Genomic DNA, 144179 nt, shown 5'->3' on the forward strand with positions numbered 1-144179 from the left:
ACTATGGTTAGCTTTCATCCCATTTTGAAAGGACAGATCAGGAGAGCAGCCTGCAGCCACCTAAACTTCAATGAAGAACATGGAGCATCTTGTGAAGTTATACTTAAAGTTTTAGAAAAAACTGAAGACTAAATCTTTTATATTGCATTATTAGTATAGGGATTCTGAAACAATTTTGCAAGAAACACAGTCTGTTATGAAGAAGGGCAGGTTAATAGACAGCCTGTGCACACTTCTGCAACTGCCGTTTGTCCTCAGCTGTTGAGTGTAACTTCACAAAATGAACAACGCTCCTCATTTCAGCCTATATTTTATTTTAGCCTACGTAAAGATAGAAAAAAAAAAACAAATTATTTATTCTTTTCATAAAACCTTTTTCTCTTACGACTTTATTGTGGTAAAATACGATTTAAATTTTGATATCTCAACTCTTATTTTTATCCTTGAGGTGGCCTTAGTTTTATCAGGCTAACTAGTAAACAATACAATTGGCTGGTCACTGTGATAAGCCAGACCATATGCCATTGATTGATGACACCAGTGAGAAAAGTTGTGCCAAGTTATTTCTTTGTTTAGTCTATGCAGCTCTTGGGATACCAGCTTTAGTTATCTAATGTTAGGTCGAGAGTAAATAAATGAAGCAAACCAATTTAAGAGGAAACAGAGTAATTAAAATGTAGGGCGTATGGATTGGATACATGCCCAATTTGGGCCCCCGTATTTGAAAAAAGGCGCTTTGTAACCTTTATTGACTTCTGGCTCTGCATTAACGTCGCAGAAATTATCATGGCTCACCTGTCGGTCGTCTGAAGTTGCTGCTGGACATGAACAAGGATGAAATAACCACGTGCTGCAGTGGCGTCTCTCTTCGGCGTGCAGTTCTTCACTCAGATGTGATGTGAGCAGCTGTCTTCATACTGGACTACAAGGTGCAGCACCTCCACCAGAAGGCCCTCATATCCTGCCACAAGGACACCGTTTGTCTGCCCCTCATGAAATGTCCTGGAGTATCACAGCCTCACCTGTCACCGGTAAGCATTTGCTGCCTTGACTATGATTGTTTGAAGGCTTTTCCAGCTTCTGCTGAAGTGTGTTTTTAAGTGCGTTTATTCAGACGGTCGCTGTGCCAGCTGTCATATTGGTGTTAACAAACTATCAATTGTAGAGTTGTGATTTCGACCTGTCTACCTGTGGCTGAGCTCCTTTTGTGGGTGTTGCTGTGGTTGGTAGATTATGGTGCAGGCTAAATTCTGGTATGCATAATGGAGTTGCACCTGACTATTTGCTGGATTTTTGCTTGTTTTGGGAGGTCAAGTGCAGCCAAGGCATTGATTTGAACTTGTTTTAGTTTAACTTAACTTCTTAATTATAATTTATATTGTTGATCCCTATAATTCTAGTCAAACTGAAGGGTTGTAGGCTTACTTTTTTTTTTTTTGACGATCATAAATGGGTATTTTGGGTACAAAAATCGACAATAAAATTAAATTCTTGAATATAAGTTTGGGCTTTATTCATTCGTCTAAACACACAGAACTTGGACCAATCATAAGTAGTCCCACATAGTTACACTTTTTATATTGCCTATATGTTCATGAAGATATCTGTCTTCATGGCTGTTTGTCTGCATTACTCTGAACATCAAAGCAACATGTTCTGTTTTAATTTGCACCTTTTATATTTTGCATTTGAATGGCTATATTTATATGTTCTATATTATATAATACTTCATAAGTACTCTTATCAACATTCCTATATATTGAAGCTATATCTTTCAGCCCTTAAGGGGAACTAATCATGAATTATGCTGTCTCTCACATTGTGTGTTTTATTGGTGTTAACAAACTATCCACTCAAGCATTGTGACTTACAGTGTACCTGTGGCTGAGCTCTTTTTGTGGGTGTTGCAGTAGTTGGTAGATTATGGTGCAGGCTAAATTCTGGTATGCATAATGGAGTTGCACCTGACTATTTGCTGGATTTTTGCTTGTTTTGGGAGGCTTACTGCAGCTGAGGCACTGAATATGCTGAACTGACAAGTGGTGTCAACTTGTTTTAGCTTTAACTTAATTTCTTAATCATAATTTATATTGTTGATCTCTATAATTCTAGTCAAACTGAAGGGTTGTAGGCCTAATTCTTTTTTTTTTTGATGATCATAAATGGGTATCGTCACAAAAATTGAGAATGAAATAAATATTTGAATATAAGTTTGGGCTTTTTTCAATTGTCCAAACACACAGGACTTGGACCAATCATATGCCAAATTAAAGAAAGTAGTTCCACATAGTTACACTTTTTATACTGCCTATATGTTCATGAAGATATCTGTCTCCATGACTGTTTGTTTTTAATTTACACCTTTTATATTTTGCATTTGAATGGCTATATTTATATATTATATATTATGTAATGCTTCATAAGTACTCGTATCAACATTCCTATTTATTGCAGCCATATCTTTCAGCCCTTAAGGGGAACTGATCATGAATCTATGTTGAATGTAGAGCAGAAGGCTGCCATATTCTTGACCTAATATTATAACAACATTTTCACATAAGGGGATATGTTTCTGTGACAACTAGCTATACTTTTGTTCAAACCATAAACACATCTAAGTGGCTGAATCTGTTCTTTGCTTTATGAAACCCTGCCGCATGCTCATTTCAACCTCATATGCCTTTCCAACCCATGAACTGTTCCATCTGTTATTTATCTATCTTTCACAACCAAATACTAAGGGCCCTGACCTGATAGTAGATAAACTGTAGTTGAGAGAGAAAAAAGGGATTTCAAGTAGTTGGTTGGTTCTTGTAAAAAGAGACTCAATCTCAAAACGTCAGTATCCATGTGAAATATTTAGTTTTGTTGTGGAATGTGAGTCTCTTTTGAGTTTGAGTGTTAGAAAGAGAGAGGGGGAAAAGGTAATAATCCTTTGTAACGTAACTGACATGTCTTTCCCTGTTGATGCTAATCTAGTGGATTGCTGTGTTTGGCTGTCATTTCAATGAATTTCCTGTCATTACACCTGCTCCATTTATGACTCATTATCCATTATTATTATGCATTCATTTTGCAAAACATCTTCTTGACAATTATGCTTACAAAGAAGTTAAATTAACCAAGTGTTGACCTATGAGCACAAGCGTTCACACCATGATTGAGGCAGTGTTTTGGGCTTTCTAGCTTCCTCAAATTTCCTTCACCCTGTAATGACATCAAGCTATTTCACACTGTTTTTTGATTATAGCCCAAGTCTGTGTCTGTTAATTGGAAAGTATTCTCAGACAGATCAAAGTATGAGAATGCAGAGCCATGAAGCAGCAGAGAGATGACGTTTGTAGGTAACATCTTCTTCACAAACAATATGTTGGTGTGACGAGGTTTAACTCGGGCTTTACCTCCCTTTAAGCTTTCTATCTGTGTTTTAATGTATGCCCTGAATGAAACAAAAAGCTGTTTCACTGCACCAAAGCAGCTTTGGAGCCTGCAAAGATGAATCCAGCCTTGGATTGTCAAACATATCAGTCACTGTGACACTTTGAATGAAACATGAAAAAGGATCCTGATAACAGCTGAAGGTGAAGCTCCCCTGAATGATTTATGTCTTGACATGTGTTGTCATCTTGACATGTGTTGTCATTTGATGTGTTGGGATGTAGGTGGGTAGAGATTTTGGGTGGATACCTTTAAAATTCATCTGCTTATCATGCTATGAAAAATTGAGTAAAGTAGGAAAGAAACTGATTCATGACAAATCTCACACAGTACAACTGCTTCTGCTTCTGTCTGCTTCTTCCTCAAAGAGTCTCTCTGTACAGTACACCTCGAGGCAACGGAGCAGGAATAGAGCGTTAAATTGGCCACATCTTGGAGCAAATAGTGTGGCCACAGAGGGCAGCAGTTAGAAATCCAGCGAGACCACTTACAGAGGCCAGCTGTCATCGTGAGGTGTGCTGAGGGGAGAGAGAAAATCAATGGCCATAATTGCTCAATAACAGACCAACGATGGAAGTGAGGGGGGAGAGGCCACAGGTCAACGCAGACACAGTGACATGTACTGGCTCAGTGTAGTGCAGTTTGCATTTTGTACTTTACAGGTGGAGTACAACACTACCACCACATCTCCACTAAAAAACACCAGTTCATTTTCAAAGGTTGTCCCAAACAGCTGTCATGGGTCCATTGAAAAATTCCAAACATAATAGGTTTGTTGTAGTCTCTCCGGTCTTTAAGATCTTTATTTAATGTACTCTTACACAAAGAGATACCCTCTTTGGAAAATGTTTGCAGCTTCATACTGCAGGTGTAACATCCCATTACCTTCCATCTTTAACGTTTCAGCACAGGACTTTAATTTTAGTACACTACTGCCTCATTGTACCCCATGAGACTCAAATAAACGAAAAATAAGTGAGATTAAATATACTGCTTGAAATTGTTTGAATTGTTTGTAATGAGAATGGAAGAAACTTGAGTTGAGGTTCTTAACTGTTTATTAGAATTATGAATAATTGGGTGTTCACATAAATGTCAAACTCTTATTTTCCCTTTTTTGTATATTGTAGCATCAAACAGACTGAACCATATCCTTGGAAAGTGAGAGACATGTCAAACTCTGATATCTATCTAACCAACCCTATCCATGAGATGCTAGTTTGATTCTTACTTTATGAGGATTTCTATAGGGTAGAACCTCCATACTCCTTTTTGGGAGTGATTCGTGAGTCATTATTATCTACAAGAGTTTCATGGTTTTATTTCCATGAGATTAAAACTTAACTAAGATAATTCCCATGGTTTTAATTCAAAGGAGTGAATCAAACTAATTAGGAAACATCTAAAGAAGAAGAACAAGTTCAAGCATGAGCTTTAAGAAAAAGAAGCCCCTCTCGCCTCTCAACTTGTGTTGAAGCTCTGATATTTATTCTCTGAGCAGAAGGTGTGAGTGTTACACTGGGCATTAGAACACACCCACTGTCCCTCTGCATGTGTGTGTCTCTATGTGTGTGCTGAAACTCCATGATGTCATTCACATTGGTCACATGTTCTTCACATGTCAGAGACAGGTGTGAGTGTGCGCATTGTCCCAAGTTGAAACAAAGTTAATTATTGATGAGTAGTCCTGAGATAAACCAAAGTTAATCAAGTTCATCACAGACGTTGGTGCAAGTTCAATGTCTGAGGCCTCTTTTGGATTTCATCCTAGCTCAGTGGCCTTGGAGGCGCTGAGACACTCGGTTATCTGTGTCTGTCTTTAGGGAGCAGCTGTTGTGGGTGCTTTCCCTCGTTTTGTTATTCTCCTGGTCCATCTTATTTTTAAATTGCAGTTGACAGTAACGTACAGGTTGACAGCTTCTGATGCTCACGTCAAATGGAAAGTCCTCAGACTTCCAACACAGAGTTTACACACGTTCTTTGTGGAAATTCACCGTATGTGGACGTCTTCTTCTTTTCATGGTTTTCTGGCAGGCTGTGCGCTGTAGAGTGTGATGCTGCCCCCTGAGACAAGTCAGATGTTGCGCAGCATCTCAGCATTTTCAATCAGAATTGAAAGTAAATTATTAAACACTAATGTCAGGGGGTAGTTCACAAATTACTAGCGGTCCCACGGTAATACAAATCCTGTATGAATAGTGTTATGGTTGATTTGCACAGGATTAAAAAAACCTATCCCACGTGAACAGGGCTCAAGTCATCCTCCTGATCATTTATAACAGATGATTTGAGATGTTCATGATGGCAGCAGGTTAATAAACTGTGGACCTGTACCTCAAACTGAAACCAGCTTTGTTAATGTGATTTCCTTTTGCATCAACTTAAAAGTTACTTCCACTTTGTTGTGTGGCTCATGTTAATTTTCTGGAGCCGTCTGTGCCACCAGTCACCCTGAATTACTCAGGAGCCAGAAGAGCTGGTATCCTAGCAACAGAAGCAGATATCCTGCTTTGTTTGTTCTGTCACACAGTGTGTGTGTGTGTGTGTGTGTGTGTGTGTGTGTGTGTGTGTGTGTGTGTTTGTATACATGGTGCATGTGAGAAGTGCACGTGTATAGGCATACATGTGAGCATGTGTGTGCATGTGTTTCATCGGAACATAATGTTAGGATGCAGACCGTGGCCTCGCTCCAGCCTGTAATGGCTCCGGGTTTATCGGCATGTGGGAGAGAGCTGTTTACATTGTGCCCTCCACTGTTACCAATGGCCATGATAATGCTGTCAGACAAGGCTTAGTGAGCCCGTTCCTCTGTCTCACCTCTCTTGATAGTGTTTACACACTGACTTTAAAATGTGCTCAGCAGTACTGCATGCCAATTCTTATCCAGTCCAAAAACAAACCTGACCTCAGTGAGGTCACTGGTAGAAAGAAGGCCTGCTGACCATTTTATAGAAAACCTAAACAGTCCCAGCACTGATGATTTTGATCCGTTGAGCATGCATTTCAAAATGTTATTTACAACAACTGGATCTAATAAAGTGTTGAAGAATGGATGGACGGCATCCAGCAGTCTCTGTGAGGGATACAGTGTGCTTTTCATTCAGCACAATTAAATTACTGAACCACCCCTTGGAACCTCTTCAGATGCCTCAGAGCGACCCGTGTTGTACACAAGCTTCCGCAAACATGATTTAGATTTATAGTATTAGCATTTAACCTCAAAGGAGATTTTATGAATAGAGGCAGCCTGTTAGACTTTTAGACAAGATGGGGATGTTGATGTACATTTTCACAGTTGGAAGACAGAATTCCTCACATGCAGGACAAGGTCAAACCAGGCCGTAACCAGAATCAGTTATGGTTAAGATTATTGATATAGAAATATAGTAGTGTCTCAAAGGTGTGATACAACTATCATACTCATGGCAATGCATAGATATTTGCCTTATACCACCTTATACATCCTACAGTCCTCTCCTACACCTTTTAGGGACACTTTGTGTTCTTTGCCTTGAGTTACCCTGCAATTGCCACCTCTAGTGAAAGTAGCATTCTACCCATATGCAGTCAAACTTTAATTGTTTGGACTGTCTTTTATTACAATTCCAGGTTAACAATTTTCTTTATAAATAAAAGGGAGTTTCTTCCAGGCCATTCAATAGTGCAAAACATTATGTATCATCTACACAGATAATGGGTTATAAGATTTCCCATGGAATATATTTTGTTAATAACTGCAGTCCAGTTGTCCTTTGTTAGTGGGTTTTTCTGCATCCACTTCGGTGTGATGGCTTTCTTGCTTGCAGTCAAGATGATTCCTAAAGGTATTTGCCCTGAGTCATAAATCCATTCGGTATGTTGCCCAGGTTTAATGTGACAAAGCAGGAAACAACTTCAATACTCAAACTTTCTTAAAAAAACAGCAGAATTGCACATCCATCTTAATTTCACTCCACTTATTCTTTTTCCTAGACACAACCTAGTGCCTTGATTACCCATGATGCAACCCCAACGCCTTCAGTTTATTGCATTTATTTTTCAGACATGTTTGCCTTTATTAGACAGGACAGCTGAAGAGAGAGAGGAAATTTGGAGGAAGACATCAAAGACATAAGGGTAACCAGAGACTGCTGCGACAAGGACTGTGGTCTTACTAAAAATCTGAGTAAATTAAGTCAAAAGAGGACTGTTAGAAGTGGGCTGCACGGCTTTTCAGTGAAGATAAATTGTATGAGTCCAGATCCCTCCAATTATAAAGATTTATTCCAATTATCCTGGGTGTTTTTAGCATTAATGTGAGAAAATTTCAGACTTGGGACTGACTCTTTCATTTTTGCTGTCTATGATGGCTAACAGGTGTCAGTTAATGCAAGATGTATTAACATATAACTATATTAAAAAAGTTAAAGAAGAAGTAAGCTGCGTACAAAGAAGCTCTGTAACAAACATCTGTAGTCTCTTACCAGATAAGTGGTTTTGCTAGTGGTAATGGGCTTCCTATGCCAGAGCCTTAACCAGAAACATACAGATCATGACAGGGTTCCCACTCTTTTCCAGAGATCATTTGCCAGGACATTTCCAGGACATTTGCATTGATGATCAAGCTGGTATGACAGTCTAAATTTAGTTCCTAATTTAGTTCCTAAATAGTCTAATATGTTCCTCTCAGTGGAAGTCTATATTGAAAGTCTATGGCTATCAATGAAATCATCTCTTACATACTTAAAAATTATGGCAAATTGATAATAGAATAATGCAACCACAGATGTACAGCACTTCACTTTATTAGTGCAACCAAGTAACAATGATGGGCAACTCTCATCTCAGCTTTCTCTTTTCTCAAAAAATATAAAATGAGCTAAGAAAAAACAAAAGAGCCTGCAAAGGAATCAGGAAGCTGCCTTATTGAAATAATTAAATAATAATAATGATCAGAGGATCAGTGCTTTAATGACCTAAATAGATCTGAATGACAAAAATGGCCACAAATGTTTCTCAACTCAACTCAGACTCAAAATATACCTGCTTAATCATGATATTCATCCTGCTAAGTGGTCGATATAAAACAAAGCAAATGTCACGTTTTTTTATTTGAGTTACCGTAAACTCTGAACAAATCGCACGGGTGTAAAGACGCACTCTGTATTTGAAGATCTCTCAGAGGTTTAAAAAAGTTTAAACTGTCTTCCTGCATGGCGATGTCTATTATGATCAGGGATGTCTACAACGTGGAGTTTCTGTGCAGCTGTGTCGCTCTTTTTGTTCCGTTTGTTTTCACTATCGGGAGTTTGGACTCCTACTAGCTAGAGCAGGGGTTCTGAAACTTTTTGGAGCCAGGGACCCCTTACAGGTGAGAAAATTGTCCATGGCCCCCTCATAATTGTAACACAGATTAACCACATTAGTGATGTGTCATGATCAAAAGCTGCGGCTCTGGTTCGGGTCTGGTTCGGTTCTGGTTCGGTTCTGGTTCGGTTCTGGTACAGTTCTGGTTCGGTTCTGGTTCGGTTCTGGTTTGGTTCTGGTTAAGTTCTGGTAGGTTCCTGGTTTGGTTCTGGTTCGGGTCTGGTTAGATTCTGGTTCGGTTCTGGTTCGGTTCTGGTTGAGTTTGATTCTGGTTCTGTTTGCATGAGTTTGGTTCTGGTTCTGTATGCTTAAGTTTAGTTCTGGTTCTAAACCTAACCCTAATCCTAACCCTAATCCTTACCCTAACCCTAACCCTAATCACAACCCTAAACCCTAACCCTAAACACAACCCTAACCCTAATCACAACCCTAACCCTAATCACAAACCTAACCCTAAACAAAACCCTAACCCTAATCATAACCCTAACCCTAACCCTAATCACAACCCTAACCCTAATCACAACCCTAACCCTAAACACAACCCTAACCCTAATCACAACCCTAACCCTAATCACAACCCTAATCACAACCCTATCCCTAATCACAACCCTGACCCTAATCACAACCCTAACCCTAATCACAACCCTAACCCCAATCCTAACCCTAACCCTAACCCTAATCACAACCCTAACCCTAATCACAACCCTAACCCTAAACACAACCCTAACCCTAATCACAACCCTAACCCTAATCACAACCCTAATCACAACCCTAACCCTAAACACAACCCTAACCCTAATCACAACCCTAACCCTAATCACAACCCTAACCCTAATCACAACCCTTACCCTATCCCTAATCACAACCCTAACCCTAAACACAACCCTAACCCTAATCACAACCCTAACCCTAATCACAAACCTAACCCTAAACAAAACCCTAACCCTAATCATAACCCTAATCACAACCCTAACCCTAATCACAACCCTAACCCTAAACACAACCCTAACCCTAATCACAACCCTAACCCTAATCACAACCCTAATCACAACCCTATCCCTAATCACAACCCTGACCCTAATCACAACCCTAACCCTAATCACAACCCTTACCCTATCCCTAATCACAACCCTAACCCTAATCACAACCCTAACCCTAATCATAACCCTAACCCTAATCACAACCCTAAACCCTAATCACAACCCTAACCCTAATCATAACCCTAACCCTAATCACAACCCTAACCCTAATCATAACCCTAACCCTAATCACAACCCTAACCCTAATCACAACCCTTACCCTATCCCTAATCACAACCCTAACCCTAATCACAACCCTAACCCTAATCATAACCCTAACCCTAATCCTAACCCTAACCCTAATCATAACCCTAACCCTAATCACAACCCTAAACCCTTATCACAACCCTAACCCTAATCACAACCCTTACCCTAACCCTAATCACAACCCTAACCCTAACCCTAATCACAACCCTAACCCTATCCCTAATCACAACCCTAACCCCAATCCTAACCCTAACCCTAACCCTAATCACAACCCTAACCCTAATCACAACCCTAACCCTAAACACAACCCTAACCCTAATCACAACCCTAACCCTAATCACAACCCTAATCACAACCCTAACCCTAAACACAACCCTAACCCTAATCACAACCCTAACCCTAATCACAACCCTAACCCTAATCACAACCCTTACCCTATCCCTAATCACAACCCTAACCCTAAACACAACCCTAACCCTAATCACAACCCTAACCCTAATCACAACCCTTACCCTATCCCTAATCACAACCCTAACCCTAATCACAACCCTAACCCTAATCATAACCCTAACCCTAATCACAACCCTAACCCTAATCACAACCCTAACCCTAATCACAACCCTAACCCTAATCATAACCCTAACCCTAATCACAACCCTAACCCTAATCATAACCCTAACCCTAATCACAACCCTAACCCTAATCACAACCCTTACCCTATCCCTAATCACAACCCTAACCCTAATCACAACCCTAACCCTAATCATAACCCTAACCCTAATCACAACCCTAACCCTAATCATAACCCTAACCCTAATCACAACCCTAAACCCTTATCACAACCCTAACCCTAATCACAACCCTTACCCTAACCCTAATCACAACCCTAACCCTAACCCTAATCACAACCCTAACCCTAACCCTAATCACAACCCTAACCCTAATCACAACCCTTACCCTATCCCTAATCACAACCCTAACCCTAATCACAACCCTAAACCCTTATCACAACCCTAACCCTAATCATAACCCTAAACCCTTATCACAACCCTAACCCTAATCATAACCCTAACCCTAATCACAATCCTAAACCCTTATCACAACCCTAACCCTAATCATAACCCTAGGATCAGGGTGAGAATGATTTTGTAACAGAATAAATGCTCACAACCCTAACCCTAATCACAACCCTTACCCTATCCCTAATCACAACCCTAACCCTAATCACAACCCTAACCCTAATCATAACCCTAACCCTAATCCTAACCCTAACCCTAATCATAACCCTAACCCTAATCACAACCCTAAACCCTTATCACAACCCTAACCCTAATCACAACCCTTACCCTAACCCTAATCATAACCCTAACCCTAATCACAACCCTAAACCCTTATCACAACCCTAACCCTAATCACAACCCTTACCCTAACCCTAATCACAACCCTAACCCTAACCCTAATCACAACCCTAACCCTATCCCTAATCACAACCCTAACCCCAATCCTAACCCTAACCCTAACCCTAATCACAACCCTAACCCTAATCACAACCCTAACCCTAAACACAACCCTAACCCTAATCACAACCCTAACCCTAATCACAACCCTAATCACAACCCTAACCCTAAACACAACCCTAACCCTAATCACAACCCTAACCCTAATCACAACCCTAACCCTAATCACAACCCTTACCCTATCCCTAATCACAACCCTAACCCTTATCACAACCCTAACCCTAATCACAACCCTAACCCTAACCCTAATCACAACCCTAACCCTAATCATAACCCTAACCCTAATCACAACCCTAACCCTAATCACAACCCTTACCCTATCCCTAATCACAACCCTAACCCTAATCACAACCCTAACCCTAATCATAACCCTAACCCTAATCACAACCCTAACCCTAATCATAACCCTAACCCTAATCACAACCCTAACCCTAATCACAACCCTTACCCTATCCCTAATCACAACCCTAACCCTAATCACAACCCTAACCCTAATCATAACCCTAACCCTAATCCTAACCCTAACCCTAATCATAACCCTAACCCTAATCACAACCCTAAACCCTTATCACAACCCTAACCCTAATCACAACCCTTACCCTAACCCTAATCATAACCCTAACCCTAATCACAACCCTAAACCCTTATCACAACCCTAACCCTAATCACAACCCTTACCCTAACCCTAATCACAACCCTAACCCTAACCCTAATCACAACCCTAACCCTATCCCTAATCACAACCCTAACCCCAATCCTAACCCTAACCCTAACCCTAATCACAACCCTAACCCTAATCACAACCCTAACCCTAAACACAACCCTAACCCTAATCACAACCCTAACCCTAATCACAACCCTAATCACAACCCTAACCCTAAACACAACCCTAACCCTAATCACAACCCTAACCCTAATCACAACCCTAACCCTAATCACAACCCTTACCCTATCCCTAATCACAACCCTAACCCTAAACACAACCCTAACCCTAATCACAACCCTAACCCTAATCACAACCCTTACCCTATCCCTAATCACAACCCTAACCCTAATCACAACCCTAACCCTAATCATAACCCTAACCCTAATCACAACCCTAACCCTAATCACAACCCTAACCCTAATCACAACCCTAACCCTAATCATAACCCTAACCCTAATCACAACCCTAACCCTAATCATAACCCTAACCCTAATCACAACCCTAACCCTAAACACAACCCTAACCCTAATCACAACCCTAACCCTAATCACAAACCTAACCCTAAACAAAACCCTAACCCTAATCATAACCCTAATCACAACCCTAACCCTAATCACAACCCTAACCCTAAACACAACCCTAACCCTAATCACAACCCTAACCCTAATCACAACCCTAATCACAACCCTATCCCTAATCACAACCCTGACCCTAATCACAACCCTAACCCTAATCACAACCCTTACCCTATCCCTAATCACAACCCTAACCCTAATCACAACCCTAACCCTAATCATAACCCTAACCCTAATCACAACCCTAAACCCTTATCACAACCCTAACCCTAATCACAACCCTAACCCTAACCCTAATCACAACCCTAACCCTAATCATAACCCTAACCCTAATCACAACCCTAACCCTAATCACAACCCTTACCCTAACCCTAATCACAACCCTAACCCTAATCACAACCCTAACCCTAATCATAACCCTAACCCTAATCACAACCCTAACCCTAATCATAACCCTAACCCTAATCACAACCCTAAACCCTTATCACAACCCTAACCCTAATCACAACCCTAACCCTAACCCTAATCACAACCCTAACCCTAATCATAACCCTAACCCTAATCACAACCCTAACCCTAATCACAACCCTTACCCTATCCCTAATCACAACCCTAACCCTAATCACAACCCTAACCCTAATCATAACCTAACCCTAATCACAACCCTAACCCTAATCATAACCCTAACCCTAATCACAACCCTAACCCTAATCACAACCCTTACCCTATCCCTAATCACAACCCTAACCCTAATCACAACCCTAACCCTAATCATAACCCTAACCCTAATCCTAACCCTAACCCTAATCATAACCCTAACCCTAATCACAACCCTAAACCCTTATCACAACCCTAACCCTAATCACAACCCTTACCCTAACCCTAATCACAACCCTAACCCTAACCCTAATCACAACCCTAACCCTATCCCTAATCACAACCCTAACCCCAATCCTAACCCTAACCCTAACCCTAATCACAACCCTAACCCTAATCACAACCCTAACCCTAAACACAACCCTAACCCTAATCACAACCCTAACCCTAATCACAACCCTAATCACAACCCTAACCCTAAACACAACCCTAACCCTAATCACAACCCTAACCCTAATCACAACCCTAACCCTAATCACAACCCTTACCCTATCCCTAATCACAACCCTAACCCTAACACAACCCTAACCCTAATCACAACCCTAACCCTAATCACAACCCTTACCCTATCCCTAATCACAACCCTAACCCTAATCACAACCCTAACCCTAATCATAACCCTAACCCTAATCACAACCCTAACCCTAATCACAACCCTAACCCTAATCACAACCCTAACCCTAATCATAACCCTAACCCTAATCACAACCCTAACCCTAATCATAACCCTAACCCTAATCACAACCCTAACCCTAATCACAACCCTTACCCTATCCCTAATCACAACCCTAACCCTAATCACAACCCTAACCCTAATCATAACCCTAACCCTAATCACAACCCTAACCCTAATCATAACCCTAACCCTAATCACAACCCTAAACCCTTATCACAACCCTAACCCTAATCACAACCCTTACCCTAACCCTAATCACAACCCTAACCCTAACCCTAATCACAACCCTAACCCTAACCCTAATCACAACCCTAACCCTAATCACAACCCTTACCCTATCCCTAATCACAACCCTAACCCTAATCACAACCCTAAACCCTTATCACAACCCTAACCCTAATCATAACCCTAAACCCTTATCACAACCCTAACCCTAATCATAACCCTAACCCTAATCACAATCCTAAACCCTTATCACAACCCTAACCCTAATCATAACCCTAGGATCAGGGTGAGAATGATTTTGTAACAGAATAAATGCACACAATTGGGCAATTATAAGTCTTCTCATAAAAACACTAACCAGGAAGCGTGGGAACCCTGCATGAGGGAAACATCACAGACTGAGGGTAGGAGAGGATGAGTTAAGGACTTACAGACCATTCTGAAGAGGAAAATAACACATGAATAGTTTAGTTTAACACTTGTAGCAACCTGTGTATTGTCAATGACCTGTAATGGTTACGTGGTTTCTGACTCTGTTCTTGGAAATTGTGATCTTCTGAAAGAGCCAAGAATCCATTCAGGGAGGAGGATGGGTTTGTGTGAGTCAACAAAGCATGTGACTCTGGTAGAGGAGGATGCTTTTTGTTTGTTATGAACGTTTATTGCCTCTTAAAGATATTTTTAATGAGCAAATCTAAAAAACATGTGCCAGCGAAGCAGACAAGAACAGCTATTTTCAACCAAAAACATTTGTGATTTGTTACCATAGAAACTATTGTATGCAAGCAGCCGCCATGGGTAATAACTCTGCAAAACAAATCCTTAAAAACATTGCCTTTCACACTTTGTGCTGAAGAAATGTCCTCCTCTTCAACCTCCTCTTTAAGAGATGATTTCAGATAAAGACGTTAACACAGCCTGAAGGCATCTCTATTCACTTGGACCAATCATCAGTTTCTATCTTCAGTGACACCGTACTCCCAACTCCCTGCTCCTGACACACAGTTTGTCCTTCTAATTGAAACAGTGTGAAGAAATGTGATTTCTGATAAGGGTAATCTTCACACTGATTAAGCTCCTATAATCTTCCAAATGGAGGGGATCACGTGTTTGATGCCTTGGATAACAGGCTGCATACTGAAGAAGCACACATTTTGTATTTATTTGCCTCCCTGAAAACCACACTGGCTAACATTCAGTGTTATCTCACTAAATGTAGCTGGGCATACCTTGGCAGGATTGCAAACATCTGTTCTTGTGAAATTGCAAAGGAGTTTTATTGATCTGCTGCTGAGGCCACATTCCTTTGCAATTTACTACTGTGGGAGGAAAAGCGGAGGGTGTGGGCTTTTAAGGGAGGATCACCAGTTCAGGTAGTTAATGCCCGTGGTCTCTTTTTTCCGCTTAAATCTACCAGAAGTGATGTGAGGGGAATTCAAATGAAAGAGGACTCCTCTGCCTCGTCTGCAGTTCAGTCAGCAGGCTTTCTGAGCTTTGTGTGATTTAAGGAGCATTGTGCAGGGGCCAAATTGGCTGCAGATGGGTAGGGGGTCTTCAGCTTCATAACCTCGCAGCTTATATGTATGGATTATCTCAGGTAAGGGTGCAATAAATTACGCATGGGAGCTTTCTTATACTCTGACCTGGCAACCCCTACCAGACTGGTGTAATGGGATAGCTTGGGGAGCTGGTGGTTTCAATTAAGAAATGCTGGCGTTGTAGAATCATTCTTCTATCACAGGGCTCATTCTGACTCTTAAACAGGACACATGCAGATAGAAAAGCAGCCTGGTTTGTGTTGCGTGTTTGGTTGATGAAGATTGGCTTCTTATTCCTGTATTGAAAGTGTATTACTAACATCCTCCAGGAAGAGAATAGTACTGGAGGGATTAATTCCACTACTACAACTGCTGTGCATATATTTTTTGCATATGTGAAAGAGAGTATAATTAAGCTGCATCAGGATAAAATTTGAGCTCAAAATCAATGCATATTTAAGAGGTTAATATATATCACAAAGTTTTGTTATGGTTGCCAGTGCAGTGAATTTTATTTAAAGGTGACATATCATGGAAAATCGACTTTTTAATGGTTCTCTACCTGAAATATGTTTCCCTGGCATGTCTACAAACCCCCTGAGAATGAAAAAAATCCATTCTGCCCCTGTTCTGATTTCTCCACATTTCTGTAAATGTGTGTGAAACGAGCCGTTTCAGACTTCCGTGTTTTTGTTACGTCACAACAATATCCGGTCTGTCACGGAGTCAGAGCTCGGAGCTTGTTCAGCCCATAGACTGTATAAAATACAACTCAACTTCTCCTCCATTTTTCATTCCCTGCACACGTGTGGTAACAAGGAGCTTAGGAGGGAGGCATGTTAGCTGTAGGCTGTCTTAAACACAAAGGTCGGTTTTACTCCCCACGTCTGCAGATTTGAAGATCTAGTGGATGATTTTTATTTGTCATGGAAAAGTGCTAGCGCTAGTTAGCATAGCCACATAGCTACATGTTCGTAGCTGTGTCCCAAGACACACGTCTACATACTGATAAATAAAACAACAAGAAACACAGAATCTGTGACCAATCGTTCAGAAAGGTCCTGCTACAGGCGCCTCTTCGTCAGGATCAGATTCTGGATCAGATTCAGAGGGTTGAAGTAACGCGGTTCTGTGAGCAGCCGTGTATATTCAGCCAACATGTAAACATTAGATCAACGTGCTAGAGAGCCGGGGCCACATCCACTTCCTGAGGGGGCGTGGTCAGAGAGAAAACAGACTGTTCTGAGGAGGGCTGAAGAAGATCTGATTTCAAAGTGTTTTTTTGAACATAAACTTTACAGACATGTTTTGGGGACCTCTTAGACCAATATATATTGATGAAAAAGCGTGATATGTCACCTTTAATGTAAACCAAAACAGACTTTCTACATAAATTATACACTTTTATAATGGTTAGCATTATGGTTCTTAAAGCGGTAGTTTTATTTAAGAATATTCAAGATTAAGCATATTTCTAAATCAATGTAAGCATTGTTTATTCACATAATCAAACATTATGTGACCACTTAGGATACTGATCCACATTCACCATTAGCAAGAGAAATCCTTGGTCATCCTCAGAAAGTCTTTTTTGGACCCATATCAGCCTGATATATTTCGTGAAACCCTTGTTTTTGTTTTATTGCGTATCCTTTCACTGTCCACTATTGATGAGACTGCTAAGTTGTCATTTGGCTCCGTTATGTTAATCCAGAAAAAAATATTTCATATCTAAAATGTAAACCATGAAATATAAACAGTGACTAAGTTATTACAAGTTGAGAAGTTGGTTTAAAATGTTCATCTAGAATAAAACAAGTTTGTTAGCTACAGACCTCACCATGCTTTCTCAGGTTAGATGGTGATGTTTTGTAGGCTGTGATGAAGTTTGTGTGGTGAACAGATCAGAGATTCACAGCAATACGAATCATTATTTCAAATACCTCAAACGTGGGCTTAAAATATGGCCGTGGTGCTCAGGTAGAGAATTATCATCCTTCTCTTCCATAACAATCATTGCCACAACTAAATGAGCGGACTGATCTGAGTAATGCTTGATTTGCATTTGCTCTACGCTCAACCCAGGTACGGCTACACCATTTAAACAAACCAAACACAAGTACACCAACATTTTATGGTCTTTGGGATCTGATTTCAGAGAAGAAAAGAAAATTCATCAGCTGACTTTAAAGCAAAAGTAGTGAGTAACTACAGCATTGATTGAAATGTAGTGGAGTAAAAGTTACAAGTTCCCCCCAAAAAAGAATACTCAAAGTATTACTATACTATACTCAAAAAATTAAGTACTGTACTCAGGTAAATTGACTTTGTTACTGTCCCCCACTGTGTGTCACTAATAACATATGCCACTATCGGCTTTCAATGTCAGTCAAATGATGTATTGGTTGGCTTTACTGCAAGGAAGTATTTATGTTTTTGTAAACAGTTTCTGATCTTGAGGCTTCTGGCTGGGCGTTTCCCTTTGCATCAGCTGACTCATATTTGAGAGCCACTGTTGCTCTAAAGATGTGCTTTGAACTTTTGAGATGCACTTCTTCATTCTGTATTGACTAGGACTTTTGTTTACCCTTTTTTTCAACAAGGCTGTGGGGATCAGCTGTGAGTGATTAAAGCTATCTCCCTTTTTATGAAAAGCTGTGGTACAGTCAGAATTTCTGGGTTCTGTTTCTGATGTAAGGAAACCTCATTAAAATTCACATTGACATAAGTAATGAGGCAGTGAACTGGAGAAAAACAAAGAAGCTAACCCAGCAGCAGGAGTAATGGTTCAAGACACATTTCTAGATACTTTACACAAAGCAGGAGTTACAACAGCTCTAACTGAGTACAATGACAAGATTCAGAAGAACTCATGTAAACACAGGAGAGAGAACAGCTCCGGTAGCTTGACTCTGTTGAAGATTTGGAGTAACTTTGGACCAAATTTTTGACTGAACACTTTTAAAGAAGTATTAAAAATATCTGACAATGAAAAATAATTAATCTTAAAGGTGTTTAGAGAAGGTATGCTCAAATGTATTGCAAACCACTGTATGTACACATTTCATTGGAAAATGTCCTTTAGATTGGATTAATGCTTTGGACATCTATGAATCTTGCTTTGAAACCACACCTAAAATAAAAACAACTGAGGTCAGAATGAGGCCAGTACTGCTCCACAAATACTGAATCCTATCAGGGATTTTAGGAAGGGAGCCAGAAAATCCACGATCCTAATGGGAGTTGGGCGCTGGCACTACATTTTTAGACCCCTCTACCCAGTTGGGGTCCGAGCATGCCAGGAAACAGTTGTTTCCTTAAATTCTACTCAGTCTAATCCAGACAGAACAAACTCCCCTTTCTACTGCCAAAAACTACTCTTCTGACTCTGCTCCAAGAGTTTATCGGAACGATTTGTTGAAAAGAAAATATTTGCAGGGAAAGTGATGAAAAGGTTGCTGTGTAAAGCTGACATGAGAGGAGGAAACTGCAGTAAATACGAGAGTTTAGAGCCGTCTTCACAGGTTACTGCAGTTTTCTAGCAGTGCTTGTTTTGTTGGCTTTCTCAAGGATAATTGAGAACAGTTTGTTTATTTCTCCACATCACATTTTCTTTCCTTTAGAGGCTTTAATTGACAACCTTTGCTGAAACGCACAAGATGAATTCACGTTTTCTTACTATCCAGAAAAACAGTGTCACTAACGTATGTTTTCAAAAGTACCTGTGTGTGAAATATGTTCACAGTGGATCAATGGGTTGAAATTTGATCCTTTCAGAAGTTTTGATTACTGCTTCAATGTGTTCACTCAAAAAACATGTCAGATCAAACACTCCTGGTTAGGGCTGGGCGATAAAACAATAACGGGAATTATCATGATGTTATTTTTCTCAATATAAATATAACAAATGTATGATAAAAGGTTGATATATTTAAACCTGGAATTACACCCCAAACGACTGGAAAGGGAGGGATTATTAGTGTGTCTTAGACGCAAGTTCCAAACCAACAATAAACAAAGGAAAAGATCTGCATGGAACAGCCAAAGAAGTAGGTGGGGCTTAAAGACGTTTGGAGCGGAATGTAAACACAGCTGAAACAAGCAACAGCGACACTGAAGAAAACACAAAACCTTCCAGCTCAAAGCAGAGTGAAAACATGCTCGATAAGAAAGGCCACCAAACTTAAGATATTTTGGTTATTTACTAGACTAATAAATCCCACCTACAAGCTAACAAACCATCTGGTTTCCTCAACTTTCCCTCAGGATAAAAAATCTGCCTTTTAAAATGATACGAAAGAATGATTTGATATTTATTGTAAAAATCATCAATGTCGACTGATATGAAAAATGTTATTGTGATAACATCTTTTTCCAATATCGCCCAGCTCTACTCCTGGTTATGAATTTGAGGTCTAAACTAAGGGGATCAACTGCTCAGGATATCGTCACCTCTTACCACAGCTGAGGTCTGCTGTCTCATTTTGGGACATGTACCGGCTGTCATTTTCTAGCACTATAGTGGAGAAGAACTGCATTTAGAACAACTAAGGATTTTTAAATCTATCTAGGGATGACTTGCGCTGCAGGCGGAAAACACAAATCTGTTATGCCAGAGAGAATATACAGTCTCTCTAACAGCAAAGTAATGAAAATGTCTCAAATAGAAGATCCACTTACTGACATCAGTGTTTTTGTGGGGTTTCTTAACTCTAGGTAAATTAGGCAGTGAAGTTGACCCCATCCGCTCTAGTTTATTACAGCTCAGATGTCCCCTTCAACAGCCAACACAGTGTATTTTGATGAGGTAAAAATACTTTTGCCATATTTTTGGTTAATGCAGCGTAGGATGACACTGTACATTCAAACTTTATATGCTGGCTTTAAAAAACTAAAACATTCCCCCCAAAAAATCCAATGGCTGTTTGGAGATGGTTTTTTCTTGATTCACCTTTTATTAGAACTGGTCAATATAAGTGTGACATAGAAAGATTAACAATATCTTGACTAGCTGTGGAAGTGAATCTTACAGCGGTGATGTCATGGATAAACCGTCTCGTTGCTCTTTCATCCATTACTGGTTATCACATGTACTGTTGAAGCTGATTCCAGCAGAGCGGTCAGTGCACCAGCATTCATGCAGGCTGCCAGAAAGCATTCATTCTCCACTGCTGAGGTAACACAGTGGGAACAAAAACAACAGAAAGGCTGCCTGAGGGGCAGAGGACACAAAGTCGCAGCAGGCAGGAATATCAGAACACTGAGAAGTACATGGTAAATGGACTGTACTTATGTCCTGCTTTTCACCGTAAGTCCAGAAATCCATACACTTATTATACACCAACAACCACAGAGCTGCCACATATAGGGACTTGAGAGCCCCAGTGATCAAACTGCCAGCTGCCTGATTGCTGAACAACAAGCTCAAGCTCCTGAGCCACAGCTGTCCCAAACTGTGTTATTACACCTGATTCTGTCTTTCAATGTATAACCAATGTTTAAATCCTGTGTTCTCATCATCTAAGTATGGTTGTAGACCCACTGCTATAAAAACGCCAATGGCATTTGTCATCGCCTTGGCTGGCTGAAAATTACAAGCAAAGTTTGTTTAAATGCCAAGTTGTTTTGATGCCTAGCTGTAGTGATATTTGTTTTCGAGTGGTGCTATTTCTAATGCATTAACAGTTGGACATGTTGACAGAAATGTACCCAATCACCATTGAACACGACTACTTGGCACGCTACATTTGTTCTATCCACTTGTTGTATTTCACTGGGAGACCAAAGCATTCCCAAGCAGGAGACCTTAATGAAAGCCGGGGATGTTGAAGCTCTTGTTTCGTGTCTGATGTGGCTTCCATGAAGGGCTTAGTGTGCTCTGTGTGTGGTGCGCTCCCATCTTCCGGTCCATGTGGGAACCCTAATTTGAAGGACTCATGATATGAGTATGTGAACCTTCACATGGAGACCATGCTTAGCAAATAACATCCTCAAAACATCCACACTATATGTTTAAAGTAGCCTCAATGAATGCCAATAAAGTAGAAATCTGTAGCAATGATGCAGAGTATGCAATAGTTGTAGGAGCAATCATTGGACATGCTTACAGCACACTGTGTTTAACTCCTGTTTTGCTTTTTCCTTCTCTTTTGTTGGGCAAGAAATTTGTGTGGCTACGTCTCCTTTCATGTTTACAACACAGCTCTCTGTGTTGTAAACAAACCTATAAGTTAGCAGGGTCTTGGCCGGGGTTACTTGAGTGCATCCAACTGTGTATAAACAGGGATTTTAAAGCACCATTAATTTCAATCAGCCGTGTTTACAGCAGTTTAGTAAGAATATTGTCTTTTTAAGGCCAAATACCACCAGATCCGTGTCCGATCCGTCACGGCACTGGATCTGATAGGTTTCTATTCTAGTCACTGTGTTTACTTCCACTGGATCCTCTCTGCTGTGTTCCTGCTGCATCTCTGATCCTGCAGGTCGGAACGCAACAGATCAGCTACGCAAGACTTCTATTTTTGCCGGATGCTGTAGCAAGACAAATCAATCTACACAGAGCAGATGGAGCGGGACAGGAAGTTAGGAACCAAAACAAAATGAAAACATCCGGTTCATTTTCAGAATGAAACACTGTGTTGTCACCAGATCGTATTTCGCTTAAATACAACAACAAACCGTCATGATGAGCGGAGCCAGGCCTGGAGTCAACAGGTCAGAGGTTTTCAGAGGAACATAAAGACGACATGGATGAGGAGAGGAGGAGGAGAATCCTTGTTTCATTTATTACCATGGGACCCAGAGCACAGAGCTGGACTGCAGCAGATTGGAGACGGACTGGACATGCATCTGGTGGAAGTCCCGGGTTAGACTGCAGACTTTCAAAGGAGGTAAATGTAGCCAGGCTGGTATATTCATGGACACATGAGGCCTCCCCTCATGTGGTTTCTGTAAATGTGAAATCCTTAATATTCATTTAAGAAGGGAAAGACTCAAGCATGACATCCCACTATGAACTAAACTTCAGAAGAAACCACAAAAACTGTAGTCTTAGTTTTAAGTGTCTGCAGACTTAAACAGTTACTGTGCCAGTAATAAACAGCAAGACCACCAGGGACGTCTGACTCTCTCCTGGGTCATGACAGAGACATGAGTCCACATAGAACGCACTATGACAGCATATGTGACGTCCCGTGTACGACAAACATGGTCGTCATGTACTGTAGCTGTGTGCTGGATTACGTCACAGTCCCTTTCTCTGGAGAGCGAAGAGCTGCAGTGTGTGTGATTACTTCACCGCAGAGGAATGTACTGACATGCCCTCAACCCCTCCTTGTCTATGCTCACTAAATTAAAAGAAAACAATCCTGCAAAGCATTGCAGACCAATGCCAGTAACACTGACATGCTTGTTACGCTGCTGTTTGAGAAAGTCACAGCTGACGTGTTCTTGGTGGAGTTGCAGATCTTTGCATGAAAAAGAATGAAGATGAAGATTCAGCACACATGTGGAACAGGATTTAGGTTGATGAAAGCCATGTGCTAACCATTCTAAGTTTAAAGAAATGTTGCATGTAATTTATCTGCCTAAGTGACAGGGCTTAAGGTCACTTTCTGTTCGGTGATCATATTAGGTCTATGGACACCAAACAGGCTTTACGAAACAAACAGACATGCTCACCAATTTGGTGAGAAAGAAATCAGTGCCTGATTGGATGTAACGCTTCCTGTATTGATCCGCCCGCGGCACCAGGAGGCCTCTTCAAGTGGTCTGAATGAGCAGCGTTCGATCACCCGGCGAGGTTAAACACAGACTGTTACCTCAGAGTGAAATCCCTTTGACAGCAGGACTGACATGCAGGGATGAGATAACTGCCTGGCTCATTCAACGCTTACCCACTTGTGCCAAAGTGTTGCTGATATATCCGTCAGGCGATGCTTTTTCCTCGCTATTCATTTCTCAGCGTCAAGATTGATTATTTTTTCTACCAAGCGGCAGACAGCTAACTGACACAGAAACCTCACCGCTGCTGTGATGTGACAAGACACCGGAACAAAGTCAGGCCAAGATATAATACATATTTCTGTTTCGTTGTGATGCCCCCCCGGATGTGAGGATCTGCGGGATATATCTCAGAGCACCTCAGTGTTTTTCTTTCTTGAACTGACAGGTGTTAGAGAAGTCCCGTTTTAACATGACAGCTTTGGGTTAACAGCTTCACACATAATGATCACACTGTTGATCTCATGGTTCACAGGCAACTTTCTGTCTTTACATTGAATTAACAAGTTGCTTTTCAGTGACATTGAAGAAGCATCTTTTCATCATCTGACAAAATCTGTGAACCCGCAGTGAGCGACCGTTTGATCACTAACAAAACTCGTATCTCATTTTAAGGGTTGCTGTGTCAGATTACATTATCAGGCACATGGGGGAGAGACGTGTGTGTCATTTTATCTTGATGTTGTGACTCGTTTGAACGAGGTGAAAACCTTTTGAGAAGAAAAGTGAAGGCAAATCTGACTCAACAGCACTCTTTGTAGACTTCATTTGACACCGTAAAATGACTTGTTAAGTGATGCAAATAATTGCTGGGTGATAATTTGATAACAATATTAAAATTATATAATAATTCTTAATATAAATATAACAAGTGTTTGATAGAAATTCAATATATTTAAACCTGTAATCACACCCCCAACCACTGGAAAGTGAGGAGGCGCTAATGTGCCTTATAAGCTAGGTGCCACCCAACATAACAGAAGACGGCAACTTCTGCTGCACATTTCAGACATGTTTAATGTCCGCCGCGACTGTAATACAACTGAACACTGAATAACCGTGATGAATTCACTGCATCGAGGATAATAATAATAATAATAATGATAACTCATAGGATTTATATAGCACTTTTCTAAATACTCAAAGTCGCTTTACATAGTATAAAAGTAAAAATAAAACAGGTAAATAAAACAGAACAAAGATAGAGGTGGGGCAAGGTTAGAGGTCATGTGTTGTATGCTTTTTTGAACAGGTAGGTCTTGAGGTGGTTTTTAAATGATTGAAGTAAGTCAGAGTTGCGGATGTGTGGAGGGAGAGAGTTCCACAGAGTCGGGGCAGCGATGGCAAAGGCACTGTCCCCAAAGGTGCGGTGCTTGGACTTGGTGATAGGGGACAGTAGATTGGCATCTGATGATCTGAGGCGGCGAGATGGGGAGTGACATTTGAGCAGGTCGGTCAGGTATGAGGGGGCGAGGTTATTGAGGGCTTTGTAGGTGATGAGCAGGATCTTGAAGTGGATTCGGTGCTGTATGTGGAGCCAGTGGAGGTGCTGAAGGATGGGTTTGATGTGAGCTTTGGAGCGGGAATGGGTGAGTAACCGGGCAGTGGAATTCTGGACATATTGAAGTTTTTTGAGGTCGCCGGAGGGGATGCCCTAAAGAATGCTGTTGAAATGGTCAAGTCGGGAGATTATGAAGGTGTGGATGAGGGTTTCTGCAGCAGAGGAGGAAAGAGAAGATCTGAGCCGTGCAATGTTTCAGAGGTGAAAAAAAGGATATTTTGGTGATGTTTCTGATGTGAGGTTTGAAGGAAAGGGTGGGGTAGAGGATGATGCCAAGGTTACGGACTACTGGAGAGGGTGTGACTGTGTGGTTGTCAATGCTTAGTGAGAAGTTCTGGGTGGAGGGGAGGAGGGATATGGGGCCAATGAGAATGATTTCAGATGTATTGCAGTTGAGTTTGAGGAAGTTGTTGCTCATCCAGTTTTGGAGGTCAGTGAGGCAGTTTGTGAGGGTGGAGACGATGGCAGGAGTGGTGGTTTTTGTGGAGATGTAGAGCTGGTATCATCGGCGTAGCAGGGAAATTGAAGTCCATGGTGGCCTATGATGTGACCGAGGGGGAGCATGTAAAGGATGAACAGGAGGGGACCAAGCACTGAGCTTTGGGGGACACCATGTGTGACGGGGGTGGTACAGGACCTGCTGTTATTGATGGAGATGTATTGGAGTCTGTCGGAGAGATAGGAGCTGAACCAGGAGAGTGCTGAACCAGTTGTTCCAATGCATGATTGCAGGCGACTGAGGAGGATGGAGTGAACAATTGTGTCAGAAGCTGTGCTGAGGTCGAGGAGGAGGAGGATGTTGAAGGAGCCGGAGTCAGAGGAGAGCAGGAGGTCATTGGTGACTTTGAGCAAAGCTGTTTCAGTGCTGTGGTGATACAATAGCATTCTACTAAACTGATACACAGAATACAACTTGATATATTTTTGTTATAAATTCAAATCAAAGTATGCAAATAACCTCAAACTGAGATAAAAATAATCTACAAACTAAACCCTCACAATAATCTAATTTTACACAAAAGACCTGCTTCCTCTTAGTGACATCGAAAATTAGGGATTCAAGAAGTTTATCAGAGAACTAAATCCAAGACACAAGCCAACAAACCGTCTAGTTCCTTCAACTTTCACTCAGGACCAAAAATCTGCCTTTAAATTCAAATGAAATAATGATTTGATATTTATGGTGATGGTTTTCATAGCACGAGCAACATTACAGAAATATAATAGAACAATGTTATCAGTGTGTTGGTGCCACATTTTAGACAAAAAGATAATCAAGATATCCAAACAGTTAACCAGCAGATTAAAGTTTTTGGTGCTCATTTAGAGGAGCATCATGTTGTCTCTCCAGGCGCAATTAATACTGAGCACCAAGAGGTCATATTAGACACAGCCATGCAGTGGAAATTAGATCATTAGCCATGCATCAGATCTTAAATGAGTTGAAAGTGTTATCAATTAATTTGGTAATACCACTACAAAAACAATTTCTTTATCAACACAAGAGGAGTGTGGGGAGACAGACTTGAATACGACCAAAACCCTAAAAAGTCTTCACAAAACCCACATAATAAAGGTTTCCATTAACTTGAACTGTTTTTTCCGTCTTTGCCATCATGATGGATGTGACAGCAAATGTGCAAATTGAGAAAAATTTCCCAACCGGCTCCTCTGCACAACCAAAGATCAATATTCAGCTTCGATCCACCAAACTCCCACCCACAAAGTCTGCCCAGAGTCTGGCTGTCATGATTGATGACCAGCTAACCTTTGTTTTCACATGGCCTTGATTGCAGATGATCCAGAACACAGCAGAGCGCCTTGTCTTCAACCAACCTCAAGCTGAACATGTTTCTCCGCTTGTCGTATCCCTTCACTGGCAGGGTGTCCACAATCGTGTGGAGTAGTCAGCCAGTGGAAGAAAGTTTGGTACTGGTACATTTTAATCCAACTGTTCAATCCGATCTTTAAGTTTGCAGATTCTAAACATTTGATGAATGTTGCAGCCTGTCAATATGAGGGTGGACTGGTAAAAAAAAAAATCACATGGGCCACTGTGTCTGTAGCCTACAGATTACAGAACTGACTAGTGTTTCTCAGTTTAGGGTTTATTAAGATATTGTAAGGCACAAGTAGTAAGAGGGAGGTGTCGGGGGTCCTCCAACAGGAAATTTGGGGTGTTCCAACCCTTTATTTCAAGCATTCTGGGGAAAACGTCAGCATCAGTGTGGTGGAGATTCAATATTTGAAAGGAAAACACAAACAGTTTACTGATATTGAAAACGGATGAATACTTTGCACGACTTTCACATTCTAGCTAGATTTGACTCTCTGTTAACACTGACAGACAGAGAGACAGCTGTCTCATATGAACAATCTTCTTCATGTTGAAGGGGCCTCTTTGATTCACTCTATTATTATTAGGAGGAGGAGAGCAATACCACGGTGACAGACAGACAGACAGACAGACAGACAGACAGACAGACAGACAGACAGACAGACAGACAGACAGACAGACAGACATCTTTCTTATCCTCATATTGATATAAAGCATAGGCTAATGCCCTCTAGATATTTAGGAAAGTTGGTCACAACTTGTTATTTGAAAGGTTTTATTGATATTAAAAATAGAAAAGTAGCCGGTTGTAATTAAGTGATTAGTTGGCTGTTGAGCTGACACCCGTGCTTCTGGAAACTGCTGCTCTGGCCCCCAAATGTGGCTCACATCAAACTCAAAACCCTTTTTCTTGCTTACAAAACCGCAACAAAAACAGCTACCCCCTCATCTACATGTACACTTGCTTCTGCCTTATATGCTGTGCCAGTAATGGTACTTGGTACTGCAAGAACAAGGCCCAAATTTGCTGGTGAGACTCTTCTGCTCTGTAGATTACTTACCAATCAACATTTGACCCCCAGAGTCTCTTGACCTTTAAGAAAGGACCCAATTCTTTCAGGAACACCTCTGATCTTCATGATATCGATGCCATTGATGACATTCAAGGTGATGATATTAATGATGCTCATGTATTGATGTTGTTGATGATGATCATGATTATTACTCTTCCATACTTGGTCTTTGCACACTGCCTGTCAGAACCAAGCGGCAACCTCCAGTCTAGAAATAAGAGTCAATGCGGAAGTGTTAAAAGCTGCAGTTCATCGAGGATCCGCTTGAGGCTGGCTCCGGAAGTACCAGAAGTCACATACACATGAATGGGAAAAAGACAATCTTACAGCATTAATAAACATGTTTACAGCCTGGTTCAAAAGATGAGTGTAGTCTGAATAGCTCATTTCTCGATGTGCTCTCACTGTGAGGGGGGTGAATTTTTTTCTAACGCGGCAATTTTGAAGATATTGAGATTAAAAGTCTTCCAATGAGAGGCACAGCTGCCTGCAGGAACACTGCAGCTGTTGGCTAGGAGGCTCAAAGCCCGCCTCTTTACATCACACTGGCTCGACAGAAGCAATATTGATTGGCTTCAAAACAGCGTTCAGAAACAGATGGGTGACGTCACGGATACTACGTCCAAATTTTATACAGTCTATGGTCAGAACTTGTGTTCGATTGGTCTTGAAGCTGCTCTGTGGGACTTCCTTACATTCCCTTCGTGTGTTGAACTAACTATTAGATGTATTTCACTCTGGACAAAAGCATCTTCTAAATCAGGTCGTAAATAACAAGACAACAAGGAAAGTCAACTTAGATTTAAATGCAAGATTAGCTGCCACTCTTAAACAGCACTTGATGGAGTTTAATGTGAAAGAGATTGGAGTTTGATTAATTTTAAGTACGTCCTTAAATATGAAAGAGATATAAAAAGGGAAGGATCAGATTAATTGGAAACATTCCCTCCCAGCTTTAAAGCTTATGCCGGCAGTGTCCATTCTTAAATGTGTTTAAGTGTACACACATGAGCTATAGCAGCTAAACCTGAGAGTGACTCTACACTTCTAAGCTGATTCTGTAAAAACTCCTGATCTTGCAGTCCTCAGGACCTTGTTGAGACCTCATCAGCCCCACCACACACAGAGCATGACAACCGCTCTGCTTCAAACGGCCCTATGTCCCCTATAAGGCGAGGCCGCTCACCTTATCTGAGAGATTAGAGTGGGCTGCAACCTGATCTTTGGGGAAAGAAATTCGTTTGGGTTGATTCACTGCAGTTGATGTGAAAGAAAAAAAAAACTTGTAATGGAGTCTTTTCGGGGTTTCACGAGCAGGTGGCAGCATCCAGCAGGGTGCCGTTTGGCTGTTCCTATCTTTGCCCCGTGCAGGTGGGTGTGCTGCAGATCTGTCTTTTCTGTCTCCGTTTTCTCGTCTGGAATCCCGTAGCTGCCCCAGGTTTGATGTGTCAGAGGCCCACAGCCAAATAATCACAGCTCAGTCAGAGGGGGGTGTGCAAGCCTTCTGCCCCAGCATCCAGGGATGTAGGAAAGTTGTTCTCGAGGGAGGGCAGGAGGGCGGAGGATGGACTCCTGGCGAGGATGGTTCATAGACAGATGATGTATGTGGAATCAAAGGAAGGTTTTGGCCAGGCAGGGGGGTTCTTAGCGGTGTTACGGCTGAGTGGCTCAGTTTCTTGGCAGCACTGTTGTTTTTTTTTCTATCTCTTCTTCAAAATCTTAGTCTTGTGATCTCTCCTGCAGTTCTTTTTTTCTACATCGCATGTAGTTCCTTTTTTTGGCCCGTGTGAAAAGCAGTGGTGGCAGGGCTTGCAGGTTGGATGCTCCTGTCTACGGAAATCAAATCAGCTTTACTCAATTCTCCTGATGGCTCACTTTGACCAATCAGAAGTTGCCTTTTTTTCCCCCTCTCATCCACCGACAGACAGTAATTACCCTCATCACCACGCTCACTGTTATTACCATCAATGCCACAGTCATCATGTTCAATCATCAGCCCTGTTTGACCGTTCAATCCGTGCTTTTGGAGAGAAAGACGGTTTATGAATATAAAAACAGAGAATTGGAGAGGAGAAATGCATTTCCACTTTTCTAAGCACCACTTCTGAGAAAAAAGAAACAACAACAAAATACAGGGTTGTGTGCAAATTGCTATTTTAGCATGCCTAGGCAAACACTTTTAACTACTCCACTTTCAACATGTGCTGCACCTGTGGAACCTGTTTACAGCTTTCACAGCAGCAGCGGCCGTAATGGCAGGAGGGGTACTCATATGGCAGTGGGGATAAATCTGCACATGCGTTTGCCTTGTGTTGCACTCTGAAGGCAACGTGTAGAAGTCACAAATTAGTCGGTACTTTTTACAACACAGCTCTGTGTGCTATTGCAGCCAGGCTCGAGGACGGAGCTGCAAGACACTTTACTGCAAATTAAAAAAAAGCCTCATCCAAAGCTCGAGCGGTGCAGAGCTGCACAGTTGGGGGTGTTGTGAACCAGAGAAAGGAGCAGACGGCTCATCTGAGACTTTCTCCTGTCAGAGCTCCTTGTAGTGTCTTCACTGCAGACCAATCATTAGATGAATTCCACTTTTAATGTGGGATCAAATGAATAACACAAGTGAAACATAGCTTACAAGCTTTGCCAAACTGCTACAACTGGCTGCTCTTATACAAATTTGATATAAAAAAGCTTTTTACTGTTTTGATTAATGTGACTGTTTTATGTCTTATGGTATATTTTTTTTGTGTTTTGGACATTTTTGCCTTTATTGATAGGACAGCTGAAGACAGACATGACATGTGGGGAGCAGAGAGTTCGGCAAGACATGCTGCAAATGGTTGTGGCGGCAACCAGCAACCGCTGCAACAAGGACTATAGCCTCTGTAGGGCGCACACTTGAACCGCTAGGCCATCGGCGTCCCGTTCTTATGGTATTTTGTAGGAAATATGCATTTGACTCTCTTTTAACACTAATTTATTCACCCCAGTGCTCTTTTTAATTCATGTTCAGCTGAAAATATGTATATTTTTTGTGTGAAAGGTACTCTGACCAGTCATTTATTTGAGTCACAAATAGTCCTATGAAAGATACTTTCAGCCCGCCTACCTCCCACCCTGCAACATGATTGGCTGTTCAATGCCGTCTTCTTCTTCTGTATAATGTTGGATGGCAACTAGCGTTTAAGGCCCATTCGCGTCCCCCTTTCCAGTGGTTGGGGGTGTAATTACAGGTTTATTTATATCAAATTTTCATCGAACATTTGTCATATTTATATTGGGAAATATTATATTGCGATAATTATCGTTATCGAATTATCGCCCAGCCCTAGTTGTAGGACTTACAGAAACTTGGAAATTCTATAAGTTAATACTTCATAAATATTGTGAGAGCTTCAATAGTTGACTGCAATATGATTTCCAATATGATTTCTATGTATTGATTTCTACATACAAAAAATAACACTAACACTATGGACTTAAAATCCTTAAAGCATGACAGGGTCCGTGTTAAAATCAACAGGAAAGGATGTTGGACCTCAATCAGTGCATTTAAAACAGGGATCCAGGGGACCAGGGGGCTGTCTGTATGTGAATGTTTCCCTGCAGAGCATTTGTAAGTAGATTCCGCTCCTGATAAGTACATATTGTACCTTTTGCAGGGAGTCCTACATCTAGTTTATCTGCATCTCATAGATGACACACTTTTAAAGATAAAAAATACAAAAATTGGTTGCCAAATGTACTTGTTCAATATTCAATTCCCTCAGGTGGAATGCCCAGATACAGTCTAACGCTGTATAAACATCAGCCCTGTTTGAGTCCTACAGTTAAGTGGAGCTCTTTAATAGCTTCACCTGATGAAGACGACAGTGCGTTCCAATGGAAGTGGCCTTAACCAAATGCATTTTTCACAAACAGTATCTCTAACTGCAGACAAAAATGATTTTTTTTTCTTGCTTTGTAAAGACCTCACAATATCTACCTGCTCCCAGAAATAATCACAACAACTCGAATGTGAATGAAAAGCACAAGTACCCTCAGCAAACCATCTCTATTTCAGAACAGGAAATCACAAAACACAAAACACCCAGCGAGACAGGGAGCCAGACTGAAGAGCAGCCAGGTATCTGCAGAGTACATTTTGGTGATCCATTGAGGAAGCTGTTTTCTAACTGTGAAGATTAAAAGGAGGATAAGGTCATTTGATATCACAGTGTTTTAGATAGATGTGCTTATGTGGCTACAAAAACAGGAGGGAGTCATTTTCTCCACAGCAGGATGGCTCTGGCTACAGAGGGACCAACACTAACCATGTGAATAGTACATCTTCATTAGCTGATATATATCTGTGCCGGACCATCATCTCAGCTTACATTGGGTTATGTCAAAGATGAATGGTGGGGGGCATTTAACTCGGGCAGGTTTGGAAATATTGCTGCAGAGTGATAAAATGTCTGTTTACTGTGAATGTTTGACATAAAACCGCTCCCTCCACACACAGGAGGGCACACGGTTTTTACGAGCTGCACCACTTGTCTCTGTGATTAAGAATCTGTTAGACTATAAACCTTTACAGCACAGGAATAATTGCCTGCTGCTTTTAGGAATATGACATCTCTCTAAAGGGATCTAAAGAATAAACTGGCCAGAGATTAAACCTGCAGTGAGCAATGTCATGGCTCAAAGCTTTGGGATTGTTTGTTGTAAATGTTCACATATATCAACATCACACATTTTTTTTTATTTGAACTTTTGGAAGTTAATGTGCCAACATTATTAGACAACATTTACTACTGTTTAATGATAGTATTCACTATAATTGTTGTTATCTGACAAGCTGAAAACACCGTGTAGAGCCTGACCATTAAGACTGCCAGCCCATATCACTATCACATATTTGGTCTCTAGTCTTTTTTTTCATCATATTTACCAAAATTAAAACTTCTTTGACAAAACATACCATGCAATATGAACATTATATCTATATCTAATATTTCATCTTTTAAACTGGGATGCTTTGCAAATAATTTTTCTCAATCATTTATGCAAACACAACCTTTAGATTGAAATGAAAGAACATAGAAAACAATGCTATGGAATGCCTTAGAATAGAGACATATTGGTGTGCTGTTAGCCTAGTGTTTAAACATGCGCCCCATGTACAGAGCAAGCAACAACCTCCCAAAAATACCCTTTGCGCCCCCAGCACTGCATGTCAGCACCTGTGTAAAATTGGACTTGAAGCTGTTTGAGGCGCTTACTCATGATGTTCCCTCCTGTCAGAGATAGGGACTCAAGTTTGAGGCTGCTTTCACACCTATAGCTTGTTTGCTTTGTTCTAATTCGGATGATCAAATAAAAAAGTTGTTGCATTTTTCCCTTGGGTCCTTTTTGTGTTCACACTGCAGTATTTTAAAGAAGGCCAAAGCACACCAACACACTGCTTCACGTGCTCCTCTCCACTGCTACGTTTCCCCAGAAACACAACCTAAATGACAGGGGTCGTAGCTTGGGAAACTAACATAAACACTGCACGGCCTAAAAGGGTCAAAGCAAAATGGGCTTCGTTGTTTTTTTTCCCAGAAGGTAGTGCAGGAAATAAAACTCCCCACAGCCACTCACTGTTTCTATCAAAATGATGAACAAACAAAATGATTGCACATGAAATAAAGAGGAACGGGAGTCACTAATCAGAGGAGAAATACAATGATTTTCAAACAGATCTCTGTTACAACAAACTCTGATTTTCATTCAACAGAAACACTTGTAGTCAAAACGGCATGGTAGCCCTATTACTGCATATATTATAACTAGTCTACTTCTTCTAGTGTGATGAGTCAGAAGCTATTTTTTTCCAATTTCTGGGTTGATTATGTTCTCACTTCAAATGATCTGCTCCAGGGTTAATTTGTGATTCATTTTCCTCCAGTTTGCATCACATTTGAAGCATTGAGCTACCGACCAAGCTGCCGAGACTGAGCTTACAGTCCCTGAAAGATCTGTTAAAGTAAAATCACCGAGGTTTCATCTTCTTCTTTTGTTGCTGAAAATAAAGAAAAGAACATTAAGTGTGATCATTTAAAAGGATTGAAACTAGTTATTTGAAAGTAACATATAATCATGGCTGCACATTGTCAAGTCTCTAACTGTTCTCAAAACAATCCTCAGTTTGCTCTTTGTGTTTAGACTCTTTCTTTGCAACACAAAAGTTTTCCTCTCGCCAAAACCACACAGAACAACAGTCCGTTCAAACTAAATATTTAGTCTCTCTGTCGTCTCCATCACATTCGCCTTGAAAGTTCCTCCTAACATAAAAATATTTTGACTGCAGAGAAAGAATTAGAGTGATAGCTCTCTTTGTGGAACTTCTAGTGTTGGAAAAACAAACAGTCAGCAATGAACGGAAATATGTTACTAACATTCCATCAGCTTTTTTCAAATATTCAGTAACTTCTCTTCAGGGTCAGACTATCAACAAGAACTCTGATCTGTTTCATGTATCTAAACTCTTCCTTCCTGAAATGATTATACATTAAAGATGGTGAAGAAGGGGGGTAGTGGGTTTGATGCCTGCCAAAAATTGCATGATTTCAGTGCAGCAGCAGGTTGAGAACAAGTTACTGCGTCTGTCTGAGTCACAGTGAACGTGGGACTGTCAGCCTGTGCATTTAAACAAAAGCTCTAGTTGAGAAGTGCAACATGGACAAGCTGCTGACAGCAATTCAAAGCTTCCAACAAACAAACATTACAGTTGCTGGACAATGGGTAGCTTCCATAATGGATGATCTGAGCTTTCAAGTTAATGTGTTGAATTTTAACCACTTGAGTTGTTTCTTTAATGCTTAATTATAGTCTGGGGCTAAAAAATAAGACATGAATAACAAGTCCTATAGAATTTGACTGCTGAAGAGAAGAGACGTGCTTTCAGATGACAGCTGAAACACAAAAGGATTTTTCGTGCTTATGATGCTTTACTAACCCACCAATTATAACCCTTTAGAAAAACATCTCTGACATTGTGTTCTTACAGACAACTGTCTTTTAGTACTTGACAGTCCGGCCTGATAGTTAAGGCGGATGCTGATACTGATAGATAACTGTTTAAACAAATCTTACATTCATGATTTTTTAAAGACGGTGTAAATAAAGACAGTTTGAACTCGAGGTTCACTTACTTTTATTTAAAACCCCAAATCAACTACGTTTGAGCTTACTCTGCTGTCAAGTCTCACCTCACAGGCCCTATGACCTTCGAGGACCTGTAGTGCGGCCATGACACTTCAATTGAATCATCGGTGCGCGAACATTGCTATCAATGTTTTGGAATATAATCAAGGTGCAACAAATTGAACCAAATCCAGTAGTCTTTGATTGTCCTCTGGTTTAAAAAACTCGAGATGCTGCTGCTGCTGTTGCAGGTCAGTCATATTCCTCTTCCACTTAAATCAGACAAGATAAGCACACTCAACCTTTGTAGCAAGTCCCATTGCTTGAAGTAATCAAGTGTTGAAATTGGCAGGGTCAAAGCGTGTTAAGAAACATAACAAGGTGACTTCAGGTTACATTATGATATTTCATGATTGAATGGCGGCTAGGCAAAGGTAAATACAAGTATTAATAAAAGCACTACTACTAATAAGCAATGCCAGTTCTGTTAAGACAATTACAGTAAATAGTTGTATCAATATAGAAATAGAAAATCCACAAAAACTTGGCTAGTCAAAGAGGCGTGATAGTGGCATCTACCATAGACTGATTTACCTATAGTTTAAAAGGAAATTTAAATTCTGACTGACTGACTAGAAGTTTAAAAACATCAGAAAGCAGTCAAAATTGAGCACACTTGTCTCACACGGATGAACGGGATCACAGTCTGCTGGTAAACTATGTAACATGGATTTGCCGAGTGTGGCTAACATGAACAGAGCTAACGTCCACATATCTGTGCTGGGTATGAATTCTCTTGACTAGTTATGCCAAATTAACCAGAACCTATACAACTCTGTTTCAAACTCTATCAAACCACGCTACGCTATGAGATGCCATCTGACATATGTGTTTGCAGCTGTGTAGTAGAGCCTTATAGCATTATGACAGAAGCCTTTAACCACACTACAGCCTGACGAGTGGTCAGGGGCAGCTGTAGCTAAGACACAATATATGATCAGCATTTTAGGCCTAAAAAAATATTAATACTTAGTTCAACTGACTGGTAATGTTGATGCCAACTAACAAATGTTTAATCATTAGTTGACTTAACACTCACATTTCTAGTATTAATATCAATAAAACACTCACCATCCCAGTACCCAGTAATAACACACACTAGAGTTAAAGCTGGGGTTGGTAGTCAGGGAAACTAGCATGAATTTGAATGTAGCATTTCCTCAGGACTCCATCTAACCCATAGATAGCAGCTTTTTTTTTCGCTCTTTTTTTAAGAACACATTATGTATTGATTGCCATCGGGACATAAGATCATTTTAACCAGTATAACAAAACGGTGTATCTAAATCTGACTACCAAGCCCAGCTTTAAGTTTCCCTCATTTTCCCCTGTCTCTGCTCTCAGGTAATATTCATCCCAATTATTTTTGAAAAGATTGTCAACAGCATGGACATATGCAGAAGTATGAACTCGATCAGGTGCTCAGAACACTTTGTGAAACAAGAACAAGTCATCCCTGAAACTTTATCTGCAATAATAAAGCCATCTGATTCATGTAATGGTGCAGCAAATGTGTTTAATTCAGAACTTAAAGCAGGAGGAATTGTGTAACACATTAAACATGATAAACATGTCACAACTCCACATGCAGAATACTCGGTGACACTCGCTCATTTGTCTCCCAGTAGAGAAACCTCAAAACAGGTTGCAGACAAGCTGCAGTACTTCTGCGGTGCATCGCCTGGGAAGCTGCCATCTGTCTGTGCACACACGCTTGTGTCTCTTTGTTGGAAGACAAACTGCGTGCTGAAGCTTCTTTAGCTACAGACAAACAAATTCTGATAATCATATAAACAACCAAAGTTAGAAAATAAAATGAACCAACTCACCTTAATCCAGTGACTGTCGGCATCATCGTCTCCTCTGCAGAGACAACATACCAGGTGTGTTTGCTTAAGATTAAAATTTGCAACACACACACCACACACACACACACACACACACACACACACACACAACACACACACACACACACCACACACACACACACACACACACTCATAAAAATATGGATTTAATAAGCTTTGATGCTGTGCACAGCTGACCTCATTACACACACCTGGGACAACAAGTTTCATTTAACCTCTTTTATGTTTGTTCTAATAATAATGTACCTTGTACTCAAGCTGCATGACCGAACAACAAACAATAAAAACAGGGGGCAGACACAGGGAGTGTGCTGCAGTACACAAACGTCTTCTTAGGTTTGTGTGATTTTCAACACAAAAACTCAACCCATCAGCAGGACAGGTATATTTTCTTAAGCCCACTTATCAATCGATTAATTTGACTTCCTTTTTGCATGAATGATAAACTTATCTAAAATTATATTCTCTATATTTGTGACGAAAATTGTATGTATTTTCAGTGATCGATCTTTGGAAATGTAACGATCAATTATCGATTAATCATTAAAAATAACATAGACTTTTTCCATGTCAAAAACAATGCCAAATGGGTTTTTTTTTCCCCTGAATCCAATATTCCTTCACGGCACAATGTATATAATTGACAGTATTGAATAGCTACAGATTGTATTGAGGTGTTCAAAACGTAAAACACGCTGAATATCAACATGTGGAGCAGGCTCATACTCTCCGCGGACACACAGTCATAAAAGTGAAGGCCTCAGACTTCAACAAGGGAACTGAACAGAAACATATTTCAGACTCAGTGTCCAATTTTCTGTCTACTCATTCTTATGAGAAAAATAAGCATATGATTGCGGTCAGGTGTCAGCCAGGAGCGCAACCGGGTTCATAATCAGTCCGGCGGCAGAGAAAAAAGCACTCGTGCAGACCTGTCACTCAGCTGCAGCCTCCAGCCTAAGCGTCTCTGCTGTGCACAACGTAAAAACACCTCCCTGATAGCTGACCGAAAGTATGAGATCACATCATGTTTATTCCACATGATAGAAAATCAAAGAAATAAATGTGTTTGAGTAAGTTCTAAACAATCAATTATCCATACTAAGTAATTGTGACATCCCTACTTATATGCAAAAGTTGGTCCCTTGAGCCCTTTTTGTCGGGAGACCAGTGCATACAGGGGGTGTTAACTGTTCAATTTGTGCCTCAGAATTTTGGCCTTTTTTTCCCGTTTTGTTTGATTCAGACGGCCAAGACTGTTGGAGCATTTGTGTTGTTCCATTTGTTGGCATTTTGGGTGAATTTTAGGGTTAAGGAGAAAAAAACATATTTTTAGATTCCATCCTCATTTTTTTATTTTACTTTTAAGCAAAAACCCAAAAAACTTTTCCTGTTATGCACAATCCTGGTGTAATATATGATATTAAATGAAAAGATTATATAATATGCATTATGATTATATATGCCTTTACTAGCTGAAAGCAGAGGCACTGATATAGATTGTGTTACTGTAAATGCATGGCTGTGTTTAGTGGCTTATGAACATAACCTCACGTTTTCAAATGTTTTTACATACTGCTAAGGATCTAAACTGCCCATAAAAAACATATTTAGACAACGATTACTGAAAAGATGTAACTTTTCAGCATATTTAAAGCTGAAACTCTGATCATAACCCGGGGCAGACCAGGTAAGCTGTGCTAACAAATTTAGCCTGGTGAGCTAGCCAGTTAAACGAGAGCCAGCTTTGTGACACTGAAACTGACTTTAAAATCAACAATCAGATTTTGCCTTCAAGTTTCTGTCTCCTTGTACACCCTCAGCCTGTTATTAGAATGTTTTTCTGTGTTTTATTTCATATAGGCTGAATGCTAAAGTGATAATCTGTCCTTTCAGTGCCTAGTGTTATATTCTGCCACTCACTGGATGTGACCACAGTGACTCTGCCTATCATGAACATCACATGTATTAGCGAGTGGCGATTGGATATTTGTTCTGGTCTCACAGGCTTATACAAATATAATTAATTCAGAGGAAAATATAAAGCATGGAAGCTAGTTATAGCTAAACCAAAAAAACAAAAAACACCTCACAGGTGCATGTTAAGCCGTTGATGCCGGACTGAATGGTTCAATAATATATTGAGAGTTATGGCATTGCTAGTGGGTACTACAACCAAGGCTATACTGTATTTTGACTTGGTTCCCCTGGTTTTCACAACACCTTGAATCTAACCCATGTATATAGCATGTTCGTGTTGCCTGTAGAATGTTATGGGTCTCTTATCAATAATATAATACGGCAAACAAGGTGATCCAATATTTACCTGTACACCACATTTTGCTACTGCTGCTGCTGCTGCTGAAGGAGCTGACTCAATTCAGAGGTTGCTGTTATTTTCATCCACTGTCATGAAGAAAAGAGGCAAATTATTCTCCATATATCCCCAGTTGCTGGGCTTTTTTTTCTCATTTTACATTACACAAACTTGTTAGAGGGCCTGAGGCCAAATATTCATTCCTGTTGTCTCTGGTATCTCTTCTGGGCAGAGTCCATAAGACACTCATTACATTTTAGCTTCAATACACCGTTTTATATTTGTTTAAAAAAGAAAAAAAGGTCCAATACCAGTAAGTTGAAACACACGACTTTATTTGTACTATCTGAGCATGATGGAATGAACAATAAAACAGGGCAGAGGCTCCTTTACTCAAACGGTAAGATAAACCAGAGGAAGGTAGAAGCCCACCTTGCCTTGATTGGTAACCTGGCCATTCGTAAGAACCTTTGCAGGGTAGCAAATCTCTGACTCACAGGACAGAAAAAAACAGAGAAAGACTTTGCTGTCTTTACATCAAGGACCATATTAGACGTGTTTGTTGTGGTTTACTGTGTCAGCCTTGTGCAGGCTTTTATGTTCCTCTCTGTCAAATGGATCAAACTAAAATCTAAGCTGCTGTTTAATAGAAGTTTGTGTTTATTCATGAGCTCAAGTGTCAGCCTGTTGTTTAAAGTGAGCTACATAGTGAACATTGGTAGAAATCAATGATCAATAATCTACCATGTGCTTCCACCGTGAATTATAGAAGATAGATAGAAGATAAAAGATAACAAAGAGAGCCCTGGGAACTGAAGACCATAAATGGACTGATTAGCTGTTATCAGGTCAGACATCATTATTGAAAATTTACATCTAAATCAGACCTCATAATATTCCCAATGAGCTCCTCTGGTCGACCTGTTTTGCTATAAAAAGATCACAAACATGACCGCAGCTGCTTATTAATGAAAAGCTGCAGAGTGCAGAAGGTGCACATGTAGAAGGGAGGAAAGGGAACAAGTTTTAAAGAAAAGGAACACCTCTCATCTGCACTGCTCGACAGCCACTAATGATTCCAAGAAAGATCACACAGAAGAGAAAAAGACCCTTACAACCAGACGTTTCATACATCTCTGACACTCCTGGTGTGATAATTCATCATAACTCAAAGGTTTTTATTTGATCTTTAGGAAAATGTCAGAATGCATCTCCTTCTTTTTAAAATCCACCCTCACTTTCAAGTCTCTGTGCCATTAAGACGCTTTTATGGAAGAAAAAAAACAACTGCTAAAGATGCCTCAGATACTGTACAACAGGGTGAAAGTGATCAAGAGGTTCAGCAAGGCTTTTCATTATCCAACACCTCCTGAGCACTGCACACGCAGAAGATATCTGTCGATTAGATCCTCTCTGGTTGTCTGACCCAGGCCCCCAGGAGGTGTGCAGGCTTGGAAGCCAATTAGATGTAGAGGTCAGACCATGAAATCATAACTTCTAGGGTTCCATGTTCACACTTGCCCAAAAAGATGCTTCCCATCTGTTTACATTGTGAAAGAGATGACTGTATATTAACAGATCTGTTTTGGAGGAACATCCACTCGCACCAATTAGGGATGGGCCAATAATCACTAAGATCTATTCAGCAAATTTTTATCGAGCAACCTGACCAAAATAAAAAACCACACACACAGGCAGACTAGGTCTAATCAATGTAAGATACAATTGGTACGTCAATATTTTCTCCCTTTTGTTAAATATATTCCAATATATTAATAAGAAGCTAGTAGCTGGGTTAATGCAGTGGGATTTTATGTATATCAATTGACAATCAGTCATACAATCACAATCATGGGGTGGTCTAAGCACGCCTCATATACAGAAGCTACAGCCCTGGTTGCAGAGGTCGGAGGTTCGATTCCAGCCTGCAGCATTTACTGTATGTCCTCCCCCACTCTCTACTCCCCACATTTCCTGTCTCTCTTCAGCTGTCCTATCCAATAAAGGCCATAATGCCGCAAAAATATAACTTATACAATAATTTTTTATTGAATTGGGTCTTTAAGTCTGTTTTATGTTCGGTCCAGCCCTCTGACATCAGAATCAGCTTTATTCGCCATGTATGCTTGAACACACAAGGAATTTGACTTTAGTAAACTGTCAGGTTGCAAAAGTTAAACTGACACAATAGCGACTCACACAACACTTTTTGCACTGCAAGTGTAGAGAGTAAACGTAAACACTCCAGGAGACACCTTTCCCTTTAATGGCCCCTTTGTTTGGCAGTCGGGTAACCAGCACCAGGACGATGTGCTTTCAGTATTAATGAAAATGAAAGGGGACAAGGTGTTCGCAGTGAGGGGTCCGACACTCTAGAACAATCTGCCTGAGGAGATCAGGTCTGCTGAGTCAGCGATCTATTTTAAATCTCTTCTGACAACATACTTTTACCGTAGAGCCTTTCCTGATTTTATCTGAATTTTATTTGATTTTAACCGTTTTAAGGAATATATTTTCAAACAACTTTTTAGAAAAGCCCTCTACAAATAAAATTATTATTAATAGTAGCTGTCACTGGCAGCGTCTGTCTCAACCTTCATGTCGCAGATTCTGTGACACAGCAGCATGCCGTGTAGGTTTACATTTAATCTTCTCAGTTTCTGAATTGCAGACCTCTACACACGTATTTCCAGCGACTGCCACTTGTGTTTTCTTCTTCTATTTAATGCAGGTAGCATTCTTCTCCTCCTGATACTTAATGTGGTTAGCAAACAGCTTTAAGACAAGCAGTTCATACCTGTAATATAGGATTATTGGGGATTGTGGTACCCCAAAAGTATTGCATAAACATGATAGCATGTCTTCTTTAAAGAACAGGGTTATTTGCTTCTTTTCTATTAAGAAGTGACTTGCAAACGTGCATATTCTTTCCTGAAATGTAGCTTAAAAACATCATGTTACCTTATGTGATGTTTGCATTTTTCAGATTTCCTGGAACAATACAGTAGCTCTAATCATGTGTTACTCAACATCTCAGCCTCTTTGTGACTTTTAAATGTAGTCCTAGTTATCTGATTGTCCCTCAATGTGTTATTTTCCCTGCTGGCTGGCATCCACTAGAGGATGTTATAGAAGTGAACACCTATCCTGTGTTTGGTTTGGCTTCCTCTCATTTTCTGCACATAAAACATTTTTAAAACACTTTTTTTTTTTTTTTTTACCTTTTGCTTCTAACACAAGTCAAGCACAACCTTGTTCCTCTCAAAGAGTGCCATTAGGATGAAGTATTTGTTGTGCAACATTGGATTCAGTCATTACATGCTGTGACTTTGAAATGTTGCTCTAAAGTTGTTTATGGCATTGGGCTGCAAACTGAGCTGCTGTAAATGAAGAGAGAAGGTGAATTATTGCACTCAGCCGGAGCTTTAGAAATCCAGGAGCTGTGAGAGAGAGAGTGATGGCTTTCTCTTTTGTTTCAGATCTCTGTGAGTGATTGCATTATATCTCACATGGTGTCCTCTGATACAGGGTCAAGGTACAGCACAGACGCTGCCTCCACTCAAGTGGGCTCAGCATATCAAGCTTTTCACCATGGATGCATCTGGACTAATGGAAACACTTCTGGCACATTATTGTATCTCATATCACCATGGTGGCAGACTGTCAACCATTAAATATCAAAGGCTCTGCTTTTGCTGCTGGATTACAAATATTGGAGAGTGTTTTCAAGGTGTTTTTTAGTGGCATCAACTTTCTTCCCTCTGCAGTAACTTTAAAGCCAAAGTGTTGCTGTTATTAAAGAACTTTACTTACACCTGAGGCTAAAACACAACTCAATCTGTATACTGCTGTGCCGTGAGGGGAAACAGAGGAAGAGGTGATGGGAAAACAAATGGACGGATATCTCTCTTCACCTTAAAAAGCCAATGTGTCCAGTCCTACTAATGAGGTCATGCCAGAGGTCATTTAACACATTTCCTTTACGAAAAAGCAGCAAATTTCAACAAGTGGCATTTCTGGATCTATGGGTGTTGTTTTTGTGAGATTTGAACACATTCTGGTCCATATTTTGTTATTCATCACAAAGAGAGCTCTGAATGGGCGTCAGACAATGAAAAGTAATTCCTCACAGAGAAAGAGCAGTAATGACCGAGGTTCGATCGGTGGTGGAGGAGCGTCAATGTTTTTCCTCTCTGTCTAACGGCTTCCCATTGTGTTGTTTCAGCAATCCCCGTCTTGTCTTATCTACCTCCCCAGCTATTGACCAGCAGGAGGTCAAATAGTGTTTTCCAACAGTTCTCAGTGTTGGTTAAAGTTGCCGTGCAATGAAGAACGGTTTTGATTTCAACGATTCAATGCAGGTTAGAACAAATTAAGTAGATATTGAAAACATGTTTATGTTTCTGATAACATATTAAAGGTACAGTGTGTAGGAATGGGAATACTTAGTGATATCATGCGGTCAGATCTAGATTGAAACACTCCCTTACTCACCCCTCCTATCAGTGTAGTGATGGTGGCCTTCGAGGACAATAGGCAGCTGGGATGCAGAATAAGTGTGATCCTCATTTGTTGAGATTTTACAATCAAAAACATTTATCAATTCAATTATTTTGGACACAACAGCCACTTTCTTCTTCTTCTTCTTCTCTGTATTCCAACCATTGCATTTGCGTGGCCTCTCACTAAATACAAAAACACTCAGGAAAAATACTCACAGAGGTGAATCACAAACTCCCTGTTAGTCATGTCTCACAGTCAGTCAGTCAGCAGTTAAGATCAGAACATCAGATCAGCTTTTTTGAATTGGTGTGTATGTGGTTTCCGGTACTCTTGGAGCCAGCCTCAAGTGTACACTCGATGAACTGCAGTTTTTAACACTTCCGCATGGGCTTCAATTCTCACGGCCGGAAGTTGCTGCTTGGGAAATACTTCCTATAGATATAAAAGTCTTGTTCTAACTTAAAAAAAACAACCAAAAGAGTTATATATGATTACATGAATATAACAAGGTATTAAACTATTTTACATTTCTACTAAGTCTGTTCTGCTTAATGCCGTTAACAACTGCACACTGTACCTTAACTGAAGTCATAATTTACTTCTTATGAAACCTAACCTTTCCCCCTGTGTTGTCACATGATGAAGGAAACAAGCTAGTGTTTAACAAATGTCTCTCAGGTCTTGTGTGCATCCTGTCTGCGTATTGCTTTAGACACCTAAGCCTTGGTGTGGGTTCCAGCTGTGGATGTCTGATGCATATCATCACAAAGGTGTCATTTGTCCCCGAGCAATCAGGTGGAAGAAACGGAACAGTCTGGTTGACACACAGCCTGTACATGCCTATGCAGTGCTGAGAAGTGACATTAGTGAGAGGGTACCGGAGGGCAAAGGAGTTCTTGGGAAGTGTTTACAGCGGGTGTACAAAGGACATTTTGAATCTATTATCTTTGGTCTGTTTTTTTGTTTTTAAGTTTTTCTTTTTGAAACAACCACAGAGAGTTTCACCAAGAGAAGGAAAGGGCTTTGGAGTCTCCTCCTGACAGGACTGCTGCAGTATAGATCATAAAGTCCTGAACGATAGTAAATGGGACATGGATAAAATCTATAAAATAGAAATAATGGTCAAAAATATTTTCACACGAGGGTTTCTGTCATTTTAATTCTCACCATGATGACTTGTCCAAATATATTTTCTTTTTTTTTTGAGCATTTTAATTAGTATTGGATGCTCTAAATAATGAATTATGTCATAGTTTACAGCTGGGGCGACAATGTCACGCTGTGGACACAACAAACACTAACATAAGTCATAGAACTTTTTACCACAATGAATTTCTACTTCAGACTAACTCGAGAATGTGTTCTGTTGTGGTCTGCACAGATGGCTGTGTCATCCCCATAGACTGTATAAATAATGGACGTAGTATCCGTGATGTCACCCATCTGCTTTCTGAAGCGCTGTTTTGAAGCCAATTGTCGGCAGGAAACATATTGGAAATGTTGAAGTGAACCTAACCTGCTGTCAAAGCGATTATGACGTAAAGAGGCGGGCTTTGAGCCTCCTCGCCAACAGCTACAGTGTTCCTGCCTGTCAATCAAGTCAGCTGTGTCTCTCATGATAGAAAACTATAATTTTAATATCTCTAAACTGCTGTGTTAGTGAAAAAATTCACCCCCCGCACAGTGTGTGCCAATTGAGAAATGAGCTGTCCAACTACACTCGTTTTTTACAAGTCCTGTAAACACGTTTATTATTTCTGCGAAGAGTCAGCTTTTTCAATTTGTGTATGTGGTTCGGCACTCAAGAAACTGCAGTTTCAAGACTTCCGTGTTGGCTTCAATTCCTTAATTGCAGCTTGATCATCACAAACAATTTGGCATCACTTTTGTGCAGTGGGAGAAAGGGGAGATGCTTCAGCCTCATTTATAAACAGTCAGTGATACAAAACAAAAAATGTAGTGTGATATCATTCAGTATCATTGCATGTTGACAATCAACCACAGACTGATGGCTTGTGCTGGGGTTTTTTTTTCAGACCAGTATGTACTATATGTTGCGGAAGCATGAGCAGCAATGCACACTTGTACAGATACGGCTGAGAAACCACATCCTCTGCTTTTTGCCTCAGCTTATTTAGAGTTTGACACTTTGAGTTGTCGTCATGCAGATGTGTTGGCAGTAACTAAATTTAAACATGCTTTTTGACAGACACTTCATCACATGCTATTCAAAATGAGGAAAAAATGCAATATTTTGAAAAGGGAGAGGGTGAGAGGAAGTTTCATGTATTTTATGAAGGGTGTGCATGAAAAGGAAGCACTGAACAAAGAGACAGAATATGCAGTATATATTTTTTTAGAGTTTTCTGAATTAAAGTTTGCTGTTCAAATGCATACTGGATATCAAGTTTATACTACAGATATCTGTGGAAACAGAGGGATCCCCCTATTGTGAATCCAAGCTCAGCTGATCAGACATTTAAATATTTTAGACTTTTATCCCCATATTTCCTTCTCATAACATCCACAATCGGTCCCTCCGGAGGACAACAGCAAATTCAACTCTGTTGTGAACAGTTTGTGGGTCGGTTGAAGCGTATCCATCTACAAAAATAACCAAATCAGGGTTAGCTAATGGTGTTTCTTGTAGATCTAGTCTTGGGGAGCCAACCCAATGGAGGACAGCAACATAGTTATGTTCTTGTCCATCGTTTGGTGTGGGAAAGAGGGTGGCAGGAGGTCAATCAACAGTCTTAAATGTATGTAGGTTTTGCTTATGGCTTCAAAAATAAATTGCCACATTTAAGGAAGGTTATGTTGGTGTCATCCTATGCTGTTTTTTGTGTGGTTTCACACTGACAGTGGCATTTGGGCCCTCAAATTACTTGCACTTTGCCCCCAAAATCCATTCATGCTCGGTCTGGACAGTAAAACTCTGACCTTGTGAAATATGTGCTCTCACCTTGGATCAAATCCAAACTTTGTGAAGCACTCCCACTCTGACCCTGATAAAACAACACTTCAAGGACTCCTCTCTACGTTGACATGGTGGACTGACATTCATCAAAAACTTTTTACTTGTATACTCAGAGTTCATCAGTCAGTTATGATAAAAAAAAGACGACAGTGGCAGCCCTCAATCAGAGTGAAAGTGTTAAACAGCTGCCTTCAGCTCAGTGATCATGTTTTACAAGCCAGAGTGCGCCTGATCTGCAGCGGACACAGTGATCTAATGTGCATATCCGTGACCTCTGAGGAGCTTTAAGCAGAAAGAGATGAGTCTATTTAGCTTAATATTCAAAATGCTGAAGCTGTCTGCTTGTCTGATCTGACATGAAATTCCCCTGACTCTGACCCGAGGCTGATCACAAATGTGTTGGCAGCTAAATGTGTTTTAACGGCTGTTATTGCATCATAAAACCAGCTCGACCTGTCGGTTCATTATCTGCAGCCTCGTAGGTGCGACACGAGGAGTATGCTTTCTTGGAAATGTTTCCTGTAAATGATGGTGATTTAAGTTGTCTGTGAGGAGAAACGGAAGCTTTGAGAGCCGAGATCCTGTTATGCAGTAATCCTGCCCTGAGGACGGAGGAAGGAACCGAGGTACCTCTGCCAAAAATCAGCTCAACCTGATCATCTGAGGAAATGCATATCATACCTCTGCTGTCCCCGGAGGAGGGATGTAACACTTTTTCAGTTTTGACACTTGAGCTTTTAAGAAGTTTTTAAACCAGGATTGGCCTTTGATTGAGTTAATGTGTTTTTTTTAATCATGTGTGGTATGTGACAGGAGCTCTTACAGAGTCACAGTGCACACAAACATTTAAATGATACTCAAGGACTGCTTCAGAAACTCAACTCTTGGAGTATGCTTCTTTTTCTGTGCCATTGAAAACAGTCAGGGTAAAAATACTTAAAGAACATTTTTGCTTGCACTTTAAAGTGCTTCCAGCATATTCTCAAATCTACATGCAATGTCAGTAAAAGCTGCGTGATGCCTTCTTTTGAAAAAAGCAGTAGATTTGACGACTCATTTGCAATTCTCACTTGTAATTGCAGCGTTTTGTGCGGAGATGTGATTTATTTTTTATCATAGGAAAAATGCAAAGAGGGAGTTCATGTAAGAATTATGTTGAAATGAGCCAGAAATGCCAGTTTACAGGTTTCATCTTTACTTGATGTCAGCATGTGTGTGTGGAGTTTTTCTGCTTGTGTTTCCTTCTTTGGTATGTGCATGCTCGTGGGAGTGAACGGCTTGGACCTTTCAACGCAACCCTTATCTGGCACTTACACACACATACACACACAGACTCACAGGTTCTACAAAACTTTGAAAGCTGTGTGTTCTTAGGTTTCACTCCTAAACTCTCACACATTCTCACCTCAAGCATAAATAAAGTTTGAACCCAAAACTACAAAACAAAAAGATCAGATTAAAACATCTACAAAGCAGAGTCGTCTCAAATCAGACGTTTCATAATTGACTACAGTGATTCATGCAATGCGTGTGTTCCTGGTGATAAAATTATCTGGATGGTTGAGGTCTAAATACACACCCCCTCCACGCTGAACTTGAACTCCTAATATATCTCATATCAGCTCATTATTTTCACCTAGAGCCTCAGCGGGCAGGATTCAACAACACCTTCCCTCTCTAGAAATGTCTATATTTATCATCTTTTGCACTGCATTACTTAATCACGAATAAGCAATTCTAATAAAACAGCATTAAAATAAACACAATCATGTCTTCTGCTGTCTTTTCCCCCTAGTTTCACTATCAACACAATCAGCTCCTGGCAGAAAGTTAACTTTGCTCAAATGTACATATGTCTCATCTTTTAAAGGTAGACTTTCATGTCAGGCTCAATCAGCCAGTGAGTTTTCACACCAGTGTTTTGTCTAGAGGTCTCAGTAAAAAAAACTCAGAGGAACAGATTATATTGACTTGACATGATACGATGTGTTTGGCTACATATCCATTTACAGCATACACACAAAGGTGACTATTCTCTCCTCTAATGCTGGTTGAATGTGATTAATTCGGATCACACCTGCTATACATATTTTTGTTAGAAAGGTGACACATAAAGGGTCTACTGGTGTAGATAATAACCTTTGGGGTATGTCTATAATTATCAGTGTACTAGGTGTTGTCATTCAGTGTTAAAGCACAGATGTAGCCAATTAAAAGCTCAGCAGTGTTTTGCTTTTTGTGTTAGTGTGCAGAGGGTGACACGTTCCCCGGGAAGACAGAGCACATGAACTCTCGAGCAGTATACTTGGGTAGATGTTATTTAAACTTTGTTCAGTGATTACTGAGACAAAGACTTAGAACAACCACAGCAATTACATCAATCAATCTTATCTATATAGCACCAAATCACAACAAACGTTATCTCACAACACTTTTACAAACATAACCCTTCTAGACCACACTATATGTTAAATGATGAACAAAGACCCAACAACAAGACAGGATAAGACTCAGACTGATCTCATCGTAATCCATCATGAGCAGAGAACTTTGCAACATTTAGCAAGTTACAGCGGCAAGGACAGAGTTCCTTTTAACAGGCAGAAACCTTGTAGAGAACCAGACTCATTTTAGACAGCCATCTGTCTCGACCAAGTTGGGGTTGGAAAGAGGGATAGAGGGGGATGAAAAGAGAGAGAGATGATAATGGTGAGACGGTGGCATGTCCGTAGCATCTGAAGTCAGTCATTTCAACAAATGTTTAAGAATAAAGACTGTTTTCATTATCAATGTATCTGCCAGTTATTTCACAACCACTCAATTTATCTTGTAGTCTTTTTAGAATGCAAAACATGCACATCAAAATCAGGTCTCATCGTCACTTTAAAGCCTAAACACTCCTCGTTTACTACCACATCTGATGATTAAAGTCTCAAATGTTACATTCAGGGAGAAAAATGTTAGTCTTTTTGCTGAAGAATTTCTGCTACAACTTCTAAATTTCCTAAATTTGGCAATTATTTTTATATATCCAATCGACTGAGCCAAGAGAGAGGCTAGGTGCTCTCAAAACTAAAAAGAAGAAAGTACAGCTGTTACAGTTTTTTTATGCTGAGACTAAAGGAACAGTGGAGGATTCATTCCATCAGCAGAGAGTCACACTCACCTGCAATGGGTAGACTAAACATGCCATGGAGTCCCACAGGACAATTATTGTCCATTATATGAAAACAGATGGGAAATGCATTTCTACGTGCTTCAAACTAGAGATGTATGAGACTTACAACCGTTCTCATGAGGCAGACGTTTTATTGAAGGCTACAAGAGGAAGATTGTATTTAAAGTTTTATCTCTTGAGCTGAAGTAGCTGATAGACACCGTTAGCTGGTGAACACAATGCAGCATTTAGCAGCTAAAGAGCCAGAAATCTCAAAAGATATGGTTAAGATAAAAAAAAAGCTTAAAGAAGAGTGTGTATTGAGCTTTAATTGGCCACAAACTACATTCTTCATATTTTTCTGTGTACCTGTTGAAGTTGTAACATCCATAGACTTTATATTAAAATCCCAACAGGGTGAGACAAGACCCCGACACGAAGTGGAGGAATCTTGTCACAATTTTAACCCTGCTGTTATCATCACCACCGCTCCTTCAGAAGATGGAAGAGGAGAGCCGTCAGTACCAGGCTAACATCCAGAGTGCTGGGCAGATGGTGAAGACCCTTCAGCGTGAGCTGCAAAGACAAATGCAAGCTTACGCTGTCAAAACATCCGAGGACCAGACTGTCATCACGTCCATGAAGGCTCAACGTGACTCCATTTCTCAAAAAATGGCACAGGAGGGGGTTTTCTGCAGCAGAGCGCCATCCAGAGGGAGAAGATGTTGCTGGCAGAGCTGGAGAAGCTCAAGACACAGCTCAATGTCCAGACAAACATCACGAGAGACTATGTGGAGGTTCAAGCCTGAACAACAAAGCGTGGAGAATTTCAGAGCTGTGATTCTAGAGGGGAGGAAGAAGACCACCATACTCCAATGAGAACTGGAAATGTTTAAATCAGCACACTAGATGCTCACTCAGAAGTATAGAGCTGAGGTCCTCACGGCCCAACACCCAGCTCAGAACCAGGTGCCTCAGTTGGAGGCAGAAATGAAATGTCACTTAGACAAACTGACAGAGAGCCAAGAGCTCATCTGCAACCTGAGGGCTGAACAGGAGGCCCTTCATGAGACCAGCAGAGACATGGAGGCCTTTTATATGGAGAAGCTGAGTGAACTGGGCGCTCAGCTTTCTCAGCAGCTCCAACAAAATATGGAGCTCACACAAGAACTGGAGGCTGACAACATGCCTCATAGAAGAAAAATATCAAAGTGTGAGGAGAAACCAGAGGTCCAGCTGCACTAGGAGAACAACATCCTAGCAGAATACACCAGAAGCTACAAATTCTCCGGCTCCTCTCCTTCCCTTGTTTTCCAAATCCCTTTCATCCTCTCAACCAGTAATTCAATAGATCTTTTCTAAAGCAATCCATTCAATAATAAGTAAAAATGAATATGAAACTTTGTGCATTGAAAGTTGTGTTGGCAGAAGGAGGTTGTAGCCTACAGTAAAGTCATTAATAACCTGATATCAAATGTAAAAGCTTGTTTTTGAAGATTTCAGATACTTTTTGTGTGCTCATTGCAACTTTAATGAGTCAGACTAAGACATGGACCCAGGGCTAATAATACAATTTTCATCTTTAACTAATTAAATCCAATAACATTGTAAAGATGAACAATAGGTCGTTTCTGTGCATGTCGTTTCTGTGCATCTATTGGTGTCACATCCCAGGCACGTTGTCTGTACGGTCAATGTGTAACGTTGCAATAAGCTAACGTAAAGGAAACTGCCACTACATTAGTGAAAATGAAGTAACAACCCATCAAACTTTACTTTTATCTTACTCACTGTGTCTGTAATTTTGTGATACAGAAAGGTGACTTGGAATGTTTCTGGTAGTAGACTTAGACTGTCAAAGATTAAAAAGCTACAAACCATTAGCAGGCCCTGTTAGAGCAGATTTATGAGGACTGCTGGTGTCACAATCATCCTGTCACGATCGCCCCATCATCAGCCAGCTTTCTGGAGATACATTTGGAAATGACAGATTGGTGATAAGGTTTCATCTTTGAGTCTGAATCCCTCCCAGACTGTAATCTCGCCTGTTCCAGCCCTTTTCCTCAGCACTTCCAAACATACTCTTACTGCTGATAATCTATAGGGAGGCTGAACACTCAGCACGCCCTGCAGACTGATCAATCCTCTGACAGCTCTTCACTGATCTCTATCTGCCAGCGCTTTGATCCCAGCATCCTGGGAATGTGTAATCCGCTCATGTCAGGCAATAATAGTTACTGTCAACTTTAAGGTTTTCTCAGAGGAGTATTTTTAAATGGTGCTCTTAGATGAACTTAAAACAAAGTTCTCATGAGATACTGACTGATTTTGGAAACAATCCCACTTAGGCTCTTTTTGAGGCTACGCTTTTATCATACTCGTCTTTTAATAGAAAACACTTACAGAACCTCAAGAGCAATAAATCACAATGAAAAAGTTCAGCAACAGGATGCTTTTGACAGAAGACAACAAATAAATTAAAAAACATGTTTGGAGGCAGTGGAAATGAATTCATTTATTTGGATTTACTGTTCTTGTCTGGTAGAAGACTTCTCTCACAGGCTTATTATAAAAGCAAAATGTCATGTGGGCACCTTCATTTGTCAAAGCAAGTCTGAAAGTTTTGATTGGGTTCAAATTATCTGGAAAGTTGTCTTACACTGATATCAGTGACGAGAGAGAGAGAGAGAGAGAGAGAGAGAGAGAGAGAGAGAGAGAGGAGGAGAGAGAGAGAGCGAGGAGAGAGAGAGAGAGAGAGAAGAGAGAGGAGAGAGAGAGAGAGATCATTATTACATGTCTATTGTTTTTTCAAAAAGCCTTTCTCACCTTTCTCATACTTGTTACCTTCATTATAACAAAGGTCATGCCTAGAAATGTTAATATTAGTCATAGTAAGCTGCTTGCACAGACTGCCTGTAACGCTGTAGTTAGGACTTCGTCATGTACAGCATTATAGCACACTGTAGTTAACATTGAACTAAAAGCACTAATGTGCCTGAGCAGTTTCACAGAGCTACTAGCGTAGCTGCAGACTCCAAGTGTTTTTATCCAAGTAGCAAAGAAAGTTTTCACTTGGAGTGGGACAAAACGTCAATACAGCAATATGTTGAGGTCAATTGGTGAGTACAGTAATGCTTGAAATCTGAGCTCTCTTTTTTTTAGCGCTTCTGTGCCATGTGTGACGAACACTGTTCAGAGGTCTATATCTGCAACAGCAATTCACGTTTACAGTGTCAAACTTGTCGTCGGACTTAACGTTCTACACCTTTGCCCTGATACGTTTGTCCATAGTTAAAGCGACTGCCACTTCTGAGTCACTGCAATACCATTTTCAAATCCCAGGTATATAATTGATTATATAATTTAAAGATAACACAGCTGTTTTAATACATTTCCCACCACTTTGGCTTACAGCGTCACTACGTCATGACTCCTGGTGATGGTTCCAATGACATTAGTCCTCCCTTAAGAGTATTTGGTCTCTTCAGGTAGTAAAATGCCCCAGTGTATTGTAGTGTATTTTTCTATATTCTCATTTAAACCTCTCTTCTTATTCTCCTCTCACTCTTCTCTCACACAGTAGTGTGAGTATCATATTACACCTGCAGGCTTGTGTAAGAATTGGAGAGACCACACGCCCATTGCAAGTCAAAGGGATGTAAAATCTCCCTATGCACCTGCACACAGCTACAGTTTGAGGCTGGGAGAGCACTTGTGCCTCCTCACGTCTCCAAAGGTACATTGGAAAGTCACCGTTTTTTCATGGATTGAACTTCAGCTGGACTCCTAGAGTGATTTGATCTTAACATTTTTCTTGAAGGAAGACTCAACAGTTTGAAAATATCTTTTGAGAAAGTGAACTTAGATTGAGACCAGGCAAAGTGTTTTAGAAATCATTACACTTCAGTATCATTACATTTATTATCAATTGATCAATTATGGCATAATTGCAGTATTGTGATGATATTGTTCTGTGTGGCTGTGTATCGGGTTTCTTATTGCATCATATCGTAAGCTGCCCTGTATTGTATTTGTTGCAGAGAAAGAAGAGCAGCTGTGTGGAGCTGAAATTGACAGTGGAAACAGAGAGATAATTTGAGCAGTGGAAACTTCAGGCTCAGTGCAATAAAAATTGTATGCTATCACTGACTCAAGGGACTTCATATAATCCAGTTATTCAATTCTTTCTCAGCTGGGATGACATTGTCATTATGTCATGGCAGTTCAGCAAATTCATACTATTGATTCACTTAAGGCGATTGTATCAGTAACTAAAACCATTTGGCAGAAGCTTTTTAAGTGAGTCATATACTTTCAAAATAGATAATGAACAGTTGTATATTTGGAGGATTTTAACAAGTTTTGAATTCAAGTAAAACTAAATAAATCAGCCTTAAATAAGAATAAATGATCAGGCTTCTTGTTGATGGTCAATGGCACGTCCCATCCATTAAACTTTTTATATTTAGTCAGTTAATGTCACTTTAATTTAGTGTTACTTTATCATGGATCTTTATTTTTCTAACTGTCTTTTATGATGTTACAGCATTGTGAAACACAACTGAACGAGGCATAATCACTTTAAAGATACCATGAAGAAGCTTGAAATTCCAACTGAATGCTCTTTTTTCGAGAACACAAATTTTACTTTGTTGCTTGTCACTTCACAAAACAAATATGGACTGAGTTTGTAGTTCATTCTCTTCATTAGTTCATTAGTCTTCTGACCTCTCAAAGCACTGTTACATTACATGTCCCACTCACACCACATTCACACACTGATGGCAGAGGCTGCTGTGTAAGGAGCCCATCAGTATCAACTAATCCAATTCACACGCCAATGACACATCAGTTCGGGGTTAAGCGTCTGGCCCAAGGACACGAGCATGGGGACAGAAGGACGAGGGGTCAAACCCCCAACCTTCCAATTGAGAGATGGCCGACTCTACCACTGAGCCACAGCTGCTCCACGCATATAAAAATATGAATCATTCTACTACAATTAAAGTTCAGGCTCAAATAGTACATGTAGGATAGTTGACTAGGAAAGTGGCGTCAACTTGACATCACAATTATGAGGTGGGAAGTGAACTTCAATTCATGCAGCCTTAGCTTCATTTCTAATGCTAATTCTACACCCACAAAGCCTCTTCATTAACAGAAGCAGGTTCCTTTCAGTGAACAGTGACCAAAAGTCTAGAGTCTTTTAACATCAACCCCACAGGTTAATGATTTGAAAGTATTTGAGCTTTCTGTCTGTCAACCATCTTTTAATAGTCATGCTCCTCTAACAGGCCGTGCAGTTTAACTTGAAACAGGCTGTGCTGGCACGTTGGCATTTGAGAACACTATGTTGCTTACAGAATTACAGTTTGGCCTGAGTGAATGTGTGGACCCTGCTGGATGTGAACATATGTTCCTGTGGGATGCTGGGACTTTGGACCTAAATGGCAAGCTCTATTTTTAAGTGCATGCCTCTGATACACAAATTTTAGGTTAAAGTGCATTTGGGTTCCTCTGTTCAAGGATGTGTTTATCCTGCTTGACCTCGGGCAAAAATCATAACAATGCAAAACCTAAGAGGAAAATCTCTCAGGCTGAGGTTGTTGATCTGAAAGCAAAGTTATAAAAGATTTAAAGGGAAATAAAAATGAACAGATTCAGCCCTAATCCACCTGAAGAACACAAAGCTCAAAGCTTCCTCACTGTGATGAGCAGAAGTCCTTCACATTCAGATGGTAACCCCTCTCTGACTTTAACCTCTGCTTGACTGGAATGTTTGATGACATAAAACAACTTGTGATTCCTCCAGCGTGTCCCCGTCAGAGGTTCTCCAGTGAATTTCAAAGACCAGACAGGGCACGGACATTTTACATCTTGTATCCAGGGATTATTGTAGATGTAGTGTGACTATTCTGCAGGGATTACAAGCATGGGAAATTGGTTTTAACTCTGCAAAAGGAATTAGTGTTAAATTCAATGTCAGAGACGGATTTGGCAGTAGCATAGAGTGAAAGAAGTTGCAACACATCATTAATGTGCAATGCTTTTGACATGTTGATTTCAATTTTCCTGACATCAATGTTAAAGATTTAAAAAGTTTCAACCACTCTACCCCGAGGAGATGTTAAATAGCTCATACAGTGTGTGAACTGACAGAGAGCAGCTTTAAAGCCTCTTCAATACATTGTGTTTGATTCCTTGCACTGACATGTGTCATTTATCCTCAGGCACAATCTTCTGTCACAGCGTCTGTCTGTCATTAATGGTTCCAATTTCTTCAAAAGACAGCAAGGAACAGAAGCAGCATCTTTGTCACCTTTAACCAATCAGCAAATACAGAAACTTGTTTCAATCAACAGCAGTGGTGGAGGATGAGATGTGTGATATTTGAACCATCATTTGCATAGAATAAAGAGCAAAGAAAAATCGACGACTTGGTGCAGATTCAGCAAAAATATCATTTTTCAAGGAGGTCAAACATCCAGATGAATTGACGATCTATAAACATTTTTGTTATTTGGATTGGTCATTTTTTGACACGGCTACTTTATTTCTGAGCACTGAAGCTACCCATAAGCCCATCGACAAACGGTCCTCATATGAGTATTTAAAATGAACATTTCATGCAATGTTTTCACTTGATCTTCTCATCTAACATAGCTGGTACCTATCCACTTGTGGTGACTGAGCAGCCAGCGTCAGAGAGTGATTTTGGATTGCTGTTTTCCCATGCTGGAGAAAGTCTAGTAGGTCCATAGAGTGGACAGAACACAGTGTAGAAAGGTTTGGGCACACTTCACTGAATTTAACATTTGGTGAATCTTGGTTAATGTGTGCCACAAGATCTAAAGGAGGTGACACTTTCAAGAGTCACATACTTTAAAACTGACTCGGTGCAGCGTGTTTGACTGCTTTATCTAAGACACTTGATATTGTGATTGTAGGTTTTCAGTTCGTGGAAGTAGTCCATCAAAGGAAAGTGAGTAGCCTAAAGCGCATAAGAAGTCATACAGGAGAGAGAGAGCACCATTTTTTGCACCAAATAGTGAAGTGTAGTATCAATAAGAATACCACAAGTATCATTATCAATAAGCAGTATTGGTAAGGGTATAGAGATACCTGGCGATACCCATCCTTTGTGAAGAGAGATCTTGATGCATCTAGAATTTAAGGGGTGTTGTCGCAGGTGTTGTTGTTGAGCAATAAAATGCTACAATGTTTACTCAATTTGTGTGTCAAAATTTGGTGTACGCGAGTGCCTGAAAAACAAATTTTTGCTCAAGTCTGATGTCATCAAACAAGTTTCAGCTTGACTACATTGGATGGTGAAGCAGTTTATGCTAAATGGGGCAGCGCTAACTTCCTAGTACAACCGATAGCTGAATTGGAAGTGACAGACAAAAATGTATTTAATTTACTAGATAATCCAACTTCCTCACTCACTTTCCTCAAAGTGAGCTCCTGTTTATTCCTGATCCATAAATAGTAGGTTGTGTCACAGAGTTCAGGGTAGCCACACAGATATACAATCAATTTCTCCTATACAGTATATTCTGGATGAATGAATCTCCACCAGTCTGTAAGTCACATCATACGGCACCGGACCGATTGGATATAGAGGCATGAATGATTCGTAGAAGTTCAGATTTTTAAACTCTTGCACAATTAATTGCACAAATAATCATCAATCGTCATTCATGCCACCCGACAAGAACTTGCGTCTTACATTGACTTCAAACGTAATTCACTCACAATGATTTTATCGTGGGTGTGAAGGCTCCATTACGGAGAGAATATGGATCCTGTATTTGAAAATGTGAGATTAATACAGGCACGATTAGACTTTTTTCACATGCAGTAGAAACATCTTGAAAAGGAATTAAGGTAGTGAGAGAGGAACCTTTCTCCAGCCGTAGATGAGTTTGAAAAACTGCCTCTAAATGTCAAACTGTGACACTGACTGGAAAATAATGTCTTTCCACTCCAAAGAGAACTTTTCTTGGAATCTGGGAACAAGATATTCAGCTGAGATGGCATTTCAGTTGGAAATGCATTAATAATCTACATGTATTGCACTTAATCCAGTAGCAGTAAAAGATACCTCCTCCTTGCTCTCTGCCTCTCAGGTGACAAGAGATCAGAAAGAGATTTTGGCAAATTTAGAGGAAAGTTTGGCTGAAGAAGAAGCTGAATTATTCTCAAACTCAAACATCGGTAACTGCGCAGGAGTTTTTTTTTTGTTGCCATGATGCAGAAACAGGAATCAATATTGTTTGAATTTTACTAGTTTAACGTTTAAGTTCAAACTTTGGTTATTGAGACAACTCTGGTCGACACAAACATTCCTAACAAGCATGTTTTTACAATTTATATCTGCCTTTATAATTAGCTGATACATAATTTGTGTGATTTGTTTTAAATTTTCAGTTCTAAGCAGTTCTTCATATATAAAAGTCATGAAAGGTTTTAAGTTGCTATGTCACGTTTCCTCGTAAAAGAACATCTTAATTTGAGATTTAATGAGAGTAGGTATAACTTCTACCTCACAGCAGATGAATTTAAAGAGACAGCCCCCAGTCTGACACTGACTGTGGAGAATGAAGTCCTCAGACTCCAAGAGAAGTTTCCTGGAATCAATGCATCTGAGATGAAGCTGAGGTGACATTTCAGTAGGAGATGCATTAATTATCTACATGTGTTGCACTTTATTCAGCAGCAAGTAAAATATTCTCCTCCTCCCTCTCTCCTCTCTGCCTCTCTGGCTCTGATGCAGTTTGTTTGTTGGTGGTCTGTTCTGGAGCTCAGCCTCTCGTCCTCTCAGTCTGTACAGCAGCAGCATGTGCAGACAAAACAGCTGTGAGCCATCACACCTGGGTTCACATCCACACTGCAGCTCTCTGAACGCATCAGGAACAAACGGAGAGCAAAGCAGCCTCCACAGTACATCAGCTCAGCAGGGCAGAAACAAAAAAAAAAGATTCATCAGCATCAGTTAAAGACAGTGCAGGAAGGAAAAATAACGTAGAAAAAAGTATTTATGGACTGGATTCAGAACAGATTGCAAAAGTCATGCAGGTTAAAGTTAATACTCTATTAAAATGAGAAATCATAACCGTGATTTCCAAATGTTCCGAACAGTTAGGGTTGAGATTTGCAATGACCCGTACAGTCTTCAGAGAAACTACCTGGAAATGTAGATACAATGCAATTTAAACATGCATACAAAAGTAGGGGTTTGCACAAAAAACATGCTTAGAGGTTAATTGTTCACTCTAAGTGCGAGTGTGTGTGAGAATGGTTGCCTGTCTGTCCGCGTTTGCCCTGTGATAATTTGGCGATCTGTCCAGGGTGTACCTTGCCTTCTGCCTGAAGTCAGCTGGGATAGGCTCCAGTCTGCCACAACCCCGAATGGGATAAGCGGTCAAGATACTGGATAGATACAAAACTACAAATAAATGCGACAACAGAAACATGATGAAAAAATAATGGAACGCTGCAACAACAGCAAACCCCAATACACAAAGATGAACACACAAAACCAGGAAACAGTGCAGGAAGGAAAAAAAACTCAGAATTCAAATAAAAATCTGTATGATTATGGAACAGATCCGGTATCTCATCTTAGTCATAAACACACTTTACGTAGACATGTTACTATACAGGGACCTACATCCAAGTTTTGACAATCCAAGGCATCAACATCATATCAAACACGTAAGTCATCTTTAACTCATCTCTGGACATTTAGGGCGGCACAACACAAGGAGAAAAGTCCTCAGTTCAAACTACTCTCACATGTGAGTGCACCTCTAGTGTGCTTCTTCAAAACGTCTGCTTATACTTTCACCTGAATTGAGCTTTAAGTAATCAACCGTTTTATATGTTGGAGTTTGAGTGTAATTTAGCTGCTTTAACTTTCCCTAAATATTAAATCATTCTTATCTCCTGTCTCTGACATGTTATGTTTAAATCGGCTTCTCTCTCCAAAACTAAAAATATGACCTTGAACTGATACAAAAGTTAACACATTAGCAGGTCTGTGATTTATCCATAGGCACATGCAGTTTATTTTAAAACAGTCGGGTGGCACATGAACGTCACAAGGTCATTCTGGTTTCTTCCAAAGTTGCTGTTTGACCTGAGTGAATCTCCTGACCCTGATTAACATGAACATTTGTTCCTGTGGGATGCTGGGACTCAGGACCTCAGTGGTATGCACTATATTTTTCCCTCAGTCTATGGTAGTTTTTTTTTTTTGCTAAACTGTAGTCAACCTTGTTTTGTTTACTGTGTGGACCTTAGGCAAAGCTCTGAACAAACTAAACCTCAGAAAATCCTGAGTTTTTGGCTGCTCACCTGAAAGTTATAAAGATTTAATGAAAAGCAGAAATATAACAAGAAGCTCTGATCCAGCTCAGGAACACATAGCTCAAGGCTGTAACATTTCAGTTACTGTAATAAAAAAAGTCCATCAAAGTCAGACAGCTACATGATCTATCTTTGGGCATTTGCTCCTGCTTGACCCAAACATTTAAACCTGTTTATCTGATCACACAGGACAACATGTTCGTGCTTAATATGTCGTCTTCAGAGCTTCCGCAATGAATGAAAAGACCAAGGCATGGATATTTTTCCTCTAGTATCCTGGGATTATTGTAGATGTAGTGTGACTATTCTGCAGGGATTACAAGCATGGGAAATTGGTTTTAAACTCCGCAAAAGGAATTAGTGTTCAATTCAATGTCAGAGACGGATTGGCAGCAGGGAATAGTGATAGAAGTTGCAAACGTACCATGGTTGAACACTGCTTTGATATAATGATTTCAATTTAATTTACATCCATTCTGAAGATTTAATTTCTTTACATTCATTCGACCCTGAGGAGATGTTAAATAGCTCCAACATGCAAACTGACAGCAGCTTTAAAGCCTCTTCAATACACTGTTTGATGTTTTGCCCCTCAAACATGTCACTAATTCCTAAACCGCTGTTTCCTGTCACAGCAGCTGTCTGTCATTTGTCCACACTCATTAATGCGTCTGACTTCTTCACAACATGTTAAGGAAAGTATGACGCAGACATGTTTTTTATAGCTGCAGACAGAAGACGTGATGTAGAGGACAGATTTTTACTCATCATGTTTGCTGACTTCTTTGGTGAAGAGTTTCTCGGACTGAAGGTCAAACTGAGATAAAAAAACTTCAAAGAAAATCAAACTGTGCTGGATAACAGCAGTTTTCTCTTCATCCTCTTCAGCCGCAATAAACAAAACAAGTTAAAGCCACGTCTGTATAGTTCACCTCTAAAACCCACTGCTAAAAGCCACTCAGGTTGTGTTCTGCACTTATTGGAGAAAGGTAATCTTCAGCTCCATCAACCAATCCAGCCTAACTGAGAAACCTCCTCTTATCTCCAGCAGGGGTGGGTGGTGTGAAGGGGGTAGATGGGGGGTGCTTATAAACTGGTTGGAGGCGCCAATTGCACAGAATCTGTCGGCAAACAGCTTAGTGAATCAATACAGCATCAGCATTAGAGCAGGCCTGAGTGGGTCGGATTGCTCTCTGCATATCTCCACATTAGTACTGTGATCTGCTGAATCAGCAACAGCTCCATTCAGCATTGTGGTGCAACAGAGAGCTTCTGTCGCCAGTGCAGGATGAATGAAAATGTCCTACTGTTCCAAATTTCTCTGTTAATGTAGAGATCCAAGAGCCTTGATTTGAAAAGTTATCAATAAATAGAACATAGATATTACCATATATATCATCAAGACTGCCAGGGCTGTGAATTGGCTAGAATGCAAAGAGGATACAATACCAGTCATGATACAGGGTCCTGTTTCTGTATATTGCACTATATATAAGATTAAGATATAATTTGCTCTTTTTGATGATCTAGATGTTTTTTCATTTGTTTCTTTATGGTGGGGAAGGAGAGGGATCACAACATGGGTGATCAGAAAGACAGCAGCACATGACATGGAAATACATCCTTGAGTAATTGTCTTTTACCTGGGTGAGAGTTGAGTCCGTCTTTTCACTCTTACTCTACTGTAGCCCTCTCTATTCCATCTACAGAACCCTTTGCTCAGCAACAGGTGGATCCATGTTGTACTAAGTGACATGACAGAGTTGTGACAGGATTTGCGCTAATAAGCAAGGGTGCGACCAGACTTCTTGACTGGGGGGCCCAACTGGGGCACTGACTTATGCAAGGGTGGCATGTGAGCCCACACATCAATACATAGCATTTATTTTTTCATCTGTGATGTTACACCATCCATATAGTTGAATGTATCATTATCCTGTCTCTAGTAAGGAAACTTTTTTCTTCATAATATCTCTATAGGTCCATTTGGGTCTTGTCCCCAACAAGTATCCGATATTCCAAAAACACACACTAGTTACAACTAAACGAAAATTAGCATTACAAATGAATTAAAACTTAATACAAAAAGTCAAACAAAACAAAAATAAAAAATGATGAAAATGTAAGAACTATTTTGACCTTGGCCTGTAGTGTACAAGGTGCTAGCGTTACTTAAAGGAATAGCCCATAGTTTTTTAAGTAGGGTTGTGGGAGGCACATGTTAATAGTACACTACTACTACCAGCAGGGTCTGCCAGTTGGCTCAGCTCCTTTGTTGAGAAACTGACAGGAGACTGAGGATCAGAAGCTAGGCTAACACATCTTAGATTGGAGTAGCTCATCACCGGCTGCATGGGGGGAAAGAACACGTATGTGTTGTGTCCTTGAGGAGTGCAAAACAAAAAAAAGGAATGTAAAGTGCTGAAAATTGTGGAAAAGCTTGTATGCTTACGCAGACAATAATGATTGTGTTTGAGTTTGTTAAAATTAGCTTAGTTTTGTGGTACAGCTGACCCCGTCCGTAGCCTAGCTTCCGGTTTTCAATTAAGGGGTAAAGCTGACCAGCATCTCCTGTGGGTAATACACTTACTAGTGACAAGAACCTCTAATAACCCAACTTAAAATAAACCTCTAACCATCACTTTAACAAATAATTTTGCATTCAACAAAAAACTCAAACAAAACTTACAAACTAAACACTCAAGAATTTATCAGGTATGTCATGAGGACTTGTACAGTATACATCAACAAACTGAGTCTGCTTTGTCATTAAATATATATTGTTAAACCAATGCTAATTTGAAATACTTATCCCTAGGATAATTAAATGAGTTGAAAGCATGAGGTAATTGTCCTTTATCAAGTTCGTTATATAAAAAAAGAAATGCTAAATTTGTATAAACTACAGGGGGCCATTTCTTGACACTAATCCACCAAGTTTTGAGGACGGATGACCTACATTTGTGAAAAAATGAAACTGCTGTGTTCCCTGAGGCAGCCTGCAGCGCTTCAGCAATGCTAGAAAAAAATGTTAGAAATCCATCACACAAGTTATGAGTTTTAGACATATCACACAACTTTCTGCCTCCTCTGTCTATCATGCTGTATCCAAGTCCAATATAAGTTGATCAAAAATAACTGCAGGGACCCTGGGGTGCTGTCTGTAACTGACCTTTTGTCCTCCATGTGGAGAAGCAGAAATGAAAAACAGATTGTGTCTGTCAGGGATTAGCAGCGTATCACTGACAAAAATTCTGAAAGACTTGTATGAATGTTTGGAACTGAATCAGTGTGAGGCCCGCTGAGTCTGGCGCAAATCCTCTCCACAGTTCTCCTGCCAAGAAATGTAAAAAAAAAAAAGGAAAAAGCGAACTCTTCCCTCACAGCCCCAGAGAGAGGACTTAAAAAGATTTTTCAGTGATTTCTAGGGAGCTTTATTGTCTTCTTTCAACCCCATCAGCAGGTCAAACGTGTGGACTGAGTCCCTGCAGACTCTGACACACTAAGTGCGTTTAATTATTTAGAACCAGGGAGAGATACGTGCTAACGCCATAGCTTGAACAAGACCAGATTCCCATTGTAGACACGATGCACATAAAAGATGTGCCCCTCCTCATGTTACCGTCTGATGGTCTCACACAAACCCAATCTGACAGAGATCTCCTGGGTTCTGCACGGAGGAGTAGCTGTAGTTTATCGCCTCAGTGTTACCAAGGCCAGATCATCTGCACATCACTCAGTGTCTGAGTTACCTTCCACACACTGAGAATGCAAGGACAACTGACTGAGGTCTATCATAGCGTCTAGACAGTGTTCAGTGGATAGAATAAAGTTATATAAGATGTTGCATTAAAATGACATAAGGGATAACCGATCAATGAAACAAACAAACTCCCACATGGTATTCACACCTACAATTAATCCTGTTTCCAAGCAAAGTATATCATGCCCAGGCTTGGACTGGTTAATAAGGAGAAGCAGGAAAATTACCATTGGGCTGGGTTGGATTCAGGGCCACCACAAGGAAGTTCAGAGGCAATGTGATGGATTAACTCGACAAAAGAAGCTCTGAAAAAGCCAGATTAAAAAACAAGAAAAGCAACAGAAGCTGATGTGACCAAATGCACTCAAGTCAATTAGGTTTTTATTGAAACATGTTTTTGGAGATGACAGGTCTGCTTGCAGTGCAAAATCAAGCTGCCAGATGTGCTGCACAAAACACAACATGAGGGAAAATCCTCACAGACCCCTCTCACCCGGGTCACCACCTCTTTGACCTGTTGCCTTCCTGCCAGCTCTTCAGAGCACTGAGCACCAGAACATCCCAGCACCGGAGCAGCTTCTTCCCTCAGGCCGTATTCCTCATGAATAATCACACTGTAAACCACTAAAGACTCCTGTGATATATCACAAACATGTGCAATACTTGATTTCCGGAGCAACACCTCATAACCATGTGCAATATTGTAATTTATACCATGACATATTTTATTATTATATTCATCTACTACATGTGCATTCTGGCTTAGGCTAATTTAAATTATTTCATTTTTTTAAAAAGTACTTCTATGCTTTTCTTTTGTGCAGATAGTATTTTGTTTAGAATTTCTGGATAAGTGTTTAGGTTTATATAAATATTGTCCTTACTGTCTTGTTGTTAAGTACAAGTGTTCCATTCACCACGTCAAATTCCTTCCTTTCTTGAATTTTGAATCTAAACAAGTGTTCAAGTGTTTGAATCAAGTCAATGAATGGTGTGGTGATGTACAGCCTAATGTATTTGATGAAGACAAGTTCATTACAAATAGATACAAAAGGAAGTAAATGTGAAACACAGACATCTAGCCCCTTAGCAGCTGCTCGCCCCTCAACCAGTATGCAGACAATGAGGGTGAGGAAGAGTCACCACTACCAAGCCCATAACTCAGAGTGAGCAGGTAGCATTCAATAAATGTTAATATCATAAAGTGTACAGTCTAAACCCGTTGAATAAACTTAATTATGTAGTGCTGTATGAATAAAACTGACTTGACTTATTGAAACATTTATGCATATTTTCACTGAGAAAGGCCAATAATGCAGAAACAGTGAGATGTTCTCAAATTTGTTAAATAAATTATACTTGTAAACTTCTTTGTGCCAAATTAGAAATGTGATTTCTGATAAAGTACACTTTGAATAACAAGGTCAAAGAGAATGTTTTTCTTCTTTGGATTTATGTACTGGTAAGGTTGAAACTCTATATCTCCAGTTAAAGGTTGTGAACTAAAATGGACTGGTCTGAGTCGTGAAATTCCCCGTCTAAAATGAGTCTCACTCCAGCCCTGGTCAAGCTGAACTTAACTGAAATTACTTGTAGTAATGCACAATTCATCTTCAAGTGTTGCATGCGATGTAATTGTGCAGCCTCAAAAACGCAATTTTTGTTTTTCTATGAGTTCGAAACTGCTGCACAAAAGTAGACCCATAAAATGTCCAAAATAAGTTACACAAATCTTTACATACATCCTCAAGATAATAGATGATTCGGAGGTAAGATTTTGAATATATCCACTGGGACAGATTTAAAACTTCAAAAGCTGGACAGCTGAACATGAGATGTATCCAAATCCCTGAAAAGTAATTAAAGAGTTTGAAGTCGCTATATCACAAAAATCTTTCTCACAAAAAGACGTCTTAGTTTGAGATTTAATGAGAGTAGGTAGAACTTCTTCCTCAGAGTAGAAGAATGAAAAAAGAGGCATCCTCAAAGTCAAACTGCAACACTGACTGTGGAGAAGGAAGCCTTCAGACTCCAAGAGAAGCTTCCTGGAATTGATGCATCTGAGATGTAGCTGAGGTGACATTTCAGTAGGAGATGCATTAATTATCTACATGTGTTGCACTTTATTCAGCAGCAGTAAAAGATTTTTCCTCCCTCCTCCTTCCTCTCTCCTCTCTGGCTCTGATGCATTGTGTTTGTTGGTGTCTGTTCTGGAGCTCAGCCTCTCGTCCTCTCAGTCTGTACAGCAGCAGCATGTGCAGACAAACAGCTGTGAGCCGTCACACCTGGGTTTCACATCCACACTGCAGCTCTCTGAATGCATCAGGAACAAACGGAGAGCAAAGCAGCCTCCACAGTACATCAGCTCAGCAGGGCAGAAACAAAAAAAAAGGATTAATCAGCATCAGTTAAAGACAGTGCAGGAAGGAAAATAAAGCAGAAAAAAAGTATTCATAGACTGGATTCAGAACAGATTACAAAAGTCATGCAGGTTAATGGTGCTTATCTATCAAAATAAGAAATCAGAACCAGGGGTTTCCATACTTTTCAAACTCTAGGGTTCAGATTCGCATCAACCCAATTAGTCTTCATTTAGAGAAATTAGCTGGAAATGCAGAAACAAAGCAAATACAAAAAGCGCATGCGAAAGCACAAAACAAACACAACAGCAGAAATGTTCTCCGAAAAATGTGCTGCAAAAACAAAAACAACCGCATCAACAGCAAACGAAAATACACAAAAGATGCAAAGCCAAAAACACTGAAAACCAGAAAATGACTGCAAATGAGAAAGAAACGCTTCAAATCCAAACAGATTCGCTCCTAGCCTGCAGGGGTCTACAGGTAAACAGCTATTGACCTGTTTTTTTTAGCTTAGCATCATTTGTGTTATTGCAGCATCTTTGTTGTTGGTATGTTGTTTCAGCTGTTTAAACACATTTTTTCTAGTTGTATTGTATTTCTGCTGTTGTGTTTGTGTTGTACTTTTTCATATGTGTTTGAGAGGGACAAGATTTGAAGAATGAAATGTTATTTATTACAACTTAAAGAATACTATAACTTGACAGTTGATCTTTGGCATAAGGACTCTATGGGGAGATGTTGAAAGCGTAGGATGTCTGATCTTGGCGGCTGAAGAAATCCCCCATGGAGTCCAGACACTGGTGGTGATGGCTGATGACTTTCTAGGACTGGATGAAAACTGAAGACTGCGGAGAACAGGTTGAGATGGAAGGATGCAAGAAATCAACAGCAAGTAGGAACTAGCTGTAGAGAGAGAGTCATATTTAAAAACACGTAAATGAGAGGCTGACAATAAAGGCGTGCCACTGTGCTATTGGATGAGACTAAGAGTGCCAATGCTGATTAACTAATGATAGGAAGAGGTTGAACCAATGAGCGAGGGAGAGAGGAGTTAAACTACTGCTGTGAATGCAGGTATAGTCTTCATGTCTGAACTTTTGCTAGAGCTACATATGTTACTCTACTTCCAATGGTAGAGCAACTTTGCCTCCAAAAGAACTTCCAAAACACTTTCACAGTCCCAAGGAATGCAGAAGTATGCATGTATTTATTGAAAAAACACCTCTGCTTTATGAGGGACGCCCAGGCCATACACAGAGATCGATAAAGGGTTATTGATACAGATCAAGGCATTTTCAAATAATTGTAATCTGAATGATTTTGTGCCTGATCAGGTCCATTTTTCATGCAGGGAGCAGCCCTCATCACCTCTTCTTCCCAGTTTCCCAGGGTGTGTGTATGAGCTAAAGTCAAGCCCCGATCTTTGCAAAACATTGCACACCAGAACAGAAACGCACTCTGTGACACTGTTTATTTATGCCATTATCCTAATATATGTGTACTTAATTCATTTGGGCTCAGTGTGAGAGGCTCCAGTGTTTTGCTGAATAATAGCCTCCCTCATTGAACCACTGGAAGTTCAACAAAAGCCCTGCAGCAAAAAGCAAATACGAGTTATTTATTAATGTGGGCCCATTGGAAGATGTACAAATGATGAAAATAAACAAACGCTCAGTGGAATACAGGTCCTTCAGGTTACCAGGCAGAGGATCCTCAGAAGTGATGCAGACGAAGATTGAAGGATACTTGAAAAGGAGAGAGAAAGGAGATCTAGAGCAGAACGTTTTTTATTTTATTCGTTACATTCAAAAAATATAAAAGGAAGAAGCTTTAGGAAGAGCTTGGGTGAAGCTCAGTTTCCTTGTTGTGTGTCAGAGCTGTTCAGGTGTGAAGCTTTTACATTAGATTGCTATCAATAAAGATAACTAACCTTAAGTTTAACCTGTGCAGATGTATTATCTCTATCAATATAGGTATATAAGATACTTTGTATAAGGAGTATAACTTGGAAAAAGGAAAGAAGACTAACATCAGATTTCCGGTCCGTCTCCGATCCGCTGCAGTCCGTCTCCGAGGTCTCTCATCAGTCAACCCCAACCATTTGCGTTTTAACAATGCAGGACGGAGCAGGACCGCCGTTCAGCTGGAGTCATGTGACCGAGGTTTTCCTGCTGTAATTATTAAATCAATGGTTATCAGTTGTCTTCCTCATCCGTGTTGTCTTTATAGTCCTCTGAAAACCTATGACCTGTTGACTCCAGGCCTGGCTCCGCTCATTATGATGGTTTGTTGTTGTAGTTAAGAAAAAATGATCTGGTGATGGCAGAGTTTTTTATTCTGAAAATTGACCGGATGTTTTCATTTTGATTTGGTGCCTGACTTCCTGTCCCGCTCAATCTGCTCTCTTGAGATTGGTTCATCATGCTCCAGCATGCAGCAAAAATAGCATCTTGTGTTCCTGATCCAGAGGGCTCAGGCGTGCCGGATCAGAGACCCATCTGGAAGGCGAAGGAGCGGATCCAGTGGAAGTTAATACATTGATGAGAATAGAAACCTATCAACTCATGTGCAATGACAGATCAGAGATGGACCAGACACGGATCTGGTGGAATTTGGTGGTTAGTTTGGAAGTTTATAAATTTAAGGTCATTTAACTCTTTAGATGGAGCCTTCATGTTTTAATGTAACTGTTTGATCCAAGCGTTGTGGGAGTTGTCTAATGCAGTTTGTTTTTAATTTCCCTAAATTTCCACTGGGGACATAGAAACAGATCATATCCTTTAACATGTTCTTTTAAAAACTCTTTTCAAAGTTTTTTTTCCCACTTTTGTATTTTCTTACTTTCTGCAAGACTCAGTAGACAAGTTCTAAAGATAGAGACACACCGACAGGCATCAGGCCATGTCTTGTAATGTAATAAAGTTTGTTTCGTGATGTACATTTTTGCATTAATCATCAGTAAAACAGCACTGCTGCCAGAACAACTGTAGCGAGTGTTTTGTTTCCAGTGATTTGTCAGGCTCACTCAGCCTTTTTTCTTCTTCTCCGAGACTTTAAACTCTGAGTCAGGGCGCTATTAAAAGTGACTCAGGTATGACATGAAAAATGGATTTTAAAAAGACCAAATCAGCACAACAAACTGGGGAGAGTCAATTAACATGATGAATGGCTAAACATAGATGAGCCTTAAACAAAAGCAGAAGAAACATTTAGTGTGCCACTTCTGTTTCATACATCAAGAAGCGAGCTATAATGAGCACACAGGTACAAAGCCTCCATCTTGAGCCTGCGGTGAACAAGCCACAGTGTGTGATTAATTGAGTTTGTCACTCTGCCTTGTTCCCCTCGTGTTCTGATGTGCTGCTCTGAAGCTCTGACAGTCGATCCATTAAAACCAGTTTTCTAAATGGCAATAATTTCCTCAAAGAAGCATCTGCTGTGGTGCCACTTAATGGCAGCAATAATGAGAACGTTGTGTTGCTTGAGATGCACAGACAGAACGGCTTTTTAATCGCTTAAGCTGAGTGTTAACGCCTGTGATGTGACTCCTGCAGCACTTTGTGTCACAGAGCTTTTAAGATCTCACATTCTTGATGTGTAGCTTTATTATTCATGTCTCTTTGGAGTGAAGCTCATCGTGCATAATCACATTAAATCCTCAGATTTAGTTATTCTCAAGTGATTTGATTCTTCTCTCATACAGATAATCTGAATGTTTGAGAGCATTGAAACACTGTAAATAGATATTTGCATTGTTTTATCCTAAAGAGTTCTAACTTCACAAACAGTACACACAAAGAAAGATCCAGCAAACTGAGCTGCAGTGGTTCTGATTCACATTTAGCTATAACCTCTCCTCTGATGCCTCACAACCAAATATTCAAACCTCAATTATCAGAAGTGAAAATCTGAAGTTCCCACAGATACCTCTTTCATTAACATAGGTGGTTAAACTACTGCAAACACTTAAAACAAGCTAAGACAAATATACCTGGGATAAATACTTTGAAAACAAAAAATCTTACCATCTTGGCAACTAAGGTTAGCCACTTTGTTTTCTGTGCCTGTCAATAATGAGTGAGTTTTAATGAAATTGTATAACTAGATTTACTTTCTTTCTTTCTTGATCTTAGATTTCAAAATATTTAATGTTTTCATGCTTATGTTTGTTTAATGTCATATTTTAAATTGGATATTTTCTAACAAGGTATGGCGTTATGGAATGAACCTGATATTGGATCTACAATTAAATGTTGGGCATACGGGCATCCTGCGGGGGTGTCGAGGTCTGAGCCAGCTTCGGGCTGCGATTCAACACAGAAAAGATTCAATGTGTGAGTCTTAATCCTTAGGAAGAAGTTGTAAGATGAATTGATAATTAAACGTTCATTTCGGTTAAGACAAGATCAGTTGTGATTCTGTGTCCAGCGGGACAGTAAGACTCTGCGAGTTACGGACTTCAGAGCAGCGAAGGGGGGCTGATTATTTATATTAATCCCTCCTATTTAAATAAATAATAAGACCCAACACTATTTACTATGTACGTTAAGTTACATAAGTACACAGAGAGAGAGAGAGAGAGAGAGAGAGAGAGAGAGAGAGAGAGAGAGAGAGGATCAAACATAACTGGCCACATATAGAATTTTTGCTGTATGTTTTGGTTGATTGTTACTGTTCTGGTTTTTGTTTTTAACTCTGTAAAGAATTTTGAATTGCTCGTTGTATGAATGGGGCTTTATAAATAAACTTGCCTCGCATTGCCTAGGAATGTCCCAATCCTGATCTCAGCTTTCAGATCTCAGCTGATCTGGGAATTTTTCAACTGACCGAGGATCAGCGGTTTGAGCCACCCATGTCACCCGATCATTTACATCAGCTGTCCTCAACTGAGCACAATCAGTTACAGAAAGCAAAGAAGTGAGTCACTTAGCATTAGCAACTCCATGGATGTGTCTATTTTTTGCTAACACAGATGCCATCACTTAAATGATGACATGCAGCTTCTACTTGATTAGCTTACTAACTAGTAGAGGAACATTATGACATAATTTCATTACTTGCCTGGTGATGAACAGCAAAATGATATATAGGTCAGACCACCAATCTTTTTCTCTTGTTATGATAGTCACTGTGTCAGATTGACTACAGAGCCATAAGTTTGTGCCGTGACTTAGCGGACACACATGAAAGACTGCATGATGGTACCTGACTACTCATTATGACTGACATGATTGGATTGGATTGATGACGTTGGAAGAAGGAAGGGCTGATGAGCTAGACACCACCTGGACATGCCAGCAGCAGTTACTCATCAGGTTGCTGATAATGCGTCTGCATTTCTCGCCTACGATTCTCTTTTTTCAGTTGTGGTAGTCTCTTGACGACACATCATAAAAGCAGGGATGTTGTCGCCAGAACTTAACAAACTGTTCTTCTGTCTCATAGTTGAATCTCGCAGCACCAACTTCATCATTCCTCTTTCACTTCACCATTTGTTTGTTTACACTTTAGCACAAATCATCGAAGGCAAAGAGGTAGTTTGTCAGATTGGTCTATACAAGATACACAAAAGAGTGACAGACAACCAGACAAGCAGAAAAAATGTGAAACAGCTGCACTCAGAGAAAAGTCGATGATATAGGTACGATTTGTTAGGGTAATGTCAGGATAAGTTTAGGGTTATATGGCATTAGTGATAGAGGCTTTAAAAAAGCATTTTTCCATGTGTGTTACGATATATGGACAGATGGATTCATATTGACTGATCTGCCCTCCTCATTATAACTTCTTAAACTGGCCTTGCCACATGTGGAAAGATTTCAGATGAGCTTTTCTTTGCTCTTGAGTGGCACAGGTGCCTCCTCGCTGCAGAGAGGAACGTCGGCTGAGGATATCAGCCATCATTTAATCAGCCTGCCGGAGCATCTGTTCTCTGGATTTTAAATAGATGGTTTAATGAGGTAAGGAGGGCTCCTCTCTTCATGCCATCCGCTCACAGCAGGCCACAAAAACAAGCCACACTGTAAGGTATAGATTACAGGTGCTCAAAAAATTCAGCTGGGACCCCGGGATGAAGGTTGTGATCTGTACAGTGGCCGAGCAGCGGTTGGGAAATTACAATTTACCAGATGGCAGCTTGAATAAATGAGAAACTGGAATGAACTCTTACAAAGACTGGCTTGTGGGAAGCAGTTGAAGAGTTCTGATTGTAGTGTCGAGTCAGTTTGGGAGCCATGGTGGTGACAGAGTGGGAGGAAAGGGGACTTTTTTGGCAGAGTGGAAACCTTTTCTCCAGATAAATAACGTCTCATACAGCAGGTGCTGTAAGTCACTTATGATGGAGTTTTGCCTCCAGGGCTTCTCACAGCTGTTGGTGCAGACAGTGTTCAGTCTGCAGAAGACAGTAGATTGATAAATACTGTCAAACATCTCAGAGCACAAGGGGGGAATTGTTCCAATTTTTACTTCCCCTCATACTCTGAGGTAATTTATGTTTAAAGCGTCCATCGCTGTAGCAGAACGACCAGTAGGTCCATGTAAGAGGATATCTAAACCTCCACCTACATCAGTTTCTCTACACGTTATGAATAATACTTTATGAAGCTGATAGATATCCATTCTTTTCTCTGAATCAAGTCCATTGAAGGTCATGGCGGCCTCACACCAAGAAACTTTTCAAGATATTGTTGTGTTGCGGACAAGTTTGCATCGCCATGAAATAAAACATAGTTTCCCTGGAGCCTTGGTGAACTTCTGTTGTATTGATTGTTTTTATTATTTATAAAATTCAAACTGAGAGGTCACAACTTAGCAAAGACGTCTTCTCAAAGTTTTACATAATTGTAAGTTTATGATCTTGGCTTCCACAAATACCATATTTGCCCTAATATGTGACAACCCTGATTATAAGACAAACCTTTTCCCCACCTTTAAAGACTTATTTTGAGAAAAATACTTTTTGAAGATCATATTTTGTTCTCATAAAGAAAACAATTTTATGAAATAGGTAGGTTTTTTTTTTTTTTAACACCTTTTAAATAAAATAATCTCCATCACTTTAAGTAACTTGGACCACTTTTGAGCCAATTTGTTGAGTAGTCACTTCTATAGTCACTGGGATCTATTTGTTGGTTATTCCTATTACATTTTTTTGTACCAGGCTGTAAACATGTTTATTTCTGTAAAGAACAGCTTTTTTTGAATGGGTGTGCATGTAGTTTTCGGTAATTCCGGTGCCAGCCTCAAGTGGACACTCGAGGTACTGCAGTTTTTAGCTCTTCTGTATTGGCTTCATTCCTCATGGCTGGAGGTTGATGCTTATTGTTAATGCAGACTATGATTGAATAGTGAATAAAAATTGTATATTTTTATTTCTGCAACTTATATTGTGGTATGAGTTCAACTACATAGATAATGTGTTTTTATGTATATCAAAAAAATATGAAATCTAATAATTATTTCTGCCTTGATTGCAATGGATTAACAATGCAAAAGGAAAGCTGAGCCCAAAAGAAGCCTCTGTTTCTGCTCCACTGTTCATTTTACTTATTGGAAATTTCTACCAGGAGCGATTCATGGCCTAATGACACTGAAACCACTTTAACAGTTAAGGGTTTTTATAATTACTTCAGGGGACTCGGGGGCATCATCAGCAGCTCATTTGTGGTTCCTTCCCTTACTTGCTTTGTTTTTTATTACAAACAGATCATTGAAAGATCATTTACCAAAAAATGTGCTCAATCAGCAGAACACAGGAAAAGTTTTGAGTATATTAGGACCTGAAGTGAAGATGAAAGACTGTTGACCTAATTAGAATAAAGTTTCTGGTGTATTACACTGAAACACGTATTTAAACTGAGTCTGATCTTTCATTTTGTCTAATTTTAAGTAAACAAAAATCAACTTCGAACTTTGAGATGACTGTGTTTTCTTTCCGGTGCAGATTCCGGTGCTTCCTCCTTGGGTCACACATCTAATTTCTCATCAAGGTGATAAAGCACAGAGCTCTCTCTGTATAGAGATGAAGAGGCAGAAGAAATGCTTGGTGTGCATTGAGTTCAGATGTTCCCTCCTTGTGGCGATAATTAACTTTGACTGCAGGAATTTGACTGTGTGACACAGGAACCTCTGGCTTATCTGGAGTTCATACTGATATGCTGTGTGAGCAGTTTTGTTGGAAGGAACATGAAATTTGTCACACAATGTTAAAAAAAACACTTCGAAGCCTGTAAAAGGCGTAGAGTTCGCTGAAACAATTATTAACAGAATGTAATAAGTTCATTTGAAAGTGTCCAATATCTTTAAAGATTGAAACACTTTCCATAAATATAGGAACTACTCCGTCTGTAAGAGAAAAGTCCAGACTGTAACTCATGCCTGAGGGACTTCATAATGTGAACCGGCGAGGCCTCGAGCTCTGTGTTCTTTGGGAAATGTTCAGTGTGATTTATGAGGTCCTTCACAACATTGTCCCGTTAGACAATATCCATAGATCAGATGTCAAGGGTAGAGCACATTATGAGAGCAGACACATTGCTAGTGAGACTGTTATATTCAATATTCCATCATGGAGGCCTTGAACCTGTGTCCGCACTCAGAAACCATGATCCTGTGACCTGAAACTCTCCGTACATTTCGTTCACTGACAGCATTCGGCCTGTGCCTGTAATGACAAAGCTCTAAAGTTATTATTATTAAGGCAATAAAAACAATGTACAACATGCACTCTGTGTCATCTACCCTATCCAGAGTGTGTGTGTTCTACCAGATTCATGTTTCAAACTGAGCTTAGCTCTGAGCCTGAGTCTAATTTGTCCACGCACATCGTACTCTGTGCAATCATGTGGTTTAGATTCTCTTACGCCACATTTGGAGTAATAGCATGATGTACTGTCCTGCTCAAAGCTGAGACCCCCAGGTGTGCCTGTGCATATGTGTGTGTATGTGTGTGTTTTTACATGGCCCAGTGTGCCTGTGTGATTGCCTTTTACATTCATGCTCGTGTGCATGTGCACCTGCTGAAATCTCTGAAAGGAGAGGTTTGAAGCGAGAGGGAATCCATCAAAGTCATTTAACCACACGCAAACGCCTCTTCTCACTGTTGGCTGGATCTGCCATCAAGATCATCGTAATGTGGTTGTTACTGTGCCTCATTTACTTTTTCAAATGATATAAAGACGCTGCCTTGAAACATTTCTAGATATATTGTTCTGCACATTTGCCCCTGCCTCCTGACTGAACTAAACCTTGATTCAAAGGTTAAATTTCAGCTGTGAGCTAATTTACATGAATACATATAGCAGACAAATAAAACAGTGATTGTACAATGTTAAGGTCATATTCACTATATTTCCCAGCATATCTATTTAGACCTACTCTTCTTCCTTTATGATCCTTGTCATTGATAACTTATCTATTTTCCATAACCATTGTGCTTTTCAGAAGATGTGCCATCTCATTTCACAAATATTACTGAAAATATCTCATGTGTTTGTTTTACTGTTGGTACCAGAACATTTGTAATATTTAGTTTAAAAAGTCAAGTTACACCAACTCTTTGTATTAAAGGAACATGTTTCCTTAATCAAACAAGTTGATGCAGTTCACCCTGAAACACACACACCCTGAAACACATTCAATCAATCAATCAATCAATCAATCAATCAATCAATCAATCAATCAATCAATCAATCAATCAATCAATCAATCAATCAATCAATCAATCAATCAATCAATCAATCAATCAATCAATCAAACAATCAAACAATCAATCTTTATTTATATAGCACCTTTCAGACAAATCAAATGCAACCCAAAGTGCTTTGTGGGTTGCCAGGTCACAGGGAGACAGGTGTTAACAATGTAAGGAGTTGAGGACTGTGAATGTGTATTGTGATTCATAGACAACCTGGAAACTTTGGTATCTTCGTGCAAACGTACAAACTTGATACATTCTGTGTAGGAGTGTAACTCTACACCACATTTCGGTTTGGTACAAGATGTAGAACTTTTGGTTTGCAGGAATTGATGTCTTGCTGAAGACAACAATTTCTTAACTGTATCAACTCTGCTGAAACGTATGGCAAAAACATTTCAAGAACAAATTGGGTATCGGTAAGTGCTGCATGATTTCTGAATTCATCTGCAATCTGCCTGACAGTTTCCGACTAGGCTATCTGATACGATACATACCTCTTGGAACGGATGCCAACTTTTCCTTAACTCTGGTGTATCCAGTATAGTGTTCAATGATTCGCAGCCAAGACTTCCTTTCCATGCTGCGTTTTTAATTTTCTTTTTTGACCCGTGACATCCCCCGTAGTTGTGCCCATTCATTTGTTTCAAGAAGTTTTCAGTAGATAGTAAGTCACACAGAGGCTTATTTCAGCAGTTTGAGCCCCAAAAATGATCCAGTTTTCCTTTTACTTACTTACAATTTACAGGTCTTAAGTTTGCAGAAATAACAACTTCATGAACAAGATTTCTAACAAGTAAAAACTTTTACAAACTTTGTCGACTTCTAAAATGCTTGCTTGACAATTCGAGGTCAGATTAATTATTTCTGATGGATTCAGGGGAGTCCAAAAATGTCACCACGGATTTGCTGTCACAACTCTGCATTGGACAGTTCTGCTTCTGACGTTCAAACTTTTTTATCCACCACTGATTGTTAGCTGTACTAACATATCATCATGTTCTACACCTCCATCATCCAGTCTGTTCTGTGTACCTCCATCACTGTCTGGTTTGGCTCTGCAACCAAACTAGACAAACACAGACTGCAGCGGACTATAAGGACTGCAGAGAAAATCATCGGTGTCGACCTGCCCCCCATCCAGGACTTGTACCGGTCCCGGGCCAGGAAACGGGCAGGGAGCATTACCGCTGACCCCTCACACCCTGGACACAAATTCTTCAAACTCCTCCCCTCCGGCAGGCGCTACAGATCACTGTGCGCCAAAACAACCCGCCATAAGAACAGTTTCTTCCCCCAGGCTGTCACTCTGATGAACACTAAACCATAACAGTGTCATACCTGTCAGATAAATACTCTCTGTAAATATACATGTAGATATACAATGCAACAATTCTCAAGCAGAATTCCATATTTCTATTTTTTGTATTATTTAACTTCTATTTTATAATGTAAAACTACCTCTGCAACTCACCACTGCACTTTATCATATTATTTTAGCCTGTACATATTAGTCAAGCTATTTGTTGTTTCTTTGTATTTATAGCTAAGGTTATTGTTATTATATTTTCATTTTATTTTTTATTGTAGTTCTTATTCTTATTCTTATTCTTATGCCTTGTACAAAGAGAGCACAGTTTACCAAAGTCAAATTCCTTGTGTGTTCAAGCATACTTGGCGAATAAAGCTGATTCTGATTCTGATATAGATATCTGTTTAAATCATCATCCGATCACCACTGAAAGGAGCGGGGATGTTGTAACAGCAGTGTATGTCCTGCCTGCTTTTGCTCTGCACAAAGACTGTTCTTCTTGCATACCCCAAAGCCTGCTGATGGTCAACACAAGACCACAAATGCAAAATCCAGACCCCTGAATATAGATTCTACATTTTTTTGTAGAATCTGCAAATAGAGATTAGAAGAACAGTAAATCTTTGTCTGCCTGAATGTTGTAACAACAACATATAAGCTTCAGACAGCTTGTTTGGCACTGATCCAAGACAAAACAAAATGAATATACTATCTTGTACCACAAAAAGCACAAATCACAACTCACAGATAAGCACATGACTAAGTAGAGGTCTTTGAGTAAATATATGATCACCTTTAATCTAGAATAAATGAATCCTTTTAAGAAATGCTATAAACAAAAAAAATTGTATTGGTTAAATGTTTGTAAATCAGATTAGTATCAAATTCTATTGCCAGGGAATAAATAATCGGTGGCCTAATAATCAGTATAGAGATTAGTGGGATGATAAAAGGGAGGATGTGTGTTTGTTTGGTTGGAAAAATCGGTTCACAAACTATTTACTGAAGAAAATCAATCTCAAGTTGTTTTTTCTATTTGAAGCTAAACTGCCTGAACATGTTGGTGTGAGTTTAATTCTGGGGGTTGCTGTTGGACACTAGTATTTCACTGTTCACTTTCTTCCACTCTATTACTCCTGCACTTCATGCCTCTGTTAACTTCTCTCCTGACTGATTCCAGCCAACAATCCTTTCAGCCATCAAATCCCAAATCACAGGTTAGTTTACTTCTCTGGAACAACCCCCCTTTCTCCGAGCCCATCTGTCTCACTGGCTGACATCAGAGCGTGTGCTCTGCTGGGGTCAATGCTAAATTGATATTCTGGAGCGCAAACAAGAGTTCAGGATGGCCTTTGTATTTGTGGTTGGGGCTTAAGGTATTATAGTTATTACAATTGTTAACAAGGGTTTTTCCATTTGGAGGTCATTTGCTTTAGTTGTGTAGCATAAAGGGACACTGATGAATGTTTCTTTTATTCAAACATCACGTTTTCATGCAGCTGTGTTTCTCCAAATTGAACTATACAAGAAACAGTCAATATGTCATGTTTAAATCGTCAATTCTAATTATAATAATCCTAATAAAATATTTGTATCAGTGCAACTAATCTCTATGCGGAATACCTTGACTTTAGAGGGAACTAAATGAATTATTTTGGCTGTTTCCAATATGAAAGCCTCATCCAAGGTCTCCATAAATGACAGGCTTAACAGTGGCCAGTCCTTGAGACAGGGCAGACCACCTTCGGCCTGCGGGAAGACACTCCTCATTAACTCGCCTCAGCGTTTTCACCAGACAAAGGCCACAGGACCCCTCATATCTACAGAGACAATGCAGAAGGGGCAGTTTGCCTTGCTCCTTTTCTCCTTCAAAGCAAAACACATGAAAAAAAAATTCACCCCAGAGGACAAAACTCATCTTCAGACCGTAGAGGAACAAACTGTTTGGGAAAGTGTCTCCTTAGCAGAAAAAGCTTTAAAAAAGAAACCTCCATTTCTGTGTGCCTTTTACTAGATGCCGTTAAGAAGAAAATAAGAGAAGGCAGCAGACAAAGGCTCATTGATTCAGCCGTTAAACTGCTCATATAGCAGTCAAAAACACTGCAGTCTGGCAGATGCAGAATCAGTAGCATTACACTGGTATTATGGCATTCATAAAGACAAGCTACAATTTTTCTAAATAGATTAGAAAATTGTTGGTGACAAACACAGTGACCAAATAGGCCATATGTATGGGTGGCCATTTCCTCCGACCTCAAATTCAGGTTCGAGGCTCGAACGGAGTGTTTCTGTGATTCTGCTGTGTTCCTGGTTGGCGTAAACATATATTCTATTTACTAACTCTAAAGCTTTGACAGAATGACCCCACTGTAAACAGAAAAGTTTTTCCTTTGTGCTTAAGTTTGCGTTTCAGGTCCCCCAAAATATTCTTTATGTGTTAATGAACGGCCAGAACCCAACGATAGTTTACCATCATCTATTGAAAATGATTTCCTGTAAACACAGCCCAAGTTGAACGGCCCAAGTTGAATGGTAACATAATGGATAACAGATAGAAGGTGAAATGAGGACTAAAGTTTCAGGTAAAACACTGTATTTGATGACCCACATATACTGCCAACAGCGGAAAAAAAATATTCAACCATGTTAGCATTTATCGTGTACGTTTTTGGCATTCATTCGTTACGTTAGCAATTATTGTGGACATTCTTAGCTAACAATAACTAGTTATTGGAGAGCTTCTGCCTTATGTCAAACTGTTATGTGAGCTATGAGATGGCTTGATGCTAACAACAGCTTTTGTCTGTCATTTATTGTAGGTAATGGGTTATCAAATGAGCTGTTCAAAGTGTGAACTCCTAGCTTATTTTACCTTTTGTATCACACTCAAATGGTAACGTTAGCTCTGCATTAGCATCCAGCCACTTCAGAGCTAACGTTACCTTTTGTATCACACTCAAATGGTAACGTTAGCTCTGAAGTGGCTGGATGCTAATGCTTGCTCTTGTCTAGCTAATGGGTTATTAAATATGTTGGGTTGTTTTTTTTAAATGGTAGCCTTTAGACTTCCAAAATGTTGATTTTTATTGTCTTATCATTTGTAGATCATCTTGGAAGAGTTGATACTGTATGATCAGGATTTGTCAAAATGCCAAACTGAAACCTCCAGTGTTGAAAAATGAGCCAATCAAGGAGTGCAAAAAACTGTAGTACTTTGAGTATCCTTGAGGCTGACAGCAAAAGCCAATGAATCCCTACTAGGCCCCATTTTATAATGCCCACTTTTATGATAGAATAAGAAATGTTTACAGCCTGGTTTAAAAACACTTTTGGTCTCAATAGCTTCTCTCTCCATTCATGACAGTTGTACATGTGGTGGATATTTTTAGAGTCTTTTTTGATTATATCAAGTCTAAGAGTAATGCATATATATCTGCTAATAAGTTGCAACCATGGTTGAGTTTACAGACAGAAGGTAGCTGCATTGTAGCTTTTTGCAAAGAGGCAGCCCACCCGACCTTCACCTCTTTGCAGGTGTCTAGATGAAATGAAAGTCATGCTGAGTCAGCATTTCCAATATGGCAGCTGACATCATCGGGCATCCCCATGCTTCCTTAGAAACCAATGGTTGAAGTCACTGAGACTACGTCCATGTTTTTTTATCCATGTATACCATGTTTATTTGATTTTAAGTAAGAGCAGCAGAATGCTGGGCTTTACCTCAAGCATTCAGTCACTGCTACCTCATGGTTCATTACACATTTGTGTTTTGAGCAGCTTGTTTTCAGTTCCCTGAGCTCCCCCCTGTTTTGGCATGGACTTTGCTTCATAAACTGGCGCCCAGTACATTTCTCTCATGTGCTTGTTGTGCAGTTATTTGACAGCAGTTTGATGATGCCAAATTAAATTATGTTTCGAGTATACTGCAAGCCTTGAGCAACAATCTCCACTCAAATCTAATTCCTCTTCCAGAGGGCAGTGGCCCAAGTTTGAAGTCTGACTGTGTCCTGAAAGATAAACCCATGTCTTACTTTATTTGGTCCAGTAAACATTAAGGAAAAACTCTTTAAAGTCCTTATCAAAGCAGACAGGTCCACCACCACACCACCCTGTGCTATCAAAGTTGTGCAATGTCCTGCTGGTGTTCATTAAGGCCACTATGTGACCATTTCTCCCCTGGCTACTGTCTGCCCCTGCAGGCATAAGAGCCCATCATACAATTACCCACCTCAGGCCGGCAGTGGTCCCTGAGCAATCAATAACTACAGTTCACTGGCTCTGGCCTCCAGCAGTGATACAGTTCTGGCATTAAGTAAAGCAGCAGGTTATCGAGGTGGGCTGGAATCAAATGGCGTCAAAGTAATGCCTCATATCTCCAGGTTCAAGAGGCCATGGTGGTGGGGCTGGATCTGACACCTTTTAAGAAAATGGATAAAAACTAAGAAAAAAATGCAAGACCATTTCTACAACTGTTCCTTATAATGTATAACTCTTGGAACAATATGTGATTGGTATATTTGCAAAATCATGGATGCACCCAAGGCATCACAGCAAAGTAAATGCCCTCTCCAGCTGGAGTTCAGTTCACTACTGCTTCTTTCTCTAAATCAGTTTACAGCCACGTGAAGTGTGATGTGTGTCACACAGAGCTCAGCAACAACAAGAAAAGGTTTTTTGAAATGAAAAAAAAAAAATTCATTTTGGACAGGAAACATCTGTTTCATGTCTCCAGGATTGTAATGAATAAAGAAAAACACAGTTCACCTGTACAGGGCTACGTTTGTCTGACAGCTGAGAGTTTTATCATTCTGTCTCACAAATGAGAAAAAGAATGTTTCTGATATACAAATATACAAACCTTACAAACATGAATCAAGGTATAGTTTTTCAAACATTGTCACAGAACCAGGTAGACTGTGGGTAGTTATGGATTATTTATACATTTAAATAAATTATATTTTATATTTTTTCAATCAGAATTGCAAACTATAGCTTATAAGATTGCTATTAAATAATTAATGACTAAATTAAATTAGAATTTATGTAAAATATATTATTTTTCTGTTTTTGTTTTTATAGGGTTGTATGAAGTAGAAGTAAAGGCTGATTTATACTTCTGCGTTGAATCAACGGCGTACCCTACGCCCGTAGCTCTGTACCTACGCCGAGGCCTACGCACGTAGCTGACGTGCACCTCCTTCAAAATGTAACTCCCCGTAGAGCCGACGCGGACCGCAAGCCCTGTGATTGGTCTGCTCGGCGGCTTTGTTTTTCCCGCATTTGCAGCACTTCCGGGATCCCGGACATCGGCCACACATCGGCCGTGTATTTCATCTCCTCCTCTCTATTCTTTATGTAATCATGTCTGTATGATAAACAGCAACATGTATCAGCTGTAGATTAACATAACACGCTCTGAATCGCTGTGGAAAAGTAAACAGAGATCGTAGCGGGACCGGAAGCAGGCGGCCGGCTATCAGAGAGACCACACTGCCCTCAAGCGTTTCGGCAGAGAATTGCGGCGCGACACGGACACACCGACGCACAAGTATGTGGTGCTCATGTCTGCGTCAGCCCCTGCTGCGTAGGGGAGACGCAGAAGTATAAATCAGCCTTAAGTGTTCCCGAAAGGGAATATCGGTGGATAGCCTAGCTCCTGTTCCGGTTCTCTGGACGCTTTCTCAACAAAGGGACTGAGCTGACGGATATCCCTGTGGTCACTGAAGTTACTTTTGACAAGTACCTCATACAACCCCACTTGAACAAAAAAAAATGGAGTTTCCCCTTTGCTAATTTTGTGATGTAGAGCCTTGCTCAGCGACAAAAGTTACCACTCAAGTTAATGTACTGCATCTTATCTAAGTAAGCAAGTAAGGCTGCACGATATCGGACTAAACCTGATATTGTTAAATTCAATGTTGCAATATGAAAAAATACAGGAATCTGTAACAGATAAATGCTGTCTTTTTATAAACTTATAAACAATTAAAAATGTCAATAACAATATGCATTTTTTTATTTTGGATCTTTAAGTATAGCTCATGCTTTCAAATCTAATCACCCACCTGCTTTTACCACATAGCTTTCTTAGCTTGTTCTACTACTAATATATTTCTCTTATGGTCTATAAACATTAACTGGTAACCAATGAAACCAACATCACCGCATACACTACATTTTGTAATACAGGCATGCACTCCACACCCAAAACAGTGCAAATCCTCACTCTGCTGTGTGATGAGCATTTATCCAGCTCAGTGGTGAACAGTTACAGTCCCTGTTAAAAAAACATCAAATACAGTCCCTGAGTCCCTGTGATGAAGAAACTATGACACAGTATAAGAGTATGAAGTATCTAAGGCCTTTGTTATTCATACAAATCACTTCCACTAACAGTGTTTTGACCCTGAGTTTGGAGCTGGGTGGCAACCACTGCAAATCAAAACGGAGTGTGAGGTCACTGTTTCCATTGGGGTCAGTCACAGGCGCTCCCTCCACAGGACAAACACACCCTGCCGTTAACACACAGTCTGCAGTACAGATGATACCAACTGAACTCTTCCAGTCATGTGGAACAAATCATGATCCCATGTGGGTTTTCAGAAGTCACAGCACAGATGTGTCTCATGCTTAATGTCCAGTACAGACCACACGTGTTCATCACTGAAAACTTACAGATGAATAAACTCTAATTAAATGTGAGTTTAGGCTGACACTGACTAATGCAAAATGTGATTCACAGTTCTGTTTGTGGGGAAGTGTTCAGGATGAAAAATGTCTCATAACATTTGATTTCCATGGCTTTCAGGTGCCATCGAGTAGCAACAACCCCACATTTCCTTTTAGGTGAAAAGCATTGGAATGCACCTTTAGCAGCAACCTTTGAGTCATCGTGACAGTACACAGAAAGTACTTCACACCGCCTTCTCTTCTTTTAATTAAACAAAGGATAACCTTGAGTCTACCGTTGATTCTAAAGTTAATAATGAACTTGCTTAAAGCTCCTGTGAGGAGTTTTTAAATGGTGAGGAATTAGACTGAACTTAATACTGATGCCTCTTTATAACTTACAAAAGCATCAGAGAGACTATTGATTAATTCTTTATAGATGTTTTCAATGTCTCAAACTGCTGCCACAGTCTGTGTCAGACGGTCTGATTAACGGTGCGCTGCAGGAACAGACCTTTTTAATATTTTGCGACCATAAATCCATCGTCATCATTATCCCCATCATTCTTGGAGTGTCCACTTAAGGCTAGCTACAGTGTTTGCTGTCTGGTTCAAATAATGATTTGGTCCATCGCTGTTTTTATACACTGTAGTTAATGGGTTTTTTTTGTAAATCACCCGGAAAATATTAAGACAAATAGCTAGTTGCATAATTAGGGGCATGGCTGACCATTGGCGGAGCAGGGGTGCAGCTACTATGGCTCAAGCCTGTAAGTTTTCAAAAGCCTACATGTTTTTTAAATATGCAGGACTGATGTAATAATTATCCCAGTCATTTTAAAAGGAAAGACCCAAAATCTTTAGCAACTGATGATCCACTGAAAGCGGATCCGGACATTTGGATCCAGTACACCACGGTCATTTGTTTCAAGTTAGTGAATGCTTTTAATAGAGGACTGTAGGGTGTTCAAGGATTCATATTAACTCCATTTTGCAACAATATTATTCCTTGCTCTACTTCTAATACATCTAAGCCAGTCAGGCAATGTGCTGGTGTTTTTCCTCTGGCCAACCAATCACATAGTTATTCTTCTGCGTTGACCCTACGCAATGGTGGCTGACACGGACATGAGCATGTGTACTTATACGTTGATGTGTTTGTGTCGGGCTGCAATACGGCGCAAATATGCTTGAGGGCAGTGTGGATTCTATCTGGGGCAACTACCAGCTAACTGACATTGTTACTTTCGTACTCAACAGGATACGGTTACACTGTCCAGCCAACCAAACAGCTTATGTCAAGATGCTTCCTCTGATCACGATGGACTAGAGTCATGAGTCAGACAACATAGAAAGTCATAAATAAATTCAAAGTGACTTTATTGATTAAAACATTTGGCCATATCACATCTTTTAAATGGAGCTGCTCTAAGTTGAGTAAAAGAGTAAGCATGTTACCATTCTGACCAGTAGCGTAACAGGACCAGAGGAAAAGGAAAAGCATTTTAAAAACAACAAAAGTTGAGTTAAAGTTTAAATAACGAAAGAAAAGAAAAACATCTGGCAGGCATGGTGGCATAATTAGTATTCTTGCAAATGTGAGACCACTATACAGGATACAGCTGTGTTTTTAGCACCAGCATGTTGTTTTTTTCCTGCGTGATATTGAATCCTGCCAAACAAAACTTTATCAGGAACATTAACACAGTAATTTGTTTTCTCTCACACCTTCTTTCCCCTCTGCCACCCATCACAGCTATCCTTACCTCCAGCAGATGCAAGTTCACAAGGACACACATCCTCAATCCTTAATAATTTCTGTCTCTCTCTTTAAGAATCAGGGGAACAGATAGAGCAGTTGTATTCATTAAACACCTCTCTCCCATTATCACTGAAGGCATAACATGTGGTTTTATTATCATGAAAGCTAGCACAGCATGCAGCATCTTCAATGGGAGGACACGACAAACCCGCACCTTTTTATCCTCAAGGTTTTTGAACTCCAAGGTTTCCTTCTGAAACATCCATTTACCATCCAAATAACCCAGTTCATGCCCCAAATTTTAACGTTGTGCAGCAGTGTGTGTGGTGAGGCCCCCTGATAATCCAGGTGTGGTAAGACTTAAAAGGCTTCACGCTGTGCCCTAGTTAGGGAGCCACTCATGGAGAGGCAGAATCTACCTCACACCACTTCCATAAAAAGGTACAAGCAAGAATAAAAGAATGAAGGCTTTCTGTGGATGCAGACACGTAGTTCAAGCTCTGATAATTTTCTGTTTGGAGAACAAAGTCTTTCCGTTTAGGTTTCAGGGTCTGTAAAGTTTGCTCTGGTGCAATTTTGAGGCTGAAAAAAAAGTATAAACCTGAAGCACTGTTATTTTTGTCCACAAGGGGGGCAGCAACACAAGACGTTTACCTTTTTGTCATACCTTTTTATACTAATGTGGCTGTTTTTAAACTGCTTATTTCTGCATACCCTTCCAAATTAGCATTTAATATGAGTAATGTTTTGTCAACTTTCATTATGTGTCAGTTTTGGCGCCCCTCTGTGGACAAAACTGTCTCATCTCTTAACCAATTTTGTCCTGTACATCCATGGGTTGTATTTTCTGTTCAAAACCTTATCTTGATTTATTTTTACAGTGAGATGTATCACTCCAATGTCACTATCATCTGCATATAATGTTAACAAAGGCTGTTTGGGCACTATGTTGTTAATCACTGTCTGAAACCTGCCCAGCAACTCTGGTTCCACGTGTTAAAGACAATTATATATGAATGCGCAATCCTCTCTCCGGTGGTCTTGTTCCCTTTTAAAGGTACAGTGTGTAATATTTAGCGGCATAGATATGGAAAATGAAATTCCTAAGTATGTTTGAATCAGTGTTTAATCACCTGGATATAAAAGTTGTCTTGTGCTTGTTAGCTTAGAATGAGCCTTTTATATCTACATAGGAGCATGTCCCCTTCCAAGGAGGCGGCCATCTTTTACAACCATTTCTCTACAGTAGCACAGAACAGGTAAAGTTTAGAGAGTGGCCATGCAGAATGCACCAGTCAGAAGACAAAGACGAAGAGAGTGGTTGTCGTGCATGAAATAATTTGTATTGATAGACGTTTTTGACGGAGAAACTCGATTGGTGTATTATCAGATTGTATCATCAAGTTCAATGCGTGTTTGGTTTGCGAAAGAGGTGTGGCGTCAGTCCTTAGGCTCCACCAACCAGAGCGCTTCTGCCCATTCCTTGGCTCCACCAGTGCAATATGTCAGCACTCATCAAAGCCGTATTTTGGCTTCACAACAATGGAAGGAGCATGAAAATGCGGTGTTCATATTAATAATATTAATCAATGAGTGGAGCCATTCATCATAATTTATAGTGTCAAAAATATCACCAATTCATCTCAATGTGCCAATAAGGGTCAGTGTGTGAGTGAATACATTTGGAACTCTCTTTGGATAAACTTTTGGTTAAGTTTGACTCAAAAATTTGTGATTAATAGAAACACTCATGGAGGCCTAAATAGAGATTTTTAAATTAGCGGTGTTGTACCATCCAGTTCTTATAAACAACCCTACTGGAGAGGATTAACTGCTCCAAAGGAGCGATGCAACATTGGCTGCGGTCGCCCATGAGACAGGAGAAAAACATACAGATATTTCCCCTTAAATTAAGAGAGAGTGCACAGTCACAGTCAAGCACCACCGATTTCACAAATGAATTTTACTTTAAAACTCTCCCTCCAAGGCACCAGGATACACAACAAAGATAAATATAAATATAAATATCACGCAAAGGGACACACAATGCAAGCAGTTTTTTAGGTCACTTTTTGTTACTGCTGTCAGCAGAGACTTCCACAGCAACAGCCACTGGCGTAATAATTTAACATCACTATTTCATCCTCGATTTGGGATCCTCACGCTGCTTTCTTTCAAAGAGCATTCACAGACACTTTCATGTACAAAAAACTGACACATAATTTTAGCTCAAGCGTTGAAGTGTACAGCCATGATTGCCCTAACACAAACACACTCACACACACACACACACACACATACATCACATCAGTACAACAGAGCCGACACCAAGCACAGGAAGCAATTGTCTTTGAGGATGTGAAAACAAATTAGCTCATTCAGTGTTGGAAACTCTCTCCGTCTGAGGAGAGCAGCACTATGGTGGTGTTGGAGCGTGTGCATCCTCCCTCCATCAATTCGCTGCCATTTTCACACAGAGCTGTGTTAGAGGAATAAGATAATCTCTCGTTCACTGGCGTTTGATACTTGCATTAACAAGTCATCTTTCTGAAAAGGGCAGCCACAGAGAATCATGGCTTTTTAGTGTTCGCTGCTCACGGCTGATTACGCAGCTGATGAATAGTTTTCCCCTCTATCAGTAAGCTGCTCTTTATGTATCGCTGCTGCTTGTGTATCAAGTATGAACAATATACTGCTTCACAGAGAACTGACCTGTGATATATAATAACTGGATCAAAGCTGTGCATGGATTAAAAAGTAAAGCTGCTTGTGTGATGCAGACCTAAGGTTGGCGCATTATTGCTCAGAGTGCTCCAACTTTCTCACCAACAGGTCAGTGTATATAAAATTATGACACAGATTGGGTATTTGCCCAGGTAACCTATACAGAGTTTGAAATGGCTTTCTGTTGTATTTCTGTATAGATAATCAAGAAACATTGTGGAAGGTGTCCGACAAGGGCAGACAATCTGCTACAGCCTGACCATTCTTCATCATGAGTAATGTGCTGTAGGTGCAGAGGTGTTGCAACAGGTCACAATGTTAAAAAATGCTCTGCAAAAAGCCAGAACAAGTCAATCAATCAATCAACCTTTTTTAATATAGCGCCAATTCACAACAAACGTTATCTCAAGATGCTTTTACAAACAGAGCAGGTCTAGACGGTTCTCTGTTAAAAATTATTAACAAAGACCCAACATCAAGGCAGGATAAGATCCAGTCCCCTCTTACAGCCAGGACCCAGTCTGATCTCATCTTAATCCAACATGAGCAGAGCACTTTGCAGCATTTAGCAAGTTACAGCTGCAAGGAAAAACATCCTTTAGCAGGCAGAAAACTCAAGCAGGACCAGACTCATGTTAGACAGCCATCTGTCTTGACCGAGTTTGGGTTGAAAAGAGGGATAGAGGAAGATGAAGAGAGAGAGATGATAGTGAGTGAATAAGTGCAAATGCAACCTCCCAGATTGGTGGTCTATCAAAGTTGCAGGATTACTAGTCCCTCCCTCTGCTCTGTCATGTGAGTTTGCTTCATTCTCTGGTGCATCTCCTCCTCAGTGCATTGTTTGTACAAAGCACAGCAAACAATTTTGAAGTTTAAAGACAGCATTTAACTTTATAACTGATGAGCTGAAACTATAAAGTTGTTGGCCCATGTGAGTGTGGAATAAGCTTGAACTTGTAATTGTTCATTTTGTCCCTCCTCCCTATGTGTTTATTTGTACCTCAGCCAGTTTGACAGCTGCTACATCTCCATCCAGTTTATTATTTATTTGTTCCAGCATTAGCTGTTGCCCAGGTAGCAGCTGTTCCTTCTGAAGCTCACAAACCATTAAAATTACTGCAAATTGTAGATAAACAGACTTCAAATGACTCAAAGACAACAAACAGCATTATTGTTAGTGGTTAACAATGTGAATTCAGCTGCACAATAACCTTCAAAGCACTGCTTTCCTTTCATTTTAAATGAAAATGTGACTTTTGAATGCTTTCATGTAGTTCATTACATTTTTACTGTAAACACTTTTTTTCACATGATCGATCAATGACAGTTAAAGCGACAGAGACTGACAGAAGCCAGAGGTGAAAAATACCCCTGATGTGAGTTGATTAGCCTGAGTTTTATTGAGACAAACCGCATAGAGTGGATTGTGTTAAGCAGGGTTTTTTTTCCCACTGTTGCTTGGCGATAGTGTCTTATTTTCTCATCCTCCATCCTCTGACTGACAAGCTGTTCAGTGTTCCCCCTGAGGAGACCCGTTCTGCTCCGTGTCAGCATCGGGGCAGATGAATTATTTGTCTCCTCCTTCCATTAGCAAGGTAGGGATAATGAGACATGGCAACCGAGAGTTCAACACAGTGGCACGGACATCGCCTTGAATCAGGAGGACTGTTAATCATCATGAGGCACATTTCCGAAAACGGCTGTCATTCCTCTCACTCTCCTGATTTGTATGGATGGAGAGCTATAAATGACTTTTAAATGCCTCTTTAAGCCCATTAATGCTAACCGGAGCATCAAAGGCGGGTGTTTCTTTCTCTTTCAGATCATTGCAACTACATAGTTTTATTTTGAACTGTAAAAGCTATCTTCTACCCGAAGAAAAATCCAAAAGGAACATATTTTCAGCTGCAAACCAGCTGGTAAATGACATAAAGATGCAATATGTTGAGTATTACTTATGCAAATGAGATTAGGTGGTGCTGAATGATGGGTAGACACGCCTGACATATTTGTGTTCACAGTTTTCTCATTTATTAGCCGTGAAAACATCAAGTAGAACTAATTTAAAGGTATTTAGCACCAACATGCTGTCAGCAGAGAAGCTAAACTGGGATTTATAGACTTAGTAGCATTTATTTCCAAGAATAAAGGTGTCAAATCATTTGTTGTCGTTTTAAACCTTTGTTTTTCCGCACATCTTCAGCCACTATCTAACCAGAAATACTGTTCCTCAATATTTCTTCTTTTACCCTTTTACTCTCTACCAGTTTGGCTAACACGTTTTTCTTCCTGTAACCATCAAACTCTGGCATTCACACTCTTCCTGCTAAATAAATCTTTTAGCACTGTCTGTTTGTGGTGTACACAGCCAGGTGTGGGCACTGGGAATTGAATCAGCTAACTTCACATGCCATTAAGTGAAGAAGGTGAGAAACAAATCCACCTGCCTCGTTGTTTCTAACACAATATGCACTCCATCAAACAAGTCCAGTCGGGGCACAATTTAGACGGTAGAGGACACATCACGTGCAAATCAAGATTGATACTGCCGGGTTGTTTCCACTGTTAGCGGTTGATTGCCAATGTATCTTGCGAGAAATCCAATGTAGCTGCTGCAAAGTGTTCAATTTCATGCACTAATCCTGCTTTGCATACAGTCTGCATCCAGTTTTCTCTTGAACTGCTGGTGTTTCTCTGCAGAATTGAAGATTCCAGCCACCTGCACCACATTAGACTGATCATTTTCTCTTACTTTATGCTTGTCCCTAACTATTTCCTTTAACCCAGAGAGAGTCAGAGTGTTACAAATTACATAAGGAAAAATTCTGACATCTTTATCCCTTTAATCAAGTATAGCTTAAACAGTTTTCTGGGCCATACACATGTCAGTAAATTAAAAAAAAAAAGGCTTTTCTTTTATTGCTATGCCGAGGCACCTGAAAAGACCTGTTCTTCCAAATTTACCTCCACTTTTATATCTGCTGTCCTTGAAGAAGAGAGTCGTCATGCAATGTGAGGTGGGTGATTTTGTTCTGCAACTATTAAGAATTCTACACAAGACTACCTCAGCTGGATTTGAGTCTATTTTGTGTTTTGCATTCAGCCGGTAATCCTCATATGACTCTAGATGACAACTCATTTTGATCTAACCACATACCAATAGATTTTTTACTCATTCTGGATTCTCCTTGCTGCAGAGATCACAATCTAGTGTGATGCCCCTTAGTCATTGACTGAACTGAGTTCATGGTCCCGAAAAGCCTTTGTTTCATTTCACTTATTCATTAAAACAACTGACGATTCCCCTCTGACAACAACGAGGGCTCTTGTCCTCTTGCTTTTAGTCGACTGAATTCACTTGTCACTACAGACAGCCAGACAAAAGCCATTAATATTAAATGTTTCTGAAGAGAATGAAGTTGATTTTCAGTGACTGTGCTGTGAAGTTTTTAAGTCCCTACTTTGCCTGTGTTTAGAAGCTAAAGCAGGGTCAAGGAGAGATGTTGGTGAAAAACAGGTGATGAAGTAGCGTAGCATGGTCAGCCAAATTAACAAATGCATTTTAGTCTTAAACTTTCATCACGTGTGTTTTCAACTTCATTGACTAGAATACTTTCTAAACTGTGCTGTTATTCTTGTGACAGAGCAGTAATCTTCACAGCTACTTCCAACACCCACATGGCTTGTAGTTAAAAGTGATTCACATACTGTATGTTGGAATGACATTTAGTAGCCATAATTTATCACGTTGGGGAGCCTGTTTGGCCTCGCAGTTAAATTGAGTGCCCAATGTACAGAAGCTACAGTCCTCAAGGTGGGTAGTCTGGGTTCAAATTCAGCCGCATGTAAGTCCCAACTCTCTCTTACCAGTTTCTTACTCCACTTATCCTATCATCTCAATAAAGGCATAGAAAAGGAAAATCTGACAGTTTGGTGAAATAAAAATATTTCTGCTTTTAGATAAGAATTGGATAAAGGACTCGTACCAATTTCTTGTCAGGAGGCTTGGGACGAAGCTGACACCAGTGTTCAGAACACACTGGTTAACCAGCTAGCCTGGCTGTCTTAAAATGAAAGTTGTGTTCCAGTGTCTAATGCTCACTTGTTAGTGTGTCTTTTAGATTCACTAAACAAAATACTCAAGTTAACAAACCACAGTTTATAATTTTATTTAGGCTCATGTCTCAGATATTTAGCTTTAATCAATTAAAAAAGAACAATGTGTTAATTGGTACGTTTTGGTTGGCTGATTTTGTAACACTCAGATAGAGCCATGCTAGCTGCTTCCACTCTTCTTGCGAAGCTATGTCGTTTCTAGCTCTTTACTAGAGCTGCCTGTAAATTACACAGACACAAATAGTATTGATCTCGTCATCATCTCTTGGCAGGAAAGCTAAAAAGCCCATATTCTAACATTTCTGACTTGTTTGTTAAAAAATGGATGCCATGTGCATAATATGCAGAATGCAAATTTTTTTTTAAATGGTTGGAATGCTTTGGGACTACTGGCCCCCGTCCTCTCCCGCTACAAAGGGTTCACTGTTGGAATAGGACCAAGGTGCCATGTCCACTAACAAGCGCTCTCAGTTGAAAGCAGTTCAACTTTTGGAACACCCCCGTGCTCATCAATGCTCATCAATGTCACTTTTTGATCGCCGACCAATCAGAATCGAGAAGGGGTGGGACTTCTGATATCAACTTAGTCAACAACAATGTCGGAGGTCTGTTCGTAGCAAAACAGTTGTCACACTCATTTTTTGGAGGTACAATTTCCAAGTTTAGAGCTGCTTCTACTGCTAAGGCATGATTCCTGTGAATAGTTTTTACAGTCTCTTGGTGAAATGTCATTGAATGAAATCAAGTTGGAAGCATACAGAGCATTTTAAAACAGACCCAACAGCTTAGGGAAGCGGAAGTGCTGCAGGCTGTTATACCTTTAAATAGAAAACTTTACTGAATGTATCCAATACATTTTGCTGACAGTGTTTCTCATGGAGCCTGCATCTTTACTGTATGAGTTAAATGGACCAAAGCAGGATCATATTGAGCAGCAGTATGTCATCACTGTTGTGTCTCTTAGTTTTGGTATGGTGTGCTCCATTAATACTTTGTAAACAGTTTTCCCTGCCTCATTAATAACCTCAATATGAGCGCTAACACTTAGAATGAATTTGGGATTTATTATTGGGAGAGCCACCACTCTCATTATATCTAATCCACTTGTCTCACACTCCCAAATAGATCAGCTTCCTGCTGAGGTTCAGAGGGACTGAGTTTTGTGACAAACACTTGTTCTTGAAAATAAATGTATTCCCCTCAAGCTTAATGAGAACAAGATGTCATGGCATTAGTCAACTAAAATATGAGCTTTTTCCTACAATCAGCTCCTTTCAGTTTCTTGCAAATAAGCAATTTTCCTGTGAAAACATTTCCCTTCTCCTTATTTTCTCCAATTAGTGGGATAAGAAGATAAGTGTTTCACAGAGAGGAACTGAGCTCTGCAGTGCTGTTTGCAGTCTACAGTCAGGCTGATATTTTCCTCTTTGCACAGCTCTCAAATTTAACTTTGATTCCCGTAATTTCCCAAAGTGTAAAGCAGCCCTGTGGAACAACTTCTAGCATTACACTTGATCATTTTCTAGTATTGATATAAAAACATTTGTGGGTTTATACCCCTCACAGACTTCAGGAAGAATATTGAAAGGGACTTTTCTCTATATCTGGCTCTATTTTTACCTTGTTTGTGCTGCTTACCATGTATTTATTTAAGTTATAAATCCAGGGCTGTGTGGATTTGGTTCACGGCTAATGCCACAATTCTATATTTCTCTACTACCTGGATGTAAACAGGCACAGATTACAGATGGTATCTCTTGCAGTACTGTGCAGTTTGGCAGTATTTTTTATCAGGAAACCAGAGATAAAGTTGTTTATAGACTTTGTCAGGTTGCACTTGACCAGAGCAATGTGTAACCATCACAGGGCTGTGGATATTAACATGCAGGGGGGAACAAAGGCTGGTTGTGCTAGTACTGTTAATGTCAGCCAAATGCCCAAATAGTTTGAAATAGTTTGCCTGCAGACTCTGTGATCCCGAGTTCAGCTGTTTTAAACGAATTGTGACTGCTTTCAACAATTTTGACTGCTTTCTGAGTGTTTTCATATTCTTAGTTAATGAGGTTAGTTGGAAATTACATTTTCTTTTCAAAGACTAAGAAATCAGTTGCTTCAAACATTGCTATTTGCTCCATTTCAAGATCTAATTCCATGATATGATAGTAAAGCACAAACAAGCCCATTAAGTTCTGCAGCTCCGTGCAGTGTACTCCAGTTTTGCACTTTATCGTGACTGAGATGAGCTGAGAGCTGCGCTGTGCACTCTCATCCTGACAGTGCAAAATTATATCCACATAGCCGACATGATGAGTTGGATGGAAAAGGAAAGTCCTTACCATTTTATTGTGGAGATGAGTCATGACAGATGTGACACAAATTTCACAATTTATACCCTGTCTACTTCTTGGAATGAAAAAGCAGCAAGCTCAGATGAGAAATAAAACACCCTCCCGCTGTGCTGTTGTGTATGTCCAGGGTTGAGCCACAGACAGCCAGACTGATTTAACCCTTGATTACTATAAAAACAGTCATGTCAGAGTGATAAAATAATAGAATTAATGAACAGATATCTCATTCTTAGGTCATCCAGATGTCAAACTGTTGTCTTGATCATTGAAAAGTTTGAGTGTGACATGGCTTATAAAAACTCTGGCGCAGGTTCCACCAGCTCTCAGTAGACTGAAACAATTTCACTCTAACTGCGCTGGGCTGTAAGCGCCAGTGTAGGTGAATTAGGTATTATGTGCCATGAGGTTTGTTTGCATAGAAAGGAGTATATTTTATTCTGGATGGATGCTAAACACCTCATTTCAATGTATGCAAACAACACAGGCACACAGTAAAGTAATTTGCTTTGCAGAGCTGTTTGTGGAGCATTTAACCCTTTGTGCGTGGGATTTGGGATTCAGACTGTCGTTTTAGCTCATTTGCACATTCAGTTTTAATGGGTACAATAGCTGCACCATCCTTTTGTGAATCAGGTCCTCATTTTGAATGTTCTTAATCCGTTCATGATCTCCAGTTCCCTTTGTCAGTGATTAGTGAACAATTGAAACCACACTCCAGTCAGCCTGGAGGCAACATTCAAAATATGTCCTATAGTTATACTTCAAAACATCTCAGATACCCAATACAGGTGTTCATTAGTGGCTGTTCTGTGAAAGTTATAATCCTAAACAAATTAGCTGGTTGATTTGGTGGTTAGTATCAGCAATAAAGATATTATTAAGAGTTAAAAACAGTGTTTACAGAAAATATCCAACTATGTCACTATCTTGCAAAAGCAATAACAGCATACTTTTTCATCCTCACCCAAAGATTCAGATTCAAGATTAAGATATTAAATGTATATATGTTTAAAATGAAGCCTATAAAAACGATCACGGATATTGTCTCACAAGTGCAGCAAGATCGCCTTTGTTCACATATAATCTCCAATCTCAAGTGTAACCTTTAAAGAGAGCAGACAGAGGATGAATGACACTCTACATGAGCCCCTCTTCTCAGCCTCTTCTTTGTGTGGCGAAGGTGAACTTTTGTGCCATGCATATAAATACCTGCAGTAGCCTAACGGCGATGCATCTATTCAAACCCCAAAATGGACGGATAGATGTTCTCCTCCGGGAGGACATTTAATAGCTGCAACAGCACAATGAATGGCTAAAATAAAGAGGAAGCAATTTCAAATACACCCCCTGGAAAATGACATTTGGATCTTTAGAAAATGACATTCATGAAAAAAAAAATTCTGCACAATTAGAAAGCACTCTTTAGATACTCTGTTCATTCAACTTGAGATAATTAAACGCCTTGTTTGAAATTACAGAAAGAAGTAGACAATGAAAGATTGACAGGTGGAGAGTTTGAAAAGAGGAAAAAATGGGCTGATGTGAATTTTGGTTGCATTGTTACTTGTCAGGTTTGCTTTAGCGTCAGTGGAAATAATGACCATGCTGCTGCATGGCCTGAGTGTTTAACAGTCAGGGCTGCTGAAATAAAGAGCTTTTCTTGAAAATGAGTTTTATTGCAATACGAGAACCAAAATCTGACGAGATGAGAAACCTGTGTTTTTAAAAATGAGTATGCCTGTTTGAGGAATCTGAGGAGATCTGATTCTGTAAAGATAAAATTACTTTGGAAACTGAGGCGCAAAGTAAACTTTTTTCATCTTCAACTTTCTTTGTTTTTCCGAGAAAAAAAGACAACCAATCCCTCACAAACCTCCTGCATTTTAAACAATAACCGATCTTTCCAAATTACTTTTTAAGTGGCGGGGAGCGATTCCAATTGAGGATTCAAACACAAGGCATGCAGTTCAATACAACCATTATATTGGATGTTGCTGAGATCAATAATTAATATACGCCAAAGTTTAATTCACAGCAGAACTAATATCCAGGCAGCTCAGGCATTTTGCCTTTATTGATAGGACAGCTGAAGAGAGACAGGAAATGTGGGGAGCAGAGAGTGGGGGAAGACATGCAGCGAATGGTTGTGTCCGGAAGTCGAACCAGTGTCTGCAGCAACAAGGACTATAGCCTCTGTACATGTAGAACCGGCTGTGTCATTAATGTTCTTGTACACATTTTTGGCAATGCACCATGCTTCTTACCACAGGATACCTCTAAAAGGCACACTAGAGAGCTCGGGCTGTATGCAACTACCATATCGTCAGGATGTAAACAAGAAACAGGGCAGAACTGGTGGAGGTTACCATTAAGTTAACTCTGGGTCTCTGTGGCCCAGAGTGACAAACTCCTTAGATAGCCCAGGTGACTGAAGACTGGTGCCCCACTCAGCTTTTCCAGTGTTTCCCTGGACAAGTCCCAGACTTATTTCCATTTTTTTGCAGGTTTTAATGTTAACTTTTCCCAGCTGACAGCTCATGCTCCAGGCCCGATCACTTCAGCATCTTGACGGTCTGAATCTGAATTTTTAAAGAAGTAAGCACCAACGCACCATCATAATCAAGAGCTCAACAGTGGGTAGCTAAAAGCACTGCCAGAGGCTAACTGAGATCTGACCTAAGCGACACCAAGCAGTGGATACTTTGCTGTGTCAATTAAAGTTGTGCAGGTTTTACTAACATGTTTATAAGCTTGTGTGTTTGCAAAGTAGACATAAGGACATAATTGTTTTTATATGGTCTAACAGATAAATTCAGTACCTGGTCTTCTTCTCTGTATCATCAGTAATAAAGCTGTATCACTCAGCTTATCCTCCAGGCCTGGAGCATTCCTGTTAAAAAGTCTGGATTTGCTGCATTTTTCATTTGCAGTGAATTTCCATCTAGTGATTGTTTAAACACATGGCATGTGTTTTTATTTGCATTGTTTGGGCATTTGCAGCACATATTTCTGAAAGAAGATCACTGTAGATCCTCTGTCCTAGTCTGCCAATGAATCACTCAGACACAGGGAACATGTGGGGACCATCATGTGCCTGCATACACATAATCAAAAGCAAGTCCATCCCTGGCCTAAGAAGGGGAGGTTATTTTTTAGATTTTAACACTGAAACAACTTGGAAACCGTTATAATTGAAACTCATAATGTTGTGCTGAATATTTTTCCTACAACATTTTTCAGATTTGTATTCATCTAAAAACAGCAGCAGCATCATAAAAAAGCCTTTCCTTTTTTAAAACGTGGAGGTGTTCCAGGCTGAATGGTGTAATATTTGGAGCTGACTCCCAGCATTAGCAAACCACAGAGCTCCTGCCATGTATGACTCTTTGAAATTACATCACCACCACAGCTTTCTTGTTTTCTTGCTTAAATCACAATAACTGATGTTGAGCACAGAAACAAACTATGTAAGTTTGGTCCTTGAATGTAAAACAGTAAGTTCTTCTTATATAAGCCATAGAAGCTCAACATAGACTACTTGAAACCACATTATCACCATGGTGACAATAGAGAGCTGGAGAATATCTGCACTCCAGTATAATGCGTTTTTTCCTGGATGTGGAAGAATAAAAAGTGATCACTCAATGCCACACAGGGAACTATAGAACCCCAGCATGTGGCCACAACCTGTGAACCTTAGCCTTGTTTGAATGAGTTACTGGTTCTTATTCAAGGGTGGAAGATCTAGTGCTGAGGGAGGATGTCTTCCACCAAATTGCTGAACAAAAAGTCAATTATCACAGCGGTTTGGTTTCCGGTTTGTGAGAACTCAAAGGGAAAAAAACTGTGAAGACATAAATCAGGCAGCAGTTGATCTCCTGTGACCTCTGTGTGTGTGATCAGACCATTTAAGAGTTATCTGTTGCCTACCAGCAGTCCAAAAGATGTATTATCATTTGTCAACATGTCTGCAGTAACTGGACATTATTTGACCCTTATTTTCATGGTTAAAATTTTAAGCATGCGGCCAGAATTGTTATTGAGAATTGCCAGGGACCTTACGTTACATTACATTACACTACTGTTACGTTACGCTACTATCAAGACACTTAACACAATACTCCAGATTAAGAGTGATAATTGAGATGCAATATTTTAAAATTGGTCTACTTTTGGGAGAGTCCTCATCATAAGAGTGTTTCAGATGAATAGGTATAGACTCTGTACAGTCAAATTAAAAACAAGGAAGTTCAAATTTGTTGGTCCCCAGACCTTCTATTTTTGTTGCTGCTGTATTGAAACATGTATCAATATGCTTGATTTTTACTCGTATTATATCAAAGTTTAAAAATGTTGGTATTGTGACAATGATATGTTCTAAAAAGAAAATCAATTTAGGGTATAATAGTGATGATATATATACCCAGCAAGGTGTATTTTCAGCTCCACTTTCACATTTTCAGGAAATGATGTAGATTATTACAATATATCAAAATAAGCACTGTATATTGCAATATGTATCGTAGGTATGCAATGATTTCCTGAATTTCACAATCATAAAAGTGTCTTGATACGGTCATGGACCTTTGACGGTGAGAAATGATAGGTCTTGCGCAAAAAGTAATTTTTTTGCATCCACAGTGGAGTGGAGCAGAGGGAAGTGGGAATGACAGAAAGCATCATCCTTTCCACTCTGCTGGCTGCCTCTGATGTAGCACAGTGAAAGGGGCAGATGTTGGAGTTAGTGACAAGGGACGACCGAGGGACAATTTATTTGTCTTTTTTTTAATTATTGCAATAAACATGGTACCATGGACTCGTTATTGTTATATTGTATCTTGAGATTTTGATATTGTTACATGTTTCGTATATCGTAATATGTATTGTGATAAATATTGGGACAGTAGACCCTTGTCAATACATGATCCTTGTTGTCACGAGAAAGCAAGTTTTGTATCCTGAAATCTAAATCTGAAGAAAGCAACAGAAATTAACTTGTGGTCATGGGGAAATCAGAGTATTGATGCATGTCTGTTTTGGGCTATTACACCTTGCTGCATGTTTTTTTTTTTTTTTCTTGCTTTACATTTTACACCCTGACATCTTTGGAGGAAAAAATACTTTGAACTATAGTTCTGATTGTTATTACCTTGGATGTGCTGTTTTTTCTCTTTCCCTGCTACTTTTTTTTCGATTGTATTTTAACATGTTCTTAGGAAGCAGTATATATATATTTGATTTAACATTGTGTCTTACTTTGGCTCTGATAATCATGAAAGGATATTTCTTTAATAGTTCCACGCCTACTCCTTGAGAAAAGTCATGTTTGTTTGACTGCTCTCCACCCAGACCTCCTCCTGGCACTGAACTTCATGCCCTTTTTTATGTCTTTTTCACTTGTGCAAGGGCTGTCCCATCAAATCAAAACATGATTACTCTCACTGCACTGACAAGAAGGAAGAAAAGGGCCCTTCCTCATATCTATTTCCATACTGCCACTAGAGACTGATAACTACCTTTTAAAAAAACATCTATATTGGCCGTCTGTTCTTAAGATTCAGAAAAGCTTTCTGCAGAAACCAGGACATCAGAGAGACACAACCACTGACTGAAGAGAAATCAGCTGTCACATGCTAAGTGCTATGACCGAGGAGTTTAATCCATCTAAATGTCCCCCTTCATCCTCATTTTCATGGAGCCACAGCAACCTTGAGCCTGGAAAATATATATATTAAAAATCAAATGTGGATTTGTGAATTGTGGATGTCTGTAGATAGGAGTCTTTGCGAAAGCGTCAAAAGCAGCTTAACAAAGAGAATGTCAGGGGTGCATTAAACATTTAAAGACTTTTCTTCTTGTGACCTTCCCGTTTTGTTTCGTTGCCACTGTGCTGCTGTGAGATTTATGCCTTTATCTGAAACCACTCTACATGAATGATAAGCCAAACACCCCCTCCACCACCGCGGCACCACAGAGAGAAAATGCCGGCAGAATGCTTTAAGTGAAAAATTGAACTCTATTTTGCCCTCTATCACAGCAAGTTTGTGCTCTCGTCATCACTAAGAGAAACAGACACCCAAACACCAACAGAAAGACGACAAAAAAATCCCTGTTGACCTTTCACAAATGGCATCTGAGACTAAATACTTGCATAAATGCATGCGCAAGAGCTCTCTGATGAATGCCAAAATGTGAGATGTTGGGTAATTTTATTTTCGCAGACCTCAGGGGAGAAGCCAAATGGAGGTGTGTGTAATGCACTTTGTCTCTGACCTTGACAGCCGTAATATAACCTCACATATCATTTTGAAACAGAGTGAAAGTGCGCAGTGATCTCGCCCTTTTATCCAATTAATCACAGACACCCTGACTGAAGCCACCTCTGAGCAGAGCCACTGTGTTTTACTGTCGATCCATAGAGGAGTAAAATAATTCAAGAAGATGATGTTTACAGTTAACTGACACTTCATAACCACAGAGCAGGAGTCTCATCTGTCCATCACTATGCTGGGGTTTATCACAGAGCTGACAACACACCAAACTCTGTGTTAGGAATGATAGCAGTATATGTAATAAAGCTTTACAGTGCTTTTCTAAACCTCAGACAGGTACACAGCAGCACACATAACAACAAATATACACTTGGTTTAAAGTCTCAAAATAAGCACCATGACAGTCTGAAAGATCAGACCCAAAAACTGAGTTACAGCATTTGACTTTATTTTTTGGAGGATGGTGATTTGTGTCCACAACTCATTTCCTACTGGAGATCAAGAAATGATAAGAAAGTTATGGCACTTTTCTTTCCTTTAAAAATATGACTAAATGCATGATACACACTCAATCCAGGGTTGTTAGAGTACATCAAAAAGTTAAATGAAATTTCCTCTCTGGTACCCAAACCGAAGTCAGCACTACATCTTTACTAAATGAAACCTATTTAATATGATTAACGAAGTGCAATATAACAAGAACTGAAACAAATAATGACTCTGAGTGAAAAAACAACTACAGAACAATGAACTAAAACCATCTTTTTCAATTCTTACTAACAAATAAGCAAATAAACCAAACATTACTAACTTTAAGGCTGAGCGATGTGGCCCAAAATTAAAATGTCAGATTTTTTCACATCAAATTCAATTTAGGACTACAATAATTTAGATTTTTTTTTTCCTTCTTAAAAAAAAAAAAGAAGTGTCTAGAGGCAAACCAATCCGACTGACATACACCCCTTTGACCCACCCACATCCAGCCACTCAGGACACTACCTGCAGACCTACAGACAAAGATCCACACTCATGACAGACCACACACTTTCACACAAACACATGAATCATGACGATGATCACGGAGCCACAGAACAAAAGAGAAAATGTACATAAATTCAATAATTACAGATAAATACCGCCATGGTAGCAACAACAACAACTATGTAAAAATAACACAGTTAATTAATAAATAAATAAAAACTCAGGCTTTTTGTTCTGATAAAATGTTTGCCTCTAGCTTGTGACATTTCAAAGTTTTATCTTGACTAAATGTTCTGAATGAAGCCTGGGATATTTCAAAAAGGCAATTTAGCTTTAAACTTGAGATGATATGATAGATGACAAAATTGCATAAAATCAAAAACTCACTCATCAGTCTGTGCCAGTTTAGTCTGTCTACTGCTGCTTTAGCTCTGATGAACAAGTTAGCATGCTCACAGGCTAAACTAAGATATACTGTAGATAGTGTATGTGTTGGACCGTGCCCCTACTATGCACTAAGTTTGTTTTTTTAACTTTTGAAATAATACAAACAAAAAAGAATTAGCATCAAAGCCAGTATAATCCTTATTGATCAGGAACCATAGCCTGTTCTATTCTACATCTTTTTTGGTTCTGAGGTGAATATTCATGTCCGTGCTGAGATCACAGGCTGTGCCTTTAAAGTGCATATCAGTGAGACCATTGTGTTTTATTTGGAAACGTCATTGATGATTAAGAACAGTCTTTGCTTTGGTGTCTTTCAGATCAGTTTGTCAAAGAGGTTTTTTCCTCATGAGTCCTGCCAAAGATGCCACACGCCCAGTTTCCTGTTCGTCCAGCAGTCTTTACCGAGAAAACCCACACGGCCACAGGGCGTCTCCATGAATCAACAACCGTACCGTCAAAGCTTCCATCACACTGGCTCAGGTTGAATCATCTCGGGTTATAAAAGCAGAGAAGTGGACAAGTGTTGCAGATTAGTACTGAGAAACTGTATTCAAAAATAAACTTTGAAAAACACCTCAGTGACATTTTCCACACCCCAGGAAACGTCCTCCTGCTGCGATGAAGCCTTTTTTCTTTGTTTTTTATCTTTCAGCTTCTGTGTTGGAGCTCGCCATATTTTGCTTGTAAATATAAAATTGCTGTAATTTATTTTTCATTTAATAAAAAGCCCGAAGAGTGCCTTCAAAAACACTTTGCACAATCCCACTTCTGAACTACAGACACAGATGAAGCTTTCCATACTGTGCCGATTCTACAAGGACGCTTTTGTAATGATGTAATATTTCCAGCTGCTTCTCATTAATGTTAGGTAGAATCAAATGATTTCTTCTCTAAGTACACTTCACTGTAGTGAAAGAGCTTTGCCCCTCTGCACTTCATTTAAAGTGAAAACATTCATATCTGTGGGAGTTTTTAATGCATTCATGTTTCCTGTAAAGATTAAATCCAGGAGAATCATCAATAACTGAAACAGTTTTAGAGAGGCAACGTACAAAGACTGAAGATCAGGAGAAAGCAGAGCCATTAAGACACAAAAGAAACAATTAATGTAGGAAAGAGGGAGACACTTTAGAGGAGAGAGAGAGTGAAACACAACAAACAGCAGGACGTCTTGCTGTGGTAAGAAAATTATTGATTTCTCTCTTGATTCTCTTGCTGCTGCAAATACTTTGATTTAATTGTGATTCATTTATAATGTGTGCTATACATAAAGAGCTTATCCGTGGCGGTTTAATGAAACCCACTTTCCAAGTTTTATCAGGTGAAAGTGTTAAATCATTGTAACCACTACGTCTAAATTTCACCCCTTTGCGTACCAGGACTTCTTACAGCTGCCAATACTCTTTCCAATCCTCTCCTTATTAGATTTTCTCTTGGTGATTCATTTTGGCACCTAAAATACATTACCCATGGTGAACTAGGCCTACGTGATGCTACGGTCCTTTCGTTGGCGTACTATGATGCTTTCTTGTTTGTTTTTGCCGGAACTTGACGTCATATTAATGCAAACTTCTACGTCTCTACAGTGCTGGATGAACACAGAAAATCTGAGTAAGGAGAAGATGACAGTAACACTGGCCTGGCTCCAAAAGGGCACGAAAAGGACACACACCGAAGCCGAGCTGGATGAGGACACAGGTCTGAATTCATATTTTTTTTTAAGTATGGGCGTGATTTCCACTTTGAATTTATGACCACATTCATAGCTAACTCTTTTACTCTCTCTCTGTCCTCTCCTCTCTGTGTCTGTCTCTATTATGTGATGGAAGTGTTAGGAGGACTTTTGGTGCTTTAGAGGAATAACTGCTCTTTAAGGGACAGTACAAACTGGTGCACATTGTTGTATCATCCATTAAGAGACTTGGCTCTCTTTACTGTTTGCTGATAGGTTACACTTTAGCCAACTTGTGTGCTTCCTCTGGGCCTGCTGGGTTGTGTATCTGCTCCATCGCAGCTCTGTCTACACAGAGCCCTCTGCAGCAGATACTCTACACATGGCTTCTATTTTCGCTGGATGCTGGAGCGCGTTGCAGCGATTCAGCACAGGACAGATTGAGTGAGACAGGAAGTCAGACACTAAAATAAAACACTTCATACAGCCCCTACTTCACGTACTGACGTCAACTTATAGTCATAATGAGTGGGGCCAGGTCTGGAGTCAACAGGCCAGAGGTTTTCAGAAGCCTTTGATGATGACTTCTCCTGGATTAGGAGAAGCTCATCATGGAAGTGGAAGACCACTGATTCTGTCGCTAAAGTGGGAAACCCTCAGGTCTCTCAACTGCTGCTCCATGCTGGGCTCTGGATATGCAGATGGGTGTTGACAGACAAGGGAGCACAAAGCCAAACTGCAGTGGAGCTGTCCTGCCCTTGCACCTTTGGGCTGCTTATAGTGTAATCAAAGTATATTAAATGTTGGCGATGCATGACAGAGATGTGGTTTCATGCTTTGTTTAGGATTTCACTTTAACATGACTGAGAGGATAGTGCAAGCATTTGGTAGTTTCGAACGAATCTCTGTACATACAGCGATACAAACCACGTCTGACATGAAATGCTTACTTACTATGATGGAAACTAAGAACAACATAGCCTCTGGGAGTGATGGCTGAATTTTCTATACTTCCAGTGTAACCAGCAACTTGTAACCTGTGTATCTGAATAATTGGGGGAAGCCAACTAGTCACCCTCAAATTCCTTTAACTCTTTAAAGAAAGGATAGTGAATCCCCTAATGGGTTTAACTTTCTTTACACTTCATAGCTAGGGATCAGTTAAAAGATAATGGTCACTGACTGATGAAGCAGTCATTCAAGGCTTTACATTCTTTTGTACAATATGTCACAACTGCTCCATTGACTTCTGTACTTTATGAGCAGCTGCATTTTTTCATCTGAAGTTAAACTCTTCAAAGCTCCACCGAACAAACCCAAACATGATCTTTGTCCTTTTCAAAAGTTGACATTCTAGAGATATTGAAGTTTCACCCACTAGCAGCTCCAGTGGTGACACAGCTTTCACGACATTTGCTCGAAACAGTATGTCTTCACTCTCACTGAAATCAATCGACTGAAGCTGACAGGCAGTGAGAAACCCTCTGATGTGTGGAGCCTCTGTCAGTCTTCGTCAGCTGCATCATACCAGATGTAAAAGGACGTTCCAGTTTGCTGATGGTCTGTTGATTGGCTTGTTGATGTGTTAATGCTGCTGGCCTCTGGGGTGACACGCTTATGTTTTTGCTTTATTTTCTGCACGATGCACTTCTAAACTAATTTAAAAAGACAGATGGCTTTGCTTATTAAGTAGCATCCAGAGAGACAATTAGAGAGAGAAGCGAGGGCTACCTGCAGACGCTACTGTACTGAACCCCCCACCTATAGGGAATCAATGACCCCCACACAATAATTTCTACTTGTTGTAACAAACATTATTGATCCCTGACATTCAGCAGGCTTTATTGTTTCGTTATCTCCAACTTATTTTATCTTCCGGAGGCATTAAGATGCTCACGCAGTCATAAATCTGAGCTGGACTCTTACTGTCGATGTGGCCGTGACATATCTGTCAAAAAAGAAAAAGCTGGACTTCTTTCAGTGTGGCTGGATTTTCTTTTATGATGGGGATCAAGTAAACACAATGAAAGCCTGGAAAAGTAACTCAGCACTTTCTGTCACCTCAAGGCCGCCACGCCTTGCTCTGTATGAGCAGCTTCAGCAGAAAGAAGTGCTGCCACAATGAGGGATATGCTGAAATACAATCCATCAGCTCAAAGGAGGCTTTTTATGCTGCGCTGCCATTCAGTTACAATTACTGCTGCATGCTACAGCTTTGATTTAGTCCGTCCTGAAAGAAAACGCTTTAAAGCATCCTTCTGCCACATGTGATGAAAAAAACTGTTTGAAATGTTTGTTTTTCATGTATTGAAGCTCTGACAGAATAATTATGAAAGGCTCTGTGTTTTGACCGGAGGCTAATTTCTTCATCACTCACCTTCTGCCACATCAGACATCATTAATGTCAGGCAAGCAGAAAGACGGCACCATCACGCCAAGGTCAGGTAGGAGTATGTTTAGACTTATAATCCAATTTTAGATGCACGGTATAAAGCCTAGGTGATATAATTAAATTTTTACTTACATGTCAACAATTAACGACCTAGGGATAAATGAACAAGTCCAAATACTGTTTCAAGGCACCACAAGCTGATGGACATTTAAGCTAACTAGCTAACATGACTAATTTGATTCCATTGAGAAACAGCAGCTAGCATGGTGGCGATGAAATGTTATACTGCATATAGTGTTTTCCAGTAACTAGATGAATTAGTAAGCTAAAGTTGGATGAACCTCCATCTGACCAATCAGATGGCCTGCCCAATCAAATCAGATCAAATCAGATGGAGCAGGTTTAAGTCCAATCCAGATGGCATCAGGAACATACTATCGTCTCTCTATCTCTCTCTAAATCTCATCTATATCTCTATCAAACCCCAATACAGTCGAGGCAGATGGCTGTCTAACATGAGTCTGGTTCTGCTGGAGGTTTCTAGCTGTTAAAAGGAAAATTGCCCTTGCCGCTGTAACTTGCTTAATACTGCAAAGTCCTCTGCTCATGGATAAAATGAGATATGAGACTGAGTCCTGTCTGTAAGATGGGACTAGATCTTATCCGGTCTTGATGCTGGGTCTTTGATAATAGTTTAACATACACACACAAGAAAAAACATGTTATTTAATTAAATCCATGCTGTCTCTTGTGAATTTACAGTATGAAGTAACTTGCAGCTGCTTGTTTTGGGGGACTCAGCTGCCTGTTTTGGCAAGTGGACTGTTGGCTGGAGAGGTGCTGGTTAACTTGCCTGAGCACTGCCGAGGTGTCCTTGAGCAAGGCACCAAACCCCCAACTGCTCGGGGTGCGGCGCTGGTTGATGGCAGCGTCCTCACTCTGACATCTCTCCCTAAGTGCATGTCCACTGCATGTTTGTGCATAAAATTGTGTGTGTAGCATGAAAATAAACAAAAAAAATAACATGAGTGGAAAAATTCATTTCCCCCCATGAGGATTAATAAAGTATGTTTCTTCTTCTTCCCAAAAAACACAAGTGTGATTCATTTACATGCTACAAGGTATCAATCCAATATCATCAGCTACAGTACCAAGTCTCCATGTCCACAATAAACATATGTTATGGCCAAATTGCTGATCAAACAATAAAATCAAATTACCCATCAACAGGAGGAACTGTCTTCTATTGAATTCAAGGCTCCTCCCTCACAAGTCTCTGTGAAGAGCTATTCAACACCTCATCTAAATCAAGGACTCTGACAGAGTTCTCCATAATGAAGAGCTAACAAGGTGGTTTGCTTACTGTGACTTTTAACTTCTTCCATGAGTAATCATTGATTCATGCACTCTTTTCCACGAAAACAACTTCTCATGATGATTCTCACAGAAGGCTTATACAAATCTGCTTCTTTAAACTCCATAATAGCACAGTTTGAAACCTTTGCATAGAGATTTACAGTCTATAAGTGCATCATAACTCATATTGATGTCTCAGAGTAACAGCCATTCCATTTACTCAAAAGCGCTCTCATTAAGCACCAGATGGATTTTGTCTCATAGGAGAGGAATAATGAAGTTGAAATCAATACAAGAATTACAGAGGTGAAACAGGAACCTACAGTACATTAGCTGTAAAGTTTCCCCGCTGCAAGAATCCTTATCTTCATGCCGTGATGACCCTGCGGGGAAATTGACTTCATCCTCAGAGAAGTAAAATCTCAAATATAACTACGTCCTAATTGCGGCAATTACAGCCATTTACAGGCGAGAGCTGGAGTCTTCAATAATAGCTGTGAAAATAATTGACAAGAGACTCTGATATGATATAACTTCAGAGATATACTGACACTGCAGAACTTAAAATGAAAGCAGAAACATGTACACAAAGGATGGTTTAGGGATTTAACTTCTATAGAAAGCAGCAGCACAATTTAATAGAGACATCATTTGGAGCTTTTTTTAAAAGTTAGAAGAAAAGTTTCCTATAAATTATACATTTGCAGTGAAACGAAGAAGTCGGTGTTTGGCATTTTGCCATCACTTTGACAGACACAGAGCAAAAAGACTGAGGAGGTTGTATAAAAATGACAAAGGTTTCAGACTGATTTTTCCCCAGGAGATTGAAGGATGAGTTTCAGTCTTTTTACAGCCTATCTCTGAGAATATAGAGTTCTCTTCATGACATTTTTATGGCTTATTATACTGTTACTAACTTTAACCACAGCTATATGACATTATTTGTCTCCAATATGTATCTTGGTGGTATATTTCTATAGGTCAATCGCAAACAGGATATTGATATTTTAATACTTTCATACCTTTAGCTCATCTGCTCTGTTAAGCAGGCCATGACACACTTCACTTCAGGGCTGTTCTTGCGTCATTACGTCACATTCTCCTCTTCCCACGGCTTAGGTAAACAAAAGCCATGTACACTGTTTTCACTTTACATTAAGGGAAGCCCCGGCTTTAAGACGCTAACTAATGTTCGTCAGTTTACCAGCCAACAAAATGAGTCAAAGCTTATATAGGAGCAGTTAGGAGGTTCAAATACCTCTTTGACATTTGGGCAGATGAGCATATTGTCAAATATTGGACACCACTCACAAAAATACAGATTACAAACTTGTGAGTCAACGCATGAACGAGAGGAGACTTATGGTTCTGCTGAGTGTGAGCAAAGGCCAAGAAACTTAGACAGCAGAATGTAAAGGTATGAGACCAGTGATGATGAGGACAGATTCCTTTGGTTCGATGAGCTGGACAAAACTCTGATCTCAACCCGTTGTTGAACCACAAGATGTTTCAAGTCCTGTGATGTTGCTATATGTAGTGCTCAGCTGAGGTGGAATTGGATGCAGACGGTAACCTATCACTAGTCTTGTGCTAACAATTAGTTATAATCAAAACTGCCTCGTAGCTTTATTACTGCACCTATTACTACAAGTCTACTAATGCGATAAGGCCAGCAGCTATTTGATCAGGTTGCTAGGTTGATAGGACCAAATAGTAGACAGACACAGTTAGTGTCTAGCTCGTCAACACAATGGAGCATTAAATATCTCAGGAGTGGAACATTTTGTCTTTGGAGTTGGTTGGGACCAAAAGCAGAGCAAAAGGGAGTCAAAATTTGGACTTGAAAAGGAAGACAAGTTTCAGTGAATGCATTGTGAATATTCAGGAGATGATGTGTAGGTTGTATTCACTTGTTCCCACTGGTCCCAAGTTTCTAGAGAATCAATTCAATCTTTGAACCTTATGAACTCAGTAACTCAGTGGTTAGTTAGAGATTCTTCACCTGGAATAGTTTTCTAGATGTACAAAAATGTTTTGGTGATTACTTCCAAACTGCAAACTCCAAGCATTCAATATCCTTTCATCGGCTTGATTTGATTTGATTTGATTTGATGACTTTATTTCGAACATGTAAAAGTAAAAATACAATTTTTTTTAAAAAGCAGAAAAGAAGAAAGAGTTATACAAACATACAAGAAAAAAATAAAATAAAAAGAAACAGTTTTACAAAAGAAACAAAATCAATATTAGCAAGCAGTGAAACAATTTACTTTACATGTGCGAAAAGGAGTAGGAAGAAGTTTAAAACTTATCTAATCCTACCCCTCTTACAAGCTAACAAGTTTAACTGTGATTTAGAATAATGCAGGGGGTTATCTGGTGACCCCAAATACATGAGCTGGATTAATTGAGGTATACAAATCATACAGGGCATTACAATCATTTATTACTTGAATTTAACAGGAAAAGAAAAGAAGATTATAGACCCTGCGGAGAAACTCATGTTCAGTTTTTGGACATATTGACAAATAATCCAAGGAATATCAAAACAGCAAAACAGAGAGTGAGCTGCCTGTCATATTGAAGATCCAATCAAACATATTGAGTCTCTCAGAACTGATGGAGCATTCAGGAGAGCAGGTTTGTTTTAGATGTATTTCATGAAAGCAGATGCATCCTGTCATCAAACTGTGTAAATGTAATAAGACAGACCAATGTTAACCTGTTATTGATTGCATCCATTTGATAAAAGCAAAACTTCAGAATTCTGCAGCCACTGAATGCCAAGAAAGTTTGAGATATCACAAAAGAGACAATTTCACCAAAGCAGGAAGTTATTTTCACAGTTACTGTTCCAGTTAACAGCCGTGATGTCTGTGCTGCTGTTCATGAGCGAGTCAGATTTGAGGCCGTCGTCCTTGGCAAGAAAAGGCGATACTGATTACGATTCAGTGGCAGTAAGCACCCAAATCCCTCTGGAGCCCCGGCAAGTGGATTCACTGTCAAGGTCCGGCGGTGACAACAAGACTAATTACTCCATAATGGGAATCATCCCTCTCTTTCAAGCCCAGACTGGGGTCCTGGATTGGCTCAGAAACTGGCTGGATGATTACAATGTGGCCTCATAAGGATCGGCCATACATACAGATTAACTTTAGTCCAATCCCTACACACAGAGCTGATTGTTACCACGGTGAGTTTGCATTCAGTGCCAACAAAATGCCCCCCGTGGACATTTGTGTCGGGTCTCACTTGTGTTGTGTTGAAAACTTGGGTTTTCTTGAGGGTCTGCGAAACAGGCGCTTACACATGGTGATACATATTCAGCAGCCTTCTGCAGCTCCACAGTGAAAGGAGGAAGTTTGCATGAAAAGTTCATCTCTTTGATGTGTTAATTTACATGTGTGTTAGGTTTGTCTGCATCTCTTGTCTCCTGCAAGAGAAAGTTTCCTCTCTGTTGAGCTAGATTAAATGCAAAAAATGACCCGCAAAATGGAAAATGAATTCAGATTTGATGTTCTTTGTGCAGTTTGATTTCACTTTAATTTCAAATATACAAAAGATAATGTCATTGTAGCAAGCAGCTACAGTAATTGGCTTTCAGGGGACTTTTGAATGAGCTAATTTATGTGCCAAAAATCTTAAAATCTTCAGTCTAAAACAGTTTAGAAGACTGGGACTTTGATTCTAATTTCCGTCTGACAGTAACTTTAGCTTGAAAAAAATAAGCAGGTGTTCTCACTTCAGGGAGACCAATAAAAACAAGCTTGTTTCTCTGGAAATTGGATTTTTCATTCGGTGTAATCAATGAATTCCAGCCTGCATTTCCCGAGATAACACAACAACACCAGACAATACCACATCTGAATAAATTTAGCTTCTGAGATCCTTTTGAATGTCTGCAGAAAGAGCTGTTCAGCCGCCACAACATTATTAAATTACTTCAGATTTATTCAACAGAAATAGGCTTGGGCTTCTTATTTTTTCCTGCGTGACCTTACAGCCTCACTGCAAACACTTAAATCTTCCCGAGAATCAATTTCTTCCTTCGATAGATTTCTCCTCAAGAGCTATTTTTCCTCACATTTTAAACCTGTTTATGTATTACTGGGTGTCAGCTGACAGCCGGCATGAAGTGCAGAGTGACATTTTGAGAGTGGATAGACAGCCTCCGTCCACGGTGGCGAGCTCAGGAGACAAATGTGACGAGCAGTGAGGCGGAGAAGGAAGGCGCCCCGTGATTGATACAGGTGCCACCGCGAGAGGTCAGAGCAATGCCTCAAAAAACAGGGCCATCGATTCTCCTGCCCTTTAAACAAACAAAGGGACATCTCTGCATCGAGCAAACGCTGAGCTGTTATAGGGTCAGACTGCTGCCAGCCCTCTGAAATAACTCCTCACAACAACTTACAACTTAATGCTCAGACCTAGCTGAATAACAACTACCTCTATATCTATTTATATCAGTATTTTTGCATTGTCACTGTGCTCACTTTGGGAGAAAAATGTGACACTATTTTTAGCTTTAATGCCTTCCTCTGTCTCCATTTGCCTCTTGTCTTTCTCCTGATAGAACACTGTTGAGAGTTGCCGGGGCATTGCTGAAGTCTATTCCCCTCCTGCTAAGGCAGAAGTTTAGAGGCTCTCATTAATAAGAGAGGACTGTAAGGAAGCCAGCATGAAAGCAAGCTCGCCTCCCTCCCTCCCTCCCTCTTTCCCTCCTCTACCATCCCACAATAACACCCACGGCCCAATCTGAGGCGACAGAAACCACAAGATTAAGGAGGAAAAGTCTTCCTGCCCCTTCGGCCTCTTGGTGGGCCAATAAAGTAAAATCAGGCCTATCATTTATCACATATGTGCACCAAAAGAACCCACATGTGGAGGCTAGCGCACATGTTTGTGAGGTGATTATCTCTATAAACCGGGTGTGCGTGGAGCAGTCGGTGGGCTGCAGCAAAGGTCAGGCTATGAGAGTAGGTGTGAGAGGTCTGTACTTCAAACAACCGGCTTCATTCTGCAACAATTCTGTTTAACATCTACTTCTCCCTGTGGTTCAGCTGGCAATATGTTAGCACCAGATAGCCTTCAATACAAAGACAGCAATCATGGCTTTTCTTCCGTCTGCTGACCACTACAAATGATCTCATCAGAAATCTGTCTTTGTTGCATGCTGTTGCCATATGAAAGTGTTTCTGATAAAATGCTATTTTCTTGTAGGAAAATCCAATTCTTATTCTTTTACTTTGACTAGTGCTTTTTCTCTAGTTCCTTAGTTCCTATAGTTTATCATAAAAGGTACTTTTGAGTCAGAGCTTTTCTCCTGGTAAGCTGCCATTTCAATTTAATGTTGAAAAGACAGGATTTAATCTCAAACTGTCAAAGGCTATGAAGGGTTTGAAATGTATTGAGTAGTCCAAAGATATCTCTTACTTCTTTAAACCAGATGTAGCTTGGATCCTAACTGGTACATCAGGAATATAAACCAGCATTGGCCCATCAAAGAGATATGAGTATCGTCAGCTTAAGCTGTCACATTTACAGTTAATCTTATAATACACTGTCGACCTGTTTTTACATCTGTTACATTTCAAATTAATGAAAAAATTAAAGCCTGATACCAAAGTAACATCTTCAGGTATAGCTTGTTGTATATATTGTTTAATTTTCTAAATTAGGATTTTTGGGCATGTTCACCTTTATTAATAGAGCGGCTGAAAAGACACAGGAAATGTGGGGAGCAGAGAATGGTTGAATCAAGCAGTTGAACCAGTGGCCTCTGTGATGAGGACTATAGTCTCTGTATATGGGGCGCGCTTGGACCGCTAGGCCACCGGTGCCCCAGCTTGTTGTATTCACATTAAACCCAAAGATATTTGAACCTTGATTCTAAAAACGTTGGGATTTTGATGCATTTTAAATCTTTCAAAATCTACATTTAATTGAAAATAGCCCAAAGACAACAAATCAAATGTTTGAAGTTGAAAAATGGGCGTTCATAGAGGCTGAGTGTTTAAGAATTAAAGAAGGGTAGAGCTTCACTCTGTGAGAGACTGCGTGGGCATACAGTTCAGCAGTTTCAGAATACATTCAAAGAGCATTAAAAAAAACAATACTGGATGGCCCTCGAGTTAAAACAGACAAGTCTCTGTCGTGGAAATCACTGCATGGGCTCAAAATTACTTCCTAAACCCCCTGTTTGTGAGCACAGTTCATCTCTGCATCCACAAATGCAGGTTAAAACTGTACCATGGACAGAAAAAACACACATAAATATAATCCAGAAAGGTTGACATATTCTCCGGGCCCCATTTAAAATAAACTGAAGTGAAGTGGAAAACTATCCAGTTGTCTGATTTATCAAAATTTGCCTTCTTTTTATAAATTGTGGACGCACTTTTCTCTGCTCAAAAGAAAAGAGGGATTACCAGTGCATATTCAAAAGACAGCATGGGTAGCCCATGGCATGGGTAGCTTACACATATGGGAAGGTGTCGACTTTAAAATGAGAATATATTTCTCGTAAAACAATAACATTTTTCATTGTCAACATTTGATCTTTTGCATTTTCACTGTCTTCAATCAAATATAGCCTTTTAATGCTTTTCAAACCAGTAAGTTATTTTTTTGGTAACATTTTACACAGCGTCCCAACTCTGTAGAGTAAATGTAGAATCATTAAAGCCAGCAAGAGACAGCATATCATTAGATCAGAGAAGGAAAAAAAATCAATAAAAAAGTTTTTTGTTTTCTTTTTACATGGAGTTGAAATGATAAATCAATAAACCTTATTATCTGACAGTCGGCATATTGATTTGTAATATTTCTAAAAGCTTTGCATTGGCTGTATTCTTTTGCTTTTCTACCTAAGTCATCATAATGAAAGTTGTTTTTGTTGTTGTTGTTTTATCTGTTGGCTATAAATATTACACCTCCTGTGAAGTTTACTGTGCAAAGGCTTTCGTACCTTGATCTTTTATTTAAAGGGGCTCTGTGAAGAGGAGATGTGTTCCCATCCATGTGTTACACATCAAAACACACTGTGTGTCGAGCCCTGACAAACATGTTCAATTGTTTGTGTATTATTCTGTTGTTGGAACTTTTGTTCTTCTAACTTCGTCATAAGCTTCAGCAATCAGACTCTAATACCATCGAACCGAACTATGACAGAGACCTGATCTATAAACAGTCACTGCCTATGAAATACAAATATGGACTAATGGTTAGAACTGCAGAGAGCATTTTATGGCATTTAATGAAACAGATTGCAGCAATTTCCTCTTATCCAGCTGGCTGTGGTATTTCCACTGTGGGCAGCAAACCTTAATACCCTGTAATTAATTTTACAGGACTGGATCATTGCTATTTACTGAAGAAATCTAATAAGACCTTTTCAGGAGACGGACATCCATTATTTTCCTGTATTGAAATTGCCGTGCGGTGCAAGATTCATTTTCCCTTGTAAACATTATCGCACTGTATACACGGAAGATTAACGCTGTTTGGATGGATGGATGCATGAATGGAAGAATGGACAAATGGATGGATGCATGGATGCATGAATTGATCCACCGGGATTGGGGATGTAATGGCACATTTAATGCATGATTTGATACAATTCACTATGCTTGATTCACAATGCAATTTATCACAATTCTGTAAGAGTACAACTGATGTTTTTATTTATTCTACTACCTCACGCCTACAGGGCTGCACGACTGCACGACAAAATGACAATCACAGCCATTTTGATCAATACTGAGATCATGATCATTAATCATGACTGTTCATTTCTTTTAGGAACAATGTTTTTATCATTTATTTAAAAAACATATCACCTCTTGCCAGGGTTTGATTGGATTAAAAAAATCTGCGCTGTCACTTTTGGCATCACGCTGGCTCCTAAAATTGGGTCAAATATGGAATCAAAAAGCATCACAGTTTAACTTTTTCAGAACTGACTTAATTTTAAGGATAATATCGCTGAATGTATGACTTTGACTTGTAGAGGTCAGTAGTATTTTAGGGTGTGGTATTAAAAAGTAAACTTGCAGACATTATCACAGTGCAGTAACATATGTAATCCTTTGATGCAGTCTCTTGGTCCTCATCTGTAAAAAGGGAAGACTAAGGCTTCTAATTCTGTGTCTATAAATGTTATAATTTTACAGACATACAGGTCCTTGCCACAGGTGCTCACTCTATACCTCTGCTTTGATGACACTGACACACTGACCTGATCCTCCTGCTCTCAGCCGGCCTTGCTGCAGAGATTTTTCTGCTCTCTTTGTTTTCAGATTCAAGATACACTTCTTCATTAACAACAAGCCTCGTCAACACACGGATCACCTGTTGTCATGATGGAGTCGGAAGTGAAACTTTTTAATACATGAGATGTGTTATTTGGGTGCAAAATCAACTCCTGATGTAAGTGTTGTCAGCAGAGCAGAGAAAAACATCATTATTAGTTAGACATCATAATGTACATAATAGGTGATATTTGATCTGATAAAAAATAAACAGGGAAATACATTTCTTGAAATACTATTTTCAACAATGACCTCATGCAGTTTTCTACAGGCATAGCGTACTTTAATCAATCATTGCCATCAATTACGTGTCTTTAGTTATTGCTGAATGGCTGGTGACGTGATCATGATTCAAATTCAATTGATAGTGCGGCCCTAGGTCTATGTATCTTGTCTGTTGTATTTTCCTGTTGATGACAAACATGCTTTTATTTTGAAATGATACATAAGGTACTTCTGCTAGACTGTCAAGTTACAGTAATAATAATAATAATAGTAATGCATTTTATGTAGAAGCGCCTTTCTAAACATATAAGGTCACTTTACAGAAAGATTAAAACACAATAAATAAAACAACATGATAATAAAATAAAAAACAAGCAGAGTAACATCAAGTTAAAATGAGGCAGATAAGTTAGACAGAGAATGCAGTTTGAAACAGATGAGTTTTGAGTTTTGATTTGAACAGGGGTAGTGAGTCAGAGTTACAGATTCAAACCCCCAAAAACTATCAACACTAAGAAACGTTGGCTGCATTAGTACCCTTCAAAGAGGATTTAGTTCTTACATTGCTGCAACGTTGTCTCTTATGATGCTCTTCCTCTCTCTGGTATTTGTAGAACAGGTGCAGAGACACTGCTTGTGCATGAGGAGTAGAGAAGGAGAGAGACATCGTCCACTAGTTTAGCATTAGCTGATGGCAATTTAATGTAGATAAAAAATAAGAGAAACATTTTTAAATGGTTGGCAAATATGCTTTGGTGAGCATGTAAGAGGAGTCAAAGGTAAATAGCACCCTCTGCTGTTAACAAAAAGAGGTGCAATTCATTTTTCACCTCACTGATTTGAATTGTCCTTTTTGTCAACTGTCTCAGCGGATACTGTTACAGTCAACGCCACCATAAAATGGATAGAATGGGTGAGTTTTTCTCTCCAGAGAATGGTCTTTTGTTGTGATAATTGATGCTTAACTGCTGCTAATACAGAACAGCAATTCATTAAACCTGAATGAACATACAAGCTGACGTCCTCCTGTGTTACATAAGAAATTCCTCTTAAATTTTTATGGAAGTGTACACTAACTCTCTCAACTCCCCAGCAACTCAAAACAACTGAGCAAGCAAGTGAGAGAGAACTGTGTTTCTGAGAGCGCTGCAGAAAATCGAGGCTTGCTCTCAGCGGGGAGTCTGCAGCGTGATGTAAGACACGGGTGTACAGAGTGAGCAGAAAGGTCATCAGCGAAAGACCCATAAATCGTTCTGACACTCAAACTCTCAGGCACATGTTTCTAATCAGCTCGGGTTCAAATAATATTATGGTTGAGGAATTCCCCGCTGCAGTCATTAGCTGTTATCAAAGACTAACTTCACTGTGGCGACACTCAGGGGGCTTATGGGTTTTAAGACCAATGGGAACAAGAGGCACGGAGAATAATTATGTACATGGCAGGTGGATTGCTTTCTGCTTTTCTGCTTAGCCTCACTTATGTTTTATACAGGCTGATCAAATATCTCAGGGAAACATTTATTCAGCATTTCTCAACTCAATCACACACACACACACACACACACACACACACACACACACACACACACACACACACACACACACACACACACACACTTGTGCTCTAGAGCTCCTCCAGCAGGATCAAAACACTGAAATCCAACCAAAACAGCGAGTCCTTAAACCTTAAAAAAGTTGGTTTATTTGTTTCCACGTCCAGCCCAGCGCACAACAAGCAATTACTCCACTCCATAAATCTCACAGAAGACTGTTTGGATACCCATTCTGCATTGGGGATGAGCTTGGCAGCAGTGTGTTGACAGTCATTTCCACAATGGATTCCTTTTTTTTCTTTTTTTTTTCTTTTTCAAATAACTCCAGCCAGTAATTTGCTCATACATCTTTGGGAACAGCTCACCCAGCCATAAAAAGCCCTAAATCCTGGAGCTAAAACGAGGATTCAGCGCTCAAGGAAGACCTTTTTTTGTCTCTCATGTTGTTTTGTGTTTTGGACGGCATTATTGTGAAATAGAGGAAGTGAGGCTGTTTCAAAGGAGAGCTGTACTTCCTGTGAGTGCCGGTCTCAGAGGTTAATTATTACAGTACAGACAGTAATTTGCTCTTTGTATTGGTACTTATCTCCCCTCACAGCTGGTGTGTTTTTGCCAAGTGGACGGCCATTAATCAAAGCTTTCTCCAGCAGGAAGTTGGACTATCCATCACCTCTCTCTCTCTCTCTCTCTCTCTCTCTCTCTCTCTCTCTCTCTCTCTCTCTCTCTCTCTCTCGTCCCACCAGGCGCTAAACCTTTTCATTTTACAGACCCAGCTGCAGCCCTGCATATCGTTCCTGCGCTCTCCTGCTGTGGTGTTTGGTTGAGTGAATGATGTGCCCAAATTTTAATGCATTTTACAGTAAGAGGCTGTGATTGGTTGAAGTGGACTGCTTGTCAGTCACACTGGAGGAAACTGGTTAAGAGAAAGAAATCATTTCACCTCCACATCGCTGACACTGATATGCCTCCTCGAGGGCTACGCTATTAATCATTGAGCTGTTACACTTTGCTTCTTCAGCTTGTCAATTAAAGAAGGGCAGAGCCATGTTATTATTGATTACATTTTCAGCATGTATCCTTTTGCTTTTGACACATAGAAAACTTCCTTTTACTTGATTACTGTATTAAAATGTGAAATACATGCATACTAATACAACTTGTAATCAATGACTGTTCTAAACATGTAGCATCAGTGGTTGAGTCATCTATGGGCTTCTCAGGAGGCATTTTGAAGCCCAGCGATCGTGGTTGCTATATTGGAAATGTAACACAGCTTTGCCTTGAGTCAACCCAGAAACTTGCAGTGAGCTGAAACTAAGGCAGCCTTCCTCCACATCACGGGCAGAGGAAGTTTTGCAGCTATAGCCCAGAAACTATGTGACTTTCTGACAGCAAAGTGAAACAATTTCTAAATAGAGCATACACTCTATTATTGTTTGGGTCAGACTTTCTTCAAATTAGCGAAACTGCGTAGTAGAGTTGACCTCATCTGCAGGGGTTAATAGCTTAGCTACTGTTCTCTAGCTGGTTTCTCAACAAAGGGGCAGAGCTGACTGGCATCTAATGTGAGTGATACACTTACTATTGACAAGGACCTCTTACAACCCCACTTAAAAAAAAAGAACTATGCCTTCAACATGAAACAAAATTTAGCCTGTGTTAGTAACATTGTCATTTTTCAAAGCTTGATAATTGTCAACAGTGTTTTTCATATTCCATCCTCTTTCACATCAATACAGGATTTTTATTTAAAAATATAAGAACATGAGACAACATTTTGACCATCAGAACTCTCTTTGTCTTCCCTCTTACTTGTTTTATTGCTTCCTTTAGGCAGAAGAGCGAAAACCCACGAGGCAATAAACCTGTTTTAATAACCCTGATTGTAATCCAGAATCTGATCCTGACACAGAACACTAATAAAACTGGTAACTTTAGGGTGTAAACCAAAGAAAACAACACTCATAGGCACCAAGATGTCTGTTAAAAGGTTTAAAATCCCAGTAGGAACAGAAAGGTTTAAACCTTTGAGCTGCTGAGAGGCATCTAATGTGAAACACTGGTGCATATTGAGTTCATTTAAAGTGATTCAACAGTACTTGTAAAAGCGGTCAGAGATTTGTGGTCATCAACCTCCTACTTATTCAGACTGTCTCATTTCTTCCATTGTTTTACCTGGAGACATTGAAGTCAAGCTGTGGGTATCTAACCACAGTTCTTGTCCCAGTGAGCAAGCACCAGGCAAAATCAGTATATTGTTTGTCCTACCCTTGTTCTGGTTGACCTATTACATCACATACAACAACAAAGACAAACATGGCAAACAAGTTAGCAAGAAGCTAACTGGTTGAATGTCGAACAGTGAAAACATGGACAACTTCACAGCACTGTACCTTTCATGCGTATGAAAGAGTGGAGTTTTTTATTTTCATACTAAGCTTCACTCTATGCATTAATGCTGTTCACCTCAATTTTACAGCTGTGTGTTTTCCTCGTCCAGGTGGATCCACTGATTACCTAACAAGGTTCACCTGTTCAGAGGTTCATAAAAGTCCACTGCTTCCCTCAGCGGAGTGAGGCTTTTGGAGTTGGGACTGCTGGCCTCTTGCCTCGCACAGGGAGTTTGTGCTCTTGTTGTGTTGTAGTGTCTTTGTTAATTTAGTTGTAGTTTATATTTTTTATGTTTAGTTATTTGTCGTATGTCATAATACATTTGATTGTTAAAGGTGTTTTGAGGGATTTTATTTGGATCATTTTGTGGATTGTTGTTAGCTCCACAGGACTGCCTTAGGGCAATATGTTAGTCTCACATAGGCTACGTTTAAATGACACTTTTAATTCAGATTTACAATTAAATCCTCTTTAAAAAGATTAAAAATGACCTTGTAAACACTTAATTCCAAATGAAAATGACCGTTCCGAATTAAACTTAAATACGAAGTAAGTGGCTGGTTTATTCTGATTTTAAATCTGAATTGAATAATTCCTCAATCATGTATACGTTAGTTCCGCTTTAAATTAATTCCAGTCGTTCTGCGCATACTCGGTCCCTTGTCCTGTCGCGATGACGCACATATTCCGCGCTGGCGGGCAGATATTCCAGGCTGAGTTAGAGCAGCCGTTGGACTAACTGGCTTTGATTCGCCAAAGTATGGTCTTCCGCCTCGCTTCTCCGGTCGTCTATCTCTCTTCTCCTCCTCAGCTGACGAAAGTGAAGCAGTATGTTTGTATCGAGCTGCTTATTCAAAACTATAAACAAAATCAAAGCGAAAATTGCACTTAGTGTGTGGTCTTCCATGTTGTAACCGAAAATGAAAGAAGCAGAAACTGGAGTCTGTTTTCTTCCGGTAAACGTAAATACGTCACGCCCGCCCCTGTCCAATCAGAACCCTTCCCAACCCCAGACCTTAAGCGGAATTGAATAAAGACGATTAAATGTGTTTTCCATGTAAACCTCAATTCGGAATAACTCTTTCCATGTAAACGCAAAGGAGAATACTTTAATTCTGAATTATTTAATTCTGAATAATTAATTTTGAATTAAAAAACATCATGTGACTGTGGCCATTGAGAAAAAGGACATTGTGTGATTTCATTTAGACTGAAATGTTAACATTCATTCTACAAGTCCGGTTTTAGTCAGACTAGCACAATAAAGTGAATTTTCTTGACATCATGTAACAAACACACTGACTCATATGCTTTCAGCATATTTACTACAACTACTAAAGGTCAAACTAAAATATTGTGCCTCGTTCACTTCTTGCACAGAGTACCTATACTTTTGTAGGGTACTGTCTCAATTTGTGTATTCCTCAATTTTCTGGACAAGTCAACATAGAGGGATAAAATTAGAACAGGAGCAGATGTGAAAATAGAGGGATATCTCAGCTAATCAGGCTTAACAAAAAAAATGGTTAAATGCAGTTCTCTTTTGACGTACGTGTATTAGTCATGACGTAGGCCGGCCTTTCTTTGCTTTTGAGGTCAATAAAAGCCTCATCAGATAATACAACTGTTCTTTAGACAGCCAGCCAGTGTTTGGTTCATATGCACTTTAACAAGGGTAGATCTTCAGTCCCTCACACTGGGTTACAAAGTGAATGTTTGGCCTTTTTACTATCTCCCCACAAAGCCCCCGTCTCCATCTACTTCACACAGCACGTCACCGGCCTGTCCTCGCCATCAGCTCTGTTTTGTTCCTCTCTGCTCTGCCTCTCTGCAGCAGATCTGTAAAACAGTGGGTGATCTGCCAGCCTGAACCTCTAAAGACCCTTCCAAGTCTTTTGTCTGAGATAAAGCTCACAGGCACACACTCACACACATGCTCGCACACACACAACTCAAGAATCCTCATTAGGTTTATGAGCTGTAACCCTGCTGCATCATAAATAATCCAATCTCCTCGAAACAGTTCAAGATGGAGCCTCCTAGGTGTAATGTTTCCTCGTTTCAGGGTGCAATCAGATAAAGAAAGCCTCATTAATAAAAAAAAAAGATGCAGGAGAGAAATACGGAAGCACATTATATGGATAGGAAAGGCAAAGGTTTCAGCTCTGCTGCTCTGACTCTGCCTTTGCCTCAAACCAAAAGCACTCATTCTATTTTTTTTGCGTGAGCAGAAGCATAAGGGCTCAAGCTGTGTAAAACAATGATTCAAGGTTGCGGGTGATAAATGAGCGTGTCTGCTCTGATAGCAGAAGGTCATGTGCATCGGCCCCCAGTGTGCATCTGCCATCTAGCACGCAGCAAGGGTGCACTGTTGGCATGCCACGACACGACAACGCTTTTTTCCCGGCTTCTGCGACCGCCATGGGCCATTTTCATTGTTTTGTGCACCAAGCTGGAGGCACGTTTCGTATGGGCTCTATCGCGGGCAATTTAGCTTAACTTGTCCAGAAGAGGCTGTGTTATTTAATAAATATTCTTAAGGATTATAGCATGTATGCAAGTGTGAGTGTGTTGAGAAGAAAAGCTTGCTGGTGGAGACAGTGGGATGAATCTGCAAAGATCACACCACAGATGTTCAGAGCAGAGAGCGGCTGGTTTTTAACTCTCATTTAAAGGTCAGGATTCATGACAGTTCTTTGATCCAGCATCACTTCTCACTATGGTGCAACGGATCACAATGAATCCATTAAATGTTGATATGTGATGGTGAATGCTACTTTGTGCCAAACGGCTTCAACTTTTCGCCTCTCACTCTTTCTGTCTGCGTCTATCTTGCAGGTACACTGCAAAAACTCCAAATCTTACCAAGTGAAATTGTCCCATTGTTAGTCAAAATGTCTTATCCCACTTGATTTAAGATAAATGTACTTAACAAGTAACATTTGAGCAAGATAGAGGGACTTGTTTTAAGAGAATGCATCTTAAATATCTTGTTAAGTCAAACAATCTTGAAATGATCTTGTTTTGAGTTGTAATTTAGAAGAAACAAGGTTTATTTTACATTTCATACATTTTTCCAGCTGAGATCTTATTTGTAGAAGATGGCTAATATTGATTTAAGACAAACACTTTACTTGATTTAAGTAAATGCATTTTATTGGAGAGTCTATCAGAAAACAGCTCCATGGATAAAAGAAAGAAAGAAAAGTTGTTTTTTTTATGGGTGGGTTACAGTCTTCAGGCACTGTTTCTTCTAAATCAGATCAGAATATACATCCTCAATGAAACACCTACTTTTGAGCATAGCTGGATTATCCTAAAAAACAACATGACTGACAACATGAATATTAGTATATCCAGCTAACTATGAGAAGACATTATATCTCAAAATGCTCAAATTAAACTTTGTAATCTTATTTCAAGTACAAAATGGTCTTAAACCTAGAGAAGTGCCGCTGTAATACAACTGAAGTTAAGGTGAATTTATCTCAAAAGAAGAAGTTGACATTAAATGTAATAGTCCAAAAATCTTTTTTTGAGTGAAAAAATACTAATTGTTAGCATTCCTGGCTTATTCTGAGACACTAAGCTTTAAAACACTTGTACAATATTGCTTATAATAAGTTTTCCCTGCTAATTTTAAGATCACAGTTTTCTAAATAATACATCTTATTTTAAGAAATCTTACCAAGCAAATTTTCACTTGTTCTATTGGCAGATTTTTTGCTTATTTCAAGGTACTTTTACCTTTTTTTTTTCTTGTTTTTGGAGGAACATTTTTTCCAGTGTATGAGCACAATTTTGCGTGACAGTAACTTAATGTTGATAATGTCACCCCACAGCCAGCTGTATCCGTTAAACTGAGCAATATGACATATTTCACGATACAGTGCCGTGTTCGATCCAATAACTGAAGATACAGTCCCCAAACACATGCTCCTAGTGTGTTGTGTAGCCTATCTCACACAACACACACTGCAGGAGCTGCCAGTGCACAGATACACACACACATCCGCTGAATGAACAGTGCGCTGTGTGTGTTACATGTTCACATCATTTTATATCACAGACTTTTTCGCTCCAATTTTTTTAAATAAAGGGGACCAGACAATTGCAATGCAAGCACAATTTACAAAAAGTGTAGCTAATCCAAAATATGATCCTGTTAGTGAAACTTGATCTGTGATCCCATCAGGAGTATGAGAGTTGTGATCCATTGAATCTTTACTCATTCACATTAAAATCAGCATTCCTGAGTATTATCTGAATTCACAATTAAAGCTTCTGCGAGGAACTTTGTGTTACAGTTGATTATGACGCCCCCAATAGACAAAGCAATACACCTCATCTCTTTGCTAGTTTTGCAAAAGTAGTGTTTTTCACCTCCTGCCCTCTTTTAACAAATAATGAAAGGCTGTTTCCTCAGCATACTGTCAATCATCTGGTCTGACACCTACCCCCTTGTAGAGGTTCAGAATCAGAATCAAAATTGTTTGCTTTTGTTGATCATAAAGAGGTATCTGTGTTAATTTCGGTCTGGTTCATAAACAGACACAAACTCCTCACTGAGGCTTTAACGAACAAATTATGTTTGCATTGATAAATGAGCCCTACTTAAGTTTATCATTCCCAATAACAAATCAATTTTCAGATGATCAGTCAGCAAATTCCCACTGGTTCAACTATCCCAACGTCATTATCTAATACATTCAATAATTATATATCAATTAAATTACAACTTTCTTTTAGTGAGCATTGTTTGTGTCATTTCAAAAGAGGGGCTCTGAATTGGCTTAGTGGTGAAAGCTCATCTCCTGTACAGAGGCTACAGTCCTCGTTACAGCAGTTGCTGGCGACTCGCGGTCACAAACCCATCCTGCACATCGTCCCTCACTCTCTTCTCCCCACATTTACTGTCTCCTTTCAACTGTCCCATCTAATGAAGGAAAAATGCACCAAAAACACAGCTTGAAAATAAAAGTTGATTAAGATAAATTGTAAAAGGGTTATTGAAATGCAAAGCAAGTATTTTCGTCTGTTTCTTAGTATGACAAGAACAAAAATGACTACATTAAACATTGAAAATATTGAATGATGATATTTTTAGACCCATATAATCAAAGTTGTACAGCCTCATGAAGCAGCATTTTAGGCACACTGAGAAGAGAAGGAAAACTTCAGTCACATTTTTGAGCATCAAACAAAGCTTTTTGTGCACACACATCACAAAGTGGTTCACAGGAAATCCATTTATTTTTCTCCTCTCCCTTCATTGTCTCGTCTTCCTTTTCATACATACACTTCAGCTTTATCTCCGTCTCTTTTCTCTCTCGGGTACAGCTCGCTGTTTGACAAGTGCTTTACCCCTTCTAGCTTTTCTTCCACAAACAGGTCAGAGGCAGATCAATAATGTGTGTGGATAGGCTCTTATCTCTGTCCAGAGGAGGCCTTATCAGCTCTGCTTAAATGGTGTTTCATGAAAATTCCTTGAAACGTAATCCTCCTGGTGCTGGAAGACAAAAGAAAAATGGCCCTCTATCAAAGTATCGCGTGTGTCGATTCAAATAAGTTTCACTTATCTGCTGGCTGCACATCACAACAATAGAACCTGAGAGTGGGGAAAAAACACTATCAACCGGATAAAGAAGTGAATAATGGCCAGTCGGCTGACAAATATCTGGAAATACTGTGTTAATGCACAGGAGTGTATCTTACAGAGTGTTCTAGCTGGAGGAACGTGCTGATAAGCTCTGTGTGTTTTCTATTAGAGGCCAGATACTGCAGCTAATGCAGAGCAGGGAAGCAGTGAGCTGTAAACATTACAGTATGTTGAATATTTGAACACATTTATATAGCTGGGATGATAAAGGGATACAATTTATACCATGTAACGAGCAGAGTGGAGCTTTTATAGTCCTTTGTAAGGCATTTTTGGCTCATGAAATAGCTTCTGAAATTCATGAAAGAAAAAATGTTCAGGCTCTGTATTGGCAGATCCATAGTGGGACTTATATATGTCTATTAGTGCTCACAGAGGCAGTGTGTTTCTCTGATATCAGTCCCTTAAAAGTAGCTGAAAGAATTCCTTTATTTACAGTCTGTGTTTTTTGCAGAGTTATGAGCATTCTCAAGGTTTCTAAAAAATCTGATTTTAATATCAAAGACACACTTGACCAATTTGTCTCTGTGTATCCAAAATCTCTTCACAATATAACACCCTGAGGTGAGTCCATCTTCAGTCATAAACCATGTCAGAGAAGTCACTTCCCTCTGTCGGTCAGTGTGGCACATTAGTCTTTTATCCTTTAGGCTAAGTACAAGACAGTATGTCTGTTGAGAGTCCCATCGTTTCTATTTGGAAGCTCAGTATAGATGGATCAGTCAGCTGTATATTTTGCCAATGTTCTGCTGTCCAGTCTCATATTTTTCTGTACAGCACACTCCATAGAAACATCAACTGAGGGTTCTTCATAGAAAGTGTCAAAATTATATTCAAGAAATAAATTATTTCCACTTATTTTAAATCGTATCTGAAAAAATCACAATATGTATATGAGTCAAAAACCAAAGAGTCAAAATGACCATTGAAGATTTTATTTTCTGGTTGCCTGGCAACTGAAGCCAAAAATCAAGCAGGCACTGAACCCCCTGGTGAGCCTGCAAATAGCTGTTTTTACACATTTTTGAACAAATTAAACTCAGTGTTTTTTAATTGGGGGACGTGAAGTATAAATGATTAGCATTTATTTACCCTTTCTATTTCCTGTAATTATATCTACTTTAAAAACTGACACCAAATGTGTCATGGAGATTCTATTTTATTTTGTAGAAAACTGTAACAGAATAAAGACACATATTCATTTAACATATACATTCATATAACTACCTATTAATCCTCTCAGCTTAAATCTTTGAGGACTCAAAATTACTTGTGTTCAAAGTCACAATTGAAACTGCAAACAAACAAAACAAGTGAAATAAAACAAAAAAAAAACATTTATTGGCCAAATTTTCAGTAATTTTGATGATTGGATTCAGGATTCAGTAACATTGAATAGATGTGCAGAATATTTTTCTTTAAGTTAAAAAAACAAATGAAAACGGCTCCATCTAAATGCAAAGAAGAACACTCACAGTCTGTTCCAACACAACCTGAATCATTAAGTTTAACAAAACAAAAGCTGGTCATAGTTTAGAAGTTTTTGGGTTGACACTAAAAGGGTGGCCAATCACATTTCGTGATCACCCCTGACCACCTCTTCAGACACACCTCTGGCTGGGCGATGAAGTGGTTCTTTTTTACCTTTGGATAAAGCCAGACTGTTCTGCCTTCTCACCACTGTTTGTTCTAAGCTAAGCTAACCACCTGCTAACATACCAAACACAATGAAATTGTTTAAATCTTTATATAACACTTTTTTTCTGTTGCAACTGCACAAGTTATTATGATTAAAGTATAGTGCATATTTGATGGCCTTGTATATTGTTAAAAGTATTGTGTGCTTAGTTAATTCCCTGATGATAAATGCTGAATGAAAAGTGTTCCTGCATGCAAAGATGAGCATATACAATGATGCACTCCAGTTACTCTGTTAACATCATGCATACGGCCGTGATGATAAAATCAGATAATTGATTTGAGACACTCTATGCTGGATTGCACAGGATGTGAATGTAATCTGCTAAATCTTTGTTGTACTTTCTGCTACGTCTCTCTCCGCTCCGTGTAACTCTTTGCCCGAGGCGTCCCGTGTTAAAAAGCTTTGAAACAGTCTCATTTGGGGTTAGTTGTTAAACTCTCTGTCCTTATCGGCAGATCAAAGTATTATCTGATCGCTCTTGCCTGGATGGGATCTCATTTGTATGCAAAACAGGGAGTTCTGTCTGTGTATACAAACCAAGTGTTTGTTTCCACTGTTGTTCTGGTGTCTTTGAGAGATTAGTGATGGTGAAATGGTACAGTGCAGAGTGAGGGCAGGTCAGAAACTTATGAAAAACATTTTAATGCTTGTTATTTCTGATGCACTGACACAAGAACTGCAGAAAAAACGTATTCTCCTGACAATAATGAATACATTAATAACATACACTATTATTGATATTATTGTCCAGACTCTTTTTTTAAAAGACAAAATATTTTAGGTTTAAAAGTAGTTCTTATTGTGAATGAAACCTAGTTTGGATTTTAAGCTGTAGTTAAATTGTGGAGTTATTATTTCAACACTCCTGTTATGTTTGTTTCTCTGAAACAGCAATAATGTTCCTGTATAAATTTGACCCGGGGCATATTCAATTATCCAAAAGTGTCAGAACCCCAAAAAACCAATACGCATTTTTTAAATCAAATTTTTAGCACCATTTAAATCAAGATTTAGTCCATTGGTGTTCTTTAATTCTAACAGATCATGGTTCAATGAGGATAACTCACTTGTTTTTTTATTAAAATTAATATTAAAACTTTTTTGATGTACATTGGAAAGCCCTAAATATAAATACAATAGTTTTACATGACATATACCTTTGTTTATTTTATTTCACATTTTTATTTTTTTATTTTTATGAAGTGATGTTGATAAATTAACATGACACCTCTTCTGTCACATGCTGCCCAGATTTTTATGCTGCATTTAGCTGGTTTGGAAGGCATATATTGCCTAAAATAGACTTTTAAAAAGGGTCGATTTGACCCGCAACATAAAAGGAAGAGATGTAGAATGATAACTGCTATTTATTGTTTAAATGGACCAATATGAATTCAAATTTGTAATTCATTCATTTCATAACAAATGTGGTTCAATCAGTTATTGTAAAAGTTCTGACGAGAATAGGCTTTAGTTTTATTTGAGGAAGTAGTAACATGCTAAGGAATAATTCTGCCATTCATTTTAGTTATTAAAAACTACTTATCTTCCTCTCTTTAGATTGTAATTCATGAGACTAATATTGCGACCAAAAGTGTTGAGATGCATTGTTACAGTATGGCTGTAATGATTCCAGTTTGTTGGTAAAAGAGTCTGAGCTGGACCAACAGTGGCTTCAATGAACTAGCACAAGCATTATTTGTTGTACTAGAAGTGCAGTCACAGTTGTTGCTTAAAATGCTCTTTGAGTCAAGTGTAAGCCTCTTAAAGATATTGAGGATGAATAACTGGAGGTCATGTAGAATAGCAATGCCACTGAATGTTTGATAATACACCTCAATTTTCCTTTTATTATGTTGGTGTATCCTGTGAGCGGGATATCATTTGCGAGCAGCAGAGAAGAGAGAAATGAATCCTCTGCTGTCACAATGTTTTGTCAAACCTTGTGTTTCACATAGTCTTTGTATGAAGTTTTTCCTTATCAGAATTGAAAGTCTGATAATTTATTGCTGTGAAGTCCTCTGAGGCAATTTTGACTTCCTAGGCTTCATAGAAACATGTGAATATATTGGAGCCATCTGATGAAGCAGGTGGAGGTAAAATAGGTTTATCCATTTAGGCGTGATTCATATACAAAAATGTAGATACTAAATAAGTAGGCATGGGACTAAATATCAATAAGCCAATATATTTTCATCCTGGCTTGTTCAATTATTGTGTTGCTGGTGCAAAACATCAATATTTTCCTTTTAATATAAGTACAGCGTGCTAAATAGATTTCTCTTCCAATCTGTCACTACTTCATGACTCCTTTAGTGGCAGTAATGATTGTCTTGGAATTTGTCAATTTTTGCAGAATTGCTTTACCGTGATATCATTGTTATCATGGCCAGTGTGACATGTATCATATAATATCACAGTTACCATGCTATGCTTAGCCTTAAAAATAAGCTTAACATCAGTTGTTTTATTGAGCTCAGCATGTGTTTTTTGAACAGACTCAGAAATAAACAATCCTACACAAACAGGCATCCAAAAATAAAAATACAAATTAAAAAAACCCACAAAGATGATACACAATAGTCCACAAAAGTTACAACTTTGAAGGATAGTGTTTTACTTTGTCTGCATTTAAATTTGAATATATTATCATTTCACGGTCTAGTAACTGCAAAACAATTAGCTTCCCAGTCTTAATGTACTCTTGATCTGACTGAACCTGCGGCCAGCTGATGTCTCCCTCTACTGTCAGAAACTTCAGCCTGCTCCACCACTGTGTCTGTGTGGAACAAACTGAATACACCACAGATGTTATCACAGTTTAATTGATCCTTTGCTCTTTCTGACCCTTTTATTCAGTACAGCAAATGCATAAATTATTTGTTATGTGAATTATTTTTAATATGCAGTATATAAAACCAATTCTATACAATGCTACACAATATTAAGAAGTCTTGAGTGGCAGTCCATTTTACAGCCAGCAGTCAGAGCAAAATACATTTGATGAACAATAAAGAATTAATATAATTTATAAAATATAAAAAAAACTTCTAAAAAACTGCAGTCATCTTTATTTTTGAAGTAGGAAATTACATACCTTGGAAATAGCACTATGGGCACCTCTTAAATAGGCTAAATCTTTTAAAATTAGTTATTGAGTAGTATGAAACATCTTGAACACTTTCTACAAAGCTTAATATCACAGCTGAAAAAAATCAAGCTAGTGTTGTTGTGTACTGTAGGTAATGTCTGTTTCATGTGAAAACAAGAATCAATCAGAATAATTTGGCCCCCTCTAGTGGTTATATTTCATATTATGGGTACACTGTCATCTAGATGAATGCACTCTATCACTGGGTCTATTCAGCATTCTCTCTGTGCTATTTACCAAATAGAGAATAGATCATTACCCCTTTTTTAAGTTGTATAATACTTCACTTATTCTAACTGAATATCAAGGCAACGTTGAGTTGGAACAGTCTGCGAAAGGAGTGTGAATTAGATGTGAGCAAGAGAAAGTCCACAGCCTTGAACTCTATGCATTCATAAAGAGGAGCCCGGTTACAGAGTAAAACGTAGAAACTACAAATATGAACCATTATTTATATCATTTATAAAATGTATCAACTAAGGACCATTATGGGGCTTCAAAGGGGGTTCAGACATAAAGTACTGAAATATTTTTCCCATCAAAAGCCTCAAAATTCTGGCTATTCTTTACATTTGGAATTAATTCAACAGTGGGAATGTATTCAAGCAGATCATCACTACATAGACAGTCTTATACTGTCACACTTTTTCTTTGCGTCTGCTCTCAGCTGAACATCAGTAGTCAAACATTTCAGTGACTCTTCATATCTTGAATATATACTATTTCATCATGAGCAAGTTATGTCAACATAAAATCATCCAGTATTCATCTCCTCTTGCCCAGCTATCAAATACTTTGATAAAGAAAGTATTGTAAAAGAAAATTCTGTAAGGGGAAGAGTTTCTCCTCTGCTTCAGCTCTGTAAGAATTCCACTTTGAAAAGAAAACATTTGTCTACTGAAAAAAGTGAGATCATTTGTAAGAGCAGAGTCAATCTGCAACAAATCACTGTGAAGTTTAACAGCATTCATCACTGCGTTCATTTATCATGGCGCTCGCAGAAGTGATCCATCAACACACAGATCACTTTTACCCTCCACTGTTATTGCAGTTGATTGCTAAATCAAGACCTCTTTAAGTTGGCCCACCTCTTCTTCTTTGGGAGTGATGACTGATATTTTTTTACATCACTCAGAAATGAAAGCAAAGAGGAAGAACAGGTTCTTGACATGTCGACTACTGCCAAGACTTACAATAGGGTTCTCTTACATAAAAGCAGATATACTCTGACATTTGGTCCCTTTGAACAGGTTTGGTAATTTAGTTAGAGAGTCCTAATGTTGAAAACTATTTTGACCTCTTGAGAGATTCATTTATTTGTTTTATATAAAAAGAGATGGATGAGAAGATTGATACCACTCTTATTTCTCTGAAATGTGGAGCTACTGTCGGATCATGTTCTCTTAGCCTAGCTGAAAGTCAGAAGTCGCTAATTCAAGCTAAGAAGAACTGCCATGTTTATAACCGCTTGTTGAACCACAACTTGTCTTCTTCTGTAAAAGCTTGATGAGAAGAGGAGACCCCTCTATTTTACACTGAACAAAAGAAGGCAGAACCAAGAGCTGATTAGCTTAGTTTATCACAATGAATGGAATAAGGGGGAATCAGCGAGCTTGGTTTTGTCTTGCAGCTAAATCCAAACCAAGACAGAGTATTCAAAATGTTTGACTTTACTTGAAAGGTATACTTGTTATGTATGGGACTTTTATATTTTGGGGGTATTTCTATGCCTTTGTTTAGAGATACAGGACAGTGGATAGAAGTGGAAACTGGGAGAGTGAGTGGGGAATGGCATGAAAAGTTGGAACCGTACCTGGGCCGCCTGCGTCGGAGACTGTAGCCTCTGATTTCACTGCTCTGCCAAACCATCGCCCTTTGGTTCCACTTTAAATGCTTAGCCTATAAGCTGCTGGTGTAAACTTCATATTTACTCGACAAACATAAGTGTGGTATGGACTTTGTCGTGTAATTCTCAGTAATAAAGAATATATCCCAACACTTAAGAAGCATTCTTTTGAAATAAAAGCAAACAGACAATTGAGTTTGAGTTCAATCTGGAAAAGTTGATATACCTAAACTTAAGCTAGCACTGACTCCCAATTTGCCACTGTAGTCTTACATTATTGAAAATACATATGCAGAATTTTAGGACTATCGTCATCTTGATATATGTTTGATAAATATTAATATAAATATATAAATATAAGGTGGAGGCAGGAGCAAGTTAGCCAAGCTCAGCTCAAATACTGGAAATGAGGGGGAAACAGCTAGTCTAGCTCTGTCATAGGCTTAGCCCTCGGCTCCTCAAAGCGCATAGACTACTTTGGCTATTGTTACTAAGCCAAAACTGGAAATCTTGAAATTGTGATACTTTTTTCTCCAAATAAAAAAATTCAGAAGACAGTATATGCCATCAAAAGTATGCTGTGATATATTTACTACGTATATGCAAACGAGGTTGGAGCACTTAACACCTCTGCTTGCCCCCATGTGAAGGGTTACACAAGTTCATCACCAACACATAACTCCTCTGAGTTAGAACACTGACTCCCATATCTCCATCTGTTATCACTCTGTTGGCGGAGGCATGTTGGAGCGTCAGCCTCCAGCACAGCTGTGTGTGGTATTCAGTGGGTGGTATTTCACTGTGCAGCCTTTCAGTTCATGGATCAAGTGTGCTGACTCCTGCCCACTGTGGTATGTTACAATATAGTCACCCCTCCACCCTTTAATGTCCCTGCAGTGTGCAGCACCCAGCTGCTCGGGCTGTCAGCATCTGCTCGGACCGTTTCAGGGTTACTTAAAATGAGACCTGCTCTTAATGCTAAATTAACTCCCCTGCTGTGTTCACCTCCTCCTCCCAAGGAATCCACAGAGGAATCTGAAACACTCTTGTGAGTCTGTTTGTGCACGATCTGTGTTTGCACTGCAGTCTAAGATCCAAGATGAGTCACCAACACAGCTGCGTGCAATTTTTCAGGGGAAGTTTGTAATTTGGTGCTACCCTTGCAGCTGGTGTTTAAGGAGAGTTAAGAAACACTATAACAAATATTTTCTCAGTGTTCTAACATTCAAGTGGAGAGTTGATTTATGTCTTTTGCTTTTCAATTACCTTACATGAGGTGACACCTTCCAAAATGAGATGTCACACCCTCCTTATTGTCTGTTATATAACAATATTTACTCCTTGTTGGGCTGACATACTGTAAATACTGTATGCACTTTTATACACCACTCAACATTGATACTCACAAGAGGAAATCATCAGACCTCAGCAAGACCATATAAAACTATAAGTGAGAGGGATGTTCAGAAGCTACTTTGAGATGTCATCGGCCATCTGTGCTTATTCAAATCTAGATTGTAGCTTATTATAGCATTATGGCATTAAGCTATGGCTAATGGTGTACTGTGGCTGTACTGCAGCTCACACAACATATGACCAGTATTTCAGGCCTACAATAATATAATTACATTTTTTCTAAGTACAATTTTTGGCCTTTTCATGCCTATATTTGGAGCTGATATGAAGGGAGTAAAAAAGAACTACCAACGAAGATGGTAGTCAAAAAGGAACCACTTAATTACTTCACCAATACTTTCAGTGTCATTTTCAGCTAGCATTGAATTCCCTCCAAAACACGTAATTGCCAATTATTGGAAAATTGATATAATTGCTAGAAGAATTATTTGGACCAAAGTTGTTTCCTTTTTATTAATTTTTTTATTTGTGATTTTCATGACAAACAAATGAGCAAAAGGACAGTTAACAAAGTTGTACACAACACATGACATGGAACAGCGGCAAAACTAATATAGAAAGTATACCGGTAGAGAGCTGATGGCAATCCTTGGAGCAATTGGATGATTGACATTTCAAAATTGAGGGAGAAAGAGAAGGAACAAGCAAAAAATTTAATTAATTAATTAAAATAAAGACAAATAAAAAGTAATAATAAAAAAAAGAAGGATGCACATATACACACACACACACACACACACACACACACACACACACACACACACCAAAGTTTTTTCCATCAACTTCTCAGGAGGAAGGACACAGTTTAATGATATTTTAGGGTTATTTTTGGCTAGCCATTCATGTTTTTTTAAAGTATTTCATATCCTTCCTTTTCCAGGCCCTGAAAGAGACATCCACTACTGACATGAAGAGTACATCACAAAGACTATTTCAGCTTTAGGCGGACACCTACCTCCTAGCAGTGGTTTCAGGTATTAAAAATAACCATATAGAAATAATCAATCTTCTCTTTGATGGTCTTGTTTAATTTTTTGATTCATACTGATGCCTCAGTGTTAATTTCCGTGTGTTTGATAACCAGTTAAAAACTCCTCACAGGAGCTTTAAAGATAATATCAAGGCATTTTTCTTCTGAAGCTATTGGCTCTGGTAAATCATAAGTACATGCTGCAGGTGAGTTAATGTGTGTTCTTACAGGACAGTTGGGAAGCCGCCAATGAAGGTCTTGTTTCTATAGTGAGCTTAAGTTGCACAGCTGCACTGAAATTGAAAGTAGAAATACGGGTTAAGATTGGCTTACATCTGAGGCTAGTCTCTGACCCAGACAGCCTTCATCATCCCACCAACAAAGCAGCCACTTTACAGGATTCATGACCTTGTTTCTAGTTGTGATCTTCTGAAAATAAGACGGTGAAAACACTGTCTGGACAAGCGTCAAAACTTCTCCAAGTACTCAAGTGACTTTGAGGTGAAAGTTTTCCGTTTACGCTGCTCAGAGTTTATGCAACTTTGTCATGCACCACATTCTTTGCGTCTTTCCTTTATCTGAATGAGGCGAGCTGTAATGTAGGATCAGTAAATCACAGCTCGCTCTTTGTCCGTGTGCAGACAGGGCTGTCCACTGAGCCCACAGCCGCCATAGCTGCCTACTTAAAGACCTTATTTATGCTCTATGCCTCGCTGCACTCTTTTCCCAACACGGACCATTAATCTGAAGAAGAACTTGAAGGAGTCGACTCATAGGGGCACATTATATCTCACAACACTCTATCATGGCTGGAATATGTAAAGGAAAGTTCATAATCCTTTAAACACAATACATATTTGGGGTTTTTTTGTGCTGAATTCAATTACTTATTTCTGGTTACGTTTCTTTAATGGAATACACTTTCTGTAAACAAAGGATGAGGCACAAGCTTAGACATTTGAACAAATAATCGCTTGAAGAAGAATGCAGACAGTGGCCAGTTTAGGGGGATTTTTTTTTTGATGAGAACCAAAATGTTGGCCCCTTTTTCCCATTCGGCTTATTTATTTCCAGCCGATTGTCTCTCTGCGCTGTCTTTTTACGGCTCTCCCAGCTTGTGTCTTTATGGAGCCATTGGAAAAATACACTACGTCTCGCTTAATCATCAGTCGGCCGGTGGAGGGGAGCCCATTTCTCATGTGTGGTCCTTGCTGCAGCGTCTTAAAAAAATCAACCAACGCCGCTGGAAAACAGTCATCTCTTTGGCCGTCACAGTCGAGTGACACTCTTCTCGTCTCAGCGCTGCGGCACGTCACATGTCTTGGCCTCAGTGTTGGAAGTGTTGTACTCAAGTTGAGGAGGGGTTCGTGATTTAAGGAGAGGAGGGGTCATTGACATCTTCATCATACTGCTTCAACTATACGACACCCTTCGAAACTCTTGTAGTAGAAACATGTCTTGTATGAGTTGGACTTCAGATTTATTGGCTAACACCTGCAGGTGTGTTTCAGGTGCCTTTATGCTACAAATAGAGAAGCCCTTCTGAACATACCTTGCATGCTAAGCTCACATTCAGAACATATTTTCAGGTGTCACAGGATTAACATTTATCAAACCAGCCACAATATAAGAAGGTCTGAAAGAAGCGTTGTTTGACTCATTTTGCAAGTAAAACTGCCTTCAACTGCACGTACACCCTGAACAAATTGGCTGATTTTTTGGGTGGGTCAATACGGGTCCCGCATCCTTAACGCCTCCATCCAAAGATAGATATGTGTTTTTAAGTGGATTTGACATGTGTGTAAAGATTGAGAGGGTGCCAGTTACTAATGGAATGCCGTAAAATACGATACCCAGTGTGATGAAAGAAGCACTTGGTCTGTTTATGATTTTTAACAACTGACCATTGTCACCCTGCTTCTACAGCACTGGGAAAACAAGACGGTACTTTGATCCTTTTTTTCACATGGGAAAAAAAAACGTTGAAGACACCGATTGTACTTGTTTCACGAAGTGGTGCAGAGTAAAATTCAGTGGTAGTGTTTCCTTTCAACCAACACATGAAGGTTCAAAACTTCACACCAGTTGCTTAAACTGTTAGAAATAATTTACATTATGGATATATATGTCAGATTATGTCTGTTTTTCTGGGTGATTACTTAATTCTGATTGGTCAAAAATCCATAACAGTAGTATTTGATTCACAATGGTAATGCTGACACCTGGAACAACCTCATCACACACATCGAATCAATCCATGAAAAGGAGTCTGGCACATTTCACCTCTGCCTGTTGACACTGTGGCAAAAAAGGAAAAAGCATCAAGTTGATGGACTTGGTGGCAAAGCTTCACATTGGGGTTCTGCTCACCCTGTCAGGATTCTACTTCCCAAAACCTCCCACTCACTATACATAATCCCTTACATAGCCCGCTATGTTAGCATGCTAGCCTTTGCTAGCAGCTCCAGACACAAAGTAGAGTTGAGACAAAGGATACTCTTAATGACTAATTTCCCAGTCTTTTCAACAGAAATTTAAATTCAGACTAACCGACTAGTCTAAAGTTTAGAAACATTCAAACAATTGTGAAAATTGAGAACAATTTTTTTAACAGCTAGAAACGGGATCACAAAGTCTGCAGGTAAAATATGTCAAATAAGTTTGCTTAGTGTGGCTAAGGTTAGCAGAGCTAGCACCACCAGCCGTCTTCCCTCCTTGCAGGTTAACATCCACATGCCTGTGCTGATTACACATTGCTCCAGTCTGTTATATGCCCGTTAAACCATGAACAGCCTACATACAACTTTATCTCCATTTTATCAATCAAAATGCTGACAGACTGCGCCACGCTATGAGTGGACATCTGTCATGTGTACTTGTTTACATCTGAGTAGTAGAGCAGTATATAACATTATGGCAGATTTAGTTTTTTTGTGTGTGTGTGTGGTGTGTTAGACCTGATCGTGCAGAAAAGCAGTAAACGCTCTGGAGCTGTGATCCTGTACTCATGCTGTGCAGCAGCTAGAGAGCAGCTGAGTACATAAAAACCCTCCTGAAGATCTCCAAAACAATGACATTCCCCTCGGTGAGTGTTTAGTCTTCCCTTGCACTGACCCAAACTTATCTGTTCCCCCTCATCACTTGACCCAGAAGCAGGGGAGCTCATCAGGGTGGAGGTGCTAGGCGGGTGGTTGAGCTGTAACAGGACTGCTGTAGGTCGGGAACAAGCAGGCCAAAAGATGTATTCCCCTTATCATGAAACATTATATTTACCGTTAAAAGGATTAGAGTTTTTCACGTGTTTTATCTCATTGACCAGGAATCATATACAGCACTTCATGTTGTTGAGTATTTTCTCAATATTTCCTCAACTTTAAGAGTTGAACCTTGTTTCAAATGCTAATCCTTCCTGGATAAGTTGTTTCCAGGTTTGGTAGAAAATGGAACAAAGTCTTCTTATGACCCTTTGGGAGTGGACAACATGAGTAGTAACATGAATATTTTTCCTCCATTTTCTCTTTAAAGAGAAAAATAGAGCACAATAACATCTATATATCCAGTTATGAGGGACTGAAAATGATCTGGTAGACCTGCGGGTCCAGAGTGTATCAACTTAGTTCAGTCTTGGCATAAGGTTAGGATTAGCAGAGCCAACCCTGTAAACTCAAAGGTCTGTTCCTGAATGAGGGACTGTAGATGTTTAGTCTTACCCATTGGGACTGGTTGGATAAACTAGCAAACATGGTTGAAACATGAGTAATGAAAACATGCAGATTAATGCGTAAAATATGAAAAAACTGACCCTCTAGCTTGTAAACGAACACAAAGCAGGAGTTGGCAGGGAAAGCTGCTGCTCTGCAGTTCAGTTCCTCTCAAGCCACATATTTAATTATACTGTTGCAGCCTAATGAATGCTCAAACAAAAATTAATGATCTGTTGCCGCTCACGACTGTTAAATGCTACTTCATGCAACTTGCAAAACTGTTGTACAAAGTGATATCAGAGTCAGAGCTGTGCAGCTGTATTGAAGCAGCACTCTGTGATTATCTTCTGCTCTACTCCTGCAGCCTCATGCCTATGAGTGAATTATAGTCGTTACAACAGCACACCCTCTTGTGTGATATAACTTTGATATCACATGTTAACTCCAACAATAAAATATCACACTTGGAACTGACTGTTGTTTAACCTGACCCAAACATGATGTTCTCAACATTTAAACCTTCACAACTTAGATAGTTGAAGCATGTAAAGTCTGGTAAGTGGGATTAAACCTTCAATATTGAACCACGCTCCACTCTGCAGTCTGGTATGTCTGGGCGTATCGACTGATGAAATTGCTCCTTTTGTCTTCCATGAATTAGAGATTTTCTACCAGCACTTGCTCTTTCAAAAGAAATAGATTCACCTCTGTTATGAAAGAAACCTTTAAAATGTAAGGCGCTCTTGCACTGAATCAACATTGCCCTTTTAAAATGTTTTTTTCTTGTTCTATGTTTTTCTATATGTCTGCTTTTGTTTGGATTTCCACAACATAGTAGTTTGTGCTCTCCAGCAGTCTGCTCATTTATCAGATGTTAGAGTATGGATACATATATTCTTCAAAATAGTGTTTCAAACATAATGATGCAATGTCAAGGTCAGAAAAGTTTAGTCCCCGATCCAGGGAGTGTTTTTAGTCATTTCACACCAACAGTAAAGTATTTTCTTTCTGGATTCAAGGCAATGTCACCGTTGATTTCTTCTTTGATTTAATTGTGTTTTAAATTTACATGATATACTATTCTGAACGGCCAAAAATATGAAAGGAAACTTGATGTTGTGGAGGCGTTCAGTAAAAAAAAGAGCGAAAAGTAGAGAATCTTTAAAAAGATTTGATCACATCTTTGTCTGTGGTTCAGTTAACGCTGCAAGTGTGAAACAAAAGCATCATAAGCTCAGACAAATGAACCCTCTGGTCTCCTCTCAGGCTGCTCTGTTTCCATCCTCAGTCCCTGCAGTCCCTCTCTGTAATTTGGTTGCATTGTGCTGATGGGAAAAGGCAGTTGTTGTTGCTTGCTGTCCAGCCTGGCGTCCCCCTGCCTCTCCCATACGTCCCCGAGCTCTTCCAGCAGGCTGTTTATGTGTTGAGTGCAGCCCTCCGTGGAGCTTAGGGCCTAATGGAGTGTGAGAGAGGGGCCTGGGCTTCTTCAGCTTGACTTCAGCTGTACAAACATGCTGCCACACCGCAGCTCTCACCCTCTGTGTGTCTGTCTGAGTCACTGCTTCACCTTCACTTCTGTCTGTCTGCTCAACTCAAGACCTGTCTGTCTGCTCCATGTACTGTCTTACCACTTCTGTTGTCTTCTCCTGAGGTAATGCTGTTTTTGACTGTCTGCTCCATTTAATATCTGTCTGTGACTTTCTGTCTGTCTGTCTGTCTGTCTGTCTGTCTGTCTGTCTGTCTGTCTGTCTGTCTGTCTGTCTGTCTGTCTGTCTGTCTGTCTGTCTGTTCTATTCAAAATCTGTCTGCCTATCTGTTACTTTCTTTTTGTGTGTCTGCTCCATAATAACCTGCCTGTTGTTCCCTTTATATGTTTTGTCATAATTTTCTGTCCCTATCTGTCTGTCTGTCTGTCTGTCTGTCTGTCTGTCTGTCTAGCTGTCTGTCCTTTCATCAGGCTGTCCATCCGCTTGTCCAGCAATCTGTCCTTCCATCAGTCAGTCAGCCTGTCTGTCTTTCTGTCTCTATCCGTGTGTCTTTCTGTCTGTCTGTCTGTCTGTCTGTCTGTCTGTCTGTCTGTCTGTCTGTCTGTCTGTCTGTCTGTCTGCCTGCCTGTCCATCTGTCCCACTTCTTAACCTGATTTTCTGTCTTTCTGTCAGTTTGATTGTCTTTCATTATGTCTGTCCATCCGTCTTTGCCTTTGTGCTTCAGTATCTGACTGTCTGTTATCTGTCATTCTGTGCTTCTTGTTATTTCACTATCTGTCTGTCTGTCTGTCTGTCTGTCTGTCTGTCTGTCTGTCTGTCTGTCTGTCTGTCTTTTTGGTCCATTTGTCCATCCATTTGAGAGTCATAGCAAAATTGTCATGTACCTGTCTTTCTGTCCACGTAAGTCCCTGTTTGTGTGTGTGTTGATCTTCTTCAAATGTTCAGGTTTTCCATGTATTGTGATTTGAAAAAGAAAATCTACAATGTGAATTGAAGTCTGTATAAATCAGTTATACTATCCTGGTCACTTTATGTTTATGTAATAACCACAAATGTCATGCAGCTTTCACTACAACTGACTTTCTCTCCACAGCCTGAACTTTGATTTGCCTCAAGAGTCCCATCCCCTCTCAAGAAAATGTGAGTTAATTGATTTTTAATGACATCTCATATCAGTTATACATATTGTCTTGTAGCAGGTTTACATTTTTGTTGACAGTTTGTCAATTAAGATCCTGGCATCAAAGTGTTATTTTAACTGCAGACCCCATGTTTGCAAGAGAGATGCTAAAAAAACACACAGCCAATCAATAAAGAGTTACATTATCATATCACTTATAATGAAAGAAAATAAGAGTGAATGTCAGGGTGTCTGCATGAACAGATAGTGTTTCAAAGCATGGTTGACTCTATATGTGTTGACCTCATGAGTGTTAATGAGGTGCTGTAAATAAGTCTGCCAATGTCCATCTGTGGACACCACATGAACACAGTCATCTTCCATGTCCTGCACTCTTCCTGCCTTGCAGCATTAACAGACCATGTCATGATTAATTAGCACGTCATTATCCACCATCCATCGAGAAAACCCTGCTGACACACTCTGCCTTCCCCGAAGCCTGTGAGCCCAACTCGAAGGAGTGGAAATCTCCGAGGTTGTGGCTCACCGTTCTCCAAAGTACAAGCACCTGAAAAAATAAGCTAGCCTCCGCTGGCTTGTCCAAGTAGAGGCACCACAGAGTTAAATATAGATGTTATATCCCTCCCTTTCAGCTGAATCCAAACAAATTAAAGATGTCTGTCTTACAGGAGTGATCGTAAAAATAAAAAGAGAGAGAGAGGGGGAATGTGCCTGAGTGTTTCATGATAGCAGCATTTGAAACAAAGCTTTAAATGGAGCTTTCTCTGAGAGATGAATCCTCTCATTAATTAGTTTGGACACGTTGAGAGCTGCTGCTTTGATTGGCAGCTTGAGAGCTGTTGGACAAGAAGAGCAGGTTTCTTTTAAGCACTTAGTGGGTAACAGAGGGAGCCGGGCTTAGATGTGGGTAAAATGGGCAAAGAGGAGTTCTGGTGAGTTGAGGAAAATCTCACAGTGGCTCAATGAACAGGAAACAGAAGCACCGTGACGGATGTCTGAATACTTTGACCTTTTCTAATTACAGAGACATGTCAGCTTAAACTGTGGCTGTAAAACAACAACCTAGACCTGGTGTGTTGTCCTGCCTAGCAGAAATCAAAAGAGATGCTTTAGGTTTTAAATGCTGGGATTTATCAAACAACTTAGCTGCAAAGTTTAACATTTTGCATAAAAATTCATATGACTCCCCTAACAAGAGACGATTAGGATCGTTAATGCAGAAAGTTTGCTAAACTTAGCATGAAAAACGGCTTTGGAGCAATGTTTAATCATACTTGTTAATGTCATAATTTCATGTGGCTCCCCGTACAACAAAAAATGTTATCGCTGCAGTCGAGATGAAACCTCTTATCTCTTAAACTACAGCTTTTCAGGAAACTAAAAAAAAGGCTGTTTTTAAAAATCCCATCACTGAACAGTATTCAGTCACAAGCTTTTTTAAATCCTTTTCATTGGCTGAAATTTTGTTATGACCAGTGACAGATAAAAAGGGTGATCAAAAAAGTAGTTTTTGAAAAAAATAAATAAATAATGAAATATGGATGTACAAGGTTTCTTCCCAACATAGCATTATATAACAGGGTAGTGTTCTGGGGAATCAAACAGACTTCACAAGTGAAGCACAAAAACATCTCAGCACCAACACATATATGAAAATATGACTTAAGATTTATTATCTTATAAAACTTTGACATGCATGGGCGTTAAGCTCCTGTGAGGAACTTTCAATTTATGTAGATTTTGAAAGATGTCATTTCATCCTATATATACGTATGTAGTGTTTTATGCTTTCCTGCTCATCCTCTTCTCTCACAGTAAAATGTTTCACTCACTGGTAATCTTTGGAAAATGTGCACAAAGTCTGTTTTGACACCATGCTGTTAATCACTTTGTCAGACACCTGTACCCGAAGAGATTTCCTCTGTGTGAGTAAACACAATCACTCTGCACAGTATGAGACCTTAAAACGGCATTTTGTCATTTTTATATGCAGGTTTTTATACAATAGTGAGTTTAAGATGTGCTGGTGCGGTTACTCTTGTAACGTGTGGATGTAAAAACACTAGCTGTTTCACGTATTCATGCTAAGCCAAGCTAACAGACTGTATGCAGTAGC

At 39.7% G+C, this 144179-nt stretch overlaps 1 long non-coding RNA gene across 1 annotated transcript; it reads left to right on the forward strand.

Annotated features, from left to right (window-relative positions):
- Positions 1-528: 528 nt before the first annotated feature.
- LOC117817337 lies at positions 529-103838 on the forward strand. Its single transcript, XR_004632125.1, has 2 exons — positions 529-1031; positions 103406-103838. It is a non-coding gene; the product is annotated as an uncharacterized LOC117817337 (long non-coding RNA).
- Positions 103839-144179: the final 40341 nt, after the last annotated feature.

Source organism: Notolabrus celidotus, chromosome 8 (genome assembly GCF_009762535.1).
Source record: "Notolabrus celidotus isolate fNotCel1 chromosome 8, fNotCel1.pri, whole genome shotgun sequence".
Lineage (NCBI taxonomy): Eukaryota > Metazoa > Chordata > Actinopteri > Labriformes > Labridae > Notolabrus > Notolabrus celidotus.